Here is a 144,179-nt window from a genome sequence, read left to right on the forward strand (position 1 = left end):
GCACATACATTTGCACACATTCAGAGATAAACTCCCCCTCAGAAACCAAATTCCAAGATATCCAGAAATGGAAATGTTTGCACACACATGTGATTATGCGCAGAGGTCCACCCTACCAGCCAACCGCAGATCTACACGCAAGCACACATGAATGCACATACATTTGCACACATCCAGAGATAAACTCCCCAAGAGAAACCAAATTCCAAGAAATCGAGCCGTGGCAATGCTTGCACACACATGTGATTATGCGCAGAGGTACACCCTACCAGCCAACCTCAGATCTCCACGCAGGCACACATGAATGCACATATATTTGCACACATCCAGAGATAAACTCCCCTTCAGAAACCAAATTCCAAGAAATCGAGCCGTGGCAATGCTTGCACACACATGTGATTATGCACACAGGTCCACCCTACCAGCCAACCTCAGATCTCCACGCAAGCACAGATGAATGCACATACATTTGCACACATCCAGAGATAAACTCCCCAACAGAAACCAAATTCCAAGAAATCGAGCCGTGGCAATGTTTGCACACACATGTGATTATGCGCAGAGGTCCACCCTACCAGCCGACCTCAGGTCTCAACGCAGGAACACATGAATGCACATATATTTGCACACATCCAGAGATAAACTCACCCCAAAGAAACCAAATTCCAAGAAATCGAGCCGTGGCAATGTTTGCACACACATGTGATTATGCGCAGAGGTACACCCTGCCAGCCAACCTCAGATCTACACGCAGGCACACATGAATGCACATATATTTGCACACATCCAGAGATAAACTCACGCCAAAGAAACCAAATTCCAAGAAATCGAGCCGTGGCAATGCTTGCACACACATGTGATTATGCGCAGAGGTCCACCGTACCAGCCAACCTCAGATCTCAACGCAGGAACACATGAATGCACATACATTTGCACACATCCAGAGATAAACTCCCCCTCAGAAACCAAATTCCAAGAAATCGAGCCGTGGCAATGCTTGCACACACATGTTATTATGCGCAGAGGTACACCCTACCAGCCAACCTCAGATCTCCACGCAGGAACACATGAATGCACATATATTTGCACACATCCAGAGATAAACTCCCCCTCAGAAACCAAATTCCAAGAAATCGAGCCGTGGCAATGCTTGCACACACATGTGATTATGCGCAGAGGTCCACCCTACCAGCCAACCTCAGATCTCCACGCAAGCACAGATGAATGCACATACATTTGCACACATCCAGAGATAAACTCCCCCTCAGAAACCAAATTTCAAGAAATCGAGCCGTGGCAATGCTTGCACACACATGTGATTATGCGCAGAGGTCCACCCTACCAGCCGACCTCAGATCTCAGCGCAGGAACACATGAATGCACATACATTTGCACACATCCAGAGATAAACTCCACAAGAGAAACCAAATTCCAAGAAATCGAGCCGTGGCAATGCTTGCACACACATGTTATTATGCGCAGAGGTACACCCTACCAGCCAACCTCAGATCTCCACGCAGGCACACATGAATGCACATACATTTGCACACATTCAGAGATAAACTCCCCCTCAGAAACCAAATTCCAAGATATCCAGAAATGGAAATGTTTGCACACACATGTGATTATGCGCAGAGGTCCACCCTGCCAGCCAACCTCAGATCTCAACGCAGGAACACATGAATGCACATACATTTGCACACATCCAGAGATAAACTCCCCTTCAGAAACCAAATTGCAAGAAATCCAGCCGTGGCAATGCTTGCACACACATGTGATTATGCGCAGAGGTACACCCTGCCAGCCAACCTCAGATCTACACGCAGGCACACATGAATGCACATATATTTGCACACATCCAGAGATAAACTCACGCCAAAGAAACCAAATTCCAAGAAATCGAGCCGTGGCAATGCTTGCACACACATGTGATTATGCGCAGAGGTCCACCGTACCAGCCAACCTCAGATCTCAACGCAGGAACACATGAATGCACATACATTTGCACACATCCAGAGATAAACTCCCCCTCAGAAACCAAATTCCAAGAAATCGAGCCGTGGCAATGCTTGCACACACATGTTATTATGCGCAGAGGTACACCGTACCAGCCAACCTCAGATCTCCACGCAGGAACACATGAATGCACATATATTTGCACACATCCAAAGATAAACTCCCCCTCAGAAACCAAATTCCAAGAAATCGAGCCGTGGCAATGCTTGCACACACATGTTATTATGCGCAGAGGTACACCCTACCAGCCAACCTCAGATCTCCACGCAGGCACACATGAATGCACATATATTTGCACACATCCAGAGATAAACTCCCCTTCAGAAACCAAATTCCAAGAAATCGAGCCGTGGCAATGCTTGCACACACATGTGATTATGCGCAGAGGTCCACCCTACCAGCCAACCTCAGATCTCCACGCAAGCACAGATGAATGCACATACATTTGCACACATCCAGAGATAAACTCCCCCTCAGAAACCAAATTTCAAGAAATCGAGCCGTGGCAATGCTTGCACACACATGTGATTATGCGCAGAGGTCCACCCTACCGGCCGACCTCAGATCTCAGCGCAGGAACACATGAATGCACATACATTTGCACACATCCAGAGATAAACTCCACAAGAGAAACCAAATTCCAAGAAATCGAGCCGTGGCAATGCTTGCACACACATGTTATTATGCGCAGAGGTACACCCTACCAGCCAACCTCAGATCTCCACGCAGGCACACATGAATGCACATACATTTGCACACATTCAGAGATAAACTCCCCCTCAGAAACCAAATTCCAAGATATCCAGAAATGGAAATGTTTGCACACACATGTGATTATGCGCAGAGGTCCACCCTACCAGCCAACCTCAGATCTCAACGCAGGAACACATGAATGCACATACATTTGCACACATCCAGAGATAAACTCCCCTTCAGAAACCAAATTCCAAGAAATCGAGCCGTGGCAATGCTTGCACACACATGTGATTATGCGCAGAGGTACACCCTACCAGCCAACCTCAGATCTCCACGCAGGCACACATGAATGCACATATATTTGCACACATCCAGAGATAAACTCCCCTTCAGAAACCAAATTCCAAGAAATCGAGCCGTGGCAATGCTTGCACACACATGTGATTATGCACACAGGTCCACCCTACCAGCCAACCTCAGATCTCCACGCAAGCACAGATGAATGCACATACATTTGCACACATCCAGAGATAAACTCCCCAACAGAAACCAAATTCCAAGAAATCGAGCCGTGGCAATGCTTGCACACACATGTGATTATGCGCAGAGGTCCACCGTACCAGCCAACCTCAGATCTCAACGCAGGAACACATGAATGCACATACATTTGCACACATCCAGAGATAAACTCCCCAACAGAAACCAAATTCCAAGAAATCGAGCCGTGGCAATGCTTGCACACACATGTGATTATGCGCAGAGGTCCACCGTACCAGCCAACCTCAGATCTCAACGCAGGAACACATGAATGCACATACATTTGCACACATCCAGAGATAAACTCCCCAAGAGAAACCAAATTCCAAGAAATCGAGCCGTGGCAATGTTTGCACACACATGTGATTATGCGCAGAGGTCCACCCTACCAGCCGACCTCAGGTCTCAACGCAGGAACACATGAATGCACATATATTTGCACACATCCAGAGATAAACTCACCCCAAAGAAACCAAATTCCAAGAAATCGAGCCGTGGCAATGTTTGCACACACATGTGATTATGCGCAGAGGTACACCCTGCCAGCCAACCTCAGATCTACACGCAGGCACACATGAATGCACATATATTTGCACACATCCAGAGATAAACTCACCCCAAAGAAACCAAATTCCAAGAAATCGAGCCGTGGCAATGCTTGCACACACATGTGATTATGCGCAGAGGTCCACTGTACCAGCCAACCTCAGATCTCAACGCAGGAACACATGAATGCACATACATTTGCACACATCCAGAGATAAACTCCCCCTCAGAAACCAAATTCCAAGAAATCGAGCCGTGGCAATGCTTGCACACACATGTTATTATGCGCAGAGGTACACCCTACCAGCCAACCTCAGATCTCCACGCAGGCACACATGAATGCACATATATTTGCACACATCCAGAGATAAACTCCCCTTCAGAAACCAAATTCCAAGAAATCGAGCCGTGGCAATGCTTGCACACACATGTGATTATGCGCAGAGGTCCACCCTACCAGCCAACCTCAGATCTCCACGCAAGCACAGATGAATGCACATACATTTGCACACATCCAGAGATAAACTCCCCTTCAGAAACCAAATTCCAAGAAATCGAGCCGTGGCAATGCTTGCACACACATGTGATTATGCGCAGAGGTCCACCGTACCAGCCAACCTCAGATCTCAACACAGGAACACATGAATGCACATACATTTGCACACATCCAGAGATAAACTCCCCAAGAGAAACCAAATTCCAAGAAATCGAGCCGTGGCAATGTTTCCACACACATGTGATTATGCGCAGAGGTCCACCCTACCAGCCGACCTCAGGTCTCAACGCAGGAACACATGAATGCACATACATTTGCACACATCCAGAGATAAACTCCCCTTCAGAAACCAAATTCCAAGAAATCGAGCCGTGGCAATGTTTGCACACACATGTGATTATGCGCAGAGGTCCACCCTACCAGCCGACCTCAGGTCTCAACGCAGGAACACATGAATGCACATACATTTGCACACATCCAGAGATAAACTCACCCCAAAGAAACCAAATTCCAAGAAATCGAGCCGTGGCAATGCTTGCACACACATGTGATTATGCGCAGAGGTACACCCTGCCAGCCAACCTCAGATCTACACGCAGGCACACATGAATGCACATACATTTGCACACATCCAGAGATAAACTCACCCCAAAGAATCCAAATTCCAAAAAATCGAGCCGTGGCAATGCTTGCACACACATGTTATTATGCGCAGAGGTCCACCCTACCAGCCAACCTCAGATCTCCACGCAGGCACACATGAATGCACATACATTTGCACACATCCAGAGATAAACTCCCCCTCAGAAACCAAATTCCAAGATATCCAGAAATGGAAATGTTTGCACACACATGTGATTATGCGCAGAGGTCCACCCTGCCAGCCAACCTCAGATCTCAACGCAGGAACACATGAATGCACATACATTTGCACACATCCAGAGATAAACTCCCCTTCAGAAACCAAATTCCAAGAAATCGAGCCGTGGCAATGCTTGCACACACATGTGATTATGCGCAGAGGTCCACCGTACCAGCCAACCTCAGATCTCAACGCAGGAACACATGAATGCACATACATTTGCACACATCCAGAGATAAACTCCCCAGGAGAAACCAAATTCCAAGAAATCGAGCCGTGGCAATGTTTGCACACACATGTGATTATGCGCAGAGGTCCACCCTGCCAGCCGACCTCAGGTCTCAACGCAGGAACACATGAATGCACATACATTTGCACACATCCAGAGATAAACTCACCCCAAAGAATCCAAATTCCAAAAAATCGAGCCGTGGCAATGCTTGCACACACATGTGATTATGCGCAGAGGTCCACCGTACCAGCCAACCTCAGATCTCAACGCAGGAACACATGAATGCACATACATTTGCACACATCCAGAGATAAACTCCCCCTCAGAAACCAAATTCCAAGAAATCGAGCCGTGGCAATGCTTGCACACACATGTGATTATGCGCAGAGGTCCACCCTACCAGCCAACCTCAGATCTCCACGCAAGCACACATGAATGCACATACATTTGCACACATCCAGAGATAAACTCCCCAACAGAAACCAAATTCCAAGAAATCGAGCCGTGGCAATGCTTGCACACACATGTGATTATGCGCAGAGGTCCACCCTACCAGCCAACCTCAGATCTCCACGCAGGCACACATGAATGCACATACATTTGCACACATCCAGAGATAAACTCCCCTTCAGAAACCAAATTCCAAGAAATCGAGCCGTGGCAATGCTTGCACACACATGTGATTATGCGCAGAGGTACACCCTGCCAGCCAACCTCAGATCTACACGCAGGCACACATGAATGCACATACATTTGCACACATCCAGAGATAAACTCACCCCAAAGAAACCAAATTCCAAAAAATCGAGCCGTGGCAATGCTTGCACACACATGTGATTATGCGCAGAGGTACACCCTGCCAGCCGACCTCAGGTCTCAACGCAGGAACACATGAATGCACATATATTTGCACACATCCAGAGATAAACTCACCCCAAAGAAACCAAATTCCAAGAAATCGAGCCGTGGCAATTTTTGCACACACATGTGATTATGCGCAGAGGTACACCCTGCCAGCCAACCTCAGATCTACACGCAGGCACACATGAATGCACATACATTTGCACACATCCAGAGATAAACTCACCCCAAAGAATCCAAATTCCAAAAAATCGAGCCGTGGCAATGCTTGCACACACATGTGATTATGCGCAGAGGTCCACCGTACCAGCCAACCTCAGATCTCAACGCAGGAACACATGAATGCACATACATTTGCACACATCCAGAGATAAACTCCCCTTCAGAAACCACATTCCAAGAAATCGAGCCGTGGCAATGTTTCCACACACATGTGATTATGCACAGAGGTCCACCCTACCAGCCGACCTCAGGTCTCAACGCAGGAACACATGAATGCACATACATTTGCACACATCCAGAGATAAACTCACCCCAAAGAATCCAAATTCCAAAAAATCGAGCCGTGGCAATGCTTGCACACACATGTGATTATGCGCAGAGGTCCACCCAACCAGCCGACCTCAGATCTCCGCGCAAGCACAGATGAATGCACATACATTTGCACACATCCAGAGATAAACTCCCCCTCAGAAACCAAATTTCAAGAAATCCAGCCGTGGCAATGCTTGCACACACATGTGATTATGCGCAGAGGTCCACCCTCCCAGCCAACCACAGATCTCAACGCAGGAACACATGAATGCACAAACATTTGCACACATCCAGAGATAAACTCCCCCCAAAGGACCCAAATTCCAAGAAATCGAGCCGTGGCAATGCTTGCACACACATGTTATTATGCGCAGAGGTACACCCTACCAGCCAACCTCAGATCTCCACGCAAGCACAGATGAATGCACATACATTTGCACACATCCAGAGATAAACTCCCCCTCAGAAACCAAATTCCAAGAAATCGAGCCGTGGCAATGCTTGCACACACATGTGATTATGCGCAGAGGTCCACCGTACCAGCCAACCTCAGATCTCAACGCAGGAACACATGAATGCACATACATTTGCACACATCCAGAGATAAACTCCCCAAGAGAAACCAAATTCCAAGAAATCGAGCCGTGGCAATGTTTGCACACACATGTGATTATGCGCAGAGGTCCACCCTACCAGCCGACCTCAGGTCTCAACGCAGGAACACATGAATGCACATATATTTGCACACATCCAGAGATAAACTCACCCCAAAGAAACCAAATTCCAAGAAATCGAGCCGTGGCAATGTTTGCACACACATGTGATTATGCGCAGAGGTACACCCTGCCAGCCAACCTCAGATCTACATGCAGGCACACATGAATGCACATATATTTGCACACATCCAGAGATAAACTCACCCCAAAGAAACCAAATTCCAAGAAATCGAGCCGTGGCAATGCTTGCACACACATGTGATTATGCGCAGAGGTCCACTGTACCAGCCAACCTCAGATCTCAACGCAGGAACACATGAATGCACATACATTTGCACACATCCAGAGATAAACTCCCCCTCAGAAACCAAATTCCAAGAAATCGAGCCGTGGCAATGCTTGCACACACATGTTATTATGCGCAGAGGTACACCCTACCAGCCAACCTCAGATCTCCACGCAGGCACACATGAATGCACATATATTTGCACACATCCAGAGATAAACTCCCCTTCAGAAACCAAATTCCAAGAAATCGAGCCGTGGCAATGCTTGCACACACATGTGATTATGCGCAGAGGTCCACCCTACCAGCCAACCTCAGATCTCCACGCAAGCACAGATGAATGCACATACATTTGCACACATCCAGAGATAAACTCCCCTTCAGAAACCAAATTCCAAGAAATCGAGCCGTGGCAATGCTTGCACACACATGTGATTATGCGCAGAGGTCCACCGTACCAGCCAACCTCAGATCTCAACACAGGAACACATGAATGCACATACATTTGCACACATCCAGAGATAAACTCCCCAAGAGAAACCAAATTCCAAGAAATCGAGCCGTGGCAATGTTTCCACACACATGTGATTATGCGCAGAGGTCCACCCTACCAGCCGACCTCAGGTCTCAACGCAGGAACACATGAATGCACATACATTTGCACACATCCAGAGATAAACTCCCCTTCAGAAACCAAATTCCAAGAAATCGAGCCGTGGCAATGTTTGCACACACATGTGATTATGCGCAGAGGTCCACCCTACCAGCCGACCTCAGGTCTCAACGCAGGAACACATGAATGCACATACATTTGCACACATCCAGAGATAAACTCACCCCAAAGAAACCAAATTCCAAGAAATCGAGCCGTGGCAATGCTTGCACACACATGTGATTATGCGCAGAGGTACACCCTGCCAGCCAACCTCAGATCTACACGCAGGCACACATGAATGCACATACATTTGCACACATCCAGAGATAAACTCACCCCAAAGAATCCAAATTCCAAAAAATCGAGCCGTGGCAATGTTTGCACACACATGTGATTATGCGCAGAGGTCCACCGTACCAGCCAACCTCAGATCTCCACGCAGGCACACATGAATGCACATACATTTGCACACATCCAGAGATAAACTCCCCAAGAGAAACCAAATTCCAAGAAATCGAGCCGTGGCAATGTTTGCACACACATGTGATTATGCGCAGAGGTCCACCCTACCAGCCCACCTCAGGTCTCAACGCAGGAACACATGAATGCACAAAAATTTGCACACATCCAGAGATAAACTCACCCCAAAGAAACCAAATTCCAAGAAATCGAGCCGTGGCAATGCTTGCACACACATGTGATTATGCGCAGAGGTACACCCTGCCAGCCAACCTCAGATCTACACGCAGGCACACATGAATGCACATACATTTGCACACATCCAGAGATAAACTCACCCCAAAGAATCCAAATTCCAAAAAATCGAGCCGTGGCAATGCTTGCACACACATGTTATTATGCGCAGAGGTCCACCCTACCAGCCAACCTCAGATCTCCACGCAGGCACACATGAATGCACATACATTTGCACACATCCAGAGATAAACTCCCCCTCAGAAACCAAATTCCAAGATATCCAGAAATGGAAATGTTTGCACACACATGTGATTATGCGCAGAGGTCCACCCTGCCAGCCAACCTCAGATCTCAACGCAGGAACACATGAATGCACATACATTTGCACACATCCAGAGATAAACTCCCCTTCAGAAACCAAATTCCAAGAAATCGAGCCGTGGCAATGCTTGCACACACATGTGATTATGCGCAGAGGTCCACCGTACCAGCCAACCTCAGATCTCAACGCAGGAACACATGAATGCACATACATTTGCACACATCCAGAGATAAACTCCCCAGGAGAAACCAAATTCCAAGAAATCGAGCCGTGGCAATGTTTGCACACACATGTGATTATGCGCAGAGGTCCACCCTGCCAGCCGACCTCAGGTCTCAACGCAGGAACACATGAATGCACATACATTTGCACACATCCAGAGATAAACTCACCCCAAAGAATCCAAATTCCAAAAAATCGAGCCGTGGCAATGCTTGCACACACATGTGATTATGCGCAGAGGTCCACCGTACCAGCCAACCTCAGATCTCAACGCAGGAACACATGAATGCACATACATTTGCACACATCCAGAGATAAACTCCCCCTCAGAAACCAAATTCCAAGAAATCGAGCCGTGGCAATGCTTGCACACACATGTGATTATGCGCAGAGGTCCACCCTACCAGCCAACCTCAGATCTCCACGCAAGCACACATGAATGCACATACATTTGCACACATCCAGAGATAAACTCCCCAACAGAAACCAAATTCCAAGAAATCGAGCCGTGGCAATGCTTGCACACACATGTGATTATGCGCAGAGGTCCACCCTACCAGCCAACCTCAGATCTCCACGCAGGCACACATGAATGCACATATATTTGCACACATCCAGAGATAAACTCCCCTTCAGAAACCAAATTCCAAGAAATCGAGCCGTGGCAATGCTTGCACACACATGTGATTATGCGCAGAGGTACACCCTGCCAGCCAACCTCAGATCTACACGCAGGCACACATGAATGCACATACATTTGCACACATCCAGAGATAAACTCACCCCAAAGAAACCAAATTCCAAAAAATCGAGCCGTGGCAATGCTTGCACACACATGTGATTATGCGCAGAGGTACACCCTGCCAGCCGACCTCAGGTCTCAACGCAGGAACACATGAATGCACATATATTTGCACACATCCAGAGATAAACTCACCCCAAAGAAACCAAATTCCAAGAAATCGAGCCGTGGCAATGTTTGCACACACATGTGATTATGCGCAGAGGTACACCCTGCCAGCCAACCTCAGATCTACATGCAGGCACACATGAATGCACATACATTTGCACACATCCAGAGATAAACTCACCCCAAAGAATCCAAATTCCAAAAAATCGAGCCGTGGCAATGCTTGCACACACATGTGATTATGCGCAGAGGTCCACCGTACCAGCCAACCTCAGATCTCAACGCAGGAACACATGAATGCACATACATTTGCACACATCCAGAGATAAACTCCCCTTCAGAAACCACATTCCAAGAAATCGAGCCGTGGCAATGCTTGCACACACATGTGATTATGCGCAGAGGTCCACCCTACCAGCCGACCTCAGGTCTCAACGCAGGAACACATGAATGCACATACATTTGCACACATCCAGAGATAAACTCCCCAAGAGAAACCAAATTCCAAGAAATCGAGCCGTGGCAATGTTTCCACACACATGTGATTATGCACAGAGGTCCACCCTACCAGCCGACCTCAGGTCTCAACGCAGGAACACATGAATGCACATACATTTGCACACATCCAGAGATAAACTCACCCCAAAGAATCCAAATTCCAAAAAATCGAGCCGTGGCAATGCTTGCACACACATGTGATTATGCGCAGAAATCCACAGTACCAGCCAACCTCAGATCTCAACGCAGGAACACATGAATGCACATACATTTGCACACATCCAGAGATAAACTCCCCAAGAGAAACCAAATTCCAAAAAATCGAGCCGTGGCAATGCTTGCACACACATGTGATTATGCGCAGAGGTCCACCCAACCAGCCGACCTCAGATCTCCGCGCAAGCACAGATGAATGCACATACATTTGCACACATCCAGAGATAAACTCCCCCTCAGAAACCAAATTTCAAGAAATCCAGCCGTGGCAATGCTTGCACACACATGTGATTATGCGCAGAGGTCCACCCTCCCAGCCAACCACAGATCTCAACGCAGGAACACATGAATGCACAAACATTTGCACACATCCAGAGATAAACTCCCCCCAAAGGACCCAAATTCCAAGAAATCGAGCCGTGGCAATGCTTGCACACACATGTTATTATGCGCAGAGGTACACCCTACCAGCCAACCTCAGATCTCCACGCAAGCACAGATGAATGCACATACATTTGCACACATCCAGAGATAAACTCCCCCTCAGAAACCAAATTTCAAGAAATACAGCCGTGGCAATGCTTGCACACACATGTGATTATGCGCAGAGTTCCACCCTACCGGCCGACCTCAGATCTCCACGCAAGCACACATGAATGCACATACATTTGCACACATCCAGAGATAAACTCCCCCTCAGAAACCAAATTCCAAGAAATCGAGCCGTGGCAATGCTTGCACACACATGTGATTATGCGCAGAGGTCCACCGTACCAGCCAACCTCAGATCTCAACGCAGGAACACATGAATGCACATACATTTGCACACATCCAGAGATAAACTCCCCAAGAGAAACCAAATTCCAAGAAATCGAGCCGTGGCAATGTTTGCACACACATGTGATTATGCGCAGAGGTACACCGTACCAGCCAACCTCAGGTCTCAACGCAGGAACACATGAATGCACATATATTTGCACACATCCAGAGATAAACTCACCCCAAAGAAACCAAATTCCAAGAAATCGAGCCGTGGCAATGCTTGCACACACATGTTATTATGCGCAGAGGTACACCCTACCAGCCAACCTCAGATCTCCACGCAAGCACACATGAATGCACATACATTTGCACACATCCAGAGATAAACTCACCAAGAGAAACCAAATTCCAAGAAATCGAGCCGTGGCAATGCTTGCACACACATGTGATTATGCGCAGAGGTCCACCCTACCAGCCAACCTCAGATCTCCACGCAAGCACAGATGAATGCACATACATTTGCACACATCCAGAGATAAACTCCCCAACAGAAACCAAATTCCAAGAAATCGAGCTGTGGCAATGCTTGCACACACATGTGATTATGCGCAGAGGTCCACCCTACCAGCCAACCTCAGATCTCAACGCAGGAACACATGAATGCACATACATTTGCACACATTCAGAGATAAACTCCCCCTCAGAAACCAAATTCCAAGATATCCAGAAATGGAAATGTTTGCACACACATGTGATTATGCGCAGAGGTACACCCTGCCAGCAAACCTCAGATCTCAAGGTAGGAACACATGAATGCACATACATTTGCACACATCCAGAGATAAACTCCCCTTCAGAAACCAAATTGCAAGAAATCCAGCTGTGGCAATGCTTGCACACACATGTGATTATGCGCAGAGGTCCACCCGACGAGCCAACCTCAGATCTCCACGCAAGCACACATGAATGCACATACATTTGCACACATCCAGAGATAAACTCCCCTTCAGAAACCAAATTCCAAGAAATCGAGCCGTGGCAATGCTTGCACACACATGTGATTATGCGCAGAGGTCCACCCTACCAGCCGACCTCAGGTCTCAACGCAGGCACACATGAATGCACATACATTTGCACACATCCAGAGATAAACTCCCCCTCAGAAACCAAATTCCAAGAAATCGAGCTGTGACAATGCTTGCACACACATGTTATTATGCGCAGAGGTACACCCTACCAGCCAACCTCAGATCTCCACGCAGGCACACATGAATGCACATATATTTGCACACATCCAGAGATAAACTCCCCTTCAGAAACCAAATTCCAAGAAATCGAGCCGTGGCAATGCTTGCACACACATGTGATTATGCGCAGAGGTCCACCCTACCAGCCGACCTCAGGTCTCAACGCAGGAACACATGAATGCACATACATTTGCACACATCCAGAGATAAACTCCCCCTCAGAAACCAAATTCCAAGAAATCGAGCTGTGACAATGCTTGCACACACATGTTATTATGCGCAGAGGTCCACCCTACCAGCCAACCTCAGATCTCCACGCAGGCACACATGAATGCACATATATTTGCACACATCCAGAGATAAACTCCCCTTCAGAAACCAAATTCCAAGAAATCGAGCCGTGGCAATGCTTGCACACACATGTGATTATGCGCAGAGGTCCACCCTACCAGCCAACCTCAGATCTCCACGCAAGCACAGATGAATGCACATACATTTGCACACATCCAGAGATAAACTCCCCAACAGAAACCAAATTCCAAGAAATCGAGCCGTGGCAATGCTTGCACACACATGTGATTATGCGCAGAGGTACACCGTACCAGCCAACCTCAGATCTCAACGCAGGAACACATGAATGCACATACATTTGCACACATCCAGAGATAAACTCCACAAGAGAAACCAAATTCCAAGAAATCGAGCCGTGGCAATGTTTGCACACACATGTGATTATGCGCAGAGGTACACCCTACCAGCCAACCTCAGATCTCAACGCAGGAACACATGAATGCACATACATTTGCACACATCCAGAGATAAACTCCCCTTCAGAAACCAAATTCCAAGAAATCGAGCCGTGGCAATGCTTGCACACACATGTGATTATGCGCACAGGTCCACCCTACCAGCCAACCTCAGATCTCCACGCAAGCACAGATGAATGCACATACATTTGCACACATCCAGAGATAAACTCCCCAACAGAAACCAAATTCCAAGAAATCGAGCCGTGGCAATGTTTGCACACACATGTGATTATGCGCAGAGGTCCACCGTACCAGCCAACCTCAGATCTCAACGCAGGAACACATGAATGCACATACATTTGCACACATCCAGAGATAAACTCCCCAAGAGAAACCAAATTCCAAGAAATCGAGCCGTGGCAATGTTTGCACACACATGTGATTATGCGCAGAGGTCCACCCTACCAGCCAACCTCAGATCTCCACGCAAGCACACATGAATGCACATACATTTGCACACATCCAGAGATAAACTCCCCAACAGAAACCAAATTCCAAGAAATCGAGCCGTGGCAATGTTTGCACACACATGTGATTATGCGCAGAGGTACACCCTACCAGCCAACCTCAGATCTCAACGCAGGAACACATGAATGCACATACATTTGCACACATCCAGAGATAAACTCCCCTTCAGAAACCAAATTCCAAGAAATCGAGCCGTGGCAATGCTTGCACACACATGTGATTATGCGCACAGGTCCACCCTACCAGCCAACCTCAGATCTCCACGCAAGCACAGATGAATGCACATACATTTGCACACATCCAGAGATAAACTCCCCAACAGAAACCAAATTCCAAGAAATCGAGCCGTGGCAATGTTTGCACACACATGTGATTATGCGCAGAGGTCCACCGTACCAGCCAACCTCAGATCTCAACGCAGGAACACATGAATGCACATACATTTGCACACATCCAGAGATAAACTCCCCAAGAGAAACCAAATTCCAAGAAATCGAGCCGTGGCAATGTTTGCACACACATGTGATTATGCGCAGAGGTCCACCCTACCAGCCGACCTCAGGTCTCAACGCAGGAACACATGAATGCACATACATTTGCACACATCCAGAGATAAACTCACCCCAAAGAATCCAAATTCCACAAAATCGAGCCGTGGCAATGCTTGCACACACATGTGATTATGCGCAGAGGTCCACCGTACCAGCCAACCTCAGATCTCAACGCAGGAACACATGAATGCACATACATTTGCACACATCCAGAGATAAACTCCCCCTCAGAAACCAAATTCCAAGAAATCGAGCCGTGGCAATGCTTGCACACACATGTGATTATGCGCAGAGGTCCACCCTACCAGCCGACCTCAGGTCTCAACGCAGGCACACATGAATGCACATATATTTGCACACATCCAGAGATAAACTCCCCTTCAGAAACCAAATTCCAAGAAATCGAGCCGTGGCAATGCTTGCACACACATGTGATTATGCGCAGAGGTCCACCCTACCAGCCAACCTCAGATCTCCACGCAAGCACAGATGAATGCACATACATTTGCACACATCCAGAGATAAACTCCCCAACAGAAACCAAATTCCAAGAAATCGAGCCGTGGCAATGTTTGCACACACATGTGATTATGCGCAGAGGTCCACCCTACCAGCCGACCTCAGGTCTCAACGCAGGAACACATGAATGCACATACATTTGCACACATCCAGAGATAAACTCACCCCAAAGAAACCAAATTCCAAGAAATCGAGCCGTGGCAATGCTTGCACACACATGTGATTATGCGCAGAGGTCCACCCTACCAGCCGACCTCAGATCTCAACGCAGGAACACATGAATGCACATACATTTGCACACATCCAGAGATAAACTCCACAAGAGAAACCAAATTCCAAGAAATCGAGCCGTGGCAATGTTTGCACACACATGTGATTATGCGCAGAGGTACACCCTGCCAGCCAACCTCAGATCTACACGCAGGCACATATGAATGCACATACATTTGCTCACATCCAGAGATAAACTCACCCCAAAGAATCCAAATTCCAAAAAATCGAGCCGTGGCAATGCTTGCACACACATGTGATTATGCGCAGAGGTCCACCGTACCAGCCAACCTCAGATCTCAACGCAGGAACACATGAATGCACATACATTTGCACACATCCAGAGATAAACTCCCCCTCAGAAACCAAATTCCAAGAAATCGAGCCGTGGCAATGCTTGCACACACATGTTATTATGCGCAGAGGTCCACCCTACCAGCCAACCTCAGATCTCCACGCAAGCACACATGAATGCACATACATTTGCACACATCCAGAGATAAACTCCCCCTCAGAAACCAAATTCCAAGAAATCCAGCTGTGGCAATGCTTGCACACACATGTGATTATGCGCAGAGGTCCACCCTACCAGCCGACCTCAGATCTCCGCGCAAGCACAGATGAATGCACATACATTTGCACACATCCAGAGATAAACTCCCCAACAGAAACCAAATTCCAAGAAATCGAGCCGTGGCAATGCTTGCACACACATGTGATTATGCGCAGAGGTACACCCTGCCAGCCAACCTCAGATCTACACGCAGGCACACATGAATGCACATACATTTGCACACATCCAGAGATAAACTCACCCCAAAGAAACCAAATTCCAAAAAATCGAGCCGTGGCAATGCTTGCACACACATGTGATTATGCGCAGAGGTACACCCTGCCAGCCGACCTCAGGTCTCAACGCAGGAACACATGAATGCACATATATTTGCACACATCCAGAGATAAACTCACCCCAAAGAAACCAAATTCCAAGAAATCGAGCCGTGGCAATGTTTGCACACACATGTGATTATGCGCAGAGGTACACCCTGCCAGCCAACCTCAGATCTACACGCAGGCACACATGAATGCACATACATTTGCACACATCCAGAGATAAACTCACCCCAAAGAATCCAAATTCCAAAAAATCGAGCCGTGGCAATGCTTGCACACACATGTGATTATGCGCAGAGGTCCACCGTACCAGCCAACCTCAGATCTCAACGCAGGAACACATGAATGCACATACATTTGCACACATCCAGAGATAAACTCCCCTTCAGAAACCACATTCCAAGAAATCGAGCCGTGGCAATGCTTGCACACACATGTGATTATGCGCAGAGGTCCACCCTACCAGCCGACCTCAGGTCTCAACGCAGGAACACATGAATGCACATACATTTGCACACATCCAGAGATAAACTCCCCAAGAGAAACCAAATTCCAAGAAATCGAGCCGTGGCAATGTTTCCACACACATGTGATTATGCACAGAGGTCCACCCTACCAGCCGACCTCAGGTCTCAACGCAGGAACACATGAATGCACATACATTTGCACACATCCAGAGATAAACTCACCCCAAAGAATCCAAATTCCAAAAAATCGAGCCGTGGCAATGCTTGCACACACATGTGATTATGCGCAGAGGTACACCGTACCAGCCAACCTCAGATCTCAACGCAGGAACACATGAATGCACATACATTTGCACACATCCAGAGATAAACTCACCCCAAAGAATCCAAATTCCAAAAAATCGAGCCGTGGCAATGCTTGCACACACATGTGATTATGCGCAGAAATCCACAGTACCAGCCAACCTCAGATCTCAACGCAGGAACACATGAATGCACATACATTTGCACACATCCAGAGATAAACTCCCCAAGAGAAACCAAATTCCAAAAAATCGAGCCGTGGCAATGCTTGCACACACATGTGATTATGCGCAGAGGTCCACAGTACCAGCCAACCTCAGATCTCAACGCAGGAACACATGAATGCACATACATTTGCACACATCCAGAGATAAACTCCCCCTCAGAAACCAAATTCCAAGAAATCGAGCCGTGGCAATGCTTGCACACACATGTGATTATGCGCAGAGGTCCACCCAACCAGCCGACCTCAGATCTCCGCGCAAGCACAGATGAATGCACATACATTTGCACACATCCAGAGATAAACTCCCCCTCAGAAACCAAATTTCAAGAAATCCAGCCGTGGCAATGCTTGCACACACATGTGATTATGCGCAGAGGTCCACCCTCCCAGCCAACCACAGATCTCAACGCAGGAACACATGAATGCACATACATTTGCACACATCCAGAGATAAACTCCCCCCAAAGGACCCAAATTCCAAGAAATCGAGCCGTGGCAATGCTTGCACACACATGTTATTATGCGCAGAGGTACACCCTACCAGCCAACCTCAGATCTCCACGCAAGCACAGATGAATGCACATACATTTGCACACATCCAGAGATAAACTCCCCCTCAGAAACCAAATTTCAAGAAATACAGCCGTGGCAATGCTTGCACACACATGTGATTATGCGCAGAGTTCCACCCTGCCAGCCAACCTCAGATCTCAACGCAGGAACACATGAATGCACATACATTTGCACACATCCAGAGATAAACTCACCAAGAGAAACCAAATTCCAAGAAATCGAGCCGTGGCAATGCTTGCACACACATGTGATTATGCGCAGAGGTCCACCCTACCAGCCAACCTCAGATCTCCACGCAAGCACAGATGAATGCACATACATTTGCACACATCCAGAGATAAACTCCCCAACAGAAACCAAATTCCAAGAAATCGAGCTGTGGCAATGCTTGCACACACATGTGATTATGCGCAGAGGTCCACCCTACCAGCCAACCTCAGATCTCAACGCAGGAACACATGAATGCACATACATTTGCACACATTCAGAGATAAACTCCCCCTCAGAAACCAAATTCCAAGATATCCAGAAATGGAAATGTTTGCACACACATGTGATTATGCGCAGAGGTACACCCTGCCAGCCAACCTCAGATCTCAACGCAGGAACACATGAATGCACATACATTTGCACACATCCAGAGATAAACTCCCCTTCAGAAACCAAATTGCAAGAAATCCAGCCGTGGCAATGCTTGCACACACATGTGATTATGCGCAGAGGTCCACCCTACCAGCCAACCTCAGATCTCAACGCAGGAACACATGAATGCACATACATTTGCACACATCCAGAGATAAACTCCCCCTCAGAAACCACATTTCAAGAAATCCAGCTGTGGCAATGCTTGCACACACATGTGATTATGCGCAGAGGTCCACCCGACGAGCCAACCTCAGATCTCCACGCAAGCACACATGAATGCACATACATTTGCACACATCCAGAGATAAACTCCCCTTCAGAAACCAAATTCCAAGAAATCGAGCCGTGGCAATGCTTGCACACACATGTGATTATGCGCAGAGGTCCACCCTACCAGCCGACCTCAGGTCTCAACGCAGGCACACATGAATGCACATACATTTGCACACATCCAGAGATAAACTCCCCCTCAGAAACCAAATTCCAAGAAATCGAGCTGTGACAATGCTTGCACACACATGTTATTATGCGCAGAGGTACACCCTACCAGCCAACCTCAGATCTCCACGCAGGCACACATGAATGCACATACATTTGCACACATCCAGAGATAAACTCCCCTTCAGAAACCAAATTCCAAGAAATCGAGCCGTGGCAATGCTTGCACACACATGTGATTATGCGCAGAGGTCCACCCTACCAGCCGACCTCAGGTCTCAACGCAGGAACACATGAATGCACATACATTTGCACACATCCAGAGATAAACTCCCCTTCAGAAACCACATTCCAAGAAATCGAGCCGTGGCAATGTTTGCACACACATGTGATTATGCGCAGAGGTACACCCTGCCAGCCAACCTCAGATCTACACGCAGGCACACATGAATGCACATACATTTGCACACATCCAGAGATAAACTCACCCCAAAGAATCCAAATTCCAAAAAATCGAGCCGTGGCAATGCTTGCACACACATGTGATTATGCGCAGAGGTCCACCGTACCAGCCAACCTCAGATCTCAACGCAGGAACACATGAATGCACATACATTTGCACACATCCAGAGATAAACTCCCCTTCAGAAACCACATTCCAAGAAATCGAGCCGTGGCAATGTTTCCACACACATGTGATTATGCACAGAGGTCCACCCTACCAGCCGACCTCAGGTCTCAACGCAGGAACACATGAATGCACATACATTTGCACACATCCAGAGATAAACTCACCCCAAAGAATCCAAATTCCAAAAAATCGAGCCGTGGCAATGCTTGCACACACATGTGATTATGCGCAGAGGTCCACCCAACCAGCCGACCTCAGATCTCCGCGCAAGCACAGATGAATGCACATACATTTGCACACATCCAGAGATAAACTCCCCCTCAGAAACCAAATTTCAAGAAATCCAGCCGTGGCAATGCTTGCACACACATGTGATTATGCGCAGAGGTCCACCCTCCCAGCCAACCACAGATCTCAACGCAGGAACACATGAATGCACAAACATTTGCACACATCCAGAGATAAACTCCCCCCAAAGGACCCAAATTCCAAGAAATCGAGCCGTGGCAATGCTTGCACACACATGTTATTATGCGCAGAGGTACACCCTACCAGCCAACCTCAGATCTCCACGCAAGCACAGATGAATGCACATACATTTGCACACATCCAGAGATAAACTCCCCCTCAGAAACCAAATTCCAAGAAATCGAGCCGTGGCAATGCTTGCACACACATGTGATTATGCGCAGAGGTCCACCGTACCAGCCAACCTCAGATCTCAACGCAGGAACACATGAATGCACATACATTTGCACACATCCAGAGATAAACTCCCCAAGAGAAACCAAATTCCAAGAAATCGAGCCGTGGCAATGTTTGCACACACATGTGATTATGCGCAGAGGTCCACCCTACCAGCCGACCTCAGGTCTCAACGCAGGAACACATGAATGCACATATATTTGCACACATCCAGAGATAAACTCACCCCAAAGAAACCAAATTCCAAGAAATCGAGCCGTGGCAATGTTTGCACACACATGTGATTATGCGCAGAGGTACACCCTGCCAGCCAACCTCAGATCTACACGCAGGCACACATGAATGCACATATATTTGCACACATCCAGAGATAAACTCACCCCAAAGAAACCAAATTCCAAGAAATCGAGCCGTGGCAATGCTTGCACACACATGTGATTATGCGCAGAGGTCCACTGTACCAGCCAACCTCAGATCTCAACGCAGGAACACATGAATGCACATACATTTGCACACATCCAGAGATAAACTCCCCCTCAGAAACCAAATTCCAAGAAATCGAGCCGTGGCAATGCTTGCACACACATGTTATTATGCGCAGAGGTACACCCTACCAGCCAACCTCAGATCTCCACGCAGGCACACATGAATGCACATATATTTGCACACATCCAGAGATAAACTCCCCTTCAGAAACCAAATTCCAAGAAATCGAGCCGTGGCAATGCTTGCACACACATGTGATTATGCGCAGAGGTCCACCCTACCAGCCAACCTCAGATCTCCACGCAAGCACAGATGAATGCACATACATTTGCACACATCCAGAGATAAACTCCCCTTCAGAAACCAAATTCCAAGAAATCGAGCCGTGGCAATGCTTGCACACACATGTGATTATGCGCAGAGGTCCACCGTACCAGCCAACCTCAGATCTCAACACAGGAACACATGAATGCACATACATTTGCACACATCCAGAGATAAACTCCCCAAGAGAAACCAAATTCCAAGAAATCGAGCCGTGGCAATGTTTCCACACACATGTGATTATGCGCAGAGGTCCACCCTACCAGCCGACCTCAGGTCTCAACGCAGGAACACATGAATGCACATACATTTGCACACATCCAGAGATAAACTCACCCCAAAGAAACCAAATTCCAAGAAATCGAGCCGTGGCAATGCTTGCACACACATGTGATTATGCGCAGAGGTACACCCTGCCAGCCAACCTCAGATCTACACGCAGGCACACATGAATGCACATACATTTGCACACATCCAGAGATAAACTCACCCCAAAGAATCCAAATTCCAAAAAATCGAGCCGTGGCAATGTTTGCACACACATGTGATTATGCGCAGAGGTCCACCGTACCAGCCAACCTCAGATCTCCACGCAGGCACACATGAATGCACATACATTTGCACACATCCAGAGATAAACTCCCCAAGAGAAACCAAATTCCAAGAAATCGAGCCGTGGCAATGTTTGCACACACATGTGATTATGCGCAGAGGTCCACCCTACCAGCCCACCTCAGGTCTCAACGCAGGAACACATGAATGCACAAAAATTTGCACACATCCAGAGATAAACTCACCCCAAAGAAACCAAATTCCAAGAAATCGAGCCGTGGCAATGCTTGCACACACATGTGATTATGCGCAGAGGTACACCCTGCCAGCCAACCTCAGATCTACACGCAGGCACACATGAATGCACATACATTTGCACACATCCAGAGATAAACTCACCCCAAAGAATCCAAATTCCAAAAAATCGAGCCGTGGCAATGCTTGCACACACATGTTATTATGCGCAGAGGTCCACCCTACCAGCCAACCTCAGATCTCCACGCAGGCACACATGAATGCACATACATTTGCACACATCCAGAGATAAACTCCCCCTCAGAAACCAAATTCCAAGATATCCAGAAATGGAAATGTTTGCACACACATGTGATTATGCGCAGAGGTCCACCCTGCCAGCCAACCTCAGATCTCAACGCAGGAACACATGAATGCACATACATTTGCACACATCCAGAGATAAACTCCCCTTCAGAAACCAAATTCCAAGAAATCGAGCCGTGGCAATGCTTGCACACACATGTGATTATGCGCAGAGGTCCACCCTACCAGCCAACCTCAGATCTCAACGCAGGAACACATGAATGCACATACATTTGCACACATCCAGAGATAAACTCCCCAGGAGAAACCAAATTCCAAGAAATCGAGCCGTGGCAATGTTTGCACACACATGTGATTATGCGCAGAGGTCCACCCTGCCAGCCGACCTCAGGTCTCAACGCAGGAACACATGAATGCACATACATTTGCACACATCCAGAGATAAACTCACCCCAAAGAATCCAAATTCCAAAAAATCGAGCCGTGGCAATGCTTGCACACACATGTGATTATGCGCAGAGGTCCACCGTACCAGCCAACCTCAGATCTCAACGCAGGAACACATGAATGCACATACATTTGCACACATCCAGAGATAAACTCCCCCTCAGAAACCAAATTCCAAGAAATCGAGCCGTGGCAATGCTTGCACACACATGTGATTATGCGCAGAGGTCCACCCTACCAGCCAACCTCAGATCTCCACGCAAGCACACATGAATGCACATACATTTGCACACATCCAGAGATAAACTCCCCAACAGAAACCAAATTCCAAGAAATCGAGCCGTGGCAATGCTTGCACACACATGTGATTATGCGCAGAGGTCCACCCTACCAGCCAACCTCAGATCTCCACGCAGGCACACATGAATGCACATATATTTGCACACATCCAGAGATAAACTCCCCTTCAGAAACCAAATTCCAAGAAATCGAGCCGTGGCAATGCTTGCACACACATGTGATTATGCGCAGAGGTACACCCTGCCAGCCGACCTCAGGTCTCAACGCAGGAACACATGAATGCACATATATTTGCACACATCCAGAGATAAACTCACCCCAAAGAAACCAAATTCCAAGAAATCGAGCCGTGGCAATGTTTGCACACACATGTGATTATGCGCAGAGGTACACCCTGCCAGCCAACCTCAGATCTACATGCAGGCACACATGAATGCACATACATTTGCACACATCCAGAGATAAACTCACCCCAAAGAATCCAAATTCCAAAAAATCGAGCCGTGGCAATGCTTGCACACACATGTGATTATGCGCAGAGGTCCACCGTACCAGCCAACCTCAGATCTCAACGCAGGAACACATGAATGCACATACATTTGCACACATCCAGAGATAAACTCCCCTTCAGAAACCACATTCCAAGAAATCGAGCCGTGGCAATGCTTGCACACACATGTGATTATGCGCAGAGGTCCACCCTACCAGCCGACCTCAGGTCTCAACGCAGGAACACATGAATGCACATACATTTGCACACATCCAGAGATAAACTCCCCAAGAGAAACCAAATTCCAAGAAATCGAGCCGTGGCAATGTTTCCACACACATGTGATTATGCACAGAGGTCCACCCTACCAGCCGACCTCAGGTCTCAACGCAGGAACACATGAATGCACATACATTTGCACACATCCAGAGATAAACTCACCCCAAAGAATCCAAATTCCAAAAAATCGAGCCGTGGCAATGCTTGCACACACATGTGATTATGCGCAGAAATCCACAGTACCAGCCAACCTCAGATCTCAACGCAGGAACACATGAATGCACATACATTTGCACACATCCAGAGATAAACTCCCCAAGAGAAACCAAATTCCAAAAAATCGAGCCGTGGCAATGCTTGCACACACATGTGATTATGCGCAGAGGTCCACCCAACCAGCCGACCTCAGATCTCCGCGCAAGCACAGATGAATGCACATACATTTGCACACATCCAGAGATAAACTCCCCCTCAGAAACCAAATTTCAAGAAATCCAGCCGTGGCAATGCTTGCACACACATGTGATTATGCGCAGAGGTCCACCCTCCCAGCCAACCACAGATCTCAACGCAGGAACACATGAATGCACAAACATTTGCACACATCCAGAGATAAACTCCCCCCAAAGGACCCAAATTCCAAGAAATCGAGCCGTGGCAATGCTTGCACACACATGTTATTATGCGCAGAGGTACACCCTACCAGCCAACCTCAGATCTCCACGCAAGCACAGATGAATGCACATACATTTGCACACATCCAGAGATAAACTCCCCCTCAGAAACCAAATTTCAAGAAATACAGCCGTGGCAATGCTTGCACACACATGTGATTATGCGCAGAGTTCCACCCTACCGGCCGACCTCAGATCTCCACGCAAGCACACATGAATGCACATACATTTGCACACATCCAGAGATAAACTCCCCCTCAGAAACCAAATTCCAAGAAATCGAGCCGTGGCAATGCTTGCACACACATGTGATTATGCGCAGAGGTCCACCGTACCAGCCAACCTCAGATCTCAACGCAGGAACACATGAATGCACATACATTTGCACACATCCAGAGATAAACTCCCCAAGAGAAACCAAATTCCAAGAAATCGAGCCGTGGCAATGTTTGCACACACATGTGATTATGCGCAGAGGTACACCGTACCAGCCAACCTCAGGTCTCAACGCAGGAACACATGAATGCACATATATTTGCACACATCCAGAGATAAACTCACCCCAAAGAAACCAAATTCCAAGAAATCGAGCCGTGGCAATGCTTGCACACACATGTTATTATGCGCAGAGGTACACCCTACCAGCCAACCTCAGATCTCCACGCAAGCACACATGAATGCACATACATTTGCACACATCCAGAGATAAACTCACCAAGAGAAACCAAATTCCAAGAAATCGAGCCGTGGCAATGCTTGCACACACATGTGATTATGCGCAGAGGTCCACCCTACCAGCCAACCTCAGATCTCCACGCAAGCACAGATGAATGCACATACATTTGCACACATCCAGAGATAAACTCCCCAACAGAAACCAAATTCCAAGAAATCGAGCTGTGGCAATGCTTGCACACACATGTGATTATGCGCAGAGGTCCACCCTAAGAGCCAACCTCAGATCTCAACGCAGGAACACATGAATGCACATACATTTGCACACATTCAGAGATAAACTCCCCCTCAGAAACCAAATTCCAAGATATCCAGAAATGGAAATGTTTGCACACACATGTGATTATGCGCAGAGGTACACCCTGCCAGCAAACCTCAGATCTCAAGGTAGGAACACATGAATGCACATACATTTGCACACATCCAGAGATAAACTCCCCTTCAGAAACCAAATTGCAAGAAATCCAGCTGTGGCAATGCTTGCACACACATGTGATTATGCGCAGAGGTCCACCCGACGAGCCAACCTCAGATCTCCACGCAAGCACACATGAATGCACATACATTTGCACACATCCAGAGATAAACTCCCCTTCAGAAACCAAATTCCAAGAAATCGAGCCGTGGCAATGCTTGCACACACATGTGATTATGCGCAGAGGTCCACCCTACCAGCCGACCTCAGGTCTCAACGCAGGCACACATGAATGCACATACATTTGCACACATCCAGAGATAAACTCCCCCTCAGAAACCAAATTCCAAGAAATCGAGCTGTGACAATGCTTGCACACACATGTTATTATGCGCAGAGGTACACCCTACCAGCCAACCTCAGATCTCCACGCAGGCACACATGAATGCACATATATTTGCACACATCCAGAGATAAACTCCCCTTCAGAAACCAAATTCCAAGAAATCGAGCCGTGGCAATGCTTGCACACACATGTGATTATGCGCAGAGGTCCACCCTACCAGCCGACCTCAGGTCTCAACGCAGGAACACATGAATGCACATACATTTGCACACATCCAGAGATAAACTCCCCCTCAGAAACCAAATTCCAAGAAATCGAGCTGTGACAATGCTTGCACACACATGTTATTATGCGCAGAGGTCCACCCTACCAGCCAACCTCAGATCTCCACGCAGGCACACATGAATGCACATATATTTGCACACATCCAGAGATAAACTCCCCTTCAGAAACCAAATTCCAAGAAATCGAGCCGTGGCAATGCTTGCACACACATGTGATTATGCGCAGAGGTCCACCCTACCAGCCAACCTCAGATCTCCACGCAAGCACAGATGAATGCACATACATTTGCACACATCCAGAGATAAACTCCCCAACAGAAACCAAATTCCAAGAAATCGAGCCGTGGCAATGCTTGCACACACATGTGATTATGCGCAGAGGTACACCGTACCAGCCAACCTCAGATCTCAACGCAGGAACACATGAATGCACATACATTTGCACACATCCAGAGATAAACTCCACAAGAGAAACCAAATTCCAAGAAATCGAGCCGTGGCAATGTTTGCACACACATGTGATTATGCGCAGAGGTACACCCTACCAGCCAACCTCAGATCTCAACGCAGGAACACATGAATGCACATACATTTGCACACATCCAGAGATAAACTCCCCTTCAGAAACCAAATTCCAAGAAATCGAGCCGTGGCAATGCTTGCACACACATGTGATTATGCGCACAGGTCCACCCTACCAGCCAACCTCAGATCTCCACGCAAGCACAGATGAATGCACATACATTTGCACACATCCAGAGATAAACTCCCCAACAGAAACCAAATTCCAAGAAATCGAGCCGTGGCAATGTTTGCACACACATGTGATTATGCGCAGAGGTCCACCGTACCAGCCAACCTCAGATCTCAACGCAGGAACACATGAATGCACATACATTTGCACACATCCAGAGATAAACTCCCCAAGAGAAACCAAATTCCAAGAAATCGAGCCGTGGCAATGTTTGCACACACATGTGATTATGCGCAGAGGTCCACCCTACCAGCCAACCTCAGATCTCCACGCAAGCACACATGAATGCACATACATTTGCACACATCCAGAGATAAACTCCCCAACAGAAACCAAATTCCAAGAAATCGAGCCGTGGCAATGTTTGCACACACATGTGATTATGCGCAGAGGTCCACCGTACCAGCCAACCTCAGATCTCCACGCAAGCACAGATGAATGCACATACATTTGCACACATCCAGAGATAAACTCCCCAACAGAAACCAAATTCCAAGAAATCGAGCCGTGGCAATGTTTGCACACACATGTGATTATGCGCAGAGGTCCACCGTACCAGCCAACCTCAGATCTCAACGCAGGAACACATGAATGCACATACATTTGCACACATCCAGAGATAAACTCCCCAAGAGAAACCAAATTCCAAGAAATCGAGCCGTGGCAATGTTTGCACACACATGTGATTATGCGCAGAGGTCCACCCTACCAGCCGACCTCAGGTCTCAACGCAGGAACACATGAATGCACATACATTTGCACACATCCAGAGATAAACTCACCCCAAAGAATCCAAATTCCACAAAATCGAGCCGTGGCAATGCTTGCACACACATGTGATTATGCGCAGAGGTCCACCGTACCAGCCAACCTCAGATCTCAACGCAGGAACACATGAATGCACATACATTTGCACACATCCAGAGATAAACTCCCCCTCAGAAACCAAATTCCAAGAAATCGAGCCGTGGCAATGCTTGCACACACATGTGATTATGCGCAGAGGTCCACCCTACCAGCCGACCTCAGGTCTCAACGCAGGCACACATGAATGCACATATATTTGCACACATCCAGAGATAAACTCCCCTTCAGAAACCAAATTCCAAGAAATCGAGCCGTGGCAATGCTTGCACACACATGTGATTATGCGCAGAGGTCCACCCTACCAGCCAACCTCAGATCTCCACGCAAGCACAGATGAATGCACATACATTTGCACACATCCAGAGATAAACTCCCCAACAGAAACCAAATTCCAAGAAATCGAGCCGTGGCAATGTTTGCACACACATGTGATTATGCGCAGAGGTCCACCCTACCAGCCGACCTCAGGTCTCAACGCAGGAACACATGAATGCACATACATTTGCACACATCCAGAGATAAACTCACCCCAAAGAAACCAAATTCCAAGAAATCGAGCCGTGGCAATGCTTGCACACACATGTGATTATGCGCAGAGGTCCACCCTACCAGCCGACCTCAGGTCTCAACGCAGGAACACATGAATGCACATACATTTGCACACATCCAGAGATAAACTCCCCTTCAGAAACCAAATTCCAAGAAATCGAGCCGTGGCAATGCTTGCACACACATGTGATTATGCGCAGAGGTCCACCCTACCAGCCAACCTCAGATCTCCACGCAAGCACAGATGAATGCACATACATTTGCACACATCCAGAGATAAACTCCCCAACAGAAACCAAATTCCAAGAAATCGAGCCGTGGCAATGTTTGCACACACATGTGATTATGCGCAGAGGTCCACCCTACCAGCCGACCTCAGGTCTCAACGCAGGAACACATGAATGCACATAGATTTGCACACATCCAGAGATAAACTCACCCCAAAGAAACCAAATTCCAAGAAATCGAGCCGTGGCAATGCTTGCACACACATGTGATTATGCGCAGAGGTCCACCCTACCAGCCGACCTCAGGTCTCAACGCAGGAACACATGAATGCACATACATTTGCACACATCCAGAGATAAACTCCCCCTCAGAAACCAAATTCCAAGAAATCGAGCTGTGACAATGCTTGCACACACATGTTATTATGCGCAGAGGTCCACCCTACCAGCCAACCTCAGATCTCCACGCAAGCACAGATGAATGCACATACATTTGCACACATCCAGAGATAAACTCCCCAACAGAAACCAAATTCCAAGAAATCGAGCTGTGGCAATGCTTGCACACACATGTGATTATGCGCAGAGGTCCACCCTGCCAGCCAACCTCAGATCTCAACGCAGGAACACATGAATGCACATACATTTGCACACATCCAGAGATAAACTCCACAAGAGAAACCAAATTCCAAGAAATCGAGCCGTGGCAATGTTTGCACACACATGTGATTATGCGCAGAGGTACACCCTGCCAGCCAACCTCAGATCTACACGCAGGCACATATGAATGCACATACATTTGCTCACATCCAGAGATAAACTCACCCCAAAGAATCCAAATTCCAAAAAATCGAGCCGTGGCAATGCTTGCACACACATGTGATTATGCGCAGAGGTCCACCGTACCAGCCAACCTCAGATCTCAACGCAGGAACACATGAATGCACATACATTTGCACACATCCAGAGATAAACTCCCCCTCAGAAACCAAATTCCAAGAAATCGAGCCGTGGCAATGCTTGCACACACATGTTATTATGCGCAGAGGTCCACCCTACCAGCCAACCTCAGATCTCCACGCAAGCACACATGAATGCACATACATTTGCACACATCCAGAGATAAACTCCCCCTCAGAAACCAAATTCCAAGAAATCCAGCTGTGGCAATGCTTGCACACACATGTGATTATGCGCAGAGGTCCACCCTACCAGCCGACCTCAGATCTCCGCGCAAGCACAGATGAATGCACATACATTTGCACACATCCAGAGATAAACTCCCCAACAGAAACCAAATTCCAAGAAATCGAGCCGTGGCAATGCTTGCACACACATGTGATTATGCGCAGAGGTCCACCCTACCAGCCAACCTCAGATCTCCACGCAGGCACACATGAATGCACATATATTTGCACACATCCAGAGATAAACTCCCCTTCAGAAACCAAATTCCAAGAAATCGAGCCGTGGCAATGCTTGCACACACATGTGATTATGCGCAGAGGTACACCCTGCCAGCCAACCTCAGATCTACACGCAGGCACACATGAATGCACATACATTTGCACACATCCAGAGATAAACTCACCCCAAAGAAACCAAATTCCAAGAAATCGAGCCGTGGCAATGCTTGCACACACATGTGATTATGCGCAGAGGTACACCGTACCAGCCAACCTCAGATCTCAACGCAGGAACACATGAATGCACATACATTTGCACACATCCAGAGATAAACTCCACAAGAGAAACCAAATTCCAAGAAATCGAGCCGTGGCAATGTTTGCACACACATGTGATTATGCGCAGAGGTACACCCTACCAGCCAACCTCAGATCTCAACGCAGGAACACATGAATGCACATACATTTGCACACATCCAGAGATAAACTCCCCCTCAGAAACCAAATTCCAAGATATCCAGAAATGGAAATGTTTGCACACACATGTGATTATGCGCAGAGGTACACCCTGCCAGCAAACCTCAGATCTCAAGGTAGGAACACATGAATGCACATACATTTGCACACATCCAGAGATAAACTCCCCTTCAGAAACCAAATTGCAAGAAATCCAGCCGTGGCAATGCTTGCACACACATGTGATTATGCGCAGAGGTCCACCCTACCAGCCAACCTCAGATCTCAACGCAGGAACACATGAATGCACATACATTTGCACACATCCAGAGATAAACTCCCCCTCAGAAACCACATTTCAAGAAATCCAGCTGTGGCAATGCTTGCACACACATGTGATTATGCGCAGAGGTCCACCCGACGAGCCAACCTCAGATCTCCACGCAAGCACACATGAATGCACATACATTTGCACACATCCAGAGATAAACTCCCCCTCAGAAACCAAATTCCAAGAAATCGAGCCGTGGCAATGCTTGCACACACATGTGATTATGCGCAGAGGTCCACCGTACCAGCCAACCTCAGATCTCAACGCAGGAACACATGAATGCACATACATTTGCACACATCCAGAGATAAACTCCCCAAGAGAAACCAAATTCCAAGAAATCGAGCCGTGGCAATGTTTGCACACACATGTGATTATGCGCAGAGGTACACCGTACCAGCCAACCTCAGGTCTCAACGCAGGAACACATGAATGCACATATATTTGCACACATCCAGAGATAAACTCACCCCAAAGAAACCAAATTCCAAGAAATCGAGCTGTGGCAATGCTTGCACACACATGTTATTATGCGCAGAGGTACACCCTACCAGCCAACCTCAGATCTCCACGCAAGCACACATGAATGCACATATATTTGCACACATCCAGAGATAAACTCACCCCAAAGAAACCAAATTCCAAGAAATCGAGCCGTGGCAATGTTTGCACACACATGTGATTATGCGCAGAGGTACACCCTGCCAGCCAACCTCAGATCTACACGCAGGCACACATGAATGCACATACATTTGCACACATCCAGAGATAAACTCACCCCAAAGAATCCAAATTCCAAAAAATCGAGCCGTGGCAATGCTTGCACACACATGTGATTATGCGCAGAGGTCCACCGTACCAGCCAACCTCAGATCTCAACGCAGGAACACATGAATGCACATACATTTGCACACATCCAGAGATAAACTCCCCTTCAGAAACCACATTCCAAGAAATCGAGCCGTGGCAATGCTTGCACACACATGTGATTATGCGCAGAGGTCCACCCTACCAGCCGACCTCAGGTCTCAACGCAGGAACACATGAATGCACATACATTTGCACACATCCAGAGATAAACTCCCCAAGAGAAACCAAATTCCAAGAAATCGAGCCGTGGCAATGTTTCCACACACATGTGATTATGCACAGAGGTCCACCCTACCAGCCGACCTCAGGTCTCAACGCAGGAACACATGAATGCACATACATTTGCACACATCCAGAGATAAACTCACCCCAAAGAATCCAAATTCCAAAAAATCGAGCCGTGGCAATGCTTGCACACACATGTGATTATGCGCAGAAATCCACAGTACCAGCCAACCTCAGATCTCAACGCAGGAACACATGAATGCACATACATTTGCACACATCCAGAGATAAACTCCCCAAGAGAAACCAAATTCCAAAAAATCGAGCCGTGGCAATGCTTGCACACACATGTGATTATGCGCAGAGGTCCACAGTACCAGCCAACCTCAGATCTCAACGCAGGAACACATGAATGCACATACATTTGCACACATCCAGAGATAAACTCCCCCTCAGAAACCAAATTCCAAGAAATCGAGCCGTGGCAATGCTTGCACACACATGTGATTATGCGCAGAGGTCCACCCAACCAGCCGACCTCAGATCTCCGCGCAAGCACAGATGAATGCACATACATTTGCACACATCCAGAGATAAACTCCCCCTCAGAAACCAAATTTCAAGAAATCCAGCCGTGGCAATGCTTGCACACACATGTGATTATGCGCAGAGGTCCACCCTCCCAGCCAACCACAGATCTCAACGCAGGAACACATGAATGCACATACATTTGCACACATCCAGAGATAAACTCCCCCCAAAGGACCCAAATTCCAAGAAATCGAGCCGTGGCAATGCTTGCACACACATGTTATTATGCGCAGAGGTACACCCTACCAGCCAACCTCAGATCTCCACGCAAGCACAGATGAATGCACATACATTTGCACACATCCAGAGATAAACTCCCCCTCAGAAACCAAATTTCAAGAAATACAGCCGTGGCAATGCTTGCACACACATGTGATTATGCGCAGAGTTCCACCCTACCGGCCGACCTCAGATCTCCACGCAAGCACACATGAATGCACATACATTTGCACACATCCAGAGATAAACTCACCAAGAGAAACCAAATTCCAAGAAATCGAGCCGTGGCAATGCTTGCACACACATGTGATTATGCGCAGAGGTCCACCCTACCAGCCAACCTCAGATCTCCACGCAAGCACAGATGAATGCACATACATTTGCACACATCCAGAGATAAACTCCCCAACAGAAACCAAATTCCAAGAAATCGAGCTGTGGCAATGCTTGCACACACATGTGATTATGCGCATAGGTACACCCTACCAGCCAACCTCAGATCTCAACGCAGGAACACATGAATGCACATATATTTGCACACATTCAGAGATAAACTCCCCCTCAGAAACCAAATTCCAAGATATCCAGAAATGGAAATGTTTGCACACACATGTGATTATGCGCAGAGGTACACCCTGCCAGCCAACCTCAGATCTCAACGCAGGAACACATGAATGCACATACATTTGCACACATCCAGAGATAAACTCCCCTTCAGAAACCAAATTGCAAGAAATCCAGCCGTGGCAATGCTTGCACACACATGTGATTATGCGCAGAGGTCCACCCTACCAGCCAACCTCAGATCTCAACGCAGGAACACATGAATGCACATACATTTGCACACATCCAGAGATAAACTCCCCCTCAGAAACCACATTTCAAGAAATCCAGCTGTGGCAATGCTTGCACACACATGTGATTATGCGCAGAGGTCCACCCGACGAGCCAACCTCAGATCTCCACGCAAGCACACATGAATGCACATACATTTGCACACATCCAGAGATAAACTCCCCCTCAGAAACCAAATTCCAAGAAATCGAGCCGTGGCAATGCTTGCACACACATGTGATTATGCGCAGAGGTCCACCGTACCAGCCAACCTCAGATCTCAACGCAGGAACACATGAATGCACATACATTTGCACACATCCAGAGATAAACTCCCCAAGAGAAACCAAATTCCAAGAAATCGAGCCGTGGCAATGTTTGCACACACATGTGATTATGCGCAGAGGTACACCGTACCAGCCAACCTCAGGTCTCAACGCAGGAACACATGAATGCACATATATTTGCACACATCCAGAGATAAACTCACCCCAAAGAAACCAAATTCCAAGAAATCGAGCTGTGGCAATGCTTGCACACACATGTTATTATGCGCAGAGGTACACCCTACCAGCCAACCTCAGATCTCCACGCAAGCACACATGAATGCACATACATTTGCACACATCCAGAGATAAACTCACCAAGAGAAACCAAATTCCAAGAAATCGAGCCGTGGCAATGCTTGCACACACATGTGATTATGCGCAGAGGTCCACCCTACCAGCCAACCTCAGATCTCCACGCAAGCACAGATGAATGCACATACATTTGCACACATCCAGAGATAAACTCCCCAACAGAAACCAAATTCCAAGAAATCGAGCTGTGGCAATGCTTGCACACACATGTGATTATGCGCAGAGGTCCACCCTACCAGCCAACCTCAGATCTCAACGCAGGAACACATGAATGCACATACATTTGCACACATTCAGAGATAAACTCCCCCTCAGAAACCAAATTCCAAGATATCCAGAAATGGAAATGTTTGCACACACATGTGATTATGCGCAGAGGTACACCCTGCCAGCAAACCTCAGATCTCAAGGTAGGAACACATGAATGCACATACATTTGCACACATCCAGAGATAAACTCCCCTTCAGAAACCAAATTGCAAGAAATCCAGCCGTGGCAATGCTTGCACACACATGTGATTATGCGCAGAGGTCCACCCTACCAGCCAACCTCAGATCTCAACGCAGGAACACATGAATGCACATACATTTGCACACATCCAGAGATAAACTCCCCCTCAGAAACCACATTTCAAGAAATCCAGCTGTGGCAATGCTTGCACACACATGTGATTATGCGCAGAGGTCCACCCGACGAGCCAACCTCAGATCTCCACGCAAGCACACATGAATGCACATACATTTGCACACATCCAGAGATAAACTCCCCTTCAGAAACCAAATTCCAAGAAATCGAGCCGTGGCAATGCTTGCACACACATGTGATTATGCGCAGAGGTCCACCCTACCAGCCGACCTCAGGTCTCAACGCAGGCACACATGAATGCACATACATTTGCACACATCCAGAGATAAACTCCCCCTCAGAAACCAAATTCCAAGAAATCGAGCTGTGACAATGCTTGCACACACATGTTATTATGCGCAGAGGTACACCCTACCAGCCAACCTCAGATCTCCACGCAGGCACACATGAATGCACATATATTTGCACACATCCAGAGATAAACTCCCCTTCAGAAACCAAATTCCAAGAAATCGAGCCGTGGCAATGCTTGCACACACATGTGATTATGCGCAGAGGTCCACCCTACCAGCCGACCTCAGGTCTCAACGCAGGAACACATGAATGCACATACATTTGCACACATCCAGAGATAAACTCCCCCTCAGAAACCAAATTCCAAGAAATCGAGCTGTGACAATGCTTGCACACACATGTTATTATGCGCAGAGGTCCACCCTACCAGCCAACCTCAGATCTCCACGCAGGCACACATGAATGCACATATATTTGCACACATCCAGAGATAAACTCCCCTTCAGAAACCAAATTCCAAGAAATCGAGCCGTGGCAATGCTTGCACACACATGTGATTATGCGCAGAGGTCCACCCTACCAGCCAACCTCAGATCTCCACGCAAGCACAGATGAATGCACATACATTTGCACACATCCAGAGATAAACTCCCCAACAGAAACCAAATTCCAAGAAATCGAGCCGTGGCAATGCTTGCACACACATGTGATTATGCGCAGAGGTACACCGTACCAGCCAACCTCAGATCTCAACGCAGGAACACATGAATGCACATACATTTGCACACATCCAGAGATAAACTCCACAAGAGAAACCAAATTCCAAGAAATCGAGCCGTGGCAATGTTTGCACACACATGTGATTATGCGCAGAGGTACACCCTACCAGCCAACCTCAGATCTCAACGCAGGAACACATGAATGCACATACATTTGCACACATCCAGAGATAAACTCCCCTTCAGAAACCAAATTCCAAGAAATCGAGCCGTGGCAATGCTTGCACACACATGTGATTATGCGCACAGGTCCACCCTACCAGCCAACCTCAGATCTCCACGCAAGCACAGATGAATGCACATACATTTGCACACATCCAGAGATAAACTCCCCAACAGAAACCAAATTCCAAGAAATCGAGCCGTGGCAATGTTTGCACACACATGTGATTATGCGCAGAGGTACACCGTACCAGCCAACCTCAGGTCTCAACGCAGGAACACATGAATGCACATATATTTGCACACATCCAGAGATAAACTCACCCCAAAGAAACCAAATTCCAAGAAATCGAGCCGTGGCAATGCTTGCACACACATGTTATTATGCGCAGAGGTACACCCTACCAGCCAACCTCAGATCTCCACGCAAGCACACATGAATGCACATACATTTGCACACATCCAGAGATAAACTCACCAAGAGAAACCAAATTCCAAGAAATCGAGCCGTGGCAATGCTTGCACACACATGTGATTATGCGCAGAGGTCCACCCTACCAGCCAACCTCAGATCTCCACGCAAGCACAGATGAATGCACATACATTTGCACACATCCAGAGATAAACTCCCCAACAGAAACCAAATTCCAAGAAATCGAGCTGTGGCAATGCTTGCACACACATGTGATTATGCGCAGAGGTCCACCCTACCAGCCAACCTCAGATCTCAACGCAGGAACACATGAATGCACATACATTTGCACACATTCAGAGATAAACTCCCCCTCAGAAACCAAATTCCAAGATATCCAGAAATGGAAATGTTTGCACACACATGTGATTATGCGCAGAGGTACACCCTGCCAGCAAACCTCAGATCTCAAGGTAGGAACACATGAATGCACATACATTTGCACACATCCAGAGATAAACTCCCCTTCAGAAACCAAATTGCAAGAAATCCAGCCGTGGCAATGCTTGCACACACATGTGATTATGCGCAGAGGTCCACCCTACCAGCCAACCTCAGATCTCAACGCAGGAACACATGAATGCACATACATTTGCACACATCCAGAGATAAACTCCCCCTCAGAAACCACATTTCAAGAAATCCAGCTGTGGCAATGCTTGCACACACATGTGATTATGCGCAGAGGTCCACCCGACGAGCCAACCTCAGATCTCCACGCAAGCACACATGAATGCACATACATTTGCACACATCCAGAGATAAACTCCCCTTCAGAAACCAAATTCCAAGAAATCGAGCCGTGGCAATGCTTGCACACACATGTGATTATGCGCAGAGGTCCACCCTACCAGCCGACCTCAGGTCTCAACGCAGGCACACATGAATGCACATACATTTGCACACATCCAGAGATAAACTCCCCCTCAGAAACCAAATTCCAAGAAATCGAGCTGTGACAATGCTTGCACACACATGTTATTATGCGCAGAGGTACACCCTACCAGCCAACCTCAGATCTCCACGCAGGCACACATGAATGCACATATATTTGCACACATCCAGAGATAAACTCCCCTTCAGAAACCAAATTCCAAGAAATCGAGCCGTGGCAATGCTTGCACACACATGTGATTATGCGCAGAGGTCCACCCTACCAGCCGACCTCAGGTCTCAACGCAGGAACACATGAATGCACATACATTTGCACACATCCAGAGATAAACTCCCCCTCAGAAACCAAATTCCAAGAAATCGAGCTGTGACAATGCTTGCATACACATGTTATTATGCGCAGAGGTCCACCCTACCAGCCAACCTCAGATCTCCACGCAGGCACACATGAATGCACATATATTTGCACACATCCAGAGATAAACTCCCCTTCAGAAACCAAATTCCAAGAAATCGAGCCGTGGCAATGCTTGCACACACATGTGATTATGCGCAGAGGTCCACCCTACCAGCCAACCTCAGATCTCCACGCAAGCACAGATGAATGCACATACATTTGCACACATCCAGAGATAAACTCCCCAACAGAAACCAAATTCCAAGAAATCGAGCCGTGGCAATGCTTGCACACACATGTGATTATGCGCAGAGGTACACCGTACCAGCCAACCTCAGATCTCAACGCAGGAACACATGAATGCACATACATTTGCACACATCCAGAGATAAACTCCACAAGAGAAACCAAATTCCAAGAAATCGAGCCGTGGCAATGTTTGCACACACATGTGATTATGCGCAGAGGTACACCCTACCAGCCAACCTCAGATCTCAACGCAGGAACACATGAATGCACATACATTTGCACACATCCAGAGATAAACTCCCCTTCAGAAACCAAATTCCAAGAAATCGAGCCGTGGCAATGCTTGCACACACATGTGATTATGCGCACAGGTCCACCCTACCAGCCAACCTCAGATCTCCACGCAAGCACAGATGAATGCACATACATTTGCACACATCCAGAGATAAACTCCCCAACAGAAACCAAATTCCAAGAAATCGAGCCGTGGCAATGTTTGCACACACATGTGATTATGCGCAGAGGTCCACCGTACCAGCCAACCTCAGATCTCAACGCAGGAACACATGAATGCACATACATTTGCACACATCCAGAGATAAACTCCCCAAGAGAAACCAAATTCCAAGAAATCGAGCCGTGGCAATGTTTGCACACACATGTGATTATGCGCAGAGGTCCACCCTACCAGCCAACCTCAGATCTCCACGCAAGCACACATGAATGCACATACATTTGCACACATCCAGAGATAAACTCCCCAACAGAAACCAAATTCCAAGAAATCGAGCCGTGGCAATGTTTGCACACACATGTGATTATGCGCAGAGGTACACCCTACCAGCCAACCTCAGATCTCAACGCAGGAACACATGAATGCACATACATTTGCACACATCCAGAGATAAACTCCCCTTCAGAAACCAAATTCCAAGAAATCGAGCCGTGGCAATGCTTGCACACACATGTGATTATGCGCACAGGTCCACCCTACCAGCCAACCTCAGATCTCCACGCAAGCACAGATGAATGCACATACATTTGCACACATCCAGAGATAAACTCCCCAACAGAAACCAAATTCCAAGAAATCGAGCCGTGGCAATGTTTGCACACACATGTGATTATGCGCAGAGGTCCACCCTACCAGCCGACCTCAGGTCTCAACGCAGGAACACATGAATGCACATACATTTGCACACATCCAGAGATAAACTCCCCAAGAGAAACCAAATTCCAAGAAATCGAGCCGTGGCAATGTTTGCACACACATGTGATTATGCGCAGAGGTCCACCCTACCAGCCGACCTCAGGTCTCAACGCAGGAACACATGAATGCACATACATTTGCACACATCCAGAGATAAACTCACCCCAAAGAATCCAAATTCCACAAAATCGAGCCGTGGCAATGCTTGCACACACATGTGATTATGCGCAGAGGTCCACCGTACCAGCCAACCTCAGATCTCAACGCAGGAACACATGAATGCACATACATTTGCACACATCCAGAGATAAACTCCCCCTCAGAAACCAAATTCCAAGAAATCGAGCCGTGGCAATGCTTGCACACACATGTGATTATGCGCAGAGGTCCACCCTACCAGCCGACCTCAGGTCTCAACGCAGGCACACATGAATGCACATATATTTGCACACATCCAGAGATAAACTCCCCTTCAGAAACCAAATTCCAAGAAATCGAGCCGTGGCAATGCTTGCACACACATGTGATTATGCGCAGAGGTCCACCCTACCAGCCAACCTCAGATCTCCACGCAAGCACAGATGAATGCACATACATTTGCACACATCCAGAGATAAACTCCCCAACAGAAACCAAATTCCAAGAAATCGAGCCGTGGCAATGTTTGCACACACATGTGATTATGCGCAGAGGTCCACCCTACCAGCCGACCTCAGGTCTCAACGCAGGAACACATGAATGCACATAGATTTGCACACATCCAGAGATAAACTCACCCCAAAGAAACCAAATTCCAAGAAATCGAGCCGTGGCAATGCTTGCACACACATGTGATTATGCGCAGAGGTCCACCCTACCAGCCGACCTCAGGTCTCAACGCAGGAACACATGAATGCACATACATTTGCACACATCCAGAGATAAACTCCCCCTCAGAAACCAAATTCCAAGAAATCGAGCTGTGACAATGCTTGCACACACATGTTATTATGCGCAGAGGTCCACCCTACCAGCCAACCTCAGATCTCCACGCAAGCACACATGAATGCACATACATTTGCACACATCCAGAGATAAACTCCCCAACAGAAACCAAATTCCAAGAAATCGAGCTGTGGCAATGCTTGCACACACATGTGATTATGCGCAGAGGTCCACCCTGCCAGCCAACCTCAGATCTCAACGCAGGAACACATGAATGCACATACATTTGCACACATCCAGAGATAAACTCCACAAGAGAAACCAAATTCCAAGAAATCGAGCCGTGGCAATGTTTGCACACACATGTGATTATGCGCAGAGGTACACCCTGCCAGCCAACCTCAGATCTACACGCAGGCACATATGAATGCACATACATTTGCTCACATCCAGAGATAAACTCACCCCAAAGAATCCAAATTCCAAAAAATCGAGCCGTGGCAATGCTTGCACACACATGTGATTATGCGCAGAGGTCCACCGTACCAGCCAACCTCAGATCTCAACGCAGGAACACATGAATGCACATACATTTGCACACATCCAGAGATAAACTCCCCCTCAGAAACCAAATTCCAAGAAATCGAGCCGTGGCAATGCTTGCACACACATGTGATTATGCGCAGAGGTCCACCCTACCAGCCGACCTCAGATCTCCGCGCAAGCACAGATGAATGCACATACATTTGCACACATCCAGAGATAAACTCCCCCTCAGAAACCAAATTCCAAGAAATCGAGCTGTGACAATGCTTGCACACACATGTTATTATGCGCAGAGGTCCACCCTACCAGCCAACCTCAGATCTCCACGCAAGCACACATGAATGCACATACATTTGCACACATCCAGAGATAAACTCCCCCTCAGAAACCAAATTCCAAGAAATCGAGCCGTGGCAATGCTTGCACACACATGTGATTATGCGCAGAGGTCCACCCTACCAGCCGACCTCAGGTCTCAACGCAGGCACACATGAATGCACATATATTTGCACACATCCAGAGATAAACTCCCCTTCAGAAACCAAATTCCAAGAAATCGAGCCGTGGCAATGCTTGCACACACATGTGATTATGCGCAGAGGTCCACCCTACCAGCCAACCTCAGATCTCCACGCAAGCACAGATGAATGCACATACATTTGCACACATCCAGAGATAAACTCCCCAACAGAAACCAAATTCCAAGAAATCGAGCCGTGGCAATGTTTGCACACACATGTGATTATGCGCAGAGGTCCACCCTACCAGCCGACCTCAGGTCTCAACGCAGGAACACATGAATGCACATACATTTGCACACATCCAGAGATAAACTCACCCCAAAGAAACCAAATTCCAAGAAATCGAGCCGTGGCAATGCTTGCACACACATGTGATTATGCGCAGAGGTCCACCCTACCAGCCGACCTCAGGTCTCAACGCAGGAACACATGAATGCACATACATTTGCACACATCCAGAGATAAACTCCCCCTCAGAAACCAAATTCCAAGAAATCGAGCTGTGACAATGCTTGCACACACATGTGATTATGCGCAGAGGTACACCCTGCCAGCCAACCTCAGATCTACACGCAGGCACATATGAATGCACATACATTTGCTCACATCCAGAGATAAACTCACCCCAAAGAATCCAAATTCCAAAAAATCGAGCCGTGGCAATGCTTGCACACACATGTGATTATGCGCAGAGGTCCACCGTACCAGCCAACCTCAGATCTCAACGCAGGAACACATGAATGCACATACATTTGCACACATCCAGAGATAAACTCCCCCTCAGAAACCAAATTCCAAGAAATCGAGCCGTGGCAATGCTTGCACACACATGTGATTATGCGCAGAGGTCCACCCTACCAGCCGACCTCAGATCTCCGCGCAAGCACAGATGAATGCACATACATTTGCACACATCCAGAGATAAACTCCCCCTCAGAAACCAAATTCCAAGAAATCGAGCTGTGACAATGCTTGCACACACATGTTATTATGCGCAGAGGTCCACCCTACCAGCCAACCTCAGATCTCCACGCAAGCACACATGAATGCACATACATTTGCACACATCCAGAGATAAACTCCCCCTCAGAAACCAAATTCCAAGAAATCGAGCTGTGACAATGCTTGCACACACATGTGATTATGCGCAGAGGTCCACCCTACCAGCCGACCTCAGGTCTCAACGCAGGCACACATGAATGCACATATATTTGCACACATCCAGAGATAAACTCCCCTTCAGAAACCAAATTCCAAGAAATCGAGCCGTGGCAATGCTTGCACACACATGTGATTATGCGCAGAGGTCCACCCTACCAGCCAACCTCAGATCTCCACGCAAGCACAGATGAATGCACATACATTTGCACACATCCAGAGATAAACTCCCCAACAGAAACCAAATTCCAAGAAATCGAGCCGTGGCAATGTTTGCACACACATGTGATTATGCGCAGAGGTCCACCCTACCAGCCGACCTCAGGTCTCAACGCAGGAACACATGAATGCACATACATTTGCACACATCCAGAGATAAACTCACCCCAAAGAAACCAAATTCCAAGAAATCGAGCCGTGGCAATGCTTGCACACACATGTGATTATGCGCAGAGGTCCACCCTACCAGCCGACCTCAGGTCTCAACGCAGGAACACATGAATGCACATACATTTGCACACATCCAGAGATAAACTCCCCCTCAGAAACCAAATTCCAAGAAATCGAGCTGTGACAATGCTTGCACACACATGTTATTATGCGCAGAGGTCCACCCTACCAGCCAACCTCAGATCTCCACGCAAGCACACATGAATGCACATACATTTGCACACATCCAGAGATAAACTCCCCAACAGAAACCAAATTCCAAGAAATCGAGCTGTGGCAATGCTTGCACACACATGTGATTATGCGCAGAGGTCCACCCTGCCAGCCAACCTCAGATCTCAACGCAGGAACACATGAATGCACATACATTTGCACACATCCAGAGATAAACTCCACAAGAGAAACCAAATTCCAAGAAATCGAGCCGTGGCAATGTTTGCACACACATGTGATTATGCGCAGAGGTACACCCTGCCAGCCAACCTCAGATCTACACGCAGGCACATATGAATGCACATACATTTGCTCACATCCAGAGATAAACTCACCCCAAAGAATCCAAATTCCAAAAAATCGAGCCGTGGCAATGCTTGCACACACATGTGATTATGCGCAGAGGTCCACCGTACCAGCCAACCTCAGATCTCAACGCAGGAACACATGAATGCACATACATTTGCACACATCCAGAGATAAACTCACCCCAAAGAATCCAAATTCCAAAAAATCGAGCCGTGGCAATGCTTGCACACACATGTGATTATGCGCAGAAATCCACAGTACCAGCCAACCTCAGATCTCAACGCAGGAACACATGAATGCACATACATTTGCACACATCCAGAGATAAACTCCCCAAGAGAAACCAAATTCCAAAAAATCGAGCCGTGGCAATGCTTGCACACACATGTGATTATGCGCAGAGGTCCACAGTACCAGCCAACCTCAGATCTCAACGCAGGAACACATGAATGCACATACATTTGCACACATCCAGAGATAAACTCCCCCTCAGAAACCAAATTCCAAGAAATCGAGCCGTGGCAATGCTTGCACACACATGTTATTATGCGCAGAGGTACACCCTACCAGCCAACCTCAGATCTCCACGCAGGCACACATGAATGCACATATATTTGCACACATCCAGAGATAAACTCCCCTTCAGAAACCAAATTCCAAGAAATCGAGCCGTGGCAATGCTTGCACACACATGTGATTATGCGCAGAGGTCCACCCAACCAGCCGACCTCAGATCTCCGCGCAAGCACAGATGAATGCACATACATTTGCACACATCCAGAGATAAACTCCCCCTCAGAAACCAAATTTCAAGAAATCCAGCCGTGGCAATGCTTGCACACACATGTGATTATGCGCAGAGGTCCACCCTCCCAGCCAACCACAGATCTCAACGCAGGAACACATGAATGCACATACATTTGCACACATCCAGAGATAAACTCCCCCCAAAGGACCCAAATTCCAAGAAATCGAGCCGTGGCAATGCTTGCACACACATGTTATTATGCGCAGAGGTACACCCTACCAGCCAACCTCAGATCTCCACGCAAGCACAGATGAATGCACATACATTTGCACACATCCAGAGATAAACTCCCCCTCAGAAACCAAATTTCAAGAAATACAGCCGTGGCAATGCTTGCACACACATGTGATTATGCGCAGAGTTCCACCCTACCGGCCGACCTCAGATCTCCACGCAAGCACACATGAATGCACATACATTTGCACACATCCAGAGATAAACTCACCAAGAGAAACCAAATTCCAAGAAATCGAGCCGTGGCAATGCTTGCACACACATGTGATTATGCGCAGAGGTCCACCCTACCAGCCAACCTCAGATCTCCACGCAAGCACAGATGAATGCACATACATTTGCACACATCCAGAGATAAACTCCCCAACAGAAACCAAATTCCAAGAAATCGAGCTGTGGCAATGCTTGCACACACATGTGATTATGCGCATAGGTACACCCTACCAGCCAACCTCAGATCTCAACGCAGGAACACATGAATGCACATATATTTGCACACATTCAGAGATAAACTCCCCCTCAGAAACCAAATTCCAAGATATCCAGAAATGGAAATGTTTGCACACACATGTGATTATGCGCAGAGGTACACCCTGCCAGCCAACCTCAGATCTCAACGCAGGAACACATGAATGCACATACATTTGCACACATCCAGAGATAAACTCCCCTTCAGAAACCAAATTGCAAGAAATCCAGCCGTGGCAATGCTTGCACACACATGTGATTATGCGCAGAGGTCCACCCTACCAGCCAACCTCAGATCTCAACGCAGGAACACATGAATGCACATACATTTGCACACATCCAGAGATAAACTCCCCCTCAGAAACCACATTTCAAGAAATCCAGCTGTGGCAATGCTTGCACACACATGTGATTATGCGCAGAGGTCCACCCGACGAGCCAACCTCAGATCTCCACGCAAGCACACATGAATGCACATACATTTGCACACATCCAGAGATAAACTCCCCCTCAGAAACCAAATTCCAAGAAATCGAGCCGTGGCAATGCTTGCACACACATGTGATTATGCGCAGAGGTCCACCGTACCAGCCAACCTCAGATCTCAACGCAGGAACACATGAATGCACATACATTTGCACACATCCAGAGATAAACTCCCCAAGAGAAACCAAATTCCAAGAAATCGAGCCGTGGCAATGTTTGCACACACATGTGATTATGCGCAGAGGTACACCGTACCAGCCAACCTCAGGTCTCAACGCAGGAACACATGAATGCACATATATTTGCACACATCCAGAGATAAACTCACCCCAAAGAAACCAAATTCCAAGAAATCGAGCTGTGGCAATGCTTGCACACACATGTTATTATGCGCAGAGGTACACCCTACCAGCCAACCTCAGATCTCCACGCAAGCACACATGAATGCACATACATTTGCACACATCCAGAGATAAACTCACCAAGAGAAACCAAATTCCAAGAAATCGAGCCGTGGCAATGCTTGCACACACATGTGATTATGCGCAGAGGTCCACCCTACCAGCCAACCTCAGATCTCCACGCAAGCACAGATGAATGCACATACATTTGCACACATCCAGAGATAAACTCCCCAACAGAAACCAAATTCCAAGAAATCGAGCTGTGGCAATGCTTGCACACACATGTGATTATGCGCAGAGGTCCACCCTACCAGCCAACCTCAGATCTCAACGCAGGAACACATGAATGCACATACATTTGCACACATTCAGAGATAAACTCCCCCTCAGAAACCAAATTCCAAGATATCCAGAAATGGAAATGTTTGCACACACATGTGATTATGCGCAGAGGTACACCCTGCCAGCAAACCTCAGATCTCAAGGTAGGAACACATGAATGCACATACATTTGCACACATCCAGAGATAAACTCCCCTTCAGAAACCAAATTGCAAGAAATCCAGCCGTGGCAATGCTTGCACACACATGTGATTATGCGCAGAGGTCCACCCTACCAGCCAACCTCAGATCTCAACGCAGGAACACATGAATGCACATACATTTGCACACATCCAGAGATAAACTCCCCCTCAGAAACCACATTTCAAGAAATCCAGCTGTGGCAATGCTTGCACACACATGTGATTATGCGCAGAGGTCCACCCGACGAGCCAACCTCAGATCTCCACGCAAGCACACATGAATGCACATACATTTGCACACATCCAGAGATAAACTCCCCTTCAGAAACCAAATTCCAAGAAATCGAGCCGTGGCAATGCTTGCACACACATGTGATTATGCGCAGAGGTCCACCCTACCAGCCGACCTCAGGTCTCAACGCAGGCACACATGAATGCACATACATTTGCACACATCCAGAGATAAACTCCCCCTCAGAAACCAAATTCCAAGAAATCGAGCTGTGACAATGCTTGCACACACATGTTATTATGCGCAGAGGTACACCCTACCAGCCAACCTCAGATCTCCACGCAGGCACACATGAATGCACATATATTTGCACACATCCAGAGATAAACTCCCCTTCAGAAACCAAATTCCAAGAAATCGAGCCGTGGCAATGCTTGCACACACATGTGATTATGCGCAGAGGTCCACCCTACCAGCCGACCTCAGGTCTCAACGCAGGAACACATGAATGCACATACATTTGCACACATCCAGAGATAAACTCCCCCTCAGAAACCAAATTCCAAGAAATCGAGCTGTGACAATGCTTGCACACACATGTTATTATGCGCAGAGGTCCACCCTACCAGCCAACCTCAGATCTCCACGCAGGCACACATGAATGCACATATATTTGCACACATCCAGAGATAAACTCCCCTTCAGAAACCAAATTCCAAGAAATCGAGCCGTGGCAATGCTTGCACACACATGTGATTATGCGCAGAGGTCCACCCTACCAGCCAACCTCAGATCTCCACGCAAGCACAGATGAATGCACATACATTTGCACACATCCAGAGATAAACTCCCCAACAGAAACCAAATTCCAAGAAATCGAGCCGTGGCAATGCTTGCACACACATGTGATTATGCGCAGAGGTACACCGTACCAGCCAACCTCAGATCTCAACGCAGGAACACATGAATGCACATACATTTGCACACATCCAGAGATAAACTCCACAAGAGAAACCAAATTCCAAGAAATCGAGCCGTGGCAATGTTTGCACACACATGTGATTATGCGCAGAGGTACACCCTACCAGCCAACCTCAGATCTCAACGCAGGAACACATGAATGCACATACATTTGCACACATCCAGAGATAAACTCCCCTTCAGAAACCAAATTCCAAGAAATCGAGCCGTGGCAATGCTTGCACACACATGTGATTATGCGCACAGGTCCACCCTACCAGCCAACCTCAGATCTCCACGCAAGCACAGATGAATGCACATACATTTGCACACATCCAGAGATAAACTCCCCAACAGAAACCAAATTCCAAGAAATCGAGCCGTGGCAATGTTTGCACACACATGTGATTATGCGCAGAGGTACACCGTACCAGCCAACCTCAGGTCTCAACGCAGGAACACATGAATGCACATATATTTGCACACATCCAGAGATAAACTCACCCCAAAGAAACCAAATTCCAAGAAATCGAGCCGTGGCAATGCTTGCACACACATGTTATTATGCGCAGAGGTACACCCTACCAGCCAACCTCAGATCTCCACGCAAGCACACATGAATGCACATACATTTGCACACATCCAGAGATAAACTCACCAAGAGAAACCAAATTCCAAGAAATCGAGCCGTGGCAATGCTTGCACACACATGTGATTATGCGCAGAGGTCCACCCTACCAGCCAACCTCAGATCTCCACGCAAGCACAGATGAATGCACATACATTTGCACACATCCAGAGATAAACTCCCCAACAGAAACCAAATTCCAAGAAATCGAGCTGTGGCAATGCTTGCACACACATGTGATTATGCGCAGAGGTCCACCCTACCAGCCAACCTCAGATCTCAACGCAGGAACACATGAATGCACATACATTTGCACACATTCAGAGATAAACTCCCCCTCAGAAACCAAATTCCAAGATATCCAGAAATGGAAATGTTTGCACACACATGTGATTATGCGCAGAGGTACACCCTGCCAGCAAACCTCAGATCTCAAGGTAGGAACACATGAATGCACATACATTTGCACACATCCAGAGATAAACTCCCCTTCAGAAACCAAATTGCAAGAAATCCAGCCGTGGCAATGCTTGCACACACATGTGATTATGCGCAGAGGTCCACCCTACCAGCCAACCTCAGATCTCAACGCAGGAACACATGAATGCACATACATTTGCACACATCCAGAGATAAACTCCCCCTCAGAAACCACATTTCAAGAAATCCAGCTGTGGCAATGCTTGCACACACATGTGATTATGCGCAGAGGTCCACCCGACGAGCCAACCTCAGATCTCCACGCAAGCACACATGAATGCACATACATTTGCACACATCCAGAGATAAACTCCCCTTCAGAAACCAAATTCCAAGAAATCGAGCCGTGGCAATGCTTGCACACACATGTGATTATGCGCAGAGGTCCACCCTACCAGCCGACCTCAGGTCTCAACGCAGGCACACATGAATGCACATACATTTGCACACATCCAGAGATAAACTCCCCCTCAGAAACCAAATTCCAAGAAATCGAGCTGTGACAATGCTTGCACACACATGTTATTATGCGCAGAGGTACACCCTACCAGCCAACCTCAGATCTCCACGCAGGCACACATGAATGCACATATATTTGCACACATCCAGAGATAAACTCCCCTTCAGAAACCAAATTCCAAGAAATCGAGCCGTGGCAATGCTTGCACACACATGTGATTATGCGCAGAGGTCCACCCTACCAGCCGACCTCAGGTCTCAACGCAGGAACACATGAATGCACATACATTTGCACACATCCAGAGATAAACTCCCCCTCAGAAACCAAATTCCAAGAAATCGAGCTGTGACAATGCTTGCACACACATGTAATTATGTGCAGAGGTCCACCCTACCAGCCAACCTCAGATCTCCACGCAAGCACAGATGAATGCACATACATTTGCACACATCCAGAGATAAACTCCCCCTCAGAAACCAAATTCCAAGATATCCAGAAATGGAAATGTTTGCACACACATGTAATTATGTGCAGAGGTCCACCCTACCAGCCAACCTCAGATCTCCACGCAGGCACACATGAATGCACATATATTTGCACACATCCAGAGATAAACTCCCCTTCAGAAACCAAATTCCAAGAAATCGAGCCGTGGCAATGCTTGCACACACATGTGATTATGCGCAGAGGTCCACCCTACCAGCCAACCTCAGATCTCCACGCAAGCACAGATGAATGCACATACATTTGCACACATCCAGAGATAAACTCCCCAACAGAAACCAAATTCCAAGAAATCGAGCCGGGGCAATGCTTGCACACACATGTGATTATGCGCAGAGGTACACCGTACCAGCCAACCTCAGATCTCAACGCAGGAACACATGAATGCACATACATTTGCACACATCCAGAGATAAACTCCACAAGAGAAACCAAATTCCAAGAAATCGAGCCGTGGCAATGTTTGCACACACATGTGATTATGCGCAGAGGTACACCCTACCAGCCAACCTCAGATCTCAACGCAGGAACACATGAATGCACATACATTTGCACACATCCAGAGATAAACTCCCCTTCAGAAACCAAATTCCAAGAAATCGAGCCGTGGCAATGCTTGCACACACATGTGATTATGCGCACAGGTCCACCCTACCAGCCAACCTCAGATCTCCACGCAAGCACAGATGAATGCACATACATTTGCACACATCCAGAGATAAACTCCCCAACAGAAACCAAATTCCAAGAAATCGAGCCGTGGCAATGTTTGCACACACATGTGATTATGCGCAGAGGTCCACCGTACCAGCCAACCTCAGATCTCAACGCAGGAACACATGAATGCACATACATTTGCACACATCCAGAGATAAACTCCCCAAGAGAAACCAAATTCCAAGAAATCGAGCCGTGGCAATGTTTGCACACACATGTGATTATGCGCAGAGGTCCACCCTACCAGCCAACCTCAGATCTCCACGCAAGCACACATGAATGCACATACATTTGCACACATCCAGAGATAAACTCCCCAACAGAAACCAAATTCCAAGAAATCGAGCCGTGGCAATGTTTGCACACACATGTGATTATGCGCAGAGGTACACCCTACCAGCCAACCTCAGATCTCAACGCAGGAACACATGAATGCACATACATTTGCACACATCCAGAGATAAACTCCCCTTCAGAAACCAAATTCCAAGAAATCGAGCCGTGGCAATGCTTGCACACACATGTGATTATGCGCACAGGTCCACCCTACCAGCCAACCTCAGATCTCCACGCAAGCACAGATGAATGCACATACATTTGCACACATCCAGAGATAAACTCCCCAACAGAAACCAAATTCCAAGAAATCGAGCCGTGGCAATGTTTGCACACACATGTGATTATGCGCAGAGGTCCACCCTACCAGCCGACCTCAGGTCTCAACGCAGGAACACATGAATGCACATACATTTGCACACATCCAGAGATAAACTCCCCAAGAGAAACCAAATTCCAAGAAATCGAGCCGTGGCAATGTTTGCACACACATGTGATTATGCGCAGAGGTCCACCCTACCAGCCGACCTCAGGTCTCAACGCAGGAACACATGAATGCACATACATTTGCACACATCCAGAGATAAACTCACCCCAAAGAATCCAAATTCCACAAAATCGAGCCGTGGCAATGCTTGCACACACATGTGATTATGCGCAGAGGTCCACCGTACCAGCCAACCTCAGATCTCAACGCAGGAACACATGAATGCACATACATTTGCACACATCCAGAGATAAACTCCCCCTCAGAAACCAAATTCCAAGAAATCGAGCCGTGGCAATGCTTGCACACACATGTGATTATGCGCAGAGGTCCACCCTACCAGCCGACCTCAGGTCTCAACGCAGGCACACATGAATGCACATATATTTGCACACATCCAGAGATAAACTCCCCTTCAGAAACCAAATTCCAAGAAATCGAGCCGTGGCAATGCTTGCACACACATGTGATTATGCGCAGAGGTCCACCCTACCAGCCAACCTCAGATCTCCACGCAAGCACAGATGAATGCACATACATTTGCACACATCCAGAGATAAACTCCCCAACAGAAACCAAATTCCAAGAAATCGAGCCGTGGCAATGTTTGCACACACATGTGATTATGCGCAGAGGTCCACCCTACCAGCCGACCTCAGGTCTCAACGCAGGAACACATGAATGCACATAGATTTGCACACATCCAGAGATAAACTCACCCCAAAGAAACCAAATTCCAAGAAATCGAGCCGTGGCAATGCTTGCACACACATGTGATTATGCGCAGAGGTCCACCCTACCAGCCGACCTCAGGTCTCAACGCAGGAACACATGAATGCACATACATTTGCACACATCCAGAGATAAACTCCCCCTCAGAAACCAAATTCCAAGAAATCGAGCTGTGACAATGCTTGCACACACATGTTATTATGCGCAGAGGTCCACCCTACCAGCCAACCTCAGATCTCCACGCAAGCACACATGAATGCACATACATTTGCACACATCCAGAGATAAACTCCCCAACAGAAACCAAATTCCAAGAAATCGAGCTGTGGCAATGCTTGCACACACATGTGATTATGCGCAGAGGTCCACCCTGCCAGCCAACCTCAGATCTCAACGCAGGAACACATGAATGCACATACATTTGCACACATCCAGAGATAAACTCCACAAGAGAAACCAAATTCCAAGAAATCGAGCCGTGGCAATGTTTGCACACACATGTGATTATGCGCAGAGGTACACCCTGCCAGCCAACCTCAGATCTACACGCAGGCACATATGAATGCACATACATTTGCTCACATCCAGAGATAAACTCACCCCAAAGAATCCAAATTCCAAAAAATCGAGCCGTGGCAATGCTTGCACACACATGTGATTATGCGCAGAGGTCCACCGTACCAGCCAACCTCAGATCTCAACGCAGGAACACATGAATGCACATACATTTGCACACATCCAGAGATAAACTCCCCCTCAGAAACCAAATTCCAAGAAATCGAGCCGTGGCAATGCTTGCACACACATGTGATTATGCGCAGAGGTCCACCCTACCAGCCGACCTCAGATCTCCGCGCAAGCACAGATGAATGCACATACATTTGCACACATCCAGAGATAAACTCCCCCTCAGAAACCAAATTCCAAGAAATCGAGCTGTGACAATGCTTGCACACACATGTTATTATGCGCAGAGGTCCACCCTACCAGCCAACCTCAGATCTCCACGCAAGCACACATGAATGCACATACATTTGCACACATCCAGAGATAAACTCCCCCTCAGAAACCAAATTCCAAGAAATCGAGCCGTGGCAATGCTTGCACACACATGTGATTATGCGCAGAGGTCCACCCTACCAGCCGACCTCAGGTCTCAACGCAGGCACACATGAATGCACATATATTTGCACACATCCAGAGATAAACTCCCCTTCAGAAACCAAATTCCAAGAAATCGAGCCGTGGCAATGCTTGCACACACATGTGATTATGCGCAGAGGTCCACCCTACCAGCCAACCTCAGATCTCCACGCAAGCACAGATGAATGCACATACATTTGCACACATCCAGAGATAAACTCCCCAACAGAAACCAAATTCCAAGAAATCGAGCCGTGGCAATGTTTGCACACACATGTGATTATGCGCAGAGGTCCACCCTACCAGCCGACCTCAGGTCTCAACGCAGGAACACATGAATGCACATACATTTGCACACATCCAGAGATAAACTCACCCCAAAGAAACCAAATTCCAAGAAATCGAGCCGTGGCAATGCTTGCACACACATGTGATTATGCGCAGAGGTCCACCCTACCAGCCGACCTCAGGTCTCAACGCAGGAACACATGAATGCACATACATTTGCACACATCCAGAGATAAACTCCCCCTCAGAAACCAAATTCCAAGAAATCGAGCTGTGACAATGCTTGCACACACATGTGATTATGCGCAGAGGTACACCCTGCCAGCCAACCTCAGATCTACACGCAGGCACATATGAATGCACATACATTTGCTCACATCCAGAGATAAACTCACCCCAAAGAATCCAAATTCCAAAAAATCGAGCCGTGGCAATGCTTGCACACACATGTGATTATGCGCAGAGGTCCACCGTACCAGCCAACCTCAGATCTCAACGCAGGAACACATGAATGCACATACATTTGCACACATCCAGAGATAAACTCCCCCTCAGAAACCAAATTCCAAGAAATCGAGCCGTGGCAATGCTTGCACACACATGTGATTATGCGCAGAGGTCCACCCTACCAGCCGACCTCAGATCTCCGCGCAAGCACAGATGAATGCACATACATTTGCACACATCCAGAGATAAACTCCCCCTCAGAAACCAAATTCCAAGAAATCGAGCTGTGACAATGCTTGCACACACATGTTATTATGCGCAGAGGTCCACCCTACCAGCCAACCTCAGATCTCCACGCAAGCACACATGAATGCACATACATTTGCACACATCCAGAGATAAACTCCCCCTCAGAAACCAAATTCCAAGAAATCGAGCTGTGACAATGCTTGCACACACATGTGATTATGCGCAGAGGTCCACCCTACCAGCCGACCTCAGGTCTCAACGCAGGCACACATGAATGCACATATATTTGCACACATCCAGAGATAAACTCCCCTTCAGAAACCAAATTCCAAGAAATCGAGCCGTGGCAATGCTTGCACACACATGTGATTATGCGCAGAGGTCCACCCTACCAGCCAACCTCAGATCTCCACGCAAGCACAGATGAATGCACATACATTTGCACACATCCAGAGATAAACTCCCCAACAGAAACCAAATTCCAAGAAATCGAGCCGTGGCAATGTTTGCACACACATGTGATTATGCGCAGAGGTCCACCCTACCAGCCGACCTCAGGTCTCAACGCAGGAACACATGAATGCACATACATTTGCACACATCCAGAGATAAACTCACCCCAAAGAAACCAAATTCCAAGAAATCGAGCCGTGGCAATGCTTGCACACACATGTGATTATGCGCAGAGGTCCACCCTACCAGCCGACCTCAGGTCTCAACGCAGGAACACATGAATGCACATACATTTGCACACATCCAGAGATAAACTCCCCCTCAGAAACCAAATTCCAAGAAATCGAGCTGTGACAATGCTTGCACACACATGTTATTATGCGCAGAGGTCCACCCTACCAGCCAACCTCAGATCTCCACGCAAGCACACATGAATGCACATACATTTGCACACATCCAGAGATAAACTCCCCAACAGAAACCAAATTCCAAGAAATCGAGCTGTGGCAATGCTTGCACACACATGTGATTATGCGCAGAGGTCCACCCTGCCAGCCAACCTCAGATCTCAACGCAGGAACACATGAATGCACATACATTTGCACACATCCAGAGATAAACTCCACAAGAGAAACCAAATTCCAAGAAATCGAGCCGTGGCAATGTTTGCACACACATGTGATTATGCGCAGAGGTACACCCTGCCAGCCAACCTCAGATCTACACGCAGGCACATATGAATGCACATACATTTGCTCACATCCAGAGATAAACTCACCCCAAAGAATCCAAATTCCAAAAAATCGAGCCGTGGCAATGCTTGCACACACATGTGATTATGCGCAGAGGTCCACCGTACCAGCCAACCTCAGATCTCAACGCAGGAACACATGAATGCACATACATTTGCACACATCCAGAGATAAACTCCCCCTCAGAAACCAAATTCCAAGAAATCGAGCCGTGGCAATGCTTGCACACACATGTTATTATGCGCAGAGGTCCACCCTACCAGCCAACCTCAGATCTCCACGCAAGCACACATGAATGCACATACATTTGCACACATCCAGAGATAAACTCCCCCTCAGAAACCAAATTCCAAGAAATCCAGCTGTGGCAATGCTTGCACACACATGTGATTATGCGCAGAGGTCCACCCTACCAGCCGACCTCAGATCTCCGCGCAAGCACAGATGAATGCACATACATTTGCACACATCCAGAGATAAACTCCCCCTCAGAAACCAAATTCCAAGAAATCGAGCTGTGACAATGCTTGCACACACATGTTATTATGCGCAGAGGTCCACCCTACCAGCCAACCTCAGATCTCCACGCAAGCACACATGAATGCACATACATTTGCACACATCCAGAGATAAACTCACCCCAAAGAAACCAAATTCCAAGAAATCGAGCCGTGGCAATGCTTGCACACACATGTGATTATGCGCAGAGGTCCACCCTACCAGCCGACCTCAGGTCTCAACGCAGGAACACATGAATGCACATACATTTGCACACATCCAGAGATAAACTCCCCCTCAGAAACCAAATTCCAAGAAATCGAGCTGTGACAATGCTTGCACACACATGTTATTATGCGCAGAGGTCCACCCTACCAGCCAACCTCAGATCTCCACGCAAGCACACATGAATGCACATACATTTGCACACATCCAGAGATAAACTCCCCAACAGAAACCAAATTCCAAGAAATCGAGCTGTGGCAATGCTTGCACACACATGTGATTATGCGCAGAGGTCCACCCTGCCAGCCAACCTCAGATCTCAACGCAGGAACACATGAATGCACATACATTTGCACACATCCAGAGATAAACTCCACAAGAGAAACCAAATTCCAAGAAATCGAGCCGTGGCAATGTTTGCACACACATGTGATTATGCGCAGAGGTACACCCTGCCAGCCAACCTCAGATCTCAACGCAGGCACACATGAATGCACATACATTTGCACACATCCAGAGATAAACTCACCCCAAAGAAACCAAATTCCAAAAAATCGAGCCGTGGCAATGCTTGCACACACATGTGATTATGCGCAGAGGTACACCCTACCAGCCAACCTCAGATCTCCACGCAGGCACACATGAATGCACATACATTTGCACACATCCAGAGATAAACTCCCCCTCAGAAACCAAATTCCAAGAAATCGAGCTGTGACAATGCTTGCACACACATGTTATTATGCGCAGAGGTACACCCTACCAGCCAACCTCAGATCTCCACGCAGGCACACATGAATGCACATATATTTGCACACATCCAGAGATAAACTCCCCTTCAGAAACCAAATTCCAAGAAATCGAGCCGTGGCAATGCTTGCACACACATGTGATTATGCGCAGAGGTACACCCTACCAGCCAACCTCAGATCTCCACGCAAGCACAGATGAATGCACATACATTTGCACACATCCAGAGATAAACTCCCCAACAGAAACCAAATTCCAAGAAATCGAGCCGTGGCAATGCTTGCACACACATGTGATTATGCGCAGAGGTCCACCCTACCAGCCAACCTCAGATCTCCACGCAAGCACACATGAATGCACATACATTTGCACACATCCAGAGATAAACTCCCCCTCAGAAACCAAATTCCAAGAAATCCAGCTGTGGCAATGCTTGCACACACATGTGATTATGCGCAGAGGTCCACCCTACCAGCCGACCTCAGATCTCCGCGCAAGCAGAGATGAATGCACATACATTTGCACACATCCAGAGATAAACTCCCCCTCAGAAACCAAATTTCAAGAAATCCAGCCGTGGCAATGCTTGCACACACATGTGATTATGCGCAGAGGTCCACCCTACCAGCCAACCTCAGATCTCAACGCAGGAACACATGAATGCACATACATTTGCACACATCCAGAGATAAACTCCCCCCAAAGGACCCAAATTCCAAGAAATCGAGCCGTGGCAATGTTTGCACACACATGTGATTATGCGCAGAGGTCCACCCTACCAGCCAACCTCAGATCTACACGCAAGCACACATGAATGCACATACATTTGCACACATCCAGAGATAAACTCACCCCAAAGAATCCAAATTCCAAGAAATCGAGCCGTGGCAATGCTTGCACACACATGTGATTATGCGCAGAGGTCCACCGTACCAGCCAACCTCAGATCTCAACGCAGGAACACATGAATGCACATACATTTGCACACATCCAGAGATAAACTCCCCCTCAGAAACCAAATTCCAAGAAATCGAGCTGTGACAATGCTTGCACACACATGTTATTATGCGCAGAGGTACACCCTACCAGCCAACCTCAGATCTCCACGCAGGCACACATGAATGCACATATATTTGCACACATCCAGAGATAAACTCCCCTTCAGAAACCAAATTCCAAGAAATCGAGCCGTGGCAATGCTTGCACACACATGTGATTATGCGCAGAGGTCCACCCTACCAGCCGACCTCAGGTCTCAACGCAGGAACACATGAATGCACATACATTTGCACACATCCAGAGATAAACTCCCCCTCAGAAACCAAATTCCAAGAAATCGAGCTGTGACAATGCTTGCACACACATGTTATTATGCGCAGAGGTACACCCTACCAGCCAACCTCAGATCTCCACGCAGGCACACATGAATGCACATATATTTGCACACATCCAGAGATAAACTCCCCTTCAGAAACCAAATTCCAAGAAATCGAGCCGTGGCAATGCTTGCACACACATGTGATTATGCGCAGAGGTCCACCCTACCAGCCAACCTCAGATCTCAACGCAGGAACACATGAATGCACATACATTTGCACACATCCAGAGATAAACTCCCCCCAAAGGACCCAAATTCCAAGAAATCGAGCCGTGGCAATGTTTGCACACACATGTGATTATGCGCAGAGGTCCACCCTACCAGCCAACCTCAGATCTACACGCAAGCACACATGAATGCACATACATTTGCACACATCCAGAGATAAACTCACCCCAAAGAATCCAAATTCCAAGAAATCGAGCCGTGGCAATGCTTGCACACACATGTGATTATGCGCAGAGGTCCACCGTACCAGCCAACCTCAGATCTCAACGCAGGAACACATGAATGCACATACATTTGCACACATTCAGAGATAAACTCACCCCAAAGAATCCAAATTCCAAAAAATCGAGCCGTGGCAATGCTTGCACACACATGTGATTATGCGCAGAGGTCCACCCTACCAACCAACCTCAGATCTCCACGCAAGCACACATGAATGCACATACATTTGCACACATCCAGAGATAAACTCCCCTTCAGAAACCAAATTCCAAGAAATCGAGCCGTGGCAATGCTTGCACACACATGTGATTATGCGCACAGGTCCACCCTACCAGCCAACCTCAGATCTCCACGCAAGCACACATGAATGCACATACATTTGCACACATCCAGAGATAAACTCCCCAACAGAAACCAAATTCCAAGAAATCGAGCCGTGGCAATGCTTGCACACACATGTGATTATGCGCAGAGGTCCACCGTATCAGCCAACCTCAGATCTCAACGCAGGAACACATGAATGCACATACATTTGCACACATCCAGAGATAAACTCCACAAGAGAAACCAAATTCCAAGAAATCCAGCCGTGGCAATGTTTGCACACACATGTGATTATGCGCAGAGGTACACCCTACCAGCCGACCTCAGGTCTCAACGCAGGAACACATGAATGCACATACATTTGCACACATCCAGAGATAAACTCCCCCTCAGAAACCAAATTCCAAGAAATCGAGCCGTGGCAATGTTTGCACACACATGTGATTATGCGCAGAGGTCCACCCTACCAGCCGACCTCAGGTCTCAACCCAGGAACACATGAATGCACATACATTTGCACACATCCAGAGATAAACTCACCCCAAAGAATCCAAATTCCAAAAAATCGAGCCGTGGCAATGCTTGCACACACATGTGATTATGCGCAGAGGTCCACCGTACCAGCCAACCTCAGATCTCAACGCAGGAACACATGAATGCACATACATTTGCACACATCCAGAGATAAACTCCCCCTCAGAAACCAAATTCCAAGAAATCGAGCCGTGGCAATGCTTGCACACACATGTGATTATGCGCAGAGGTACACCCTACCAGCCAACCTCAGATCTCCACGCAAGCACAGATGAATGCACATACATTTGCACACATCCAGAGATAAACTCCCCAACAGAAGCCAAATTCCAAGAAATCGAGCCGTGGCAATGTTTGCACACACATGTGATTATGCGCAGAGGTCCACCCTACCAGCCGACCTCAGGTCTCAACGCAGGAACACATGAATGCACATACATTTGCACACATCCAGAGATAAACTCACCCCAAAGAAACCAAATTCCAAGAAATCGAGCCGTGGCAATGTTTGCACACACATGTGATTATGCGCAGAGGTACACCCTGCCAGCCAACCTCAGATCTCAACGCAGGCACACATGAATGCACATACATTTGCACACATCCAGAGATAAACTCACCCCAAAGAAACCAAATTCCAAGAAATCGAGCCGTGGCAATGCTTGCACACACATGTGATTATGCGCAGAGGTCCACCGTACCAGCCAACCTCAGATCTCAACGCAGGAACACATGAATGCACATACATTTGCACACATCCAGAGATAAACTCACCCTCAGAAACCAAATTCCAAGAAATCGAGCCGTGGCAATGCTTGCACACACATGTGATTATGCGCAGACGTCCACCCTACCAGCCAACCTCAGATCTCCACGCAGGCACACATGAATGCACATATATTTGCACACATCCAGAGATAAACTCCCCTTCAGAAACCAAATTCCAAGAAATCGAGCCGTGGCAATGCTTGCACACACATGTGATTATGCGCAGAGGTCCACCCTACCAGCCAACCTCAGATCTCCACGCAAGCACACATGAATGCACATACATTTGCACACATCCAGAGATAAACTCCCCCTCAGAAACCAAATTTCAAGAAATCCAGCTGTGGCAATGCTTGCACACACATGTGATTATGCGCAGAGGTCCACCCTACCAGCCGACCTCAGATCTCCGCGCAAGCACAGATGAATGCACATACATTTGCACACATCCAGAGATAAACTCCCCCCAAAGGACCCAAATTCCAAGAAATCGAGCCGTGGCAATGCTTGCACACACATGTGATTATGCGCAGAGGTCCACCCTACCAGCCGACCTCAGGTCTCAACGCAGGAACACATGAATGCACATATATTTGCACACATCCAGAGATAAACTCACCCCAAAGAAACCAAATTGCAAGAAATCCAGCCGTGGCAATGCTTGCACACACATGTGATTATGCGCAGAGGTACACCCTACCTGCCAACCTCAGATCTCAACGCAGGAACACATGAATGCACATACATTTGCACACATCCAGAGATAAACTCCCCCTCAGAAACCAAATTCCAAGAAATCGAGCCGTGGCAATGCTTGCACACACATGTGATTATGCGCAGAGGTCCACCCGACGAGCCAACCTCAGATCTCCACGCAAGCACACATGAATGCACATACATTTGCACACATCCAGAGATAAACTCCCCCTCAGAAACCAAATTTCAAGAAATCCAGCCGTGGCAATGCTTGCACACACATGTGATTATGCGCAGAGGTCCACCCTACCAGCCAACCTCAGATCTCCACGCAAGCACAGATGAATGCACATATATTTGCACACATCCAGAGATAAACTCCCCCAGAGAAACCAAATTCCAAGATATCCAGAAATGGAAATGTTTGCACACACATGTGATTATGCGCAGAGGTCCACCCTACCAGCCAACCTCAGATCTCAACGCAGGAACACATGAATGCACATACATTTGCACACATCCAGAGATAAACTCCCCCTCAGAAACCAAATTCCAAGAAATCGAGCTGTGGCAATGCTTGCACACACATGTGATTATGCGCAGAGGTCCACCCTACCAGCCAACCTCAGATCTCAACGCAGGAACACATGAAAGCACATATATTTGCACACATCCAGAGATAAACTCCCCTTCAGAAACCAAATTCCAAGAAATCGAGCCGTGGCAATGCTTGCACACACATGTGATTATGCGCAGAGGTCCACCCTACCAGCCAACCTCAGATCTCCACGCAAGCACAGATGAATGCACATACATTTGCACACATCCAGAGATAAACTCCCCTTCAGAAACCAAATTCCAAGAAATCGAGCCGTGGCAATGCTTGCACACACATGTGATTATGCGCAGAGGTCCACCGTACCAGCCAACCTCAGATCTCAACGCAGGAACACATGAATGCACATACATTTGCACACATCCAGAGATAAACTCCCCAAGAGAAACCAAATTCCAAGAAATCGAGCCGTGGCAATGTTTGCACACACATGTGATTATGCGCAGAGGTCCACCCTACCAGCCGACCTCAGGTCTCAACGCAGGAACACATGAATGCACATACATTTGCACACATCCAGAGATAAACTCCCCCTCAGAAACCAAATTCCAAGAAATCGAGCCGTGGCAATGTTTGCACACACATGTGATTATGCACAGAGGTACACCCTGCCAGCCAACTTCAGATCTACACGCAGGCACACATGAATGCACATATATTTGCACACATCCAGAGATAAACTCACCCCAAAGAATCCAAATTCCAAAAAATCGAGCCGTGGCAATGCTTGCACACACATGTGATTATGCGCAGAGGTCCACCGTACCAGCCAACCTCAGATCTCAACGCAGGAACACATGAATGCACATACATTTGCACACATCCAGAGATAAACTCACCCCAAAGAATCCAAATTCCAAAAAATCGAGCCGTGGCAATGCTTGCACACACATGTGATTATGCGCAGAGGTCCACCCTACCAACCAACCTCAGATCTCCACGCAAGCACACATGAATGCACATACATTTGCACACATCCAGAGATAAACTCCCCAAGAGAAACCAAATTCCAAGAAATCGAGCCGTGGCAATGTTTCCACACACATGTGATTATGCGCAGAGGTCCACCCTACCAGCCAACCTCAGATCTCAACGCAGGAACACATGAATGCACATACATTTGCACACATCCAGAGATAAACTCCCCAAGAGAAACCAAATTCCAAGAAATCGAGCCGTGGCAATGTTTGCACACACATGTGATTATGCGCAGAGGTCCACCCTACCAGCCGACCTCAGGTCTCAACGCAGGAACACATGAATGCACATACATTTGCACACATCCAGAGATAAACTCACCCCAAAGAATCCAAATTCCAAAAAATCGAGCCGTGGCAATGCTTGCACACACATGTGATTATGCGCAGAGGTCCACCGTACCAGCCAACCTCAGATCTCAACGCAGGAACACATGAATGCACATACATTTGCACACATCCAGAGATAAACTCCCCCTCAGAAACCAAATTCCAAGAAATCGAGCCGTGGCAATGCTTGCACACACATGTTATTATGCGCAGAGGTACACCCTACCAGCCAACCTCAGATCTCCACGCAAGCACACATGAATGCACATACATTTGCACACATCCAGAGATAAACTCCCCAACAGAAACCAAATTCCAAGAAATCGAGCCGTGGCAATGTTTGCACACACATGTGATTATGCGCAGAGGTCCACCCTGCCAGCCAACCTCAGATCTCAACGCAGGCACACATGAATGCACATACATTTGCACACATCCAGAGATAAACTCACCCCAAAGAAACCAAATTCCAAAAAATCGAGCCGTGGCAATGCTTGCACACACATGTGATTATGCGCAGAGGTACACCATGCCAGCCGACCTCAGGTCTCAACGCAGGAACACATGAATGCACATACATTTGCACACATCCAGAGATAAACTCACCCCAAAGAAACCAAATTCCAAGAAATCGAGCCGTGGCAATGTTTGCACACACATGTGATTATGCGCAGAGGTACACCCTGCCAGCCAACCTCAGATCTACACGCAGGCACACATGAATGCACATACATTTGCACACATCCAGAGATAAACTCACCCCAAAGAATCCAAATTCCAAAAAATCGAGCCGTGGCAATGCTTGCACACACATGTGATTATGCGCAGAGGTCCACCGTACCAGCCAACCTCAGATCTCCACGCAGGCACACATGAATGCACATACATTTGCACACATCCAGAGATAAACTCCCCTTCAGAAACCAAATTCCAAGAAATCGAGCCGTGGTAATGCTTGCACACACATGTGATTATGCGCAGAGGTCCACCCTACCAGCCAATCTCAGATCTCCACGCAAGCACACATGAATGCACATACATTTGCACACATCCAGAGATAAACTCCCCCTCAGAAACCAAATTTCAAGAAATCCAGCTGTGGCAATGCTTGCACACACATGTGATTATGCGCAGAGGTCCACCCTACCAGCCGACCTCAGATCTCCGCGCAAGCACAGATGAATGCACATACATTTGCACACATCCAGAGATAAACTCCCCCTCAGAAACCAAATTTCAAGAAATCCAGCCGTGGCAATGCTTGCACACACATGTGATTATGCGCAGAGGTCCACCCTACCAGCCAACCTCAGATCTCAACGCAGGAACACATGAATGCACATACATTTGCACACATCCAGAGATAAACTCCCCCCAAAGGACCCAAATTCCAAGAAATCGAGCCGTGGCAATGTTTGCACACACATGTGATTATGCGCAGAGGTCCACCGTACCAGCCGACCTCAGATCTCAGCGCAGGAACACATGAATGCACATACATTTGCACACATCCAGAGATAAACTCCCCCTCAGAAACCAAATTTCAAGAAATCCAGCCGTGGCAATGCTTGCACACACATGTGATTATGCGCAGAGGTCCACCCTACCAGCCAACCTCAGATCTCCACGCAAGCACAGATGAATGCACATACATTTGCACACATCCAGAGATAAACTCCCCCTCAGAAACCAAATTTCAAGAAATCCAGCCGTGGCAATGCTTGCACACACATGTGATTATGCGCAGAGGTCCACCCTACCGGCCGACCTCAGATCTCAGCGCAGGAACACATGAATGCACATACATTTGCACACATCCAGAGATAAACTCCCCCTCAGAAACCAAATTCCAAGAAATCGAGCCGTGGCAATGTTTGCACACACATGTGATTATGCACAGAGGTACACCCTGCCAGCCAACCTCAGATCTACACGCAGGCACACATGAATGCACATACATTTGCACACATCCAGAGATAAACTCACCCCAAAGAATCCAAATTCCAAAAAATCGAGCCGTGGCAATGCTTGCACACACATGTGATTATGCGCAGAGGTCCACCGTACCAGCCAACCTCAGATCTCAACGCAGGAACACATGAATGCACATACATTTGCACACATCCAGAGATAAACTCCCCTTCAGAAACCAAATTCCAAGAAATCGAGCCGTGGCAATGCTTGCACACACATGTGATTATGCGCACAGGTCCACCCTACCAGCCAACCTCAGATCTCCACGCAAGCACAGATGAATGCACATACATTTGCACACATCCAGAGATAAACTCCCCAACAGAAACCAAATTCCAAGAAATCGAGCCGTGGCAATGTTTGCACACACATGTGATTATGCGCAGAGGTCCACCCTACCAGCCGACCTCAGGTCTCAACGCAGGAACACATGAATGCACATACATTTGCACACATCCAGAGATAAACTCCCCTTCAGAAACCAAATTCCAAGAAATCGAGCCGTGGCAATGTTTGCACACACATGTGATTATGCGCAGAGGTCCACCCTACCAGCCGACCTCAGGTCTCAACGCAGGAACACATGAATGCACATATATTTGCACACATCCAGAGATAAACTCCCCCTCAGAAACCAAATTCCAAGATATCCAGAAATGGAAATGTTTGCACACACATGTGATTATGCGCAGAGGTCCACCCTGCCAGCCAACCTCAGATCTCAACGCAGGAACACATGAATGCACGTACATTTGCACACATCCAGAGATAAACTCCCCTTCAGAAACCAAATTTCAAGAAATCCAGCCGTGGCAATGCTTGCACACACATGTGATTATGCGCAGAGGTCCACCCTACCAGCCAACCTCAGATCTCCACGCAAGCACAGATGAATGCACATACATTTGCACACATCCAGAGATAAACTCCCCAACAGAAACCAAATTCCAAGAAATCGAGCCGTGGCAATGCTTGCACACACATGTGATTATGCGCAGAGGTACACCCTACCAGCCAACCTCAGGTCTCCACGCAGGCACACATGAATGCACATACATTTGCACACATCCAGAGATAAACTCCCCCTCAGAAACCAAATTCCAAGAAATCGAGCCGTGGCAATGCTTGCACACACATGTGATTATGCGCAGAGGTCCACCCTACCAGCCAACCTCAGATCTCCACGCAAGCACAGATGAATGCACATACATTTGCACACATCCAGAGATAAACTCCCCCTCAGAAACCAAATTCCAAGATATCCAGAAATGGAAATGTTTGCACACACATGTGATTATGCGCAGAGGTCCACCCTGCCAGCCAACCTCAGATCTCAACGCAGGAACACATGAATGCACATACATTTGCACACATCCAGAGATAAACTCCCCTTCAGAAACCAAATTCCAAGAAATCGAGCCGTGGCAATGCTTGCACACACATGTGATTATGCGCAGAGGTCCACCGTACCAGCCAACCTCAGATCTCAACGCAGGAACACATGAATGCACATACATTTGCACACATCCAGAGATAAACTCCCCAAGAGAAACCAAATTCCAAGAAATCGAGCGGTGGCAATGTTTGCACACACATGTGATTATGCGCAGAGGTCCACCCTGCCAGCCGACCTCAGGTCTCAACGCAGGAACACATGAATGCACATACATTTGCACACATCCAGAGATAAACTCACCCCAAAGAATCCAAATTTCAAAAAATCGAGCCGTGGCAATGTTTGCACACACATGTGATTATGCGCAGAGGTCCACAGTACCAGCCAACCTCAGATCTCAACGCAGGAACACATGAATGCACATACATTTGCACACATCCAGAGATAAACTCCCCAAGAGAAACCAAATTCCAAAAAATCGAGCCGTGGCAATGCTTGCACACACATGTGATTATGCGCAGAGGTCCACAGTACCAGCCAACCTCAGATCTCAACGCAGGAACACATGAATGCACATACATTTGCACACATCCAGAGATAAACTCCCCCTCAGAAACCAAATTCCAAGAAATCGAGCCGTGGCAATGCTTGCACACACATGTTATTATGCGCAGAGGTACACCCTACCAGCCAACCTCAGATCTCCACGCAAGCACAGATGAATGCACATACATTTGCACACATCCAGAGATAAACTCCCCCCAAAGGACCCAAATTCCAAGAAATCGAGCCGTGGCAATGCTTGCACACACATGTTATTATGCGCAGAGGTCCACCCTACCAGCCAACCTCAGATCTCCGCGCAAGCACAGATGAATGCACATACATTTGCACACATCCAGAGATAAACTCCCCCCAAAGGACCCAAATTCCAAGAAATCGAGCCGTGGCAATGCTTGCACACACATGTTATTATGCGCAGAGGTACACCCTACCAGCCAACCTCAGATCTCCACGCAAGCACAGATGAATGCACATACATTTGCACACATCCAGAGATAAACTCCCCCTCAGAAACCAAATTTCAAGAAATCCAGCCGTGGCAATGCTTGCACACACATGTGATTATGCGCAGAGGTCCACCGTACCAGCCGACCTCAGATCTCAGCGCAGGAACACATGAATGCACATACATTTGCACACATCCAGAGATAAACTCCCCCTCAGAAACCAAATTCCAAGAAATCGAGCCGTGGCAATGCTTGCACACACATGTTATTATGCGCAGAGGTACACCCTACCAGCCAACCTCAGATCTCCACGCAGGAACACATGAATGCACATATATTTGCACACATCCAGAGATAAACTCCCCTTCAGAAACCAAATTCCAAGAAATCGAGCCGTGGCAATGCTTGCACACACATGTGATTATGCGCAGAGGTCCACCGTACCAGCCAACCTCAGATCTCAACGCAGGAACACATGAATGCACATACATTTGCACACATCCAGAGATAAACTCCCCCCAAAGGACCCAAATTCCAAGAAATCGAGCCGTGGCAATGTTTGCACACACATGTGATTATGCGCAGAGGTCCACCGTACCAGCCAACCTCAGATCTCAGCGCAGGAACACATGAATGCACATACATTTGCACACATCCAGAGATAAACTCCCCAAGAGAAACCAAATTCCAAGAAATCGAGCCGTGGCAATGTTTGCACACACATGTGATTATGCGCAGAGGTCCACCCTACCAGCCGACCTCAGGTCTAAACGCAGGAACACATGAATGCACATATATTTGCACACATCCAGAGATAAACTCACCCCAAAGAAACCAAATTGCAAGAAATCCAGCCGTGGCAATGCTTGCACACACATGTGATTATGCGCAGAGGTACACCCTACCAGCCAACCTCAGATCTCAACGAAGGAACACATGAATGCACATACATTTGCACACATCCAGAGATAAACTCCCCCTCAGAAACCAAATTTCAAGAAATCCAGCCGTGGCAATGCTTGCACACACATGTGATTATGCGCAGAGGTCCACCGTACCAGCCAACCTCAGATCTCAACGCAGGAACACATGAATGCACATACATTTGCACACATCCAGAGATAAACTCCCCAAGAGAAACCAAATTCCAAGAAATCGAGCCGTGGCAATGTTTGCACACACATGTGATTATGCGCAGAGGTCCACCCTACCAGCCGACCTCAGGTCTCAACGCAGGAACACATGAATGCACATACATTTGCACACATCCAGAGATAAACTCCCCCTCAGAAACCAAATTCCAAGAAATCGAGCCGTGGCAATGTTTGCACACACATGTGATTATGCGCAGAGGTCCACCCTACCAGCCGACCTCAGGTCTCAACGCAGGAACACATGAATGCACATACATTTGCACACATCCAGAGATAAACTCACCCCAAAGAATCCAAATTCCAAAAAATCGAGCCGTGGCAATGCTTGCACACACATGTGATTATGCGCAGAGGTCCACCGTACCAGCCAACCTCAGATCTCAACGCAGGAACACATGAATGCACATACATTTGCACACATCCAGAGATAAACTCCCCCTCAGAAACCAAATTCCAAGAAATCGAGCCGTGGCAATGCTTGCACACACATGTTATTATGCGCAGAGGTACACCCTACCAGCCAACCTCAGATCTCCACGCAAGCACACATGAATGCACATACATTTGCACACATCCAGAGATAAACTCCCCAACAGAAACCAAATTCCAAGAAATCGAGCCGTGGCAATGTTTGCACACACATGTGATTATGCGCAGAGGTCCACCCTGCCAGCCAACCTCAGATCTCAACGCAGGCACACATGAATGCACATACATTTGCACACATCCAGAGATAAACTCACCCCAAAGAAACCAAATTCCAAAAAATCGAGCCGTGGCAATGCTTGCACACACATGTGATTATGCGCAGAGGTACACCATGCCAGCCGACCTCAGGTCTCAACGCAGGAACACATGAATGCACATACATTTGCACACATCCAGAGATAAACTCACCCCAAAGAAACCAAATTCCAAGAAATCGAGCCGTGGCAATGTTTGCACACACATGTGATTATGCGCAGAGGTACACCCTGCCAGCCAACCTCAGATCTACACGCAGGCACACATGAATGCACATACATTTGCACACATCCAGAGATAAACTCACCCCAAAGAATCCAAATTCCAAAAAATCGAGCCGTGGCAATGCTTGCACACACATGTGATTATGCGCAGAGGTCCACCGTACCAGCCAACCTCAGATCTCCACGCAGGCACACATGAATGCACATACATTTGCACACATCCAGAGATAAACTCCCCAAGAGAAACCAAATTCCAAAAAATCGAGCCGTGGCAATGCTTGCACACACATGTGATTATGCGCAGAGGTCCACCCTACCAGCCAACCTCAGATCTCCACGCAGGCACACATGAATGCACATATATTTGCACACATCCAGAGATAAACTCCCCTTCAGAAACCAAATTCCAAGAAATCGAGCCGTGGTAATGCTTGCACACACATGTGATTATGCGCACAGGTCCACCCTACCAGCCAACCTCAGATCTCCACGCAAGCACACATGAATGCACATACATTTGCACACATCCAGAGATAAACTCCCCCTCAGAAACCAAATTTCAAGAAATCCAGCTGTGGCAATGCTTGCACACACATGTGATTATGCGCAGAGGTCCACCCTACCAGCCGACCTCAGATCTCCGCGCAAGCACAGATGAATGCACATACATTTGCACACATCCAGAGATAAACTCCCCCTCAGAAACCAAATTTCAAGAAATCCAGCCGTGGCAATGCTTGCACACACATGTGATTATGCGCAGAGGTCCACCCTACCAGCCAACCTCAGATCTCAACGCAGGAACACATGAATGCACATACATTTGCACACATCCAGAGATAAACTCCCCCCAAAGGACCCAAATTCCAAGAAATCGAGCCGTGGCAATGTTTGCACACACATGTGATTATGCGCAGAGGTCCACCGTACCAGCCGACCTCAGATCTCAGCGCAGGAACACATGAATGCACATACATTTGCACACATCCAGAGATAAACTCCCCCTCAGAAACCAAATTTCAAGAAATCCAGCCGTGGCAATGCTTGCACACACATGTGATTATGCGCAGAGGTCCACCCTACCAGCCAACCTCAGATCTCCACGCAAGCACAGATGAATGCACATACATTTGCACACATCCAGAGATAAACTCCCCCTCAGAAACCAAATTTCAAGAAATCCAGCCGTGGCAATGCTTGCACACACATGTGATTATGCGCAGAGGTCCACCCTACCGGCCGACCTCAGATCTCAGCGCAGGAACACATGAATGCACATACATTTGCACACATCCAGAGATAAACTCCCCCTCAGAAACCAAATTCCAAGAAATCGAGCCGTGGCAATGTTTGCACACACATGTGATTATGCACAGAGGTACACCCTGCCAGCCAACCTCAGATCTACACGCAGGCACACATGAATGCACATACATTTGCACACATCCAGAGATAAACTCACCCCAAAGAATCCAAATTCCAAAAAATCGAGCCGTGGCAATGCTTGCACACACATGTGATTATGCGCAGAGGTCCACCGTACCAGCCAACCTCAGATCTCAACGCAGGAACACATGAATGCACATACATTTGCACACATCCAGAGATAAACTCCCCTTCAGAAACCAAATTCCAAGAAATCGAGCCGTGGCAATGCTTGCACACACATGTGATTATGCGCACAGGTCCACCCTACCAGCCAACCTCAGATCTCCACGCAAGCACAGATGAATGCACATACATTTGCACACATCCAGAGATAAACTCCCCAACAGAAACCAAATTCCAAGAAATCGAGCCGTGGCAATGTTTGCACACACATGTGATTATGCGCAGAGGTCCACCCTACCAGCCGACCTCAGGTCTCAACGCAGGAACACATGAATGCACATACATTTGCACACATCCAGAGATAAACTCCCCTTCAGAAACCAAATTCCAAGAAATCGAGCCGTGGCAATGTTTGCACACACATGTGATTATGCGCAGAGGTCCACCCTACCAGCCGACCTCAGGTCTCAACGCAGGAACACATGAATGCACATATATTTGCACACATCCAGAGATAAACTCCCCCTCAGAAACCAAATTCCAAGATATCCAGAAATGGAAATGTTTGCACACACATGTGATTATGCGCAGAGGTCCACCCTACCAGCCAACCTCAGGTCTCCACGCAGGCACACATGAATGCACATACATTTGCACACATCCAGAGATAAACTCCCCCTCAGAAACCAAATTCCAAGAAATCGAGCCGTGGCAATGCTTGCACACACATGTGATTATGCGCAGAGGTCCACCCTACCAGCCAACCTCAGATCTCCACGCAAGCACAGATGAATGCACATACATTTGCACACATCCAGAGATAAACTCCCCCTCAGAAACCAAATTCCAAGATATCCAGAAATGGAAATGTTTGCACACACATGTGATTATGCGCAGAGGTCCACCCTGCCAGCCAACCTCAGATCTCAACGCAGGAACACATGAATGCACATACATTTGCACACATCCAGAGATAAACTCCCCTTCAGAAACCAAATTCCAAGAAATCGAGCCGTGGCAATGCTTGCACACACATGTGATTATGCGCAGAGGTCCACCGTACCAGCCAACCTCAGATCTCAACGCAGGAACACATGAATGCACATACATTTGCACACATCCAGAGATAAACTCCCCAAGAGAAACCAAATTCCAAGAAATCGAGCGGTGGCAATGTTTGCACACACATGTGATTATGCGCAGAGGTCCACCCTGCCAGCCGACCTCAGGTCTCAACGCAGGAACACATGAATGCACATACATTTGCACACATCCAGAGATAAACTCACCCCAAAGAATCCAAATTTCAAAAAATCGAGCCGTGGCAATGTTTGCACACACATGTGATTATGCGCAGAGGTCCACAGTACCAGCCAACCTCAGATCTCAACGCAGGAACACATGAATGCACATACATTTGCACACATCCAGAGATAAACTCCCCAAGAGAAACCAAATTCCAAAAAATCGAGCCGTGGCAATGCTTGCACACACATGTGATTATGCGCAGAGGTCCACAGTACCAGCCAACCTCAGATCTCAACGCAGGAACACATGAATGCACATACATTTGCACACATCCAGAGATAAACTCCCCCTCAGAAACCAAATTCCAAGAAATCGAGCCGTGGCAATGCTTGCACACACATGTTATTATGCGCAGAGGTACACCCTACCAGCCAACCTCAGATCTCCACGCAAGCACAGATGAATGCACATACATTTGCACACATCCAGAGATAAACTCCCCCCAAAGGACCCAAATTCCAAGAAATCGAGCCGTGGCAATGATTGCACACACATGTTATTATGCGCAGAGGTCCACCCTACCAGCCAACCTCAGATCTCCGCGCAAGCACAGATGAATGCACATACATTTGCACACATCCAGAGATAAACTCCCCCCAAAGGACCCAAATTCCAAGAAATCGAGCCATGGCAATGCTTGCACACACATGTTATTATGCGCAGAGGTACACCCTACCAGCCAACCTCAGATCTCCACGCAAGCACAGATGAATGCACATACATTTGCACACATCCAGAGATAAACTCCCCCTCAGAAACCAAATTTCAAGAAATCCAGCCGTGGCAATGCTTGCACACACATGTGATTATGCGCAGAGGTCCACCGTACCAGCCGACCTCAGATCTCAGCGCAGGAACACATGAATGCACATACATTTGCACACATCCAGAGATAAACTCCCCCTCAGAAACCAAATTCCAAGAAATCGAGCCGTGGCAATGCTTGCACACACATGTTATTATGCGCAGAGGTACACCCTACCAGCCAACCTCAGATCTCCACGCAGGAACACATGAATGCACATATATTTGCACACATCCAGAGATAAACTCCCCTTCAGAAACCAAATTCCAAGAAATCGAGCCGTGGCAATGCTTGCACACACATGTGATTATGCGCAGAGGTCCACCGTACCAGCCAACCTCAGATCTCAACGCAGGAACACATGAATGCACATACATTTGCACACATCCAGAGATAAACTCCCCCCAAAGGACCCAAATTCCAAGAAATCGAGCCGTGGCAATGTTTGCACACACATGTGATTATGCGCAGAGGTCCACCGTACCAGCCAACCTCAGATCTCAGCGCAGGAACACATGAATGCACATACATTTGCACACATCCAGAGATAAACTCCCCAAGAGAAACCAAATTCCAAGAAATCGAGCCGTGGCAATGTTTGCACACACATGTGATTATGCGCAGAGGTCCACCCTACCAGCCGACCTCAGGTCTAAACGCAGGAACACATGAATGCACATATATTTGCACACATCCAGAGATAAACTCACCCCAAAGAAACCAAATTGCAAGAAATCCAGCCGTGGCAATGCTTGCACACACATGTGATTATGCGCAGAGGTACACCCTACCAGCCAACCTCAGATCTCAACGAAGGAACACATGAATGCACATACATTTGCACACATCCAGAGATAAACTCCCCCTCAGAAACCAAATTTCAAGAAATCCAGCCGTGGCAATGCTTGCACACACATGTGATTATGCGCAGAGGTCCACCGTACCAGCCAACCTCAGATCTCAACGCAGGAACACATGAATGCACATACATTTGCACACATCCAGAGATAAACTCCCCAAGAGAAACCAAATTCCAAGAAATCGAGCCGTGGCAATGTTTGCACACACATGTGATTATGCGCAGAGGTCCACCCTACCAGCCGACCTCAGGTCTCAACGCAGGAACACATGAATGCACATACATTTGCACACATCCAGAGATAAACTCCCCCTCAGAAACCAAATTCCAAGAAATCGAGCCGTGGCAATGTTTGCACACACATGTGATTATGCGCAGAGGTCCACCCTACCAGCCGACCTCAGGTCTCAACGCAGGAACACATGAATGCACATACATTTGCACACATCCAGAGATAAACTCACCCCAAAGAATCCAAATTCCAAAAAATCGAGCCGTGGCAATGCTTGCACACACATGTGATTATGCGCAGAGGTCCACCGTACCAGCCAACCTCAGATCTCAACGCAGGAACACATGAATGCACATACATTTGCACACATCCAGAGATAAACTCCCCCTCAGAAACCAAATTTCAAGAAATCCAGCCGTGGCAATGCTTGCACACACATGTGATTATGCGCAGAGGTCCACCCTACCAGCCAACCTCAGATCTACACGCAAGCACACATGAATGCACATACATTTGCACACATCCAGAGATAAACTCACCCCAAAGAAACCAAATTCCAAGAAATCGAGCCGTGGCAATGCTTGCACACACATGTGATTATGCGCAGAGGTCCACCGTACCAGCCAACCTCAGATCTCAACGCAGGACCACATGAATGCACATACATTTGCACACATCCAGAGATAAACTCCCCCTCAGAAACCAAATTCCAAGAAATCGAGCCGTGGCAATGCTTGCACACACATGTTATTATGCGCAGAGGTACACCCTACCAGCCAACCTCAGATCTCCACGCAGGCACACATGAATGCACATATATTTGCACACATCCAGAGATAAACTCCCCCTCAGAAACCAAATTCCAAGAAATCGAGCCGTGGCAATGCTTGCACACACATGTTATTATGCGCAGAGGTACACCCTACCAGCCAACCTCAGATCTCCACGCAGGCACACATGAATGCACATATATTTGCACACATCCAGAGATAAACTCCCCTTCAGAAACCAAATTCCAAGAAATCGAGCCGTGGCAATGCTTGCACACACATGTGATTATGCGCAGAGGTCCACCGTACCAGCCAACCTCAGATCTCAACGCAGGAACACATGAATGCACATACATTTGCACACATCCAGAGATAAACTCCCCAAGAGAAACCAAATTCCAAGAAATCGAGCCGTGGCAATGTTTGCACACACATGTGATTATGCGCAGAGGTCCACCCTACCAGCCGACCTCAGGTCTCAACGCAGGAACACATGAATGCACATACATTTGCACACATCCAGAGATAAACTCCCCTTCAGAAACCAAATTCCAAGAAATCGAGCCGTGGCAATGTTTGCACACACATGTGATTATGCGCAGAGGTCCACCCTACCAGCCGACCTCAGGTCTCAACGCAGGAACACATGAATGCACATACATTTGCACACATCCAGAGATAAACTCCCCTTCAGAAACCAAATTCCAAGAAATCGAGCCGTGGCAATGTTTGCACACACATGTGATTATGCGCAGAGGTCCACCCTACCAGCCGACCTCAGGTCTCAACGCAGGAACACATGAATGCACATATATTTGCACACATCCAGAGATAAACTCCCCCTCAGAAACCAAATTCCAAGATATCCAGAAATGGAAATGTTTGCACACACATGTGATTATGCGCAGAGGTCCACCCTGCCAGCCAACCTCAGATCTCAACGCAGGAACACATGAATGCACGTACATTTGCACACATCCAGAGATAAACTCCCCTTCAGAAACCAAATTTCAAGAAATCCAGCCGTGGCAATGCTTGCACACACATGTGATTATGCGCAGAGGTCCACCCTACCAGCCAACCTCAGATCTCCACGCAAGCACAGATGAATGCACATACATTTGCACACATCCAGAGATAAACTCCCCAACAGAAACCAAATTCCAAGAAATCGAGCCGTGGCAATGCTTGCACACACATGTGATTATGCGCAGAGGTACACCCTACCAGCCAACCTCAGGTCTCCACGCAGGCACACATGAATGCACATACATTTGCACACATCCAGAGATAAACTCCCCCTCAGAAACCAAATTCCAAGAAATCGAGCCGTGGCAATGCTTGCACACACATGTGATTATGCGCAGAGGTCCACCCTACCAGCCAACCTCAGATCTCCACGCAAGCACAGATGAATGCACATACATTTGCACACATCCAGAGATAAACTCCCCCTCAAAAACCAAATTCCAAGATATCCAGAAATGGAAATGTTTGCACACACATGTGATTATGCGCAGAGGTCCACCCTGCCAGCCAACCTCAGATCTCAACGCAGGAACACATGAATGCACATACATTTGCACACATCCAGAGATAAACTCCCCTTCAGAAACCAAATTCCAAGAAATCGAGCCGTGGCAATGCTTGCACACACATGTGATTATGCGCAGAGGTCCACCGTACCAGCCAACCTCAGATCTCAACGCAGGAACACATGAATGCACATACATTTGCACACATCCAGAGATAAACTCCCCAAGAGAAACCAAATTCCAAGAAATCGAGCGGTGGCAATGTTTGCACACACATGTGATTATGCGCAGAGGTCCACCCTGCCAGCCGACCTCAGGTCTCAACGCAGGAACACATGAATGCACATACATTTGCACACATCCAGAGATAAACTCACCCCAAAGAATCCAAATTTCAAAAAATCGAGCCGTGGCAATGTTTGCACACACATGTGATTATGCGCAGAGGTCCACAGTACCAGCCAACCTCAGATCTCAACGCAGGAACACATGAATGCACATACATTTGCACACATCCAGAGATAAACTCCCCAAGAGAAACCAAATTCCAAAAAATCGAGCCGTGGCAATGCTTGCACACACATGTGATTATGCGCAGAGGTCCACAGTACCAGCCAACCTCAGATCTCAACGCAGGAACACATGAATGCACATACATTTGCACACATCCAGAGATAAACTCCCCCTCAGAAACCAAATTCCAAGAAATCGAGCCGTGGCAATGCTTGCACACACATGTTATTATGCGCAGAGGTACACCCTACCAGCCAACCTCAGATCTCCACGCAAGCACAGATGAATGCACATACATTTGCACACATCCAGAGATAAACTCCCCCCAAAGGACCCAAATTCCAAGAAATCGAGCCGTGGCAATGCTTGCACACACATGTTATTATGCGCAGAGGTCCACCCTACCAGCCAACCTCAGATCTCCGCGCAAGCACAGATGAATGCACATACATTTGCACACATCCAGAGATAAACTCCCCCCAAAGGACCCAAATTCCAAGAAATCGAGCCGTGGCAATGCTTGCACACACATGTTATTATGCGCAGAGGTACACCCTACCAGCCAACCTCAGATCTCCACGCAAGCACAGATGAATGCACATACATTTGCACACATCCAGAGATAAACTCCCCCTCAGAAACCAAATTTCAAGAAATCCAGCCGTGGCAATGCTTGCACACACATGTGATTATGCGCAGAGGTCCACCGTACCAGCCAACCTCAGATCTCAACGCAGGAACACATGAATGCACATACATTTGCACACATCCAGAGATAAACTCCCCCCAAAGGACCCAAATTCCAAGAAATCGAGCCGTGGCAATGTTTGCACACACATGTGATTATGCGCAGAGGTCCACCGTACCAGCCAACCTCAGATCTCAGCGCAGGAACACATGAATGCACATACATTTGCACACATCCAGAGATAAACTCCCCAAGAGAAACCAAATTCCAAGAAATCGAGCCGTGGCAATGTTTGCACACACATGTGATTATGCGCAGAGGTCCACCCTACCAGCCGACCTCAGGTCTAAACGCAGGAACACATGAATGCACATACATTTGCACACATCCAGAGATAAACTCACCCCAAAGAAACCAAATTGCAAGAAATCCAGCCGTGGCAATGCTTGCACACACATGTGATTATGCGCAGAGGTACACCCTACCAGCCAACCTCAGATCTCAACGAAGGAACACATGAATGCACATACATTTGCACACATCCAGAGATAAACTCCCCCTCAGAAACCAAATTTCAAGAAATCCAGCCGTGGCAATGCTTGCACACACATGTGATTATGCGCAGAGGTCCACCGTACCAGCCAACCTCAGATCTCAACGCAGGAACACATGAATGCACATACATTTGCACACATCCAGAGATAAACTCCCCAACAGAAACCAAATTCCAAGAAATCGAGCCGTGGCAATGTTTGCACACACATGTGATTATGCGCAGAGGTCCACCCTACCAGCCGACCTCAGGTCTCAACGCAGGAACACATGAATGCACATACATTTGCACACATCCAGAGATAAACTCACCCCAAAGAATCCAAATTTCAAAAAATCGAGCCGTGGCAATGTTTGCACACACATGTGATTATGCGCAGAGGTCCACAGTACCAGCCAACCTCAGATCTCAACGCAGGAACACATGAATGCACATACATTTGCACACATCCAGAGATAAACTCCCCAAGAGAAACCAAATTCCAAAAAATCGAGCCGTGGCAATGCTTGCACACACATGTGATTATGCGCAGAGGTCCACAGTACCAGCCAACCTCAGATCTCAACGCAGGAACACATGAATGCACATACATTTGCACACATCCAGAGATAAACTCCCCCTCAGAAACCAAATTCCAAGAAATCGAGCCGTGGCAATGCTTGCACACACATGTTATTATGCGCAGAGGTACACCCTACCAGCCAACCTCAGATCTCCACGCAAGCACAGATGAATGCACATACATTTGCACACATCCAGAGATAAACTCCCCCCAAAGGACCCAAATTCCAAGAAATCGAGCCGTGGCAATGCTTGCACACACATGTTATTATGCGCAGAGGTCCACCCTACCAGCCAACCTCAGATCTCCGCGCAAGCACAGATGAATGCACATACATTTGCACACATCCAGAGATAAACTCCCCCCAAAGGACCCAAATTCCAAGAAATCGAGCCGTGGCAATGCTTGCACACACATGTTATTATGCGCAGAGGTACACCCTACCAGCCAACCTCAGATCTCCACGCAAGCACAGATGAATGCACATACATTTGCACACATCCAGAGATAAACTCCCCCTCAGAAACCAAATTTCAAGAAATCCAGCCGTGGCAATGCTTGCACACACATGTGATTATGCGCAGAGGTCCACCGTACCAGCCAACCTCAGATCTCAACGCAGGAACACATGAATGCACATACATTTGCACACATCCAGAGATAAACTCCCCCCAAAGGACCCAAATTCCAAGAAATCGAGCCGTGGCAATGTTTGCACACACATGTGATTATGCGCAGAGGTCCACCGTACCAGCCAACCTCAGATCTCAGCGCAGGAACACATGAATGCACATACATTTGCACACATCCAGAGATAAACTCCCCAAGAGAAACCAAATTCCAAGAAATCGAGCCGTGGCAATGTTTGCACACACATGTGATTATGCGCAGAGGTCCACCCTACCAGCCGACCTCAGGTCTAAACGCAGGAACACATGAATGCACATACATTTGCACACATCCAGAGATAAACTCACCCCAAAGAAACCAAATTGCAAGAAATCCAGCCGTGGCAATGCTTGCACACACATGTGATTATGCGCAGAGGTACACCCTACCAGCCAACCTCAGATCTCAACGAAGGAACACATGAATGCACATACATTTGCACACATCCAGAGATAAACTCCCCCTCAGAAACCAAATTTCAAGAAATCCAGCCGTGGCAATGCTTGCACACACATGTGATTATGCGCAGAGGTCCACCGTACCAGCCAACCTCAGATCTCAACGCAGGAACACATGAATGCACATACATTTGCACACATCCAGAGATAAACTCCCCAAGAGAAACCAAATTCCAAGAAATCGAGCCGTGGCAATGTTTGCACACACATGTGATTATGCGCAGAGGTCCACCCTACCAGCCGACCTCAGGTCTCAACGCAGGAACACATGAATGCACATACATTTGCACACATCCAGAGATAAACTCCCCCTCAGAAACCAAATTCCAAGAAATCGAGCCGTGGCAATGTTTGCACACACATGTGATTATGCGCAGAGGTCCACCCTACCAGCCGACCTCAGGTCTCAACGCAGGAACACATGAATGCACATACATTTGCACACATCCAGAGATAAACTCACCCCAAAGAATCCAAATTCCAAAAAATCGAGCCGTGGCAATGCTTGCACACACATGTGATTATGCGCAGAGGTCCACCGTACCAGCCAACCTCAGATCTCAACGCAGGAACACATGAATGCACATACATTTGCACACATCCAGAGATAAACTCCCCCTCAGAAACCAAATTTCAAGAAATCCAGCCGTGGCAATGCTTGCACACACATGTGATTATGCGCAGAGGTCCACCCTACCAGCCAACCTCAGATCTACACGCAAGCACACATGAATGCACATACATTTGCACACATCCAGAGATAAACTCACCCCAAAGAATCCAAATTCCAAAAAATCGAGCCGTGGCAATGCTTGCACACACATGTGATTATGCGCAGAGGTCCACCGTACCAGCCAACCTCAGATCTCAACGCAGGAACACATGAATGCACATACATTTGCACACATCCAGAGATAAACTCCCCCTCAGAAACCAAATTTCAAGAAATCCAGCCGTGGCAATGCTTGCACACACATGTGATTATGCGCAGAGGTCCACCCTACCAGCCAACCTCAGATCTCCACGCAGGCACACATGAATGCACATATATTTGCACACATCCAGAGATAAACTCCCCCTCAGAAACCAAATTCCAAGAAATCGAGCCGTGGCAATGCTTGCACACACATGTTATTATGCGCAGAGGTACACCCTACCAGCCAACCTCAGATCTCCACGCAGGCACACATGAATGCACATATATTTGCACACATCCAGAGATAAACTCCCCTTCAGAAACCAAATTCCAAGAAATCGAGCCGTGGCAATGCTTGCACACACATGTGATTATGCGCAGAGGTCCACCCTACCAGCCAACCTCAGATCTCCACGCAAGCACAGATGAATGCACATACATTTGCACACATCCAGAGATAAACTCCCCTTCAGAAACCAAATTCTAAGAAATCGAGCCGTGGCAATGCTTGCACACACATGTGATTATGCGCAGAGGTCCACCGTACCAGCCAACCTCAGATCTCAACGCAGGAACACATGAATGCACATACATTTGCACACATCCAGAGATAAACTCCCCAAGAGAAACCAAATTCCAAGAAATCGAGCCGTGGCAATGTTTGCACACACATGTGATTATGCGCAGAGGTCCACCCTACCAGCCAACCTCAGGTCTCCACGCAGGCACACATGAATGCACATACATTTGCACACATCCAGAGATAAACTCCCCAACAGAAACCAAATTCCAAGAAATCGAGCCGTGGCAATGCTTGCACACACATGTGATTATGCGCAGAGGTACACCCTACCAGCCAACCTCAGGTCTCCACGCAGGCACACATGAATGCACATACATTTGCACACATCCAGAGATGAACTCACCCCAAAGAATCCAAATTCCAACAAAATCGAGCCGTGGCAATGCTTGCACACACATGTGATTATGCGCAGAGGTCCACCCTACCAGCCAACCTCAGATCTCAACGCAGGCACACATGAATGCACATACATTTGCACACATCCAGAGATGAACTCACCCCAAAGAATCCAAATTCCAACAAAATCGAGCCGTGGCAATGCTTGCACACACATGTGATTATGCGCAGAGGTACACCCTACCAGCCAACCTCAGATCTCAACGCAGGAACACATGAATGCACATACATTTGCACAAATCCAGAGATAAACTCACCCCAAAGAATCCAAATTCCAAGAAATCGAGCCGTGGCAATGCTTGCACACACATGTGATTATGCGCACAGGTCCACCCGACGAGCCAACCTCAGATCTCCACGCAAGCACACATGAATGCACATACATTTGCACACATCCAGAGATAAACTCCCCCTCAGAAACCAAATTCCAAGAAATCCAGCCGTGGCAATGCTTGCACACACATGTGATTATGCGCAGAGGTCCACCCTACCAGCCAACCTCAGATCTCAACGCAGGAACACATGAATGCACATACATTTGCACACATCCAGAGATAAACTCCCCTTCAGAAACCAAATTTCAAGAAATCCAGCCGTGGCAATGCTTGCACACACATGTGATTATGCGCAGAGGTCCACCGTACCAGCCAACCTCAGATCTCAACGCAGGAACACATGAATGCACATACATTTGCACACATTCAGAGATAAACTCACCCCAAAGAATCCAAATTCCAAAAAATCGAGCCGTGGCAATGCTTGCACACACATGTTATTATGCGCAGAGGTACACCCTACCAGCCAACCTCAGATCTCCACGCAAGCACAGATGAATGCACATACATTTGCACACATCCAGAGATAAACTCCCCAACAGAAACCAAATTCCAAGAAATCGAGCTGTGGCAATGCTTGCACACACATGTGATTATGCGCAGAGGTACACCCTACCAGCCAACCTCAGATCTCAACGCAGGAACACATGAATGCACATACATTTGCCCACATTCAGAGATAAACTCCCCCTCAGAAACCAAATTCCAAGATATCCAGAAATGGAAATGTTTGCACACACATGTGATTATGCGCAGAGGTACACCCTGCCAGCCAACCTCAGATCTCAACGCAGGAACACATGAATGCACATACATTTGCACACATCCAGAGATAAACTCCCCTTCAGAAACCAAATTCCAAGAAATCGAGCCGTGGCAATGCTTGCACACACATGTGATTATGCGCACAGGTCCACCCTACCAGCCAACCTCAGATCTCCACGCAAGCACAGATGAATGCACATACATTTGCACACATCCAGAGATAAACTCCCCAACAGAAACCAAATTCCAAGAAATCGAGCCGTGGCAATGCTTGCACACACATGTGATTATGCGCAGAGGTCCACCGTACCAGCCAACCTCAGATCTCAACGCAGGAACACATGAATGCACATACATTTGCACACATCCAGAGATAAACTCCCCCTCAGAAACCAAATTCCAAGAAATCGAGCCGTGGCAATGTTTGCACACACATGTGATTATGCGCAGAGGTCCACCCTACCAGCCAACCTCAGATCTCAACGCAGGAACACATGAATGCACATACATTTGCACACATCCAGAGATAAACTCACCCCAAAGAAACCAAATTCCAAAAAATCGAGCCGTGGCAATGCTTGCACACACGTGATTATGCGCAGAGGTCCACCGTACCAGCCAACCTCAGATCTCAACGCAGGAACACATGAATGCACATACATTTGCACACATCCAGAGATAAACTCCCCCTCAGAAACCAAATTCCAAGAAATCGAGCCGTGGCAATGCTTGCACACACATGTGATTATGCGCAGAGGTCCACCCTACCAGCCAACCTCAGATCTCCACGCAAGCACACATGAATGCACATACATTTGCACACTTCCAGAGATAAACTCACCAACAGAAACCAAATTCCAACAAATCCAAACGTGGCATTGCTTGCACACACATGTGATTATGCGCAGAGGTCCACCCTACCGGCCGACCTCAGATCTCAACGCAGGAACACATGAATGCACATACATTTGCACACATCCAGAGATAAACTCACCCCAAAGAATCCAAATTCCAAGAAATCGAGCCGTGGCAATGTTTGCACACACATGTGATTATGCGCAGAGGTCCACCCTACCAGCCCACCTCAGGTCTCAACGCAGGAACACATGAATGCACATACATTTGCACACATCCAGAGATAAACTCCCCTTCAGAAACCAAATTCCAAGAAATCGAGCCGTGGCAATGTTTGCACACACATGTGATTATGCGCAGAGGTCCACCGTACCAGCCAACCTCAGATCTCAACGCAGGAACACATGAATGCACATACATTTGCACACATCCAGAGATAAACTCCACAAGAGAAACCAAATTCCAAGAAATCGAGCCGTGGCAATGTTTGCACACACATGTGATTATGCGCAGAGGTACACCCTGCCAGCCAACCTCAGATCTACACGCAGGCACACATGAATGCACATACATTTGCACACATCCAGAGATAAACTCCCCAAGAGAAACCAAATTCCAAAAAATCGAGCCGTGGCAATGTTTGCACACACATGTGATTATGCGCAGAGGTCCACCCTACCAGCCAACCTCAGATCTCAACGCAGGAACACATGAATGCACATACATTTGCACACATCCAGAGATAAACTCCCCAAGAGAAACCAAATTCCAAAAAATCGAGCCGTGGCAATGTCTGCACACACATGTGATTATGCGCAGAGGTACACCCTACCAGCCAACCTTTGATCTACACGCAGGCACACATGAATGCACATACATTTGCACACATCCAGAGATAAACTCACCCCAAAGAATCCAAATTCCAAGAAATCGAGCCGTGGCAATGCTTGCACACACATGTGATTATGCGTAGAGGTCCACCCTAAGAGCCAACCTCAGATCTACACGGAGGCACACATGAATGCACATACATTTGCACACATCCAGAGATAAACTCCCCCTCAGAAACCAAATTCCAAGAAATCCAGAAAGGGAAATGTTTGCACACACATGTGATTATGCGCAGAGGTCCACCCTACCAGCCAACCTCAGATCTCAACGCAGGAACACCTGAATGCACATACATTTGCACACATCCAGAAATAAACTCCCCCAGAGAAACCAAATTCCAAGATATCCAGAAATGGAAATGTTTGCACACACATGTGATTATGCGCAGAGGTCCACCCTGCCAGCCAACCTCAGATCTCAACGCAGGAACACATGAATGCACGTACATTTGCACACATCCAGAGATAAACTCCCCTTCAGAAACCAAATTTCAAGAAATCCAGCCGTGGCAATGCTTGCACACACATGTGATTATGCGCAGAGGTCCACCCTACCAGCCAACCTCAGATCTCCACGCAAGCACAGATGAATGCACATACATTTGCACACATCCAGAGATAAACTCCCCAACAGAAACCAAATTCCAAGAAATCGAGCCGTGGCAATGCTTGCACACACATGTGATTATGCGCAGAGGTACACCCTACCAGCCAACCTCAGGTCTCCACGCAGGCACACATGAATGCACATACATTTGCACACATCCAGAGATAAACTCCCCCTCAGAAACCAAATTCCAAGAAATCGAGCCGTGGCAATGCTTGCACACACATGTGATTATGCGCAGAGGTCCACCCTACCAGCCAACCTCAGATCTCCACGCAAGCACAGATGAATGCACATACATTTGCACACATCCAGAGATAAACTCCCCCTCAAAAACCAAATTCCAAGATATCCAGAAATGGAAATGTTTGCACACACATGTGATTATGCGCAGAGGTCCACCCTGCCAGCCAACCTCAGATCTCAACGCAGGAACACATGAATGCACATACATTTGCACACATCCAGAGATAAACTCCCCTTCAGAAACCAAATTCCAAGAAATCGAGCCGTGGCAATGCTTGCACACACATGTGATTATGCGCAGAGGTCCACCGTACCAGCCAACCTCAGATCTCAACGCAGGAACACATGAATGCACATACATTTGCACACATCCAGAGATAAACTCCCCAAGAGAAACCAAATTCCAAGAAATCGAGCGGTGGCAATGTTTGCACACACATGTGATTATGCGCAGAGGTCCACCCTGCCAGCCGACCTCAGGTCTCAACGCAGGAACACATGAATGCACATACATTTGCACACATCCAGAGATAAACTCACCCCAAAGAATCCAAATTTCAAAAAATCGAGCCGTGGCAATGTTTGCACACACATGTGATTATGCGCAGAGGTCCACAGTACCAGCCAACCTCAGATCTCAACGCAGGAACACATGAATGCACATACATTTGCACACATCCAGAGATAAACTCCCCAAGAGAAACCAAATTCCAAAAAATCGAGCCGTGGCAATGCTTGCACACACATGTGATTATGCGCAGAGGTCCACAGTACCAGCCAACCTCAGATCTCAACGCAGGAACACATGAATGCACATACATTTGCACACATCCAGAGATAAACTCCCCCTCAGAAACCAAATTCCAAGAAATCGAGCCGTGGCAATGCTTGCACACACATGTTATTATGCGCAGAGGTACACCCTACCAGCCAACCTCAGATCTCCACGCAAGCACAGATGAATGCACATACATTTGCACACATCCAGAGATAAACTCCCCCCAAAGGACCCAAATTCCAAGAAATCGAGCCGTGGCAATGCTTGCACACACATGTTATTATGCGCAGAGGTCCACCCTACCAGCCAACCTCAGATCTCCGCGCAAGCACAGATGAATGCACATACATTTGCACACATCCAGAGATAAACTCCCCCCAAAGGACCCAAATTCCAAGAAATCGAGCCGTGGCAATGCTTGCACACACATGTTATTATGCGCAGAGGTACACCCTACCAGCCAACCTCAGATCTCCACGCAAGCACAGATGAATGCACATACATTTGCACACATCCAGAGATAAACTCCCCCTCAGAAACCAAATTTCAAGAAATCCAGCCGTGGCAATGCTTGCACACACATGTGATTATGCGCAGAGGTCCACCGTACCAGCCGACCTCAGATCTCAGCGCAGGAACACATGAATGCACATACATTTGCACACATCCAGAGATAAACTCCCCCTCAGAAACCAAATTCCAAGAAATCGAGCCGTGGCAATGCTTGCACACACATGTTATTATGCGCAGAGGTACACCCTACCAGCCAACCTCAGATCTCCACGCAGGAACACATGAATGCACATATATTTGCACACATCCAGAGATAAACTCCCCTTCAGAAACCAAATTCCAAGAAATCGAGCCGTGGCAATGCTTGCACACACATGTGATTATGCGCAGAGGTCCACCGTACCAGCCAACCTCAGATCTCAACGCAGGAACACATGAATGCACATACATTTGCACACATCCAGAGATAAACTCCCCCCAAAGGACCCAAATTCCAAGAAATCGAGCCGTGGCAATGTTTGCACACACATGTGATTATGCGCAGAGGTCCACCGTACCAGCCAACCTCAGATCTCAGCGCAGGAACACATGAATGCACATACATTTGCACACATCCAGAGATAAACTCCCCAAGAGAAACCAAATTCCAAGAAATCGAGCCGTGGCAATGTTTGCACACACATGTGATTATGCGCAGAGGTCCACCCTACCAGCCGACCTCAGGTCTAAACGCAGGAACACATGAATGCACATACATTTGCACACATCCAGAGATAAACTCACCCCAAAGAAACCAAATTGCAAGAAATCCAGCCGTGGCAATGCTTGCACACACATGTGATTATGCGCAGAGGTACACCCTACCAGCCAACCTCAGATCTCAACGAAGGAACACATGAATGCACATACATTTGCACACATCCAGAGATAAACTCCCCCTCAGAAACCAAATTTCAAGAAATCCAGCCGTGGCAATGCTTGCACACACATGTGATTATGCGCAGAGGTCCACCGTACCAGCCAACCTCAGATCTCAACGCAGGAACACATGAATGCACATACATTTGCACACATCCAGAGATAAACTCCCCAAGAGAAACCAAATTCCAAGAAATCGAGCCGTGGCAATGTTTGCACACACATGTGATTATGCGCAGAGGTCCACCCTACCAGCCGACCTCAGGTCTCAACGCAGGAACACATGAATGCACATACATTTGCACACATCCAGAGATAAACTCCCCCTCAGAAACCAAATTCCAAGAAATCGAGCCGTGGCAATGTTTGCACACACATGTGATTATGCGCAGAGGTCCACCCTACCAGCCGACCTCAGGTCTCAACGCAGGAACACATGAATGCACATACATTTGCACACATCCAGAGATAAACTCACCCCAAAGAATCCAAATTCCAAAAAATCCAGCCGTGGCAATGCTTGCACACACATGTGATTATGCGCAGAGGTCCACCGTACCAGCCAACCTCAGATCTCAACGCAGGAACACATGAATGCACATACATTTGCACACATCCAGAGATAAACTCCCCCTCAGAAACCAAATTTCAAGAAATCCAGCCGTGGCAATGCTTGCACACACATGTGATTATGCGCAGAGGTCCACCCTACCAGCCAACCTCAGATCTACACGCAAGCACACATGAATGCACATACATTTGCACACATCCAGAGATAAACTCACCCCAAAGAATCCAAATTCCAAAAAATCGAGCCGTGGCAATGCTTGCACACACATGTGATTATGCGCAGAGGTCCACCGTACCAGCCAACCTCAGATCTCAACGCAGGAACACATGAATGCACATACATTTGCACACATCCAGAGATAAACTCCCCCTCAGAAACCAAATTTCAAGAAATCCAGCCGTGGCAATGCTTGCACACACATGTGATTATGCGCAGAGGTCCACCCTACCAGCCAACCTCAGATCTCCACGCAGGCACACATGAATGCACATATATTTGCACACATCCAGAGATAAACTCCCCCTCAGAAACCAAATTCCAAGAAATCGAGCCGTGGCAATGCTTGCACACACATGTTATTATGCGCAGAGGTACACCCTACCAGCCAACCTCAGATCTCCACGCAGGCACACATGAATGCACATATATTTGCACACATCCAGAGATAAACTCCCCTTCAGAAACCAAATTCCAAGAAATCGAGCCGTGGCAATGCTTGCACACACATGTGATTATGCGCAGAGGTCCACCCTACCAGCCAACCTCAGATCTCCACGCAAGCACAGATGAATGCACATACATTTGCACACATCCAGAGATAAACTCCCCTTCAGAAACCAAATTCTAAGAAATCGAGCCGTGGCAATGCTTGCACACACATGTGATTATGCGCAGAGGTCCACCGTACCAGCCAACCTCAGATCTCAACGCAGGAACACATGAATGCACATACATTTGCACACATCCAGAGATAAACTCCCCAAGAGAAACCAAATTCCAAGAAATCGAGCCGTGGCAATGTTTGCACACACATGTGATTATGCGCAGAGGTCCACCCTACCAGCCAACCTCAGGTCTCCACGCAGGCACACATGAATGCACATACATTTGCACACATCCAGAGATAAACTCCCCAACAGAAACCAAATTCCAAGAAATCGAGCCGTGGCAATGCTTGCACACACATGTGATTATGCGCAGAGGTACACCCTACCAGCCAACCTCAGGTCTCCACGCAGGCACACATGAATGCACATACATTTGCACACATCCAGAGATGAACTCACCCCAAAGAATCCAAATTCCAACAAAATCGAGCCGTGGCAATGCTTGCACACACATGTGATTATGCGCAGAGGTCCACCCTACCAGCCAACCTCAGATCTCAACGCAGGCACACATGAATGCACATACATTTGCACACATCCAGAGATGAACTCACCCCAAAGAATCCAAATTCCAACAAAATCGAGCCGTGGCAATGCTTGCACACACATGTGATTATGCGCAGAGGTACACCCTACCAGCCAACCTCAGATCTCAACGCAGGAACACATGAATGCACATACATTTGCACAAATCCAGAGATAAACTCACCCCAAAGAATCCAAATTCCAAGAAATCGAGCCGTGGCAATGCTTGCACACACATGTGATTATGCGCACAGGTCCACCCGACGAGCCAACCTCAGATCTCCACGCAAGCACACATGAATGCACATACATTTGCACACATCCAGAGATAAACTCCCCCTCAGAAACCAAATTCCAAGAAATCCAGCCGTGGCAATGCTTGCACACACATGTGATTATGCGCAGAGGTCCACCCTACCAGCCAACCTCAGATCTCAACGCAGGAACACATGAATGCACATACATTTGCACACATCCAGAGATAAACTCCCCTTCAGAAACCAAATTTCAAGAAATCCAGCCGTGGCAATGCTTGCACACACATGTGATTATGCGCAGAGGTCCACCGTACCAGCCAACCTCAGATCTCAACGCAGGAACACATGAATGCACATACATTTGCACACATTCAGAGATAAACTCACCCCAAAGAATCCAAATTCCAAAAAATCGAGCCGTGGCAATGCTTGCACACACATGTTATTATGCGCAGAGGTACACCCTACCAGCCAACCTCAGATCTCCACGCAAGCACAGATGAATGCACATACATTTGCACACATCCAGAGATAAACTCCCCAACAGAAACCAAATTCCAAGAAATCGAGCTGTGGCAATGCTTGCACACACATGTGATTATGCGCAGAGGTACACCCTACCAGCCAACCTCAGATCTCAACGCAGGAACACATGAATGCACATACATTTGCCCACATTCAGAGATAAACTCCCCCTCAGAAACCAAATTCCAAGATATCCAGAAATGGAAATGTTTGCACACACATGTGATTATGCGCAGAGGTACACCCTGCCAGCCAACCTCAGATCTCAACGCAGGAACACATGAATGCACATACATTTGCACACATCCAGAGATAAACTCCCCTTCAGAAACCAAATTCCAAGAAATCGAGCCGTGGCAATGCTTGCACACACATGTGATTATGCGCACAGGTCCACCCTACCAGCCAACCTCAGATCTCCACGCAAGCACAGATGAATGCACATACATTTGCACACATCCAGAGATAAACTCCCCAACAGAAACCAAATTCCAAGAAATCGAGCCGTGGCAATGCTTGCACACACATGTGATTATGCGCAGAGGTCCACCGTACCAGCCAACCTCAGATCTCAACGCAGGAACACATGAATGCACATACATTTGCACACATCCAGAGATAAACTCCCCCTCAGAAACCAAATTCCAAGAAATCGAGCCGTGGCAATGTTTGCACACACATGTGATTATGCGCAGAGGTCCACCCTACCAGCCAACCTCAGATCTCAACGCAGGAACACATGAATGCACATACATTTGCACACATCCAGAGATAAACTCACCCCAAAGAAACCAAATTCCAAAAAATCGAGCCGTGGCAATGCTTGCACACACGTGATTATGCGCAGAGGTCCACCGTACCAGCCAACCTCAGATCTCAACGCAGGAACACATGAATGCACATACATTTGCACACATCCAGAGATAAACTCCCCCTCAGAAACCAAATTCCAAGAAATCGAGCCGTGGCAATGCTTGCACACACATGTGATTATGCGCAGAGGTCCACCCTACCAGCCAACCTCAGATCTCCACGCAAGCACACATGAATGCACATACATTTGCACACTTCCAGAGATAAACTCACCAACAGAAACCAAATTCCAACAAATCCAAACGTGGCATTGCTTGCACACACATGTGATTATGCGCAGAGGTCCACCCTACCGGCCGACCTCAGATCTCAACGCAGGAACACATGAATGCACATACATTTGCACACATCCAGAGATAAACTCACCCCAAAGAATCCAAATTCCAAGAAATCGAGCCGTGGCAATGTTTGCACACACATGTGATTATGCGCAGAGGTCCACCCTACCAGCCCACCTCAGGTCTCAACGCAGGAACACATGAATGCACATACATTTGCACACATCCAGAGATAAACTCCCCTTCAGAAACCAAATTCCAAGAAATCGAGCCGTGGCAATGTTTGCACACACATGTGATTATGCGCAGAGGTCCACCGTACCAGCCAACCTCAGATCTCAACGCAGGAACACATGAATGCACATACATTTGCACACATCCAGAGATAAACTCCACAAGAGAAACCAAATTCCAAGAAATCGAGCCGTGGCAATGTTTGCACACACATGTGATTATGCGCAGAGGTACACCCTGCCAGCCAACCTCAGATCTACACGCAGGCACACATGAATGCACATACATTTGCACACATCCAGAGATAAACTCCCCAAGAGAAACCAAATTCCAAAAAATCGAGCCGTGGCAATGTTTGCACACACATGTGATTATGCGCAGAGGTCCACCCTACCAGCCAACCTCAGATCTCAACGCAGGAACACATGAATGCACATACATTTGCACACATCCAGAGATAAACTCCCCAAGAGAAACCAAATTCCAAAAAATCGAGCCGTGGCAATGTCTGCACACACATGTGATTATGCGCAGAGGTACACCCTACCAGCCAACCTTTGATCTACACGCAGGCACACATGAATGCACATACATTTGCACACATCCAGAGATAAACTCACCCCAAAGAATCCAAATTCCAAGAAATCGAGCCGTGGCAATGCTTGCACACACATGTGATTATGCGTAGAGGTCCACCCTAAGAGCCAACCTCAGATCTACACGGAGGCACACATGAATGCACATACATTTGCACACATCCAGAGATAAACTCCCCCTCAGAAACCAAATTCCAAGAAATCCAGAAAGGGAAATGTTTGCACACACATGTGATTATGCGCAGAGGTCCACCCTACCAGCCAACCTCAGATCTCAACGCAGGAACACCTGAATGCACATACATTTGCACACATCCAGAAATAAACTCCCCCAGAGAAACCAAATTCCAAGATATCCAGAAATGGAAATGTTTGCACACACATGTGATTATGCGCAGAGGTCCACCCTACCAGCCAACCTCAGATCTCAATGCAGGAACACATGAATGCACATATATTTGCACACATCCAGAGATAAACTCCCCCTCAGAAACCAAATTCCAAGAAATCGATCCGTGGCAATGCTTGCACACACATGTGATTATGCGCAGAGGTCCACCCTACCAGCCAACCTCAGATCTCAATGCAGGAACACATGAATGCACATACATTTGCACACATCCAGAGATAAACTCCCCTTCAGAAACCAAATTTCAAGAAATCCAGCCGTGGCAATGCTTGCACACACATGTGATTATGCGCAGAGGTCCACCCTACCAGCCAACCTCAGATCTCCACGCAAGCACAGATGAATGCACATACATTTGCACACATCCAGAGATAAACTCCCCAACAGAAACCAAATTCCAAGAAATCGAGCTGTGGCAATGCTTGCACACACATGTGATTATGCGCAGAGGTACACCCTACCAGCCAACCTCAGATCTCAAAGCAGGAACACATGAATGCACATACATTTGCCCACATTCAGAGATAAACTCCCCCTCAGAAACCAAATTCCAAGATATCCAGAAATGGAAATGTTTGCACACACATGTGATTATGCGCAGAGGTACACCCTGCCAGCCAACCTCAGATCTCAACGCAGGAACACATGAATGCACATACATTTGCACACATCCAGAGATAAACTCCCCTTCAGAAACCAAATTCCAAGAAATCGAGCCGTGGCAATGCTTGCACACACATGTGATTATGCGCACAGGTCCACCCTACCAGCCAACCTCAGATCTCCACGCAAGCACAGATGAATGCACATACATTTGCACACATCCAGAGATAAACTCCCCAACAGAAACCAAATTCCAAGAAATCGAGCCGTGGCAATGCTTGCACACACATGTGATTATGCGCAGAGGTCCACCGTACCAGCCAACCTCAGATCTACACGCAGGAACACATGAATGCACATACATTTGCACACATCCAGAGATAAACTCCCCAAGAGAAACCAAATTCCAAGAAATCGAGCCGTGGCAATGTTTGCACACACATGTGATTATGCGCAGAGGTCCACCCTACCAGCCGACCTCAGGTCTCAACGCAGGAACACATGAATGCACATACATTTGCACACATCCAGAGATAAACTCCCCCTCAGAAACCACATTTCAAGAAATCCAGCTGTGGCAATGCTTGCACACACATGTGATTATGCGCAGAGGTCCACCCGACGAGCCAACCTCAGATCTCCACGCAAGCACACATGAATGCACATACATTTGCACACATCCAGAGATAAACTCCCCCTCAGAAACCAAATTTCAAGAAATCGAGCCGTGGCAATGCTTGCACACACATGTGATTATGCGCAGAGGTCCACCCTACCAACCAACCTCAGATCTCCACGCAAGCACACATGAATGCACATACATTTGCACACATCCAGAGATAAACTCCCCTTCAGAAACCAAATTCCAAGAAATCGAGCCGTGGCAATGCTTGCACACACATGTGATTATGCGCACAGGTCCACCCTACCAGCCAACCTCAGATCTCCACGCAAGCACACATGAATGCACATACATTTGCACACATCCAGAGATAAACTCCCCAACAGAAACCAAATTCCAAGAAATCGAGCCGTGGCAATGCTTGCACACACATGTGATTATGCGCAGAGGTCCACCGTACCAGCCAACCTCAGATCTCAACGCAGGAACACATGAATGCACATACATTTGCACACATCCAGAGATAAACTCCACAAGAGAAACCAAATTCCAAGAAATCGAGCTGTGGCAATGCTTGCACACACATGTGATTATGCGCAGAGGTACACCCTACCAGCCAACCTCAGATCTCAACGCAGGAACACATGAATGCACATACATTTGCCCACATCCAGAGATAAACTCACCCCAAAGAAACCAAATTCCAAGAAATCGAGCCGTGGCAATGTTTGCACACACATGTGATTATGCGCAGAGGTCCACCCTACCAGCCAACCTCAGATCTCAACGCAGGAACACATGAATGCACATACATTTGCAAACAGCCAGAGATAAACTCCCCAACAGAAACCAAATTCCAAGAAATCGAGCCGTGGCAATGCTTGCACACACATGTGATTATGCGCAGAGGTCCACCCTACCAGCCAACCTCAGATCTCAACGCAGGAACACATGAATGCACATACATTTGCACACATTCAGAGATAAACTCCCCAAGAGAAACCAAATTCCAAGAAATCCAGAAATGGAAATGTTTGCACACACATGTAATTATGCGCAGAGGTCCACCCTACCAGCCAACCTCAGATCTCAGCGCAGGAACACATGAATGCACATACATTTGCACACATCCAGAGATAAACTCCCCAAGAGAAACCAAATTCCAAGATATCCAGCCGTGGCAATGCTTGCACACACATGTGATTATGCGCAGAGGTCCACCCTACCAGCCAACCTCAGATCTCAACGCAGGCACACATGAATGCACATACATTTGCACACATCCAGAGATGAACTCACCCCAAAGAATCCAAATTCCAACAAAATCGAGCCGTGGCAATGCTTGCACACACATGTGATTATGCGCAGAGGTACACCCTACCAGCCAACCTCAGATCTCAACGCAGGAACACATGAATGCACATACATTTGCACACATCCAGAGATAAACTCCCCCTCAGAAACCAAATTCCAAGAAATCCAGCCGTGGCAATGCTTGCACACACATGTGATTATGCGCAGAGGTCCACCCTACCAGCCAACCTCAGATCTCAACGCAGGAACACATGAATGCACATACATTTGCACACATCCAGAGATAAACTCCCCTTCAGAAACCAAATTTCAAGAAATCCAGCCGTGGCAATGCTTGCACACACATGTGATTATGCGCAGAGGTCCACCGTACCAGCCAACCTCAGATCTCAACGCAGGAACACATGAATGCACATACATTTGCACACATTCAGAGATAAACTCACCCCAAAGAATCCAAATTCCAAAAAATCGAGCCGTGGCAATGCTTGCACACACATGTTATTATGCGCAGAGGTACACCCTACCAGCCAACCTCAGATCTCCACGCAAGCACAGATGAATGCACATACATTTGCACACATCCAGAGATAAACTCCCCAACAGAAACCAAATTCCAAGAAATCGAGCTGTGGCAATGCTTGCACACACATGTGATTATGCGCAGAGGTACACCCTACCAGCCAACCTCAGATCTCAACGCAGGAACACATGAATGCACATACATTTGCCCACATTCAGAGATAAACTCCCCCTCAGAAACCAAATTCCAAGATATCCAGAAATGGAAATGTTTGCACACACATGTGATTATGCGCAGAGGTACACCCTGCCAGCCAACCTCAGATCTCAACGCAGGAACACATGAATGCACATACATTTGCACACATCCAGAGATAAACTCCCCTTCAGAAACCAAATTCCAAGAAATCGAGCCGTGGCAATGCTTGCACACACATGTGATTATGCGCACAGGTCCACCCTACCAGCCAACCTCAGATCTCCACGCAAGCACAGATGAATGCACATACATTTGCACACATCCAGAGATAAACTCCCCAACAGAAACCAAATTCCAAGAAATCGAGCCGTGGCAATGCTTGCACACACATGTGATTATGCGCAGAGGTCCACCGTACCAGCCAACCTCAGATCTCAACGCAGGAACACATGAATGCACATACATTTGCACACATCCAGAGATAAACTCCCCCTCAGAAACCAAATTCCAAGAAATCGAGCCGTGGCAATGTTTGCACACACATGTGATTATGCGCAGAGGTCCACCCTACCAGCCAACCTCAGATCTCAACGCAGGAACACATGAATGCACATACATTTGCACACATCCAGAGATAAACTCACCCCAAAGAAACCAAATTCCAAAAAATCGAGCCGTGGCAATGCTTGCACACACGTGATTATGCGCAGAGGTCCACCGTACCAGCCAACCTCAGATCTCAACGCAGGAACACATGAATGCACATACATTTGCACACATCCAGAGATAAACTCCCCCTCAGAAACCAAATTCCAAGAAATCGAGCCGTGGCAATGCTTGCACACACATGTGATTATGCGCAGAGGTCCACCCTACCAGCCAACCTCAGATCTCCACGCAAGCACACATGAATGCACATACATTTGCACACTTCCAGAGATAAACTCACCAACAGAAACCAAATTCCAACAAATCCAAACGTGGCATTGCTTGCACACACATGTGATTATGCGCAGAGGTCCACCCTACCGGCCGACCTCAGATCTCAACGCAGGAACACATGAATGCACATACATTTGCACACATCCAGAGATAAACTCACCCCAAAGAATCCAAATTCCAAGAAATCGAGCCGTGGCAATGTTTGCACACACATGTGATTATGCGCAGAGGTCCACCCTACCAGCCCACCTCAGGTCTCAACGCAGGAACACATGAATGCACATACATTTGCACACATCCAGAGATAAACTCCCCTTCAGAAACCAAATTCCAAGAAATCGAGCCGTGGCAATGTTTGCACACACATGTGATTATGCGCAGAGGTCCACCGTACCAGCCAACCTCAGATCTCAACGCAGGAACACATGAATGCACATACATTTGCACACATCCAGAGATAAACTCCACAAGAGAAACCAAATTCCAAGAAATCGAGCCGTGGCAATGTTTGCACACACATGTGATTATGCGCAGAGGTACACCCTGCCAGCCAACCTCAGATCTACACGCAGGCACACATGAATGCACATACATTTGCACACATCCAGAGATAAACTCCCCAAGAGAAACCAAATTCCAAAAAATCGAGCCGTGGCAATGTTTGCACACACATGTGATTATGCGCAGAGGTCCACCCTACCAGCCAACCTCAGATCTCAACGCAGGAACACATGAATGCACATACATTTGCACACATCCAGAGATAAACTCACCCCAAAGGAACCAAATTCCAAGAAATCGAGCCGTGGCAATGTCTGCACACACATGTGATTATGCGCAGAGGTACACCCTACCAGCCAACCTTTGATCTACACGCAGGCACACATGAATGCACATACATTTGCACACATCCAGAGATAAACTCACCCCAAAGAATCCAAATTCCAAGAAATCGAGCCGTGGCAATGCTTGCACACACATGTGATTATGCGTAGAGGTCCACCCTAAGAGCCAACCTCAGATCTACACGGAGGCACACATGAATGCACATACATTTGCACACATCCAGAGATAAACTCCCCCTCAGAAACCAAATTCCAAGAAATCCAGAAAGGGAAATGTTTGCACACACATGTGATTATGCGCAGAGGTCCACCCTACCAGCCAACCTCAGATCTCAACGCAGGAACACCTGAATGCACATACATTTGCACACATCCAGAGATAAACTCCCCAACAGAAACCAAATTCCAAGAAATCGAGCCGTGGCAATGCTTGCACACACATGTGATTATGCGCAGAGGTCCACCGTACCAGCCAACCTCAGATCTCAACGCAGGAACACATGAATGCACATACATTTGCACACATCCAGAGATAAACTCCACAAGAGAAACCAAATTCCAAGAAATCGAGCTGTGGCAATGCTTGCACACACATGTGATTATGCGCAGAGGTACACCCTACCAGCCAACCTCAGATCTCAACGCAGGAACACATGAATGCACATACATTTGCCCACATCCAGAGATAAACTCACCCCAAAGAAACCAAATTCCAAGAAATCGAGCCGTGGCAATGTTTGCACACACATGTGATTATGCGCAGAGGTCCACCCTACCAGCCAACCTCAGATCTCAACGCAGGAACACATGAATGCACATACATTTGCAAACAGCCAGAGATAAACTCCCCAACAGAAACCAAATTCCAAGAAATCGAGCCGTGGCAATGCTTGCACACACATGTGATTATGCGCAGAGGTCCACCCTACCAGCCAACCTCAGATCTCAACGCAGGAACACATGAATGCACATACATTTGCACACATTCAGAGATAAACTCCCCAAGAGAAACCAAATTCCAAGAAATCCAGAAATGGAAATGTTTGCACACACATGTAATTATGCGCAGAGGTCCACCCTACCAGCCAACCTCAGATCTCAGCGCAGGAACACATGAATGCACATACATTTGCACACATCCAGAGATAAACTCCCCAAGAGAAACCAAATTCCAAGATATCCAGCCGTGGCAATGCTTGCACACACATGTGATTATGCGCAGAGGTCCACCCTACCAGCCAACCTCAGATCTCAACGCAGGCACACATGAATGCACATACATTTGCACACATCCAGAGATGAACTCACCCCAAAGAATCCAAATTCCAACAAAATCGAGCCGTGGCAATGCTTGCACACACATGTGATTATGCGCAGAGGTACACCCTACCAGCCAACCTCAGATCTCAACGCAGGAACACATGAATGCACATACATTTGCACAAATCCAGAGATAAACTCACCCCAAAGAATCCAAATTCCAAGAAATCGAGCCGTGGCAATGCTTGCACACACATGTGATTATGCGCACAGGTCCACCCGACGAGCCAACCTCAGATCTCCACGCAAGCACACATGAATGCACATACATTTGCACACATCCAGAGATAAACTCCCCCTCAGAAACCAAATTCCAAGAAATCCAGCCGTGGCAATGCTTGCACACACATGTGATTATGCGCAGAGGTCCACCCTACCAGCCAACCTCAGATCTCAACGCAGGAACACATGAATGCACATACATTTGCACACATCCAGAGATAAACTCCCCTTCAGAAACCAAATTTCAAGAAATCCAGCCGTGGCAATGCTTGCACACACATGTGATTATGCGCAGAGGTCCACCGTACCAGCCAACCTCAGATCTCAACGCAGGAACACATGAATGCACATACATTTGCACACATTCAGAGATAAACTCACCCCAAAGAATCCAAATTCCAAAAAATCGAGCCGTGGCAATGCTTGCACACACATGTTATTATGCGCAGAGGTACACCCTACCAGCCAACCTCAGATCTCCACGCAAGCACAGATGAATGCACATACATTTGCACACATCCAGAGATAAACTCCCCAACAGAAACCAAATTCCAAGAAATCGAGCTGTGGCAATGCTTGCACACACATGTGATTATGCGCAGAGGTACACCCTACCAGCCAACCTCAGATCTCAACGCAGGAACACATGAATGCACATACATTTGCCCACATTCAGAGATAAACTCCCCCTCAGAAACCAAATTCCAAGATATCCAGAAATGGAAATGTTTGCACACACATGTGATTATGCGCAGAGGTACACCCTGCCAGCCAACCTCAGATCTCAACGCAGGAACACATGAATGCACATACATTTGCACACATCCAGAGATAAACTCCCCTTCAGAAACCAAATTCCAAGAAATCGAGCCGTGGCAATGCTTGCACACACATGTGATTATGCGCACAGGTCCACCCTACCAGCCAACCTCAGATCTCCACGCAAGCACAGATGAATGCACATACATTTGCACACATCCAGAGATAAACTCCCCAACAGAAACCAAATTCCAAGAAATCGAGCCGTGGCAATGCTTGCACACACATGTGATTATGCGCAGAGGTCCACCGTACCAGCCAACCTCAGATCTCAACGCAGGAACACATGAATGCACATACATTTGCACACATCCAGAGATAAACTCCCCCTCAGAAACCAAATTCCAAGAAATCGAGCCGTGGCAATGTTTGCACACACATGTGATTATGCGCAGAGGTCCACCCTACCAGCCAACCTCAGATCTCAACGCAGGAACACATGAATGCACATACATTTGCACACATCCAGAGATAAACTCACCCCAAAGAAACCAAATTCCAAAAAATCGAGCCGTGGCAGTGCTTGCACACACGTGATTATGCGCAGAGGTCCACCGTACCAGCCAACCTCAGATCTCAACGCAGGAACACATGAATGCACATACATTTGCACACATCCAGAGATAAACTCCCCCTCAGAAACCAAATTCCAAGAAATCGAGCCGTGGCAATGCTTGCACACACATGTGATTATGCGCAGAGGTCCACCCTACCAGCCAACCTCAGATCTCCACGCAAGCACACATGAATGCACATACATTTGCACACTTCCAGAGATAAACTCACCAACAGAAACCAAATTCCAACAAATCCAAACGTGGCATTGCTTGCACACACATGTGATTATGCGCAGAGGTCCACCCTACCGGCCGACCTCAGATCTCAACGCAGGAACACATGAATGCACATACATTTGCACACATCCAGAGATAAACTCACCCCAAAGAATCCAAATTCCAAGAAATCGAGCCGTGGCAATGTTTGCACACACATGTGATTATGCGCAGAGGTCCACCCTACCAGCCCACCTCAGGTCTCAACGCAGGAACACATGAATGCACATACATTTGCACACATCCAGAGATAAACTCCCCTTCAGAAACCAAATTCCAAGAAATCGAGCCGTGGCAATGTTTGCACACACATGTGATTATGCGCAGAGGTCCACCGTACCAGCCAACCTCAGATCTACACGCAGGCACACATGAATGCACATACATTTGCACACATCCAGAGATAAACTCCACAAGAGAAACCAAATTCCAAGAAATCGAGCCGTGGCAATGTTTGCACACACATGTGATTATGCGCAGAGGTACACCCTGCCAGCCAACCTCAGATCTACACGCAGGCACACATGAATGCACATACATTTGCACACATCCAGAGATAAACTCCCCAAGAGAAACCAAATTCCAAAAAATCGAGCCGTGGCAATGTTTGCACACACATGTGATTATGCGCAGAGGTCCACCCTACCAGCCAACCTCAGATCTCAACGCAGGAACACATGAATGCACATACATTTGCACACATCCAGAGATAAACTCACCCCAAAGGAACCAAATTCCAAGAAATCGAGCCGTGGCAATGTCTGCACACACATGTGATTATGCGCAGAGGTACACCCTACCAGCCAACCTTTGATCTACACGCAGGCACACATGAATGCACATACATTTGCACACATCCAGAGATAAACTCACCCCAAAGAATCCAAATTCCAAGAAATCGAGCCGTGGCAATGCTTGCACACACATGTGATTATGCGTAGAGGTCCACCCTAAGAGCCAACCTCAGATCTACACGGAGGCACACATGAATGCACATACATTTGCACACATCCAGAGATAAACTCCCCCTCAGAAACCAAATTCCAAGAAATCCAGAAAGGGAAATGTTTGCACACACATGTGATTATGCGCAGAGGTCCACCCTACCAGCCAACCTCAGATCTCAACGCAGGAACACCTGAATGCACATTCATTTGCACACATCCAGAAATAAACTCCCCCAGAGAAACCAAATTCCAAGATATCCAGAAATGGAAATGTTTGCACACACATGTGATTATGCGCAGAGGTCCACCCTACCAGCCAACCTCAGATCTCAATGCAGGAACACATGAATGCACATATATTTGCACACATCCAGAGATAAACTCCCCCTCAGAAACCAAATTCCAAGAAATCGATCCGTGGCAATGCTTGCACACACATGTGATTATGCGCAGAGGTCCACCCTACCAGCCAACCTCAGATCTCAATGCAGGAACACATGAATGCACATACATTTGCACACATCCAGAGATAAACTCCCCTTCAGAAACCAAATTTCAAGAAATCCAGCCGTGGCAATGCTTGCACACACATGTGATTATGCGCAGAGGTCCACCGTACCAGCCAACCTCAGATCTCAACGCAGGAACACATGAATGCACATACATTTGCACACATTCAGAGATAAACTCACCCCAAAGAATCCAAATTCCAAAAAATCGAGCCGTGGCAATGCTTGCACACACATGTTATTATGCGCAGAGGTACACCCTACCAGCCAACCTCAGATCTCCACGCAAGCACAGATGAATGCACATACATTTGCACACATCCAGAGATAAACTCCCCAACAGAAACCAAATTCCAAGAAATCGAGCTGTGGCAATGCTTGCACACACATGTGATTATGCGCAGAGGTACACCCTACCAGCCAACCTCAGATCTCAAAGCAGGAACACATGAATGCACATACATTTGCCCACATTCAGAGATAAACTCCCCCTCAGAAACCAAATTCCAAGATATCCAGAAATGGAAATGTTTGCACACACATGTGATTATGCGCAGAGGTACACCCTGCCAGCCAACCTCAGATCTCAACGCAGGAACACATGAATGCACATACATTTGCACACATCCAGAGATAAACTCCCCTTCAGAAACCAAATTCCAAGAAATCGAGCCGTGGCAATGCTTGCACACACATGTGATTATGCGCACAGGTCCACCCTACCAGCCAACCTCAGATCTCCACGCAAGCACAGATGAATGCACATACATTTGCACACATCCAGAGATAAACTCCCCAACAGAAACCAAATTCCAAGAAATCGAGCCGTGGCAATGCTTGCACACACATGTGATTATGCGCAGAGGTCCACCGTACCAGCCAACCTCAGATCTACACGCAGGAACACATGAATGCACATACATTTGCACACATCCAGAGATAAACTCCCCAAGAGAAACCAAATTCCAAGAAATCGAGCCGTGGCAATGTTTGCACACACATGTGATTATGCGCAGAGGTCCACCCTACCAGCCGACCTCAGGTCTCAACGCAGGAACACATGAATGCACATACATTTGCACACATCCAGAGATAAACTCCCCCTCAGAAACCACATTTCAAGAAATCCAGCTGTGGCAATGCTTGCACACACATGTGATTATGCGCAGAGGTCCACCCGACGAGCCAACCTCAGATCTCCACGCAAGCACACATGAATGCACATACATTTGCACACATCCAGAGATAAACTCCCCCTCAGAAACCAAATTTCAAGAAATCGAGCCGTGGCAATGCTTGCACACACATGTGATTATGCGCAGAGGTCCACCCTACCAACCAACCTCAGATCTCCACGCAAGCACACATGAATGCACATACATTTGCACACATCCAGAGATAAACTCCCCTTCAGAAACCAAATTCCAAGAAATCGAGCCGTGGCAATGCTTGCACACACATGTGATTATGCGCACAGGTCCACCCTACCAGCCAACCTCAGATCTCCACGCAAGCACACATGAATGCACATACATTTGCACACATCCAGAGATAAACTCCCCAACAGAAACCAAATTCCAAGAAATCGAGCCGTGGCAATGCTTGCACACACATGTGATTATGCGCAGAGGTCCACCGTACCAGCCAACCTCAGATCTCAACGCAGGAACACATGAATGCACATACATTTGCACACATCCAGAGATAAACTCCACAAGAGAAACCAAATTCCAAGAAATCGAGCCGTGGCAATGTTTGCACACACATGTGATTATGCGCAGAGGTCCACCCTACCAGCCGACCTCAGGTCTCAACGCAGGAACACATGAATGCACATACATTTGCACACATCCAGAGATAAACTCCCCCTCAGAAACCAAATTCCAAGAAATCGAGCCGTGGCAATGTTTGCACACACATGTGATTATGCGCAGAGGTACACCCTGCCAGCCAACCTCAGATCTCAACGCAGGCACACATGAATGCACATACATTTGCACACATCCAGAGATAAACTCACCCCAAAGAAACCAAATTCCAAAAAATCGAGCCGTGGCAATGCTTGCACACACATGTGATTATGCGCAGAGGTACACCCTACCAGCCAACCTCAGATCTCCACGCAGGCACACATGAATGCACATACATTTGCACACATCCAGAGATAAACTCCCCCTCAGAAACCAAATTCCAAGAAATCGAGCTGTGACAATGCTTGCACACACATGTTATTATGCGCAGAGGTACACCCTACCAGCCAACCTCAGATCTCCACGCAGGCACACATGAATGCACATATATTTGCACACATCCAGAGATAAACTCCCCTTCAGAAACCAAATTCCAAGAAATCGAGCCGTGGCAATGCTTGCACACACATGTGATTATGCGCAGAGGTCCACCCTACCAGCCGACCTCAGGTCTCAACGCAGGAACACATGAATGCACATACATTTGCACACATCCAGAGATAAACTCCCCCTCAGAAACCAAATTCCAAGAAATCGAGCTGTGACAATGCTTGCACACACATGTTATTATGCGCAGAGGTACACCCTACCAGCCAACCTCAGATCTCCACGCAGGCACACATGAATGCACATATATTTGCACACATCCAGAGATAAACTCCCCTTCAGAAACCAAATTCCAAGAAATCGAGCCGTGGCAATGCTTGCACACACATGTGATTATGCGCAGAGGTCCACCCTACCAGCCAACCTCAGATCTCCACGCAAGCACAGATGAATGCACATACATTTGCACACATCCAGAGATAAACTCCCCAACAGAAACCAAATTCCAAGAAATCGAGCCGTGGCAATGCTTGCACACACATGTGATTATGCGCAGAGGTACACCGTACCAGCCAACCTCAGATCTCAACGCAGGAACACATGAATGCACATACATTTGCACACATCCAGAGATAAACTCCACAAGAGAAACCAAATTCCAAGAAATCGAACCGTGGCAATGTTTGCACACACATGTGATTATGCGCAGAGGTACACCCTGCCAGCCAACCTCAGATCTACACGCAGGCACATATGAATGCACATACATTTGCTCACATCCAGAGATAAACTCACCCCAAAGAATCCAAATTCCAAAAAATCGAGCCGTGGCAATGCTTGCACACACATGTGATTATGCGCAGAGGTCCACCGTACCAGCCAACCTCAGATCTCAACGCAGGAACACATGAATGCACATACATTTGCACACATCCAGAGATAAACTCCCCCTCAGAAACCAAATTCCAAGAAATCGAGCCGTGGCAATGCTTGCACACACATGTTATTATGCGCAGAGGTCCACCCTACCAGCCAACCTCAGATCTCCACGCAAGCACACATGAATGCACATACATTTGCACACATCCAGAGATAAACTCCCCCTCAGAAACCAAATTCCAAGAAATCCAGCTGTGGCAATGCTTGCACACACATGTGATTATGCGCAGAGGTCCACCCTACCAGCCGACCTCAGATCTCAACGCAGGAACACATGAATGCACATACATTTGCCCACATTCAGAGATAAACTCCCCCTCAGAAACCAAATTCCAAGATATCCAGAAATGGAAATGTTTGCACACACATGTGATTATGCGCAGAGGTACACCCTGCCAGCCAACCTCAGATCTCAACGCAGGAACACATGAATGCACATACATTTGCACACATCCAGAGATAAACTCCCCTTCAGAAACCAAATTCCAAGAAATCGAGCCGTGGCAATGCTTGCACACACATGTGATTATGCGCACAGGTCCACCCTACCAGCCAACCTCAGATCTCCACGCAAGCACAGATGAATGCACATACATTTGCACACATCCAGAGATAAACTCCCCAACAGAAACCAAATTCCAAGAAATCGAGCCGTGGCAATGCTTGCACACACATGTGATTATGCGCAGAGGTCCACCGTACCAGCCAACCTCAGATCTCAACGCAGGAACACATGAATGCACATACATTTGCACACATCCAGAGATAAACTCCCCCTCAGAAACCAAATTCCAAGAAATCGAGCCGTGGCAATGTTTGCACACACATGTGATTATGCGCAGAGGTCCACCCTACCAGCCAACCTCAGATCTCAACGCAGGAACACATGAATGCACATACATTTGCACACATCCAGAGATAAACTCACCCCAAAGAAACCAAATTCCAAAAAATCGAGCCGTGGCAATGCTTGCACACACGTGATTATGCGCAGAGGTCCACCGTACCAGCCAACCTCAGATCTCAACGCAGGAACACATGAATGCACATACATTTGCACACATCCAGAGATAAACTCCCCCTCAGAAACCAAATTCCAAGAAATCGAGCCGTGGCAATGCTTGCACACACATGTGATTATGCGCAGAGGTCCACCCTACCAGCCAACCTCAGATCTCCACGCAAGCACACATGAATGCACATACATTTGCACACTTCCAGAGATAAACTCACCAACAGAAACCAAATTCCAACAAATCCAAACGTGGCATTGCTTGCACACACATGTGATTATGCGCAGAGGTCCACCCTACCGGCCGACCTCAGATCTCAACGCAGGAACACATGAATGCACATACATTTGCACACATCCAGAGATAAACTCACCCCAAAGAATCCAAATTCCAAGAAATCGAGCCGTGGCAATGTTTGCACACACATGTGATTATGCGCAGAGGTCCACCCTACCAGCCCACCTCAGGTCTCAACGCAGGAACACATGAATGCACATACATTTGCACACATCCAGAGATAAACTCCCCTTCAGAAACCAAATTCCAAGAAATCGAGCCGTGGCAATGTTTGCACACACATGTGATTATGCGCAGAGGTCCACCGTACCAGCCAACCTCAGATCTCAACGCAGGAACACATGAATGCACATACATTTGCACACATCCAGAGATAAACTCCACAAGAGAAACCAAATTCCAAGAAATCGAGCCGTGGCAATGTTTGCACACACATGTGATTATGCGCAGAGGTACACCCTGCCAGCCAACCTCAGATCTACACGCAGGCACACATGAATGCACATACATTTGCACACATCCAGAGATAAACTCCCCAAGAGAAACCAAATTCCAAAAAATCGAGCCGTGGCAATGTTTGCACACACATGTGATTATGCGCAGAGGTCCACCCTACCAGCCAACCTCAGATCTCAACGCAGGAACACATGAATGCACATACATTTGCACACATCCAGAGATAAACTCCCCAAGAGAAACCAAATTCCAAAAAATCGAGCCGTGGCAATGTCTGCACACACATGTGATTATGCGCAGAGGTCCACCCTACCAGCCAACCTCAGATCTCAACGCAGGAACACATGAATGCACATATATTTGCACACATCCAGAGATAAACTCCCCCTCAGAAACCAAATTCCAAGAAATCGATCCGTGGCAATGCTTGCACACACATGTGATTATGCGCAGAGGTCCACCCTACCAGCCAACCTCAGATCTCAATGCAGGAACACATGAATGCACATACATTTGCACACATCCAGAGATAAACTCCCCTTCAGAAACCAAATTTCAAGAAATCCAGCCGTGGCAATGCTTGCACACACATGTGATTATGCGCAGAGGTCCACCCTACCAGCCAACCTCAGATCTCCACGCAAGCACAGATGAATGCACATACATTTGCACACATCCAGAGATAAACTCCCCAACAGAAACCAAATTCCAAGAAATCGAGCTGTGGCAATGCTTGCACACACATGTGATTATGCGCAGAGGTACACCCTACCAGCCAACCTCAGATCTCAAAGCAGGAACACATGAATGCACATACATTTGCCCACATTCAGAGATAAACTCCCCCTCAGAAACCAAATTCCAAGATATCCAGAAATGGAAATGTTTGCACACACATGTGATTATGCGCAGAGGTACACCCTGCCAGCCAACCTCAGATCTCAACGCAGGAACACATGAATGCACATACATTTGCACACATCCAGAGATAAACTCCCCTTCAGAAACCAAATTCCAAGAAATCGAGCCGTGGCAATGCTTGCACACACATGTGATTATGCGCACAGGTCCACCCTACCAGCCAACCTCAGATCTCCACGCAAGCACAGATGAATGCACATACATTTGCACACATCCAGAGATAAACTCCCCAACAGAAACCAAATTCCAAGAAATCGAGCCGTGGCAATGCTTGCACACACATGTGATTATGCGCAGAGGTCCACCGTACCAGCCAACCTCAGATCTACACGCAGGAACACATGAATGCACATACATTTGCACACATCCAGAGATAAACTCCCCAAGAGAAACCAAATTCCAAGAAATCGAGCCGTGGCAATGTTTGCACACACATGTGATTATGCGCAGAGGTCCACCCTACCAGCCGACCTCAGGTCTCAACGCAGGAACACATGAATGCACATACATTTGCACACATCCAGAGATAAACTCCCCCTCAGAAACCACATTTCAAGAAATCCAGCTGTGGCAATGCTTGCACACACATGTGATTATGCGCAGAGGTCCACCCGACGAGCCAACCTCAGATCTCCACGCAAGCACACATGAATGCACATACATTTGCACACATCCAGAGATAAACTCCCCCTCAGAAACCAAATTTCAAGAAATCGAGCCGTGGCAATGCTTGCACACACATGTGATTATGCGCAGAGGTCCACCCTACCAACCAACCTCAGATCTCCACGCAAGCACACATGAATGCACATACATTTGCACACATCCAGAGATAAACTCCCCTTCAGAAACCAAATTCCAAGAAATCGAGCCGTGGCAATGCTTGCACACACATGTGATTATGCGCACAGGTCCACCCTACCAGCCAACCTCAGATCTCCACGCAAGCACACATGAATGCACATACATTTGCACACATCCAGAGATAAACTCCCCAACAGAAACCAAATTCCAAGAAATCGAGCCGTGGCAATGCTTGCACACACATGTGATTATGCGCAGAGGTCCACCGTACCAGCCAACCTCAGATCTCAACGCAGGAACACATGAATGCACATACATTTGCACACATCCAGAGATAAACTCCACAAGAGAAACCAAATTCCAAGAAATCGAGCTGTGGCAATGCTTGCACACACATGTGATTATGCGCAGAGGTACACCCTACCAGCCAACCTCAGATCTCAACGCAGGAACACATGAATGCACATACATTTGCCCACATCCAGAGATAAACTCACCCCAAAGAAACCAAATTCCAAGAAATCGAGCCGTGGCAATGTTTGCACACACATGTGATTATGCGCAGAGGTCCACCCTACCAGCCAACCTCAGATCTCAACGCAGGAACACATGAATGCACATACATTTGCAAACAGCCAGAGATAAACTCCCCAACAGAAACCAAATTCCAAGAAATCGAGCCGTGGCAATGCTTGCACACACATGTGATTATGCGCAGAGGTCCACCCTACCAGCCAACCTCAGATCTCAACGCAGGAACACATGAATGCACATACATTTGCACACATTCAGAGATAAACTCCCCAAGAGAAACCAAATTCCAAGAAATCCAGAAATGGAAATGTTTGCACACACATGTAATTATGCGCAGAGGTCCACCCTACCAGCCAACCTCAGATCTCAGCGCAGGAACACATGAATGCACATATATTTGCACACATCCAGAGATAAACTCCCCCTCAGAAACCAAATTCCAAGAAATCGATCCGTGGCAATGCTTGCACACACATGTGATTATGCGCAGAGGTCCACCCTACCAGCCAACCTCAGATCTCAATGCAGGAACACATGAATGCACATACATTTGCACACATCCAGAGATAAACTCCCCTTCAGAAACCAAATTTCAAGAAATCCAGCCGTGGCAATGCTTGCACACACATGTGATTATGCGCAGAGGTCCACCGTACCAGCCAACCTCAGATCTCAACGCAGGAACACATGAATGCACATACATTTGCACACATTCAGAGATAAACTCACCCCAAAGAATCCAAATTCCAAAAAATCGAGCCGTGGCAATGCTTGCACACACATGTTATTATGCGCAGAGGTACACCCTACCAGCCAACCTCAGATCTCCACGCAAGCACAGATGAATGCACATACATTTGCACACATCCAGAGATAAACTCCCCAACAGAAACCAAATTCCAAGAAATCGAGCTGTGGCAATGCTTGCACACACATGTGATTATGCGCAGAGGTACACCCTACCAGCCAACCTCAGATCTCAACGCAGGAACACATGAATGCACATACATTTGCCCACATTCAGAGATAAACTCCCCCTCAGAAACCAAATTCCAAGATATCCAGAAATGGAAATGTTTGCACACACATGTGATTATGCGCAGAGGTACACCCTGCCAGCCAACCTCAGATCTCAACGCAGGAACACATGAATGCACATACATTTGCACACATCCAGAGATAAACTCCCCTTCAGAAACCAAATTCCAAGAAATCGAGCCGTGGCAATGCTTGCACACACATGTGATTATGCGCACAGGTCCACCCTACCAGCCAACCTCAGATCTCCACGCAAGCACAGATGAATGCACATACATTTGCACACATCCAGAGATAAACTCCCCAACAGAAACCAAATTCCAAGAAATCGAGCCGTGGCAATGCTTGCACACACATGTGATTATGCGCAGAGGTCCACCGTACCAGCCAACCTCAGATCTACACGCAGGAACACATGAATGCACATACATTTGCACACATCCAGAGATAAACTCCCCAAGAGAAACCAAATTCCAAGAAATCGAGCCGTGGCAATGTTTGCACACACATGTGATTATGCGCAGAGGTCCACCCTACCAGCCGACCTCAGGTCTCAACGCAGGAACACATGAATGCACATACATTTGCACACATCCAGAGATAAACTCCCCCTCAGAAACCACATTTCAAGAAATCCAGCTGTGGCAATGCTTGCACACACATGTGATTATGCGCAGAGGTCCACCCTACGAGCCAACCTCAGATCTCCACGCAAGCACACATGAATGCACATACATTTGCACACATCCAGAGATAAACTCCCCCTCAGAAACCACATTTCAAGAAATCCAGCTGTGGCAATGCTTGCACACACATGTGATTATGCGCAGAGGTCCACCCGACGAGCCAACCTCAGATCTCCACGCAAGCACACATGAATGCACATACATTTGCACACATCCAGAGATAAACTCCCCCTCAGAAACCAAATTTCAAGAAATCGAGCCGTGGCAATGCTTGCACACACATGTGATTATGCGCAGAGGTCCACCCTACCAACCAACCTCAGATCTCCACGCAAGCACACATGAATGCACATACATTTGCACACATCCAGAGATAAACTCCCCTTCAGAAACCAAATTCCAAGAAATCGAGCCGTGGCAATGCTTGCACACACATGTGATTATGCGCACAGGTCCACCCTACCAGCCAACCTCAGATCTCCACGCAAGCACACATGAATGCACATACATTTGCACACATCCAGAGATAAACTCCCCAACAGAAACCAAATTCCAAGAAATCGAGCCGTGGCAATGCTTGCACACACATGTGATTATGCGCAGAGGTCCACCGTACCAGCCAACCTCAGATCTCAACGCAGGAACACATGAATGCACATACATTTGCACACATCCAGAGATAAACTCCACAAGAGAAACCAAATTCCAAGAAATCGAGCCGTGGCAATGTTTGCACACACATGTGATTATGCGCAGAGGTCCACCCTACCAGCCGACCTCAGGTCTCAACGCAGGAACACATGAATGCACATACATTTGCACACATCCAGAGATAAACTCCCCCTCAGAAACCAAATTCCAAGAAATCGAGCCGTGGCAATGTTTGCACACACATGTGATTATGCGCAGAGGTCCACCCTACCAGCCGACCTCAGGTCTCAACCCAGGAACACATGAATGCACATACATTTGCACACATCCAGAGATAAACTCACCCCAAAGAATCCAAATTCCAAAAAATCGAGCCGTGGCAATGCTTGCACACACATGTGATTATGCGCAGAGGTCCACCGTACCAGCCAACCTCAGATCTCAACGCAGGAACACATGAATGCACATACATTTGCACACATCCAGAGATAAACTCCCCCTCAGAAACCAAATTCCAAGAAATCGAGCCGTGGCAATGCTTGCACACACATGTGATTATGCGCAGAGGTACACCCTACCAGCCAACCTCAGATCTCCACGCAAGCACAGATGAATGCACATACATTTGCACACATCCAGAGATAAACTCCCCAACAGAAACCAAATTCCAAGAAATCGAGCCGTGGCAATGTTTGCACACACATGTGATTATGCGCAGAGGTCCACCCTACCAGCCAACCTCAGATCTCAACGCAGGCACACATGAATGCACATACATTTGCACACATCCAGAGATAAACTCACCCCAAATAAACCAAATTCCAAAAAATCGAGCCGTGGCAATGCTTGCACACACATGTGATTATGCGCAGAGGTACACCATGCCAGCCGACCTCAGGTCTCAACGCAGGAACACATGAATGCACATATATTTGCACACATCCAGAGATAAACTCACCCCAAAGAAACCAAATTCCAAGAAATCGAGCCGTGGCAATGTTTGCACACACATGTGATTATGCGCAGAGGTACACCCTGCCAGCCAACCTCAGATCTACACGCAGGCACACATGAATGCACATACATTTGCACACATCCAGAGATAAACTCACCCCAAAGAAACCAAATTCCAAGAAATCGAGCCGTGGCAATGTTTGCACACACATGTGATTATGCGCAGAGGTACACCCTGCCAGCCAACCTCAGATCTACACGCAGGCACACATGAATGCACATACATTTGCACACATCCAGAGATAAACTCACCCCAAAGAATCCAAATTCCAAAAAATCGAGCCGTGGCAATGCTTGCACACACATGTGATTATGCGCAGAGGTCCACCCTACCAGCCGACCTCAGGTCTCAACGCAGGAACACATGAATGCACATACATTTGCACACATCCAGAGATAAACTCCACAAGAGAAACCAAATTCCAAGAAATCGAGCCGTGGCAATGCTTGCACACACATGTTATTATGCGCAGAGGTCCACCCTACCAGCCAACCTCAGATCTCCACGCAAGCACACATGAATGCACATACATTTGCACACATCCAGAGATAAACTCCCCCTCAGAAACCAAATTCCAAGAAATCCAGCTGTGGCAATGCTTGCACACACATGTGATTATGCGCAGAGGTCCACCCTACCAGCCGACCTCAGATCTCCGCGCAAGCACAGATGAATGCACATACATTTGCACACATCCAGAGATAAACTCCCCCTCAGAAACCAAATTTCAAGAAATCCAGCCGTGGCAATGCTTGCACACACATGTGATTATGCGCAGAGGTCCACCCTACCAGCCAACCTCAGATCTCAACGCAGGAACACATGAATGCACATACATTTGCACACATCCAGAGATAAACTCCCCCCAAAGGACCCAAATTCCAAGAAATCGAGCCGTGGCAATGTTTGCACACACATGTGATTATGCGCAGAGGTCCACCCTACCAGCCAACCTCAGATCTACACGCAAGTACACATGAATGCACATACATTTGCACACATCCAGAGATAAACTCACCCCAAAGAATCCAAATTCCAAGAAATCGAGCCGTGGCAATGCTTGCACACACATGTGATTATGCGCAGAGGTCCACCCTACCAGCCGACCTCAGGTCTCAACGCAGGAACACATGAATGCACATACATTTGCCCACATTCAGAGATAAACTCCCCCTCAGAAACCAAATTCCAAGATATCCAGAAATGGAAATGTTTGCACACACATGTGATTATGCGCAGAGGTACACCCTACCAGCCAACCTTTGATCTACACGCAGGCACACATGAATGCACATACATTTGCACACATCCAGAGATAAACTCACCCCAAAGAATCCAAATTCCAAGAAATCGAGCCGTGGCAATGCTTGCACACACATGTGATTATGCGTAGAGGTCCACCCTAAGAGCCAACCTCAGGTCTACACGGAGGCACACATGAATGCACATACATTTGCACACATCCAGAGATAAACTCCCCCTCAGAAACCAAATTCCAAGAAATCCAGAAAGGGAAATGTTTGCACACACATGTGATTATGCGCAGAGGTCCACCCTACCAGCCAACCTCAGATCTCAACGCAGGAACACCTGAATGCACATACATTTGCACACATCCAGAAATAAACTCCCCCAGAGAAACCAAATTCCAAGATATCCAGAAATGGAAATGTTTGCACACACATGTGATTATGCGCAGAGGTCCACCCTACCAGCCAACCTCAGATCTCAATGCAGGAACACATGAATGCACATATATTTGCACACATCCAGAGATAAACTCCCCCTCAGAAACCAAATTCCAAGAAATCGATCCGTGGCAATGCTTGCACACACATGTGATTATGCGCAGAGGTCCACCCTACCAGCCAACCTCAGATCTCAATGCAGGAACACATGAATGCACATACATTTGCACACATCCAGAGATAAACTCCCCTTCAGAAACCAAATTTCAAGAAATCCAGCCGTGGCAATGCTTGCACACACATGTGATTATGCGCAGAGGTCCACCGTACCAGCCAACCTCAGATCTACACGCAGGAACACATGAATGCACATACATTTGCACACATCCAGAGATAAACTCCCCAAGAGAAACCAAATTCCAAGAAATCGAGCCGTGGCAATGTTTGCACACACATGTGATTATGCGCAGAGGTCCACCCTACCAGCCGACCTCAGGTCTCAACGCAGGAACACATGAATGCACATACATTTGCACACATCCAGAGATAAACTCCCCAAGAGAAACCAAATTCCAAGAAATCGAGCCGTGGCAATGTTTGCACACACATGTGATTATGCGCAGAGGTCCACCCTACGAGCCAACCTCAGATCTCCACGCAAGCACACATGAATGCACATACATTTGCACACATCCAGAGATAAACTCCCCCTCAGAAACCACATTTCAAGAAATCCAGCTGTGGCAATGCTTGCACACACATGTGATTATGCGCAGAGGTCCACCCGACGAGCCAACCTCAGATCTCCACGCAAGCACACATGAATGCACATACATTTGCACACATCCAGAGATAAACTCCCCCTCAGAAACCAAATTTCAAGAAATCGAGCCGTGGCAATGCTTGCACACACATGTGATTATGCGCAGAGGTCCACCCTACCAACCAACCTCAGATCTCCACGCAAGCACACATGAATGCACATACATTTGCACACATCCAGAGATAAACTCCCCTTCAGAAACCAAATTCCAAGAAATCGAGCCGTGGCAATGCTTGCACACACATGTGATTATGCGCACAGGTCCACCCTACCAGCCAACCTCAGATCTCCACGCAAGCACACATGAATGCACATACATTTGCACACATCCAGAGATAAACTCCCCAACAGAAACCAAATTCCAAGAAATCGAGCCGTGGCAATGCTTGCACACACATGTGATTATGCGCAGAGGTCCACCGTACCAGCCAACCTCAGATCTCAACGCAGGAACACATGAATGCACATACATTTGCACACATCCAGAGATAAACTCCACAAGAGAAACCAAATTCCAAGAAATCGAGCCGTGGCAATGTTTGCACACACATGTGATTATGCGCAGAGGTCCACCCTACCAGCCGACCTCAGGTCTCAACGCAGGAACACATGAATGCACATACATTTGCACACATCCAGAGATAAACTCCCCCTCAGAAACCAAATTCCAAGAAATCGAGCCGTGGCAATGTTTGCACACACATGTGATTATGCGCAGAGGTCCACCCTACCAGCCGACCTCAGGTCTCAACCCAGGAACACATGAATGCACATACATTTGCACACATCCAGAGATAAACTCACCCCAAAGAATCCAAATTCCAAAAAATCGAGCCGTGGCAATGCTTGCACACACATGTGATTATGCGCAGAGGTCCACCGTACCAGCCAACCTCAGATCTCAACGCAGGAACACATGAATGCACATACATTTGCACACATCCAGAGATAAACTCCCCCTCAGAAACCAAATTCCAAGAAATCGAGCCGTGGCAATGCTTGCACACACATGTGATTATGCGCAGAGGTACACCCTACCAGCCAACCTCAGATCTCCACGCAAGCACAGATGAATGCACATACATTTGCACACATCCAGAGATAAACTCCCCAACAGAAACCAAATTCCAAGAAATCGAGCCGTGGCAATGTTTGCACACACATGTGATTATGCGCAGAGGTCCACCCTACCAGCCAACCTCAGATCTCAACGCAGGCACACATGAATGCACATACATTTGCACACATCCAGAGATAAACTCACCCCAAATAAACCAAATTCCAAAAAATCGAGCCGTGGCAATGCTTGCACACACATGTGATTATGCGCAGAGGTACACCATGCCAGCCGACCTCAGGTCTCAACGCAGGAACACATGAATGCACATATATTTGCACACATCCAGAGATAAACTCACCCCAAAGAAACCAAATTCCAAGAAATCGAGCCGTGGCAATGTTTGCACACACATGTGATTATGCGCAGAGGTACACCCTGCCAGCCAACCTCAGATCTACACGCAGGCACACATGAATGCACATACATTTGCACACATCCAGAGATAAACTCACCCCAAAGAAACCAAATTCCAAGAAATCGAACCGTGGCAATGTTTGCACACACATGTGATTATGCGCAGAGGTACACCCTGCCAGCCAACCTCAGATCTACACGCAGGCACACATGAATGCACATACATTTGCACACATCCAGAGATAAACTCACCCCAAAGAATCCAAATTCCAAAAAATCGAGCCGTGGCAATGCTTGCACACACATGTGATTATGCGCAGAGGTCCACCCTACCAGCCGACCTCAGGTCTCAACGCAGGAACACATGAATGCACATACATTTGCACACATCCAGAGATAAACTCCACAAGAGAAACCAAATTCCAAGAAATCGAGCCGTGGCAATGCTTGCACACACATGTTATTATGCGCAGAGGTCCACCCTACCAGCCAACCTCAGATCTCCACGCAAGCACACATGAATGCACATACATTTGCACACATCCAGAGATAAACTCCCCCTCAGAAACCAAATTCCAAGAAATCCAGCTGTGGCAATGCTTGCACACACATGTGATTATGCGCAGAGGTCCACCCTACCAGCCGACCTCAGATCTCCGCGCAAGCACAGATGAATGCACATACATTTGCACACATCCAGAGATAAACTCCCCCTCAGAAACCAAATTTCAAGAAATCCAGCCGTGGCAATGCTTGCACACACATGTAATTATGCGCAGAGGTCCACCCTACCAGCCAACCTCAGATCTCAACGCAGGAACACATGAATGCACATACATTTGCACACATCCAGAGATAAACTCCCCCCAAAGGACCCAAATTCCAAGAAATCGAGCCGTGGCAATGTTTGCACACACATGTGATTATGCGCAGAGGTCCACCCTACCAGCCAACCTCAGATCTACACGCAAGTACACATGAATGCACATACATTTGCACACATCCAGAGATAAACTCACCCCAAAGAATCCAAATTCCAAGAAATCGAGCCGTGGCAATGCTTGCACACACATGTGATTATGCGCAGAGGTCCACCCTACCAGCCGACCTCAGGTCTCAACGCAGGAACACATGAATGCACATACATTTGCCCACATTCAGAGATAAACTCCCCCTCAGAAACCAAATTCCAAGATATCCAGAAATGGAAATGTTTGCACACACATGTGATTATGCGCAGAGGTACACCCTGCCAGCCAACCTCAGATCTCAACGCAGGAACACATGAATGCACATACATTTGCACACATCCAGAGATAAACTCCCCTTCAGAAACCAAATTCCAAGAAATCGAGCCGTGGCAATGCTTGCACACACATGTGATTATGCGCAGAGGTCCACCCTACCAGCCAACCTCAGATCTCCACGCAAGCACAGATGAATGCACATACATTTGCACACATCCAGAGATAAACTCCCCAACAGAAACCAAATTCCAAGAAATCGAGCCGTGGCAATGCTTGCACACACATGTGATTATGCGCAGAGGTCCACCGTACCAGCCAACCTCAGATCTACACGCAGGAACACATGAATGCACATACATTTGCACACATCCAGAGATAAACTCCCCAAGAGAAACCAAATTCCAAGAAATCGAGCCGTGGCAATGTTTGCACACACATGTGATTATGCGCAGAGGTCCACCCTACCAGCCGACCTCAGGTCTCAACGCAGGAACACATGAATGCACATACATTTGCACACATCCAGAGATAAACTCCCCCTCAGAAACCACATTTCAAGAAATCCAGCTGTGGCAATGCTTGCACACACATGTGATTATGCGCAGAGGTCCACCCTACGAGCCAACCTCAGATCTCCACGCAAGCACACATGAATGCACATACATTTGCACACATCCAGAGATAAACTCCCCCTCAGAAACCACATTTCAAGAAATCCAGCTGTGGCAATGCTTGCACACACATGTGATTATGCGCAGAGGTCCACCCGACGAGCCAACCTCAGATCTCCACGCAAGCACACATGAATGCACATACATTTGCACACATCCAGAGATAAACTCCCCCTCAGAAACCAAATTTCAAGAAATCGAGCCGTGGCAATGCTTGCACACACATGTGATTATGCGCAGAGGTCCACCCTACCAACCAACCTCAGATCTCCACGCAAGCACACATGAATGCACATACATTTGCACACATCCAGAGATAAACTCCCCTTCAGAAACCAAATTCCAAGAAATCGAGCCGTGGCAATGCTTGCACACACATGTGATTATGCGCACAGGTCCACCCTACCAGCCAACCTCAGATCTCCACGCAAGCACACATGAATGCACATACATTTGCACACATCCAGAGATAAACTCCCCAACAGAAACCAAATTCCAAGAAATCGAGCCGTGGCAATGCTTGCACACACATGTGATTATGCGCAGAGGTCCACCGTACCAGCCAACCTCAGATCTCAACGCAGGAACACATGAATGCACATACATTTGCACACATCCAGAGATAAACTCCACAAGAGAAACCAAATTCCAAGAAATCGAGCCGTGGCAATGTTTGCACACACATGTGATTATGCGCAGAGGTCCACCCTACCAGCCGACCTCAGGTCTCAACGCAGGAACACATGAATGCACATACATTTGCACACATCCAGAGATAAACTCCCCCTCAGAAACCAAATTCCAAGAAATCGAGCCGTGGCAATGTTTGCACACACATGTGATTATGCGCAGAGGTCCACCCTACCAGCCGACCTCAGGTCTCAACCCAGGAACACATGAATGCACATACATTTGCACACATCCAGAGATAAACTCACCCCAAAGAATCCAAATTCCAAAAAATCGAGCCGTGGCAATGCTTGCACACACATGTGATTATGCGCAGAGGTCCACCGTACCAGCCAACCTCAGATCTCAACGCAGGAACACATGAATGCACATACATTTGCACACATCCAGAGATAAACTCCCCCTCAGAAACCAAATTCCAAGAAATCGAGCCGTGGCAATGCTTGCACACACATGTGATTATGCGCAGAGGTCCACCCTACCAGCCAACCTCAGATCTCCACGCAAGCACAGATGAATGCACATACATTTGCACACATCCAGAGATAAACTCCCCAACAGAAACCAAATTCCAAGAAATCGAGCCGTGGCAATGTTTGCACACACATGTGATTATGCGCAGAGGTCCACCCTACCAGCCAACCTCAGATCTCAACGCAGGCACACATGAATGCACATACATTTGCACACATCCAGAGATAAACTCACCCCAAAGAAACCAAATTCCAAAAAATCGAGCCGTGGCAATGCTTGCACACACATGTGATTATGCGCAGAGGTACACCATGCCAGCCGACCTCAGGTCTCAACGCAGGAACACATGAATGCACATATATTTGCACACATCCAGAGATAAACTCACCCCAAAGAAACCAAATTCCAAGAAATCGAGCCGTGGCAATGTTTGCACACACATGTGATTATGCGAAGAGGTACACCCTGCCAGCCAACCTCAGATCTACACGCAGGCACACATGAATGCACATACATTTGCACACATCCAGAGATAAACTCACCCCAAAGAAACCAAATTCCAAGAAATCGAGCCGTGGCAATGTTTGCACACACATGTGATTATGCGCAGAGGTACACCCTGCCAGCCAACCTCAGATCTACACGCAGGCACACATGAATGCACATACATTTGCACACATCCAGAGATAAACTCACCCCAAAGAATCCAAATTCCAAAAAATCGAGCCGTGGCAATGCTTGCACACACATGTGATTATGCGCAGAGGTCCACCCTACCAGCCGACCTCAGGTCTCAACGCAGGAACACATGAATGCACATACATTTGCACACATCCAGAGATAAACTCCACAAGAGAAACCAAATTCCAAGAAATCGAGCCGTGGCAATGCTTGCACACACATGTTATTATGCGCAGAGGTCCACCCTACCAGCCAACCTCAGATCTCCACGCAAGCACACATGAATGCACATACATTTGCACACATCCAGAGATAAACTCCCCCTCAGAAACCAAATTCCAAGAAATCCAGCTGTGGCAATGCTTGCACACACATGTGATTATGCGCAGAGGTCCACCCTACCAGCCGACCTCAGATCTCCGCGCAAGCACAGATGAATGCACATACATTTGCACACATCCAGAGATAAACTCCCCCTCAGAAACCAAATTTCAAGAAATCCAACCGTGGCAATGCTTGCACACACATGTGATTATGCGCAGAGGTCCACCCTACCAGCCAACCTCAGATCTCAACGCAGGAACACATGAATGCACATACATTTGCACACATCCAGAGATAAACTCCCCCCAAAGGACCCAAATTCCAAGAAATCGAGCCGTGGCAATGTTTGCACACACATGTGATTATGCGCAGAGGTCCACCCTACCAGCCAACCTCAGATCTACACGCAAGTACACATGAATGCACATACATTTGCACACATCCAGAGATAAACTCACCCCAAAGAATCCAAATTCCAAGAAATCGAGCCGTGGCAATGCTTGCACACACATGTGATTATGCGCAGAGGTCCACCCTACCAGCCGACCTCAGGTCTCAACGCAGGAACACATGAATGCACATACATTTGCACACATCCAGAGATAAACTCCCCAAGAGAAACCAAATTCCAAGAAATCGAGCCGTGGCAATGTTTGCACACACATGTGATTATGCGCAGAGGTCCACCCTACCAGCCGACCTCAGATCTCAGCGCAGGAACACATGAATGCACATACATTTGCACACATCCAGAGATAAACTCCCCAAGAGAAACCAAATTCCAAGAAATCGAGCCGTGGCAATGTTTGCACACACATGTGATTATGCGCAGAGGTACACCCTACCAGCCAACCTCAGATCTCAACGCAGGAACACATGAATGCACATACATTTGCACACATCCAGAGATAAACTCCCCCTCAGAAACCAAATTCCAAGAAATCGAGCCGTGGCAATGCTTGCACACACATGTGATTATGCGCAGAGGTCCACCCGACGAGCCAACCTCAGATCTCCACGCAAGCACACATGAATGCACATACATTTGCACACATCCAGAGATAAACTCCCCCTCAGAAACCAAATTTCAAGAAATCCAGCCGTGGCAATGCTTGCACACACATGTGATTATGCGCAGAGGTCCACCCTACCGGCCGACCTCAGATCTCAGCGCAGGAACACATGAATGCACATACATTTGCACACATCCAGAGATAAACTCCACAAGAGAAACCAAATTCCAAGAAATCGAGCCGTGGCAATGTTTGCACACACATGTGATTATGCGCAGAGGTCCACCGTACCAGCCAACCTCAGATCTCAACGCAGGAACACATGAATGCACATACATTTGCACACATCCAGAGATAAACTCACCCCAAAGAATCCAAATTCCAAAAAATCGAGCCGTGGCAATGCTTGCACACACATGTGATTATGCGCAGAGGTCCACCGTACCAGCCAACCTCAGATCTCAACGCAGGAACACATGAATGCACATACATTTGCACACATCCAGAGATAAACTCCCCCTCAGAAACCAAATTCCAAGAAATCGAGCCGTGGCAATGCTTGCACACACATGTGATTATGCGCAGAGGTACACCCTACCAGCCAACCTCAGATCTCCACGCAAGCACAGATGAATGCACATACATTTGCACACATCCAGAGATAAACTCCCCAACAGAAACCAAATTCCAAGAAATCGAGCCGTGGCAATGTTTGCACACACATGTGATTATGCGCAGAGGTACACCCTGCCAGCCAACCTCAGATCTCAACGCAGGCACACATGAATGCACATACATTTGCACACATCCAGAGATAAACTCACCCCAAAGAAACCAAATTCCAAAAAATCGAGCCGTGGCAATGCTTGCACACACATGTGATTATGCGCAGAGGTACACCATGCCAGCCGACCTCAGGTCTCAACGCAGGAACACATGAATGCACATATATTTGCACACATCCAGAGATAAACTCACCCCAAAGAAACCAAATTCCAAGAAATCGAGCCGTGGCAATGTTTGCACACACATGTGATTATGCGCAGAGGTACACCCTGCCAGCCAACCTCAGATCTACACGCAGGCACACATGAATGCACATACATTTGCACACATCCAGAGATAAACTCCCCAAGAGAAACCAAATTCCAAAAAATCGAGCCGTGGCAATGCTTGCACACACATGTGATTATGCGCAGAGGTCCACCCTACCAGCCAACCTCAGATCTCAACGCAGGAACACATGAATGCACATACATTTGCACACATCCAGAGATAAACTCCCCCCAAAGGACCCAAATTCCAAGAAATCGAGCCGTGGCAATGTTTGCACACACATGTGATTATGCGCAGAGGTCCACCCTACCAGCCAACCTCAGATCTACACGCAAGTACACATGAATGCACATACATTTGCACACATCCAGAGATAAACTCACCCCAAAGAATCCAAATTCCAAGAAATCGAGCCGTGGCAATGTTTGCACACACATGTGATTATGCGCAGAGGTCCACCCTACCAGCCGACCTCAGATCTCAGCGCAGGAACACATGAATGCACATACATTTGCACACATCCAGAGATAAACTCCCCAAGAGAAACCAAATTCCAAGAAATCGAGCCGTGGCAATGTTTGCACACACATGTGATTATGCGCAGAGGTACACCCTACCAGCCAACCTCAGATCTCAACGCAGGAACACATGAATGCACATACATTTGCACACATCCAGAGATAAACTCCCCCTCAGAAACCAAATTCCAAGAAATCGAGCCGTGGCAATGCTTGCACACACATGTGATTATGCGCAGAGGTCCACCCGACGAGCCAACCTCAGATCTCCACGCAAGCACACATGAATGCACATACATTTGCACACATCCAGAGATAAACTCCCCCTCAGAAACCAAATTTCAAGAAATCCAGCCGTGGCAATGCTTGCACACACATGTGATTATGCGCAGAGGTCCACCCTACCAGCCAACCTCAGATCTCCACGCAAGCACAGATGAATGCACATACATTTGCACACATCCAGAGATAAACTCCCCCTCAGAAACCAAATTTCAAGAAATCCAGCCGTGGCAATGCTTGCACACACATGTGATTATGCGCAGAGGTCCACCCTACCGGCCGACCTCAGATCTCAGCGCAGGAACACATGAATGCACATACATTTGCACACATCCAGAGATAAACTCACCCCAAAGAATCCAAATTCCAAGAAATCGAGCCGTGGCAATGCTTGCACACACATGTGATTATGCGCAGAGGTACACCCTACCAGCCAACCTCAGATCTCCACGCAAGCACAGATGAATGCACATACATTTGCACACATCCAGAGATAAACTCCCCAACAGAAACCAAATTCCAAGAAATCGAGCCGTGGCAATGTTTGCACACACATGTGATTATGCGCAGAGGTACACCCTGCCAGCCAACCTCAGATCTCAACGCAGGCACACATGAATGCACATACATTTGCACACATCCAGAGATAAACTCACCCCAAAGAAACCAAATTCCAAGAAATCGAGCCGTGGCAATGTTTGCACACACATGTGATTATGCGCAGAGGTACACCCTGCCAGCCAACCTCAGATCAACACGCAGGCACACATGAATGCACATACATTTGCACACATCCAGAGATAAACTCACCCCAAAGAAACCAAATTCCAAGAAATCGAGCCGTGGCAATGTTTGCACACACATGTGATTATGCGCAGAGGTACACCCTGCCAGCCAACCTCAGATCTACACGCAGGCACACATGAATGCACATACATTTGCACACATCCAGAGATAAACTCACCCCAAAGAATCCAAATTCCAAAAAATCGAGCCGTGGCAATGCTTGCACACACATGTGATTATGCGCAGAGGTCCACCCTACCAGCCGACCTCAGGTCTCAACGCAGGAACACATGAATGCACATACATTTGCACACATCCAGAGATAAACTCCACAAGAGAAACCAAATTCCAAGAAATCGAGCCGTGGCAATGCTTGCACACACATGTTATTATGCGCAGAGGTCCACCCTACCAGCCAACCTCAGATCTCCACGCAAGCACACATGAATGCACATACATTTGCACACATCCAGAGATAAACTCCCCCTCAGAAACCAAATTCCAAGAAATCCAGCTGTGGCAATGCTTGCACACACATGTGATTATGCGCAGAGGTCCACCCTACCAGCCGACCTCAGATCTCCGCGCAAGCACAGATGAATGCACATACATTTGCACACATCCAGAGATAAACTCCCCCTCAGAAACCAAATTTCAAGAAATCCAGCCGTGGCAATGCTTGCACACACATGTGATTATGCGCAGAGGTCCACCCTACCAGCCAACCTCAGATCTCAACGCAGGAACACATGAATGCACATACATTTGCACACATCCAGAGATAAACTCCCCCCAAAGGACCCAAATTCCAAGAAATCGAGCCGTGGCAATGTTTGCACACACATGTGATTATGCGCAGAGGTCCACCCTACCAGCCAACCTCAGATCTACACGCAAGTACACATGAATGCACATACATTTGCACACATCCAGAGATAAACTCACCCCAAAGAATCCAAATTCCAAGAAATCGAGCCGTGGCAATGCTTGCACACACATGTGATTATGCGCAGAGGTCCACCCTACCAGCCGACCTCAGGTCTCAACGCAGGAACACATGAATGCACATACATTTGCACACATCCAGAGATAAACTCCCCAAGAGAAACCAAATTCCAAGAAATCGAGCCGTGGCAATGTTTGCACACACATGTGATTATGCGCAGAGGTCCACCCTACCAGCCGACCTCAGATCTCAGCGCAGGAACACATGAATGCACATACATTTGCACACATCCAGAGATAAACTCCCCAAGAGAAACCAAATTCCAAGAAATCGAGCCGTGGCAATGTTTGCACACACATGTGATTATGCGCAGAGGTACACCCTACCAGCCAACCTCAGATCTCAACGCAGGAACACATGAATGCACATACATTTGCACACATCCAGAGATAAACTCCCCCTCAGAAACCAAATTCCAAGAAATCGAGCCGTGGCAATGCTTGCACACACATGTGATTATGCGCAGAGGTCCACCCGACGAGCCAACCTCAGATCTCCACGCAAGCACACATGAATGCACATACATTTGCACACATCCAGAGATAAACTCCCCCTCAGAAACCAAATTTCAAGAAATCCAGCCGTGGCAATGCTTGCACACACATGTGATTATGCGCAGAGGTCCACCCTACCAGCCAACCTCAGATCTCCACGCAAGCACAGATGAATGCACATACATTTGCACACATCCAGAGATAAACTCCCCCTCAGAAACCAAATTTCAAGAAATCCAGCCGTGGCAATGCTTGCACACACATGTGATTATGCGCAGAGGTCCACCCTACCGGCCGACCTCAGATCTCAGCGCAGGAACACATGAATGCACATACATTTGCACACATCCAGAGATAAACTCCCCCTCAGAAACCAAATTCCAAGAAATCGAGCCGTGGCAATGCTTGCACACACATGTGATTATGCGCAGAGGTCCACCGTACCAGCCAACCTCAGATCTCAACGCAGGAACACATGAATGCACATACATTTGCACACATCCAGAGATAAACTCCCCAAGAGAAACCAAATTCCAAGAAATCGAGCCGTGGCAATGTTTGCACACACATGTGATTATGCGCAGAGGTCCACCCTACCAGCCGACCTCAGGTCTCAACGCAGGAACACATGAATGCACATACATTTGCACACATCCAGAGATAAACTCCCCCTCAGAAACCAAATTCCAAGAAATCGAGCCGTGGCAATGTTTGCACACACATGTGATTATGCGCAGAGGTCCACCCTACCAGCCAACCTCAGATCTCAACGCAGGAACACATGAATGCACATACATTTGCACACATCCAGAGATAAACTCACCCCAAAGAATCCAAATTCCAAGAAATCGAGCCGTGGCAATGCTTGCACACACATGTGATTATGCGCAGAGGTCCACCCTACCAGCCAACCTCAGATCTCCACGCAAGCACACATGAATGCACATACATTTGCACACATCCAGAGATAAACTCACCAACAGAAACCAAATTCCAACAAATCCAAACGTGGCATTGCTTGCACACACATGTGATTATGCGCAGAGGTCCACCCTACCAGCCGACCTCAGATCTCAACGCAGGAACACATGAATGCACATACATTTGCACACATCCAGAGATAAACTCACCCCAAAGAATCCAAATTCCAAGAAATCGAGCCGTGGCAATGCTTGCACACACATGTGATTATGCGCAGAGGTCCACCCTACGAGCCAACCTCAGATCTCCACGCAAGCACACATGAATGCACATACATTTGCACACATCCAGAGATAAACTCACCCCAAAGAATCCAAATTCCAAGAAATCGAGCCGTGGCAATGCTTGCACACACATGTGATTATGCGCAGAGGTCCACCCTACCAGCCAACCTCAGATCTCCACGCAGGCACACATGAATGCACATACATTTGCACACATCCAGAGATAAACTCCCCTTCAGAAACCAAATTCCAAGAAATCGAGCCGTGGCAATGTTTGCACACACATGTGATTATGCGCAGAGGTCCACCCTACCAGCCCACCTCAGGTCTCAACGCAGGAACACATGAATGCACATACATTTGCACACATCCAGAGATAAACTCCCCTTCAGAAACCAAATTCCAAGAAATCGAGCCGTGGCAATGTTTGCACACACATGTGATTATGCGCAGAGGTCCACCGTACCAGCCAACCTCAGATCTCAACGCAGGAACACATGAATGCACATACATTTGCACACATCCAGAGATAAACTCCACAAGAGAAACCAAATTCCAAGAAATCGAGCTGTGGCAATGTTTGCACACACATGTGATTATGCGCAGAGGTACACCCTGCCAGCCAACCTCAGATCTACACGCAGGCACACATGAATGCACATACATTTGCACACATCCAGAGATAAACTCCCCCTCAGAAACCAAATTCCAAGAAATCCAGAAAGGGAAATGTTTGCACACACATGTGATTATGCGCAGAGGTCCACCCTACCAGCCAACCTCAGATCTCAACGCAGGAACACCTGAATGCACATACATTTGCACACATCCAGAAATAAACTCCCCCAGAGAAACCAAATTCCAAGATATCCAGAAATGGAAATGTTTGCACACACATGTGATTATGCGCAGAGGTCCACCCTACCAGCCAACCTCAGATCTCAATGCAGGAACACATGAATGCACATACATTTGCACACATCCAGAGATAAACTCCCCCTCAGAAACCAAATTCCAAGAAATCGATCCGTGGCAATGCTTGCACACACATGTGATTATGCGCAGAGGTCCACCCTACGAGCCAACCTCAGATCTCAACGCAGGAACACATGAATGCACATACATTTGCACACATCCAGAGATAAACTCACCCCAAAGAAACCAAATTCCAAGAAATCGAGCCGTGGCAATGTTTGCACACACATGTGATTATGCGCAGAGGTCCACCCTACCAGCCAACCTCAGATCTCAACGCAGGAACACATGAATGCACATACATTTGCAAACATCCAGAGATAAACTCCCCCTCAGAAACCAAATTCCAAGATATCCAGAAATGGAAATGTTTGCACACACATGTGATTATGCGCAGAGGTCCACCCTACCAGCCAACCTCAGATCTCAACGCAGGAACACCTGAATGCACATACATTTGCACACATCCAGAAATAAACTCCCCCAGAGAAACCAAATTCCAAGATATCCAGAAATGGAAATGTTTGCACACACATGTGATTATGCGCAGAGGTCCACCCTACGAGCCAACCTCAGATCTCAATGCAGGAACACATGAATGCACATACATTTGCACACATCCAGAGATAAACTCCCCCTCAGAAACCAAATTCCAAGAAATCGATCCGTGGCAATGCTTGCACACACATGTGATTATGCGCAGAGGTCCACCCTACGAGCCAACCTCAGATCTCAACGCAGGAACACATGAATGCACATACATTTGCACACATCCAGAGATAAACTCACCCCAAAGAAACCAAATTCCAAGAAATCGAGCCGTGGCAATGTTTGCACACACATGTGATTATGCGCAGAGGTCCACCCTACCAGCCAACCTCAGATCTCAACGCAGGAACACATGAATGCACATACATTTGCACACATCCAGAGATAAACTCCCCCTCAGAAACCAAATTCCAAGAAATCGATCCGTGGCAATGCTTGCACACACATGTGATTATGCGCAGAGGTCCACCCTACCAGCCAACCTCAGATCTCAACGCAGGAACACATGAATGCACATACATTTGCAAACAGCCAGAGATAAACTCCCCAACAGAAACCAAATTCCAAGAAATCGAGCCGTGGCAATGCTTGCACACACATGTGATTATGCGAAGAGGTCCACCCTACCAGCCAACCTCAGATCTCAGCGCAGGAACACATGAATGCACATACATTTGCACACATCCAGAGATAAACTCCCCAAGAGAAACCAAATTCCAAGATATCCAGCCGTGGCAATGCTTGCACACACATGTGATTATGCGCAGAGGTCCACCCTACCAGCCAACCTCAGATCTCAGCGCAGGAACACATGAATGCACATACATTTGCACACATTCAGAGATAAACTCCCCAAGAGAAACCAAATTCCAAGAAATCCAGAAATGGAAATGTTTGCACACACATGTAATTATGCGCAGAGGTCCACCCTACCAGCCAACCTCAGATCTCAGCGCAGGAACACATGAATGCACATACATTTGCACACATCCAGAGATAAACTCCCCAAGAGAAACCAAATTCCAAGATATCCAGCCGTGGCAATGCTTGCACACACATGTGATTATGCGCAGAGGTCCACCCTACCAGCCAACCTCAGATCTCAACGCAGGCACACATGAATGCACATACATTTGCACACATCCAGAGATGAACTCACCCCAAAGAATCCAAATTCCAACAAAATCGAGCCGTGGCAATGCTTGCACACACATGTGATTATGCGCAGAGGTACACCCTACCAGCCAACCTCAGATCTCAACGCAGGAACACATGAATGCACATACATTTGCACAAATCCAGAGATAAACTCACCCCAAAGAATCCAAATTCCAAGAAATCGAGCCGTGGCAATGCTTGCACACACATGTGATTATGCGCACAGGTCCACCCGACGAGCCAACCTCAGATCTCCACGCAAGCACACATGAATGCACATACATTTGCACACATCCAGAGATAAACTCCCCCTCAGAAACCAAATTCCAAGAAATCCAGCCGTGGCAATGCTTGCACACACATGTGATTATGCGCAGAGGTCCACCCTACCAGCCAACCTCAGATCTCAACGCAGGAACACATGAATGCACATACATTTGCACACATCCAGAGATAAACTCCCCTTCAGAAACCAAATTTCAAGAAATCCAGCCGTGGCAATGCTTGCACACACATGTGATTATGCGCAGAGGTCCACCGTACCAGCCAACCTCAGATCTCAACGCAGGAACACATGAATGCACATACATTTGCACACATTCAGAGATAAACTCACCCCAAAGAATCCAAATTCCAAAAAATCGAGCCGTGGCAATGCTTGCACACACATGTTATTATGCGCAGAGGTACACCCTACCAGCCAACCTCAGATCTCCACGCAAGCACAGATGAATGCACATACATTTGCACACATCCAGAGATAAACTCCCCAACAGAAACCAAATTCCAAGAAATCGAGCTGTGGCAATGCTTGCACACACATGTGATTATGCGCAGAGGTACACCCTACCAGCCAACCTCAGATCTCAACGCAGGAACACATGAATGCACATACATTTGCCCACATTCAGAGATAAACTCCCCCTCAGAAACCAAATTCCAAGATATCCAGAAATGGAAATGTTTGCACACACATGTGATTATGCGCAGAGGTACACCCTGCCAGCCAACCTCAGATCTCAACGCAGGAACACATGAATGCACATACATTTGCACACATCCAGAGATAAACTCCCCTTCAGAAACCAAATTCCAAGAAATCGAGCCGTGGCAATGCTTGCACACACATGTGATTATGCGCACAGGTCCACCCTACCAGCCGACCTCAGATCTCCGCGCAAGCACAGATGAATGCACATACATTTGCACACATCCAGAGATAAACTCCCCCTCAGAAACCAAATTTCAAGAAATCCAGCCGTGGCAATGCTTGCACACACATGTGATTATGCGCAGAGGTCCACCCTACCAGCCAACCTCAGATCTCAACGCAGGAACACATGAATGCACATACATTTGCACACATCCAGAGATAAACTCCCCCCAAAGGACCCAAATTCCAAGAAATCGAGCCGTGGCAATGTTTGCACACACATGTGATTATGCGCAGAGGTCCACCGTACCAGCCAACCTCAGATCTCAACGCAGGAACACATGAATGCACATACATTTGCACACATTCAGAGATAAACTCACCCCAAAGAATCCAAATTCCAAAAAATCGAGCCGTGGCAATGCTTGCACACACATGTGATTATGCGCAGAGGTCCACCCTACCAACCAACCTCAGATCTCCACGCAAGCACACATGAATGCACATACATTTGCACACATCCAGAGATAAACTCCCCTTCAGAAACCAAATTCCAAGAAATCGAGCCGTGGCAATGTTTGCACACACATGTGATTATGCGCAGAGGTCCACCGTACCAGCCAACCTCAGATCTCAACGCAGGAACACATGAATGCACATACATTTGCACACATTCAGAGATAAACTCACCCCAAAGAATCCAAATTCCAAAAAATCGAGCCGTGGCAATGCTTGCACACACATGTGATTATGCGCAGAGGTCCACCCTACCAACCAACCTCAGATCTCCACGCAAGCACACATGAATGCACATACATTTGCACACATCCAGAGATAAACTCCCCTTCAGAAACCAAATTCCAAGAAATCGAGCCGTGGCAATGCTTGCACACACATGTGATTATGCGCACAGGTCCACCCTACCAGCCAACCTCAGATCTCCACGCAAGCACACATGAATGCACATACATTTGCACACATCCAGAGATAAACTCCACAAGAGAAACCAAATTCCAAGAAATCGAGCCGTGGCAATGTTTGCACACACATGTGATTATGCGCAGAGGTCCACCCTACCAGCCGACCTCAGGTCTCAACGCAGGAACACATGAATGCACATACATTTGCACACATCCAGAGATAAACTCCCCCTCAGAAACCAAATTCCAAGAAATCGAGCCGTGGCAATGTTTGCACACACATGTGATTATGCGCAGAGGTCCACCCTACCAGCCGACCTCAGGTCTCAACCCAGGAACACATGAATGCACATACATTTGCACACATCCAGAGATAAACTCACCCCAAAGAATCCAAATTCCAAAAAATCGAGCCGTGGCAATGCTTGCACACACATGTGATTATGCGCAGAGGTCCACCGTACCAGCCAACCTCAGATCTCAACGCAGGAACACATGAATGCACATACATTTGCACACATCCAGAGATAAACTCCCCCTCAGAAACCAAATTCCAAGAAATCGAGCCGTGGCAATGCTTGCACACACATGTGATTATGCGCAGAGGTACACCCTACCAGCCAACCTCAGATCTCCACGCAAGCACAGATGAATGCACATACATTTGCACACATCCAGAGATAAACTCCCCAACAGAAACCAAATTCCAAGAAATCGAGCCGTGGCAATGTTTGCACACACATGTGATTATGCGCAGAGGTCCACCCTACCAGCCAACCTCAGATCTCAACGCAGGCACACATGAATGCACATACATTTGCACACATCCAGAGATAAACTCACCCCAAAGAAACCAAATTCCAAAAAATCGAGCCGTGGCAATGCTTGCACACACATGTGATTATGCGCAGAGGTACACCATGCCAGCCGACCTCAGGTCTCAACGCAGGAACACATGAATGCACATATATTTGCACACATCCAGAGATAAACTCACCCCAAAGAAACCAAATTCCAAGAAATCGAGCCGTGGCAATGTTTGCACACACATGTGATTATGCGCAGAGGTACACCCTGCCAGCCAACCTCAGATCTACACGCAGGCACACATGAATGCACATACATTTGCACACATCCAGAGATAAACTCACCCCAAAGAAACCAAATTCCAAGAAATCGAGCCGTGGCAATGTTTGCACACACATGTGATTATGCGCAGAGGTACACCCTGCCAGCCAACCTCAGATCTACACGCAGGCACACATGAATGCACATACATTTGCACACATCCAGAGATAAACTCACCCCAAAGAATCCAAATTCCAAAAAATCGAGCCGTGGCAATGCTTGCACACACATGTGATTATGCGCAGAGGTCCACCCTACCAGCCGACCTCAGGTCTCAACGCAGGAACACATGAATGCACATACATTTGCACACATCCAGAGATAAACTCCACAAGAGAAACCAAATTCCAAGAAATCGAGCCGTGGCAATGCTTGCACACACATGTTATTATGCGCAGAGGTCCACCCTACCAGCCAACCTCAGATCTCCACGCAAGCACACATGAATGCACATACATTTGCACACATCCAGAGATAAACTCCCCCTCAGAAACCAAATTCCAAGAAATCCAGCTGTGGCAATGCTTGCACACACATGTGATTATGCGCAGAGGTCCACCCTACCAGCCGACCTCAGATCTCCGCGCAAGCACAGATGAATGCACATACATTTGCACACATCCAGAGATAAACTCCCCCTCAGAAACCAAATTTCAAGAAATCCAGCCGTGGCAATGCTTGCACACACATGTGATTATGCGCAGAGGTCCACCCTACCAGCCAACCTCAGATCTCAACGCAGGAACACATGAATGCACATACATTTGCACACATCCAGAGATAAACTCCCCCCAAAGGACCCAAATTCCAAGAAATCGAGCCGTGGCAATGTTTGCACACACATGTGATTATGCGCAGAGGTCCACCTACCAGCCAACCTCAGATCTACACGCAAGTACACATGAATGCACATACATTTGCACACATCCAGAGATAAACTCACCCCAAAGAATCCAAATTCCAAGAAATCGAGCCGTGGCAATGCTTGCACACACATGTGATTATGCGCAGAGGTCCACCCTACCAGCCGACCTCAGGTCTCAACGCAGGAACACATGAATGCACATACATTTGCACACATCCAGAGATAAACTCCCCAAGAGAAACCAAATTCCAAGAAATCGAGCCGTGGCAATGTTTGCACACACATGTGATTATGCGCAGAGGTCCACCCTACCAGCCGACCTCAGATCTCAGCGCAGGAACACATGAATGCACATACATTTGCACACATCCAGAGATAAACTCCCCAAGAGAAACCAAATTCCAAGAAATCGAGCCGTGGCAATGTTTGCACACACATGTGATTATGCGCAGAGGTACACCCTACCAGCCAACCTCAGATCTCAACGCAGGAACACATGAATGCACATACATTTGCACACATCCAGAGATAAACTCCCCCTCAGAAACCAAATTCCAAGAAATCGAGCCGTGGCAATGCTTGCACACACATGTGATTATGCGCAGAGGTCCACCCGACGAGCCAACCTCAGATCTCCACGCAAGCACACATGAATGCACATACATTTGCACACATCCAGAGATAAACTCCCCCTCAGAAACCAAATTTCAAGAAATCCAGCCGTGGCAATGCTTGCACACACATGTGATTATGCGCAGAGGTCCACCCTACCGGCCGACCTCAGATCTCAGCGCAGGAACACATGAATGCACATACATTTGCACACATCCAGAGATAAACTCCACAAGAGAAACCAAATTCCAAGAAATCGAGCCGTGGCAATGTTTGCACACACATGTGATTATGCGCAGAGGTCCACCCTACCAGCCGACCTCAGGTCTCAACGCAGGAACACATGAATGCACATACATTTGCACACATCCAGAGATAAACTCCCCCTCAGAAACCAAATTCCAAGAAATCGAGCCGTGGCAATGTTTGCACACACATGTGATTATGCGCAGAGGTCCACCCTACCAGCCGACCTCAGGTCTCAACCCAGGAACACATGAATGCACATACATTTGCACACATCCAGAGATAAACTCACCCCAAAGAATCCAAATTCCAAAAAATCGAGCCGTGGCAATGCTTGCACACACATGTGATTATGCGCAGAGGTCCACCGTACCAGCCAACCTCAGATCTCAACGCAGGAACACATGAATGCACATACATTTGCACACATCCAGAGATAAACTCCCCCTCAGAAACCAAATTCCAAGAAATCGAGCTGTGGCAATGCTTGCACACACATGTGATTATGCGCAGAGGTCCACCCTACCAGCCAACCTCAGATCTCCACGCAAGCACACATGAATGCACATACATTTGCACACATCCAGAGATAAACTCACCCCAAAGAAACCAAATTCCAAAAAATCGAGCCGTGGCAATGCTTGCACACACATGTGATTATGCGCAGAGGTACACCATGCCAGCCGACCTCAGGTCTCAACGCAGGAACACATGAATGCACATATATTTGCACACATCCAGAGATAAACTCACCCCAAAGAAACCAAATTCCAAGAAATCGAGCCGTGGCAATGTTTGCACACACATGTGATTATGCGCAGAGGTACACCCTGCCAGCCAACCTCAGATCTACACGCAGGCACACATGAATGCACATACATTTGCACACATCCAGAGATAAACTCACCCCAAAGAAACCAAATTCCAAGAAATCGAGCCGTGGCAATGTTTGCACACACATGTGATTATGCGCAGAGGTAAACCCTGCCAGCCAACCTCAGATCTACACGCAGGCACACATGAATGCACATACATTTGCACACATCCAGAGATAAACTCACCCCAAAGAATCCAAATTCCAAAAAATCGAGCCGTGGCAATGCTTGCACACACATCTGATTATGCGCAGAGGTCCACCCTACCAGCCGACCTCAGGTCTCAACGCAGGAACACATGAATGCACATACATTTGCACACATCCAGAGATAAACTCCACAAGAGAAACCAAATTCCAAGAAATCGAGCCGTGGCAATGCTTGCACACACATGTTATTATGCGCAGAGGTCCACCCTACCAGCCAACCTCAGATCTCCACGCAAGCACACATGAATGCACATACATTTGCACACATCCAGAGATAAACTCCCCCTCAGAAACCAAATTCCAAGAAATCCAGCTGTGGCAATGCTTGCACACACATGTGATTATGCGCAGAGGTCCACCCTACCAGCCGACCTCAGATCTCCGCGCAAGCACAGATGAATGCACATACATTTGCACACATCCAGAGATAAACTCCCCCTCAGAAACCAAATTTCAAGAAATCCAGCCGTGGCAATGCTTGCACACACATGTGATTATGCGCAGAGGTCCACCCTACCAGCCAACCTCAGATCTCAACGCAGGAACACATGAATGCACATACATTTGCACACATCCAGAGATAAACTCCCCCCAAAGGACCCAAATTCCAAGAAATCGAGCCGTGGCAATGTTTGCACACACATGTGATTATGCGCAGAGGTCCACCCTACCAGCCAACCTCAGATCTACTCGCAAGTACACATGAATGCACATACATTTGCACACATCCAGAGATAAACTCACCCCAAAGAATCCAAATTCCAAGAAATCGAGCCGTGGCAATGCTTGCACACACATGTGATTATGCGCAGAGGTCCACCCTACCAGCCGACCTCAGGTCTCAACGCAGGAACACATGAATGCACATACATTTGCACACATCCAGAGATAAACTCCCCAAGAGAAACCAAATTCCAAGAAATCGAGCCGTGGCAATGTTTGCACACACATGTGATTATGCGCAGAGGTCCACCCTACCAGCCGACCTCAGATCTCAGCGCAGGAACACATGAATGCACATACATTTGCACACATCCAGAGATAAACTCCCCAAGAGAAACCAAATTCCAAGAAATCGAGCCGTGGCAATGTTTGCACACACATGTGATTATGCGCAGAGGTCCACCCTACCAGCCGACCTCAGATCTCAGCGCAGGAACACATGAATGCACATACATTTGCACACATCCAGAGATAAACTCCCCAAGAGAAACCAAATTCCAAGAAATCGAGCCGTGGCAATGTTTGCACACACATGTGATTATGCGCAGAGGTACACCCTACCAGCCAACCTCAGATCTCAACGCAGGAACACATGAATGCACATACATTTGCACACATCCAGAGATAAACTCCCCCTCAGAAACCAAATTCCAAGAAATCGAGCCGTGGCAATGCTTGCACACACATGTGATTATGCGCAGAGGTCCACCCGACGAGCCAACCTCAGATCTCCACGCAAGCACACATGAATGCACATACATTTGCACACATCCAGAGATAAACTCCCCCTCAGAAACCAAATTTCAAGAAATCCAGCCGTGGCAATGCTTGCACACACATGTGATTATGCGCAGAGGTCCACCCTACCGGCCGACCTCAGATCTCAGCGCAGGAACACATGAATGCACATACATTTGCACACATCCAGAGATAAACTCCACAAGAGAAACCAAATTCCAAGAAATCGAGCCGTGGCAATGTTTGCACACACATGTGATTATGCGCAGAGGTCCACCCTACCAGCCGACCTCAGGTCTCAACGCAGGAACACATGAATGCACATACATTTGCACACATCCAGAGATAAACTCCCCCTCAGAAACCAAATTCCAAGAAATCGAGCCGTGGCAATGTTTGCACACACATGTGATTATGCGCAGAGGTCCACCCTACCAGCCGACCTCAGGTCTCAACCCAGGAACACATGAATGCACATACATTTGCACACATCCAGAGATAAACTCACCCCAAAGAATCCAAATTCCAAAAAATCGAGCCGTGGCAATGCTTGCACACACATGTGATTATGCGCAGAGGTCCACCGTACCAGCCAACCTCAGATCTCAACGCAGGAACACATGAATGCACATACATTTGCACACATCCAGAGATAAACTCCCCCTCAGAAACCAAATTCCAAGAAATCGAGCTGTGGCAATGCTTGCACACACATGTGATTATGCGCAGAGGTCCACCCTACCAGCCAACCTCAGATCTCCACGCAAGCACACATGAATGCACATACATTTGCACACATCCAGAGATAAACTCACCCCAAAGAAACCAAATTCCAAAAAATCGAGCCGTGGCAATGCTTGCACACACATGTGATTATGCGCAGAGGTACACCATGCCAGCCGACCTCAGGTCTCAACGCAGGAACACATGAATGCACATATATTTGCACACATCCAGAGATAAACTCACCCCAAAGAAACCAAATTCCAAGAAATCGAGCCGTGGCAATGTTTGCACACACATGTGATTATGCGCAGAGGTACACCCTGCCAGCCAACCTCAGATCTACACGCAGGCACACATGAATGCACATACATTTGCACACATCCAGAGATAAACTCACCCCAAAGAAACCAAATTCCAAGAAATCGAGCCGTGGCAATGTTTGCACACACATGTGATTATGCGCAGAGGTACACCCTGCCAGCCAACCTCAGATCTACACGCAGGCACACATGAATGCACATACATTTGCACACATCCAGAGATAAACTCACCCCAAAGAATCCAAATTCCAAAAAATCGAGCCGTGGCAATGCTTGCACACACATCTGATTATGCGCAGAGGTCCACCCTACCAGCCGACCTCAGGTCTCAACGCAGGAACACATGAATGCACATACATTTGCACACATCCAGAGATAAACTCCACAAGAGAAACCAAATTCCAAGAAATCGAGCCGTGGCAATGCTTGCACACACATGTTATTATGCGCAGAGGTCCACCCTACCAGCCAACCTCAGATCTCCACGCAAGCACACATGAATGCACATACATTTGCACACATCCAGAGATAAACTCCCCCTCAGAAACCAAATTCCAAGAAATCCAGCTGTGGCAATGCTTGCACACACATGTGATTATGCGCAGAGGTCCACCCTACCAGCCGACCTCAGATCTCCGCGCAAGCACAGATGAATGCACATACATTTGCACACATCCAGAGATAAACTCCCCCTCAGAAACCAAATTTCAAGAAATCCAGCCGTGGCAATGCTTGCACACACATGTGATTATGCGCAGAGGTCCACCCTACCAGCCAACCTCAGATCTCAACGCAGGAACACATGAATGCACATACATTTGCACACATCCAGAGATAAACTCCCCCCAAAGGACCCAAATTCCAAGAAATCGAGCCGTGGCAATGTTTGCACACACATGTGATTATGCGCAGAGGTCCACCCTACCAGCCAACCTCAGATCTACTCGCAAGTACACATGAATGCACATACATTTGCACACATCCAGAGATAAACTCACCCCAAAGAATCCAAATTCCAAGAAATCGAGCCGTGGCAATGCTTGCACACACATGTGATTATGCGCAGAGGTCCACCCTACCAGCCGACCTCAGGTCTCAACGCAGGAACACATGAATGCACATACATTTGCACACATCCAGAGATAAACTCCCCAAGAGAAACCAAATTCCAAGAAATCGAGCCGTGGCAATGTTTGCACACACATGTGATTATGCGCAGAGGTCCACCCTACCAGCCGACCTCAGATCTCAGCGCAGGAACACATGAATGCACATACATTTGCACACATCCAGAGATAAACTCCCCAAGAGAAACCAAATTCCAAGAAATCGAGCCGTGGCAATGTTTGCACACACATGTGATTATGCGCAGAGGTACACCCTACCAGCCAACCTCAGATCTCAACGCAGGAACACATGAATGCACATACATTTGCACACATCCATAGATAAACTCCCCCTCAGAAACCAAATTCCAAGAAATCGAGCCGTGGCAATGCTTGCACACACATGTGATTATGCGCAGAGGTCCACCCGACGAGCCAACCTCAGATCTCCACGCAAGCACACATGAATGCACATACATTTGCACACATCCAGAGATAAACTCCCCCTCAGAAACCAAATTTCAAGAAATCCAGCCGTGGCAATGCTTGCACACACATGTGATTATGCGCAGAGGTCCACCCTACCAGCCAACCTCAGATCTCCACGCAAGCACAGATGAATGCACATACATTTGCACACATCCAGAGATAAACTCCCCCTCAGAAACCAAATTTCAAGAAATCCAGCCGTGGCAATGCTTGCACACACATGTGATTATGCGCAGAGGTCCACCGTACCAGCCAACCTCAGATCTCAACGCAGGAACACATGAATGCACATACATTTGCACACATCCAGAGATAAACTCCCCAAGAGAAACCAAATTCCAAGAAATCGAGCCGTGGCAATGTTTGCACACACATGTGATTATGCGCAGAGGTCCACCCTACCAGCCGACCTCAAGTCTCAACGCAGGAACACATGAATGCACATACATTTGCACACATCCAGAGATAAACTCCCCCTCAGAAACCAAATTCCAAGAAATCGAGCCGTGGCAATGTTTGCACACACATGTGATTATGCGCAGAGGTCCACCCTACCAGCCAACCTCAGATCTCAACGCAGGAACACATGAATGCACATACATTTGCACACATCCAGAGATAAACTCACCCCAAAGAATCCAAATTCCAAAAAATCGAGCCGTGGCAATGCTTGCACACACGTGATTATGCGCAGAGGTCCACCGTACCAGCCAACCTCAGATCTCAACGCAGGAACACATGAATGCACATACATTTGCACACATCCAGAGATAAACTCCCCCTCAGAAACCAAATTCCAAGAAATCGAGCCGTGGCAATGCTTGCACACACATGTGATTATGCGCAGAGGTCCACCCTACCAGCCAACCTCAGATCTCCACGCAAGCACACATGAATGCACATACATTTGCACACATCCAGAGATAAACTCACCAACAGAAACCAAATTCCAACAAATCCAAACGTGGCATTGCTTGCACACACATGTGATTATGCGCAGAGGTCCACCCTACCAGCCGACCTCAGATCTCAACGCAGGAACACATGAATGCACATACATTTGCACACATCCAGAGATAAACTCACCCCAAAGAATCCAAATTCCAAGAAATCGAGCCGTGGCAATGCTTGCACACACATGTGATTATGCGCAGAGGTCCACCCTACGAGCCAACCTCAGATCTCCACGCAAGCACACATGAATGCACATACATTTGCACACATCCAGAGATAAACTCACCCCAAAGAATCCAAATTCCAAGAAATCGAGCCGTGGCAATGCTTGCACACACATGTGATTATGCGCAGAGGTCCACCCTACCAGCCAACCTCAGATCTCCACGCAGGCACACATGAATGCACATACATTTGCACACATCCAGAGATAAACTCCCCTTCAGAAACCAAATTCCAAGAAATCGAGCCGTGGCAATGTTTGCACACACATGTGATTATGCGCAGAGGTCCACCCTACCAGCCGACCTCAGATCTCAGCGCAGGAACACATGAATGCACATACATTTGCACACATCCAGAGATAAACTCCCCAAGAGAAACCAAATTCCAAGAAATCGAGCCGTGGCAATGTTTGCACACACATGTGATTATGCGCAGAGGTACACCCTACCAGCCAACCTCAGATCTCAACGCAGGAACACATGAATGCACATACATTTGCACACATCCATAGATAAACTCCCCCTCAGAAACCAAATTCCAAGAAATCGAGCCGTGGCAATGCTTGCACACACATGTGATTATGCGCAGAGGTCCACCCGACGAGCCAACCTCAGATCTCCACGCAAGCACACATGAATGCACATACATTTGCACACATCCAGAGATAAACTCCCCCTCAGAAACCAAATTTCAAGAAATCCAGCCGTGGCAATGCTTGCACACACATGTGATTATGCGCAGAGGTCCACCCTACCAGCCAACCTCAGATCTCCACGCAAGCACAGATGAATGCACATACATTTGCACACATCCAGAGATAAACTCCCCCTCAGAAACCAAATTTCAAGAAATCCAGCCGTGGCAATGCTTGCACACACATGTGATTATGCGCAGAGGTCCACCGTACCAGCCAACCTCAGATCTCAACGCAGGAACACATGAATGCACATACATTTGCACACATCCAGAGATAAACTCCCCAAGAGAAACCAAATTCCAAGAAATCGAGCCGTGGCAATGTTTGCACACACATGTGATTATGCGCAGAGGTCCACCCTACCAGCCGACCTCAAGTCTCAACGCAGGAACACATGAATGCACATACATTTGCACACATCCAGAGATAAACTCCCCCTCAGAAACCAAATTCCAAGAAATCGAGCCGTGGCAATGTTTGCACACACATGTGATTATGCGCAGAGGTCCACCCTACCAGCCAACCTCAGATCTCAACGCAGGAACACATGAATGCACATACATTTGCACACATCCAGAGATAAACTCACCCCAAAGAATCCAAATTCCAAAAAATCGAGCCGTGGCAATGCTTGCACACACGTGATTATGCGCAGAGGTCCACCGTACCAGCCAACCTCAGATCTCAACGCAGGAACACATGAATGCACATACATTTGCACACATCCAGAGATAAACTCCCCCTCAGAAACCAAATTCCAAGAAATCGAGCCGTGGCAATGCTTGCACACACATGTGATTATGCGCAGAGGTCCACCCTACCAGCCAACCTCAGATCTCCACGCAAGCACACATGAATGCACATACATTTGCACACATCCAGAGATAAACTCACCAACAGAAACCAAATTCCAACAAATCCAAACGTGGCATTGCTTGCACACACATGTGATTATGCGCAGAGGTCCACCCTACCAGCCGACCTCAGATCTCAACGCAGGAACACATGAATGCACATACATTTGCACACATCCAGAGATAAACTCACCCCAAAGAATCCAAATTCCAAGAAATCGAGCCGTGGCAATGCTTGCACACACATGTGATTATGCGCAGAGGTCCACCCTACGAGCCAACCTCAGATCTCCACGCAAGCACACATGAATGCACATACATTTGCACACATCCAGAGATAAACTCACCCCAAAGAATCCAAATTCCAAGAAATCGAGCCGTGGCAATGCTTGCACACACATGTGATTATGCGCAGAGGTCCACCCTACCAGCCAACCTCAGATCTCCACGCAGGCACACATGAATGCACATACATTTGCACACATCCAGAGATAAACTCCCCTTCAGAAACCAAATTCCAAGAAATCGAGCCGTGGCAATGTTTGCACACACATGTGATTATGCGCAGAGGTCCACCCTACCAGCCCACCTCAGGTCTCAACGCAGGAACACATGAATGCACATACATTTGCACACATCCAGAGATAAACTCCCCTTCAGAAACCAAATTCCAAGAAATTGAGCCGTGGCAATGTTTGCACACACATGTGATTATGCGCAGAGGTCCACCGTACCAGCCAA

This window comes from Diplotaxodon limnothrissa, linkage group LG11, assembly GCF_057381915.1.
Source record: "Diplotaxodon limnothrissa isolate DT_005_m linkage group LG11, D_limnothrissa_male_GT1.1, whole genome shotgun sequence".
NCBI classification, from domain to species: domain Eukaryota; kingdom Metazoa; phylum Chordata; class Actinopteri; order Cichliformes; family Cichlidae; genus Diplotaxodon; species Diplotaxodon limnothrissa.